The sequence below is a fragment of the Pogoniulus pusillus genome, chromosome 33, assembly GCF_015220805.1.
Source record: "Pogoniulus pusillus isolate bPogPus1 chromosome 33, bPogPus1.pri, whole genome shotgun sequence".
NCBI lineage: Eukaryota > Metazoa > Chordata > Aves > Piciformes > Lybiidae > Pogoniulus > Pogoniulus pusillus.
This window is the reverse complement of record NC_087296.1, coordinates 13,859,705-13,999,229: the sequence shown is the minus strand read 5'-3', so window position 1 is coordinate 13,999,229 and position 139,525 is coordinate 13,859,705. Positions and strand designations below refer to the sequence as shown.

Sequence of the window (139,525 nt, the reverse complement as noted above, 5' to 3'; positions counted from 1 at the left end):
TTCTGTTTAGGGGTCCACCAGAGCTGCTGCTGTTGCTGATATGAAGTGCTTCCCTGTGAAACTTCCTTTCAGAACTTTTGTGTCCCTTTTAGAGCTTCCCACAGGGAACTATCCTAATTCCTGAGTCCAGTTAGGTGTCCTTGTCTCTAGTCTTCAGGGGGCTTGGTACCCATGTGGCCACCTCTGATGGGCAAGGGGTGGACACCTCTAGCAGGTTGAGGAAGGATCTCCTCACCCTCTACGCTGCCCTAATTAGACCATATCTGGAATACTGTCACCAGTTCTGGGCTCCCCAGTTTAAGAGAGAGAGAAATAATGGAGAGAGTTCAATGGAGGCTTTGAGGATGCTGAAGGGCCTGGCACATCTGTCTGATGAGGAGAGGCTGAGAGCCCTGGGGCTGGGTAGCCTGAGAAGAGTAGGCTGAGAGGGGATCTGATCAATGATTAGGAAAAGCTGGGGGGTGGGGGGCAGGAGGATGGAACCAGGCTCTCTTCAGTTCCACCTCAACATGTGGAAAATTTTCTTTGCTGTGAGGGTGCTGCAGGCCTGAAGCAGGCTGCCCAGAGAGTCTCCTTCTGTGGAAAGCTTCAAAACCTACCTGGATGTGTTCTGTCTGCCCTGCCCTGGGTGATCCTGCTCCGGCACAGGGGTTGGACTGGATGATCTTTGGAGGTCCCTTCCAACCCCTACCATTCTGTGGTTGGAAGGGACCTCCACAAGCCTGGTGGTTGTGCTGAGTGCTGCAGGTGAGGTCATACAGCACAGGTTGTTTTACTGCTCCTTGTGCTCTGGCACTAGCTTAGAAATGGCCTGCATGGGACCAGTGCTTCGATTCCTCCCAGGCCTCCTGCCCCCTCAAAGCCAAAGGTGTGCTTGGACAGAATGTGGTTGCATTTGTTAGAGAGTGAAACAATGAACACAGTGGGGCCACAGACCTGAAGTGATGTTGATGTCTTCTGAAGGGTTTCAGTCCATTTTCTTTTAGGAGTTTGAAGTATCTTTAACACAAGATTGAAGAGAAAAGAAGAAGAAGAACCAAGTTGAGTGCAGCTGCTCTCTGTTGCTGCTTCTGCCTTTGGGCAGGAATGTAGCAGAGGATGCCAGGCTGGGAAGGACTTGCTGGCTCAGTGGGTGCTACCTTGCCCCTTGTAGAGCAGCTCCCTTGTAGGAGCCAGCAACCCAGGTGGTTTTGAACTAAAAGAGGAGAGGTTTGGACTGGACATAAGGAGGAAAATCTTTACAATAAGGGTGGTGAAACAGTGTCCCAGGTTGTGCAGAGAGGTGCTAGATGCTGGAAACATTCCAGGTCAGGTTGGACAGGGCCCTGAGCAACCTGCTGTAGTTGGAGATGCCCCTGCTGACTGCAGGGGGCCTGGACAAGTTGACCTTCGAGGTCCCTTCCAACCCAAATCATTCTGTGATTCTGTGAACAACTCTTAGCCACTGTGTGTCCTATGGGAAGAATCATAGAAGCTCCACAGAATTGTTTTGGTTGGAAAATACCATGGAGTTCAATCCTTATTTAACTCTGCCAAGGCTGCTGCTAACCCATGGCCCTCAGCACCACAGCTCTGCCTCCTGGGAACACCTCCGGGGATGGAGATTCAACCACCCCCCTGGGCAGCCTGTGCCAGGCTTTGAGAACCCTTTCAGGGAAGAAGTTTCTTCTGCTCTCCAACCTAACCCTCCCCTGGCACATTCTCAGGTCATTTGCTGGTCATCCTGTCACTTGTTACTAGAAGACATTGCCCTACACCTCAGTGCAGCCTCCCCTCAGGGAGCTGCAGAGAGCAATGAGCTCTGCCCTCAGCCTCCTCCACACTAAACCCCCCCAGCTCCCTCAGCTGCTCCTCTCCAGCCCTGTTCTCCAGACCCTTCCCCAGCTTTGTTGCCCTTGTCTGGACCTGCTCCAGCATCTCAATGTCCTTCTGGGAGTGAGTGGCCCAAAACCAAACTCAGGACTGAAGATGTGGCCTCACTGGGGCCACTTCCCTGCTCCTGCTGGCCACAGTAATGCCGATCCAGGCCAGGATGCTGTTGACCTTGGCCACCTGAAGGGAGGCTGTAGCCAGGTGGGGTTGGGCTCTGCTCCCAGGCAGCCAGCAACAGAAGAAGGGGACACAGTCTCAAGCTGTGCCAGGGCAGGTTCAGGCTGGATGTTAGGAGGAAGTTGTTGTCAGAGAGAGTGATTGGCATTGGAATGGGCTGCCCAGGGAGGTGGTGGAGTGGCCGTGGATGGAGGTGTTGAAGCCAAGCCTGGATGGGGCACTTAGTGCCATGGTCTGGTTGGTTGGACCAGGGCTGGGTGCTAGGTTGGGCTGGCTGAGCTTGGAGCTCTCTTCCAACCTGGTTGGTTCTATGATTCAGAGTGGGACATTGAGCTGCTTGAGAGAGTCCAGTGCAGAGCCACAAGAATGAAAAGGTGACACTCAGGCATCGTAAGGATATAGAACTTCCATACCTCAGTAACATCTCTGTAACAGTTTAATTTGGACATAGATTGGCCAAGGATTATAATCACAAATGGTATTCAGAGTCTAAGAGGGACAGGGATCTGCTGGAGAGAGTCCGGCGGAGAGCTACGAGGATGATGAGGGGCCTGGAGCACTGCCTGGTGAGACCTGGGGCTGCTTAGTCTGGAGAAGAGAAGACTGAGAGGGGATTGAATCAATGTTTATAAACATCTGAGGGCTGGGGGTCAGGAGGGGGGGACAGCAATGGATGGAAGCTGCAGCACAGGAGGTTCCAGCTCAACACAAGGGGAACTTCTTGTCTGGAAGGGTCCCAGAGCCCTGGCACAGGCTGCCCAGAGAGGTTGTGGAGTCTCCTGGTCTGGAGCCTTTCCAGGCCTGTCTGGATGTGTTCCTGTGTGCCCTGAGCTGGATTGTGTGGCCCTGCTCTGGCAGGGGGGTTGGACTCAATGATCATCTTGGGTCCCTTCCTACCCCTAATATCCTGTGAGCCTGTGAACATCATAGAATCCTAGAATGGCTTGAGCAGGAAGGGACCTTAAAGGCCATCCAGCTCCAGCCCCCCTGCCATGGGCAGGGACACCTCCCATCGGCACAGGTTGCTCAAGGCTTCATCCAGCCTAGTCTTAAACACTTCAGGGATGAAACATCCACTACTTCCTTGGGCAACCTGTGCCAGTGTCTCACCACTGTCGTAGTAAAGGACTTCTTCCTAATGTCCAGTCTAAGTCTACCCTGCTTCTGTTTCACACTGCTGCCTCTTGTCCTGTCACCACAAGTCCTTGTCAGAAGTCCCTCCCTAGCTCTCCTGTAGCCCCTTTAGGTACCAGAAGGTTGTGCTAAGGTCACTCTGGAGCCTTTTCTTCTTCAGTCTGAGCTCCAACTCTCAGCCTGTCCCCATGGGGGAGGTTCTCTAACCCTCTGATCGCAGGATCACAGGAGTTTGGAAGGGACCCAAAGAGCTCATCCAGTCCAACCCCCTGCCGGAGCAGGACCACACAATCCAGCTCAGGGCACAGAGGAACACATCCAGACAGGCCTGGAAAGGCTCCAGAGAAGGAGATCTGATCATCTTGGTGGCCTCCTGTGGAGCATGTGCTCCTTCTTTGCAGTGCCTAGAAGGCCAGGCTGCTCCTAAATAAGGCTTCTAGAGCAAAGGCCTGCAGCTGCAGGAGTGCATTTGATGTCCCCTTTGTCTTGGGGCTGGTGGCTCAGTGTGCAGTGTGAGTGCTGCCGTGTGGCGCAGGGGTAGCAGGAGCCAGCATCCTCTATTGCTTCTGATTGCTGGGAATGAGAAATGATCAGTCTAAAGACAAACTAGTGGGCATTCTGTTGCTCCTCACCAACCCTCTCCTCTGGCAGAGAAGGCATCTGTCAGAGGCTCTCACTCAGACAAGGTCCGTGAGCCATATGCAGCACTGACAGTGCACCAGCAGAGAGACAGCAGGTCGTGGGTGCTCCCACCTGGAGGTGGTCAAGGCCAGGCTGGGTGGGACACCATGGGAGGTGTCCCTGCCCATGGCAGGGGGCTGGAACTGGATGACCTTTTAAGGGACATTCCAACCCAAACCATTCTGTAATTCCTCCATTCTGTGACTAAACTCAGTCACCACAGAGGTGATCTCTGGGACCTTTGCTGCTGTGGGATGCCTGCAGGAAGGGTGGATGTGAGAGGAGAACTCATCTCCCATGCATTTTTCCTGCAGGCAGTTTTCATTCACAGAATCACTGAATTCAGTGGGAGCTCCAGAGATCATCAACTCCAACTCCCTGCCAAGGCAGCATCACCCAGAGTAGTCCACACAGGAATGCATGCAGGCAGGGTGTGAAAGTCTCCAGAGAAGGAGACTTCACAACCTCTCTGGGCAGCCTGCTCCAGGGTTCTGTCACCCTCACACCAAAGAAGTTTCTCCCCATGTTGAGCTGAAACCTTCTCTGATCCAGTTTGTATCCATTCTCCTTGGCTTATTGCTGCTGACTAAAGAGCTTGGCCCCAGCCACTTGACCCCCACCCCTCAGATATTGCTAGATATTGCTCAGATCTCCTCTCAGCCTTCTCTTCTCCAGCCTAACCAGCCCCAGGGCTCTCAGCCTCTCTCCATAGGGTTGATGCTCAAGTCCCCAGATCACCCTGGTGGCTCTCTGCTGGCCTCTCTCCAGCAGGTCCCTGTCTCTCCTGAACTGGGGAGCCCAACACTGGACACAGCATTGCAGCTGTGGTGTCAGCAGAGCAGAGTAGAGAGGGAGAAGAACCTCCCTAGCCCTGCTGGCCACACTTTGCCATTGGCCCTCGTGGCCACAGGGGCACATTGCTGGCCCATGCAGAACTTGCTGCCTACCAGGACATTTAAAGTCAGTTAAATGGATTTTGGTCCTGCCTGCTCTTCACAGCAGGCAGCCACACGGTCTTGTATCTGGTGGCCAGCACTAGCAACAGATTAATAACTTAGATTAATCTGGCTCTTAGGAGTGTAAATGCAACATGGGCATAATGAGACAAAAGATTCTGTAGCCAGATAAAAGTACCTGTGCTCTGCCAACTTGCTGGTTTCTAATTACCTGTATGAGATAGGATGGTTTATTTCTCCAGTAATCTTTAAAGACTGCCATCTGCCTCTGTGCAGCCTTAAGAAGGAAACTTAATTTGGCTGCAGACCTGCTGTGGATGGTTAATTCAGTTAAGGGATCAATTTCTAATAACATTTAAGGATTGGGCTGTGTGATAAATCCTTTGAACTGCCTGCAGCAACCAATCTGCCCTTAGCTCTTGTTCCCCACAGTGGCACTCGGTGCTGAGCGATGTACTCAGTGTGGTCAATCAACACTGAGAGAGACAACCCAAGGAGCTGGAAAATTGCTGCTATCAGAGCAGCAGCAGCAAAGTCACAATACAGATGATGATAATAATAATAAAAACCTGCAACAGGTTGCCTGGGGAGGTTGTAGATGTCTCTCCCTAAAGGTGTTCAAGGCCTTGAGCAACCTGGGCTGGTGGGAGGTGTCTCTGCCCATGGCAGCTCTTGGAACTGGATGATCTCTGTGGTCCCTGTGTCACGGGGGGGTACTCTGCTGCTGACACCGATTGTGGCGCAGGGGAGAAATTAATTGGTGTGAGAGAATGTTCTATAAAGTAGATATTTATTAACTTCAATATTCTGCACTCTCGACACCCCCAGCCACTGAATTTAATACTAAAAGGATCTACATGGTCATGAAGACGTTCTAGGATTAATGTCCAACCATAACTTATTCATAAGTAGCAAACAGTTCAAACTGTAAACAGAGAGAGGAGTTTCCCTGCAGCTTAATGCCGCTTGGGGTCAGCATGCTGCTTGCCCAGCAGGTGGGCTGAAAGCTTTCTGCTCTATGGCAGGAGGCTATAGAAATTACAGAGGCATTAAGGCATTCACTTACAACTCTTATTAATTATCAGTCACCTTCTGGGGCTATGTCACCACGTATTACCAGTGTCCAAGCTTCAGGGGAGTCTTTGTCTGTGGACTTTGAGGCTGGAGTCCTCCCAGCTTAAGGGGAAAGGGGAATCCTCCTGGCTCCAGGGGAATGGGGAATCCTCCTGGCTTCAGGGGAAAGGAGAATCTCTGACCTTATTCTCCTGGCGAAGGATGCAGTCTCTGCCCTTGTCTCCTGGCTTCTCCTGGACTCTCTGTCCAGGGGTTCTTGGCAGGGCCTCAGGTGCAGAAGGAGTATGATGCCGTGCAGGCTGATAGCGTGCAGACAAGTGGAGTCTGCTCCTGGTAACTCAGTGGCAGTGGCACCTACCAGGCAGTGCTAAGGCAGCAGGCATGCAATAGGGTGCACAGCTGCATGGGAGCCTGAGCTCCACATATATACAGACAGGCTTAAGTGAGCTCTGCAAGTGAGCACGCAGGCAGGCAATGCAGGGGAGCAAGCACGTTGTTTACCTGTGTACCCCTATTTATTGACTGTGGGCTGAGATTAATGGCCCTTTGGCCACTAGAATGACCAATCAGGTGGGCAGGCAGCCAAACATACCATAATAGGCAAAAGCCACAGGCCTGGACCTTCCAAATATGGTAAACACACGGGCCTTACACTAGGCAGACACCAGCTGGGCGTGTGGGGGCTTACACAACCACCTTACACAAGCAGGGGCCCTGGGCAGGCCAGACTCCATGGCACCAGGTCTGTTGTCCCACTTTGTGCTCGTTATGTGTTTACCTCTGGTTATGGGCAGAAAAACATGTCCAGGCAGGGCAAGGCATAAATAAGCCTATTTTCAGGCCTACAGGCCCTCCACAACACCCTTCCTACCCAAACCATTCTGTGATTCCATGAGTCTGTAGTGCAGAGACATCACTTGCATGTTTCAGGCTTTGCATCAGCTGGATGCACCTGCTAGAGGAGACATTAGCTCAGCCCTGACACTGCCAGCTGCAGCAGCTAAGATTGCTGCAGCAAGTCAGGGCTTTGGGCTAGTGTCAGAGGTTAGCTACATTAGGCACTTGTGATGAAAGATGATGAAAGAAAAGCCTCTCTTAATGCTTCTGCTTTAGGATTAAGGTGACTTGGATGCTGTAATCCATCCTGTTCAACAGCTGGCATCATGCTGCCATTTGACAACAGCTGGTTCCTCCTTCATCCCACGGAAACCCATTGTGGTGGATTGTTGTGAGCACCATCACAGCTGCTGCAAGTCATGTTCTAGCAACCATGCATCTGCAGCAGTGATCCCCTCTGGCATGTACATAGGCATGGAATCCTAGAGTGGGTTGGATTGGGAGTCCAAGACCATTCAGTTCCAACAGCTGCCATGGGCAGGGACACCTCCCACCAGCACAGCTTGCTCAAGGCCTCATCCAGCCTGGCCTCAAACACCTCCAAGCACAGGTATCCACAGCCTCCCTAGGCAACCTGTGCCAGTGTCTCACCACCCTCACCAAAAAGAATTTCTTCCTCATCTCCACTCTCACTCTCCCCTCTCCCAGCTCACAGCCATTGTCCCTCATCCTGGCACTCCCAGCCCTTGTCAAAAGCCCTCCCCCAGCTCTCCTGGAGCTCCTTCAGGTACTGGAAGGTTGCTCTAAGGTGTCTTTGGAGCTTTCTGTTCTCCAGGCTGAACATCCCCAACTCTCTCAGCCTGTCCCCCATAGGGAGGTTCTCCAGCCCTCTGAGCATCTTTATGGCCTCCTCTGGACCCTCTCCAGCAGCTCCAGGTCCTTCTTTCTTGGTCTGGGGGCCCCAGCATTGGAGGCAGTGCTGCAGGTGAGGTCTGAGCAGAGCAGAGGGGCAGAATCCCCTCCCTGTGCTGCTGCTCTCCCTGCTCAGGCTGCAGCCAGCACACAGCTGGCTCTGGGCTGCCAGTGCCCAGTGGTGGTTCATCAGCTGGCAGCCCTGCCTCTCTCCAGCCTGTGTGTCAGGGTTATTGTGTGTTTAAAATGTTTTAGCTACAGGGGTCAGAACTGAGGAATGGCTTCACTTCTGCAAAGCAGGAGCAAGCAGGCAGGATCCAGGGCTGGGACTGAGTTCCTGAGAGTCACATGTAAGGAAGAATCTCTTCACAGTGAAGGTGATGAAATATTGGAACAGGTTGCCCAGAGATGTGGTTGAGGCCCCATATCTGGAGACATTCAAGATGAGACTTGATGTAGCCCTGGGCAGCCTGCTGTAGTCGGAGGTGTCCCTGCTGCCTGCAGGGGGGTTGCATAAGATGATCCAATGCAACCTATGACTGTTATTTGTGACCACAGCACATCAAGAGTGCTGCAGGTTTCCTTCAGTGCTGGTGCCTGTAAATCTGGCCAGAAAATTGTATCTGCAGGAAGTTCAAGAAATGAAATGCTGAAGTCCACAGGATCTGGCACTTTTCAAAGAAGGTGTTTTGAAAAACAGTGCAATGGAGGCCCTGGCACAGCCTGCCCTGGGAGGTGTCTGCATCCCCATCCCTGCAGGTCCTTCAGTGAGGCAGAGACGTGGTGCTGAGGAGCATGGTTTAGAACCAGGCATGGCAGAGTTAGGGAATGGTTGGAGTTTGTCCAGAAAAGGGCAACAAAGCTGGCGAAGGATCTGGAGAAAAGGTCTGGTGAGGAGCAGCTGAGGGAGCTGGGGGTGTTCAGTGGAGAAGAGGAGGCTGAGGAGAGACCTCATTGCTCTCTACAGCTCCCTGGAAGGAGGCTGCGGTGAGGTGAGGGTTGGGCTCTGCTCCTTGCTGTCAGGTGATAGAACCAGAGGAAATGGCCTGTCTTTGTGCTGGGGGTTAGCTTGGATATCAGAAGAAACTTCTTCCCTGAAAGGGTTCTGAAACATGCAGTCACTGTCCCTGGAGGTGTTCAAAACAAGCCTGGCTGGGGCATTTAGTGCTGTGGATTGTTTAGCCTGGAGAAGAGGAGGCTCAGGGCAGACCTTATTGCTGTCTACAACTACCTGAGGGGAGGTTGTGGCCAGGAGGAGGTTGCTCTCTTCTCTCAGGTGGCCAGCACCAGAACAAGAGGACACAGCCTCAGGCTGTGCCAGGGGAGATTTAGGCTGGAGGTGAGGAGAAAGTTCTTCCCTGAGAGAGTCATTGGACACTGGAATGGGCTGCCCGGGGAGGTGGTGGAGTCGCCGTCCCTGGGGCTGTTCAAGGCAGGACTGGACGTGGCACTTGGTGCCATGGTCTGGCCTTGAGCTCTGTGGTAAAGGGTTGGACTTGATGATCTGTGAGGTCTCTTCCAACCCTGATGATACTGGGATACTGTGAAGTTTCTCCTTGGGAAAAAAACTCGGGAGAGTTAAGAGCTGAGTTGTCTTTGATTCTCTCAAGAGCTTGCTGACCACTCTGCTCCCCAGGACTGCTTTCCTGTTTAGAAGCAACAGTTTGAAACTAGAGCAGAAGAGGTTTAGATTGGATATTAGGAAGAAGTTATTCACAATGGAGCTGGTGAGACACTGGAAGAGATTGTTGTGGATGCCTCATCCCTGGAAGTGTTTAAGACCAGGCTGGATGAGACTTTGAGCAACCTGGTCTGGTGGAAGGTGTCCCTGCCCATGACAGTGGGGTTGGAACAAAATGATCTTTGAGGTCACTTCCAACCCAAACCATTCTATGGTATCTGTGTCACTTTATCCCTGTTAAACAATGCACCACAAGCAGGTGAACCTCATGATGCCCTGGGCAGGAATATGCTGTGTCTTTTGGTACCTTTCAGTGTGGTTGGACACATGGTGAATAATCCTCAGAAGCCCTGTTGTATGGGCAGGGAAAGGGTAGCAAGGATTGATGCAAGGGCATGGGCAAGCTCACATTGCAGCCAACCATGGATAAACTACCCCTACAGAAACTGGTGCACCTCTGGGTGACATTCAGCAGCTGTCTGATCATCAGCAAAAACATAAAGCAGAGGAGATGAGAACCTCAACCCCCTCACTCTATGCTGTGCTTTATGCAGGCTCAGCAGATGGACTGTGATGGGCCAGCTCTGAACTCTCCAGGGGGTGCACGCAGGACAGATCAAACCAGACAAAGCAGCAGAAGCTCAGGTGGTGCTTAGCTTTTGTATGGATGGTCTGAAACCCAGCGCCGGCAGCTGCTGCTCCACCTTTTGCAGTCACCACATTCAGAATTACCAAAGCAGCCAGCAGAGTGCACCAGACACATTTTAGAGCCACCTGCAAGGGAAGAGAATGAAATGTCCTTCCTTTTTCTTCTTTCTGCTCTCAGAAACATATTGTCTGTTGAATTATGCTTGAGGAGGGCAGTGGGAGAGAAGGTGAAAGCTTTCAGAGAGCTGGGAGGGTGTTGGTTCTCTTACCCGTGCCCATGTCCTCCTGGTTGCCTCTGTGGCAGTTGTGCACTTGCTTGCTAAATTCTCTCACCTGCTGAGATGTTGGATTGGTTTTTTCACATTAAAAAAGTCCTATGGAAACTCGATCCCAGGATACACTCCAGCTTGCAGGATCAGGCCATACACAACATTCCCAAGTGCTGGCTAGCAAACATGCTGCTGACTTCCTCCACCCAGGTCTGCTTCCCATGTACATGTGTATGACCAGAGTCATAGAAGGCACTGGGTTGGAAGGGACCCTCAAAGGTCATCTTGTCCATCCCCCCCTGCAGTCAGCAGGGACATGCCTAACTACATCAGGCTGCTCAGGGTCCCATCAAGTTTGATCTTGAAAGTCTCCAGAGATGAGACCCCAACCAAGGCTCTTCTCACTTGCTCCCTGTGATAGGACAAGGAGCAATGGATGTAAGTTGCAGCACAGAAGGTTCCAGCTCAACACAAGGGGGAACTTCTTTAATGCTCCCCAGAGAGTTTGTGGAGTCTCCTTCTGTGGAGCCTTTCCAGGCCTGTCTGGATGTGTTCCTGTGTGACCCGAGCTAGATTGTGTGGTCCTGCTCTGGCATCAGGGTTGGACTTAATGAGCTCTTTGGGTCCCTTCCAACCCCTGACATCTGTGATCCTGTGATCTCTGGGCAACCTGTTCCAGTATTTTGCCACCCTCATGGTGCAGAACTTTCTCCTGATGTCCAACTTAATTCTGCCCTGCTCCAGTTCCAAACCATTGCCCTTTCTTGTGGGTTCTCTTCAAATACTGAAATGCTGCTCTAGATTTTCCCTGGAACTGTCTCTTCTCCAGGCTGAGCAGCCCCAACTCTCCTGCTGTCCCCAGAGGAGAGGTTCTCCAGCCCTCTGATCATCTCTGTGGCCTTCTTTGGACCCTCTCCATCAGGTCCATGTCATTCCTGTGCTGAGGACTCCAGAGCTGGACTGAGTACTTCAGGTGAGTCTCACCTCTCTCAAGGTGAGTTCACCCTCACCTCTGACACTCAGGGCCATGCAGGTTGATCTGAAACACCTCCACCCACCAGTACTGCACAGTGCAGGGCCCTGCCTGCTCCACACTGCCTGTGCCATACAGAGCACGTTGGAACCGAACTTTGTGTCTTTGTGTTTTGAAGGGCAACATAAAAACATTAAAGGTGGATCTCATCTGGCAGATGTGGACATCTTCATGTGACCCACTCGTGGTCAGCCTTTCTAGTCAGTGGAAATAAATTAACAGTTGTTGAGTGTGGCTCTTCCCTGCCCTAAAGTGGAAGGCTAATGCAGGGCAGAGCTCTTCACCCTCTGCTTCGGTGGAGTGCAAAATCACTTGGATGGGTGGGAGATAGAACTGAGTAACAGGAGTCAGACCCTGGCCATGTAACTTGTGATGTTCTTCTTCATACTCCTCCTCACAACAGCTGCAGAACTCTACTGCTGTATGTGGGTCCTTACGTGGTGGGATGCAGCAGTTCATGAATCACAGAATCATGGGATCTGGAATCATTTAGGTTGGAAAAGACTTTCAAGGTCATCCAGTCCAACCATTAACCTTGCTCTGCCAAGTCCATCACTGAGTCATATCCCCCACATCTACGTGGGTTTTAAACACCCCCAGGGATGATGACCCAAACACCTTGAGGCTTGAGGTGAGGAGAAAGTTCTTCACTGAGAGTGATTTGCTACTGGAATGGGCTGCCCAGGGAGGTGGTGGAGTCGCCGTCCCTGGGGCTGTTCAAGGCAAGATTGGATATGGCACTTGGTGCCATGGTCTAGCCTTGAGAATTGTGGTAAAGGGTTGGACTTGGTGATCTGTGAGGTCTTTTCCAACCTTGTTGATACTGTGATACTGTGATACCTCCCTGGGCAGCCTGTTCCAGTGCCTGACGACCCCTTTGGTGAAAGAAGGTTTCCTAAAGTCCAGGCTAAATGTCCCCTGGTGCAGCTTGAGGCCATTTCCTCTTGTTCTATCATCTGAGACTAGGGAGAAGAGACCAACCTCACCTCACTGCAGCCTCCTTTTTGGGGGCTGGGGTTGTGGAGAACAATGAGACCTCCTCTCAGCCTCCTCTTCTCTTGATCACCCCTGGTCCCTCAGCTGCTCCTCACCATTCCTGCTCTCCAGACCTTTCACCAGTTTCATTGCCCTTCTCTGGACATATTCTAGCACCTCAATGTCCTTACAGTGAGGAGCCCAAAACTGAATGCAGGGTTGAGGTGTGGCCTCACCAGTGCCCATTACAGGGCCACAATCACATCCCTACTCCAGTGTAGGTGATCCAGGCCAGGATGCTGGTGACCTTCTTGGCCAACTGGGCACACCCTGGCTCATCATCAGCTCCCTGTCACCCAGCACCCTCAGGTCTTTCTCTAGTGGGCAGTTTCCAGACACTCTGCCTCAATCCTGGAGTGTTCATGGGGCTGTTGTGACCCAAGTGTATCCTCTGATCCTGTGATCCTGCAAAGTGCAGGACTGGGCACCTGGCCCTGTTGAAGTTGGTTTAGGCAGCAGAACGCTGATGAGAGCATAGCCAGGTTACAGCAGTAACACAGCTGTGGAGTTGGCTCCACTGCAACTGAGGAGCAGTTCCAGCAAAAACCTGCACTGCTGTGATGCAGTGTAAGAGGACAGAGTTTGATCCCATCAAGGTGTCACACACAGCAAAGGGAAAAGTGTGCCTAGGCTTAAGCCCTTAAATCCTCTTCCATGTTTGAAATGGGTCTTATTAAAGGCAGATTTAAGAAGGAAATAACTGTCTCTGCTTACTTTATCAGCATTTAAATCCCTGCTCTCATTTCTTAATTGAATTTACATCTTTCTAGCTCCTTTTTTCACCCTCCTTGTGACACACTTTCAGAAGCCTGCTTGCTCTCCAGGGACTGACACAAACTCACTCTGGGTTTTGCCATTCTTGATCCACCCCCTCCCTGGGAACAAGGTAGCTTCTTCCCCTTCTCCATGCACAGTAAATGTCCCTGGTAACCACACTGGGTACACCTTGCCTCTGCTTTCTTCTTTTCCAGCAGCAGGGTAGCATGCAATGTTATGCCTTGATTGCAGTGCACCAGAGAAAAAGGAGTTCAGTTTTTTGTTCTCATAGAACCTGTTGTATATTTAGTCTGGGCAAAGGACTTTCTCAGAATCATGCTGTTGGGGGCTGGAAGGGACCTCTGGAGATCATGGAGTCCAACCTCCCTGCCAGAGCAGGGTCACCCAGGGCAGGACACACAGGTATGCATCCAGGTGGGTCTTGAAAGTCTCCAGGAGACTCCACAACCTCTCTGGCAGCCTGCTCCAGGCCTCCAGCACCCTCACACTGACAAAGTTTCCCCTCTTGTTCCCCTGGCACCTCCTCTGCTCCAGCTTGCCCCCAGTGCCCCTTGCGCTGCCCTTGGCCACCACTGGGCAGAGCCTGGCTGCATCCTCCTGACACTGCCCTGCACATCTTTAGCACTGCACTGAGGGCAGCCCTCAGGCTGCTCTGCTGCCAGCTGCCAGCCCCAGCTCCCTCAGCCTGGCCTCACAGGAGAGCTTCCCCTGCCTGCAGCAGCCTGGGGGCTCTGTGCTAGACTCTTCCATAACCGGACATAATATTCCAGCTGTGGCCTCACCAGGACAGAGCAGAGGGGCAGGAGAACATCTCTCAACCTACTCACCACTCCCCTTCTAACTCACCTCAGGATGCCCTTAGCCTGCTTGGCCACCAGGGCACTTGCTGCCTCATGGCCATCCTCTCACTCACCAGCACTGCCAAGTCCTCTTCCCCAGAGCTGCTCTCTACGAGCCCAGTGCCCAAGCTGCGCTGGTCCATGGGCTTGTTCCTTCCCAGATGCAGGACTCTACACTTGTTGGATTTCATTAAATTTCTCTCTGCTCAGCTCTCCATCCTGGCCAGGCCTGGCTGAATGGCAGCACAGCCTGAGGGCTGTCAGCCACTCCTCCCACTTTGGTGTCATCAGCAAACCTGCTGACATGGATATATTGAACCAACCCCTTTGCAGAAGACTCATGAAGCACAGAATGCTGTGAATGGTTTTACTCTGTTGGTTTTTAGCTGTTCTTTAAAGCAGTTTCATAACAAAGTGGAGCATTTAGTGTGCAGTGAGTTAGGTTAAGCCATGGAAATGGCCAGGACCTAAGGCCCCAGGATTTCCATGCTTAGGTTGCTTTAGTTTAAAGGCATAAAAGCTGGGTCCTTTAGAAAGTGTGGTTGTGCAGGCTGCACTGGTTTTTGTGTTAGTCCTGTGAGCATTCAAAGAGGCAGCTACAGGCACCAGCAGACCTGCCACGCTGGGAGGCTGTTAGCTCAGCTCAGGCTGCTGTGCCTCTGAAGTGAGCAGTGACACCAGAGGAGGCTCCTTGCTCTGCTGGAGGCTCCTTGCTCTGTTTATTTGGGCAGTTCTTGCCTTTTGGACACAGGCGGAGGGGAGACCTCCCTGAAAGGTTGCAGTGAGGTAGGGGTTGGGCTCTTCTCCCTAGTCTCAGGTGATAGAAGGAGAGGAAATGGTCTGAAATTGTGCCAGGGGAGGGTTAGGTTGGAGATGAGGAAAAATGTCTTTGTTGCAAGAGTGGTCAGGGATTGGCACAGGCTGCCCAGGGAGGTGCTGGAGTCCCCATCCCTGGAGGGGTTCAAGAAATGCATGGCCATGGCACTGTGGGACATGGTTTAGTGGCCATGGTGGGGTTGGGTTAAAGGTTGGACTGGATGATCTTGGAGGCCTTATTCAACCCCCCAAAAAAGCCTCAATACTTTATAAAGAGAATTAGAAAGGAGTGGATAATACAGACAGACAGGAATGCAGGAGGGGGATAAAGTGATGTTCTTGAAGCACTGGACTGGATGGTCTTAGAGGGCTTTTCCAACTGAAACAAGGCTGTGAATCCATGCCAGGCTGCTGTGATCCTGTCATCCTGTTAAGGCATGTGCCACATACCCAAGTAAGAGGTAGATGCCCATCCCAGGAAACATTCCAGGTCAGGTTGCATAGGACTCTGAGCAACCTGACCTAGTTGTAGATGTCACTGGTAGCTGTAGGGTGGTTGGACTAGATGAGCTTGAAAGGTCCATTTCCACCCAAAGCAGTGCATGGTTTTAAGAGGCAGGCTTTACAAAACCCCACCCCAACCCTCCATTCTTTGTATGGACTTAACTGAGGCAGTATTTGACCTTCAGTAGTGCAAGAAGTTCCAGAGAGATGTTGAAAAGTGCCCAGAGAAGGGCAGCAAGGCTGGTGAAAGGCCTGGAACACAAACTCTGTGAGCAGATACTGAGGGAGCTGGGGGTGTGCAGCCTGCAGAAGAGGAGGCTCAGGGCAGAGCTCATTGCTGTCTGCAGCTGCCTGCAGGGAGGCTGTAGCCAGGTGGGGTTGGGCTCTGCTGCCAGGCAGCCAGGGACAGAACAAGGGGGCAGAGGCTCAAGCTGTGCCAGGGCAGGTTCAGGCTGGATGTTAGGAGGAAGCTGTTGTCAGAGAGAGTGATTGGCATTGGAATGGGCTGCCCAGGGAGGTGGTGGAGTGGCCGTGGCTGGAGGTGTTGAAGCCAAGCCTGGCTGGGGCACTCAGTGCCATGGTCTGGTTGGTTGGCCAGGGCTGGGTGCTAGGTTGGGCTGGCTGAGCTTGGAGCTCTCTTCCCACCTGGCTGAATCTTTGATTCTATGATTCTAAGAAGTGCCCAGGGCTGTAAAGCTTGGCCCACTGAACACCTGCCAAGTTTTCCTGTGCTTGTAGCACTGGGGCTCTTCTCAAAACTTCAAGGTGACATTGCCCTTTCCAAAGAAACGAGGCATGTCCTGTTTGGCACCCTGCTGAAGGCCACCCCTGTGAAAGGAAACCTCCTGGCTGAAGCTATCAGCTTAAGTCAATGACAAAATTCAGCCACCTGTGGCTATCAGCTGTGATCTCTGCAAAGTCCACAGCTGCAAGCATCAAAGACTCTGAAGGACAAACTGATTTTGCTCGGACACCAGGGGAAGTTCTTCCTGTTTGCTTCTCTGCTGGGATCGACTTCTCAGCGAACATTGGGGGGGAGGTTTCTGTGCTTGGCAGCTGTGTGCTGGAGAGCAGCTGTGCAGAGCACCTGGTTGATCCCTGACCACATGCAGCTGTCCTGTTTAGCTGTACCAGGGGTTTAAATAAGTCAGAGGCACTTCAGGGTTCAGATAAGTGAAGGGAACTTTGGGAAGAAGTTCTTTGCAGTGAGGGTGGTGAGAGACTGGCACAGGTTGCCCAGGGAGGTTGTGGAGCACAGAAGCACCCAATGGGATCTTCGATCCCATTGGGTGCTTCTGTGCTCCACAACCTCCCTGGAGGTGCTGAGGACCAGGTTGGATGAGACCTTGAGTGACCTGTTCTAGTGGGAGCTGTCTCTGGCTATGGCAAGGGGGTTGGAACTGGCTGAGCTTTGAGGTCCCTTCCAACCTAACCCATTCCATGATTCTATGAAATCACAGTATCACAGTGTCACAGTATCACAGTGTCACAGTATCACCAAGGTTGGAAGAGATCTCACAGATCATCAAGTCCAACCCTTTAGCACAGAGCTCAAGGCCAGACCATGGCACCAAGTGCCACGTCCAGTCCTGCCTTGAACAGCTCCAGGGACGGCGACTCCACCACCTCCCCGGGCAGCCCATTCCAGTGTCCAATGACTCTCTCAGGGAAGAACTTTCTCCTCACCTCCAGCCTAAATCTCCCCTGGCACAGCCTGAGGCTGTGTCCTCTTGTTCTGGTGCTGGCCACCTGAGAGAAGAGAGCAACCTCCTCCTGGCCACAACCTCCCCTCAGGTAGCTGCAGACAGCAATAAGGTCTCCCCTGAGCCTCCTCTTCTCCAGGCTAACCAATCCCAGCTCCCTCAGCCTCTCCTCGTAGGGCTGTGCTCAAGGCCTCTCCCCAGCCTCGTTGCCCTTCTCTGGACACGCTCAAGCATCTCAATGTCCCTCCTAAACTGGGGGGCCCAGAACTGAACACAGCACTCAAGGTGTGGTCTAACCAGTGCAGAGTAAATCATCCAGCCTGACCCTTCTCCAGCTCTGCCCAGGGCTGGTGCTAAGCGATGTCCCTCAGCATCACAGCCCTGCCCCTTTGAAACACCCCCAGGTGTGGAGATTCAACCCCCTCCTTGGGAAGCCTATGCCAGGGTTTGAGAACCCTTTCAGGGATGGGGTTATAGTTGCAGTGAATGAAAAAAAGGTTTGAGTGTTGTGGTGCACATCCTGCTGACTTAACTAACCTCTCCTGAGAGTTTGTCTGGGGCACAGCAGAGGCTTCTCTGCTGAAAAGGGCACTGCAAGGCTGCCCTGCCCTGCTCTGCAGCCGGCTGGCAGAGCCTTAGAGCTAATGGCGGCAGCAGCTCTGACACCTTGTGCCCTTGCCTGCTGCCGTCTCCTGCTCTTTACAGCCAGAGCTTGGCGCTGGAAGTAAAAACAAGCGTTTGTTTTGTACGTGAAAAGTTAACCCAGGCACAGGACAACCTTGCGATCCCACGAACAGGGCAAGGTACAAGGCAGGCGCCGGGCACATTCCATGCCGCGCTGGTCAGGCTGGTGTGGCAGCAGCAGCACCTGCAGCTCCGGCTGGCACTGCAGCAGCTCCGCTTCAGTGCACTCCTTCGTGCAGCACCTCACCCCGCGCTGCGGCCTGGCCGAGGCAGGGCTGCTCTGCGGAGCGCCGCAGCGGCCGAGCCCCCCCGCAGCCGCCGCGCCGCAGCCCGCCCGGGGGACGCCGCTCGCTCGCTGGGGCCGCCGCCCGCTGTGGCCGCCGCCGCCGGCTCCCGCCGCCGCAGCCGCGAGTGCCCGAGGCGGGAGCAGAGGCACGGCCCCGGCGGGCCTCAGGAAGCGCTGCCGTCACCCGGCCCTGCCCCGCTGTGCCGCCGCTGGGAGGCTGGGCTGGGCTGGGCAGGGCCGCGCCGGGCCGGGCCGCCCCGCTCCGCTTCAGCACGGCCAGGAGGGATGCGGCGGCGCACGCCATGAACTGGCGATCCGGTTCCCGCGGCGTGGTCCTCACCGCCTACCACCCCAGCGGCGACGGCGGCGACGGCCTCGGCCCCGGACGGTGAGTCGGGGGCAAGAAGAGGCCGGGCCGGTGGGGGCGGCGGGCACTGCCCGGCTTGGCCGGGCTCGGCGCGGCAGGTGCGGCCGCGGAGCCGCGGAGCCGTGGAGCCGTGGAGCCGTGGAGCCGTGGAGCCGTGGAGCCGGGGCTGTGCCGCCGAGGAGGGGAGCGGAGCTGGCTCCCGGGGAAGCTGTTGCACGGGCAGAGGGAGTTTGTGGGGCGCCAGGGCGCGGTGCGGTTTTCCCTTCGCTGCTCTGTGGTCCGCATCCTCTCAGACGAGCTGTCCTGTGTGGTTTTCTCCCTCTTCCCCCGGTGCAAATCCCAGGCGCTTGCCTGGCTGCCGAGGGGCGAGCGGCAGTCGCCGGCTGCCGTCAGGTGTTTGTAGCCGGGAGCAGCCCCGCGGCCGCCCGGGCGCGGTGTGGAGCGAATCCGGAGCCCGGTGCTCGGTGCGGGGCTGGGCTTGGCGCCGGCAGGGTCTGCAGGCTGCGGGGTCGGCAGCTGCCTGGCGGCTCCGGCGGGAGCTGGACCGACCCCAGAGGCCTCCGGTGAGGCGGTCTGTGGGCTGCGTAGATTGGGCCCCTCGCTGCAAGGACATTGAGCTGCTGGACTGTGCCCAGGGAAGGGCAGCAAAGCTGGGGAAGGGTCTGGGGAACAGGGCTGGGGAGGAGCAGCTGAGGGAGCTGGGGGGGTTCAGTGCCCTCTGCCAGCGCCCTGAGACTCGGAGGCTGGAGAGAGGTGGGGATTGGCCTCTTCTCCCTAGTATTGGGTGGTAGGACAAGAGGAAATTGCCTCAGGTTTCACCAGGGGAAGTTTAGGTTGGAGATGAGGAAAAATGTCTTTGCTGCGAGAGTGGTCAGGGAGTGGCACAGGCTGCCAGGGAGGTGGTGGAGTTCCCGTCCCTGGAGGTGTCCAAGAAACCCATGGCCATGGCACTTGGGGCCATGGTTTAGTGGCTGTGGTGGGGTTGGGTTGATGGCTGGACTGGATGATCTTAGAGGCTCTAAGGTTCTATGTTTTTCATATCACCTCTGCCTTTTACTGCTTTGTACTTTGCTTTTCTTACTGTTTTACTGAGATGAACAGAGGAAAGGTGCAGGCAGTGATGAGATAAACTTTGTAGAGCGTTTGTGATTTCCCTTAAAAGATGGACAAAGCAGCCCACTGCCACCAAGGCTGTGCAGCTCTCAGCACCTCTCAGCAGGTTTCCTTAAGCTCAAGTGAAGCCTTCTGTGTTCCAGCTTGTACCTGTTGCCCCTTCCCCTGGTCCTATCATCGGGTGCCGCTGGGGACAGCCTGGCCTCATCCTTATGACCTTCATCCATTAGATACCGATCAGCATTGGCAAGAATCCCTCTCAATGTTCACTGCTGCCTTTTCCATAGCCCTGACCGGAGAGGCTGCAGTGTGGAGAGAAGAGTTTTCGCTTTATGGCCCATTCAGTCTCCTCTTTTCCTTGCTGAAACTGTTAACAAATGTCCCATTGATACAAAAGGGGCTTGGATGAATGCTGAGGAGCTGCAGCCTGCTGCCACCGAGGGGGTATTGAACCGGGCAGGCTTGTTGCCATGCGCCCGCAGGACGCGTGTGCCCCATCAAATTGATCAGGGTCTGACTAGCAGAAGATAAAAGGAGGCACCTTGAGGGACAGATAACTGGCACACCGGGAGCCCGAGACAAAGGCAGGAGCTGACCTCAGATACAGCCTTCTTGTGCTTGAGCCATGGAGCCATGCCTCTCTGTTGAGGTAGTTCTGTCTCCCGCAGTAACGTTGCTGATCATCCTGGCTTAGAAGTCTTAATGCACCTTAGCTGCATGTGTAAGAGGCCTGCAGATCGAGCTGGTTGCTACTGAATGCAAAACAAGGGCGTTTTGGGCAGGAGATCACAAAATCCACCACCTTCTCTGTTGTTGTTTGTGCTGTTTTGTCCTCTGGTACCTCTCCTCAGACTTTGCCTGTGGAGGGCTCTAGGTGAACACCTCTCTCCCTGCTCCCGGGATGCCTTCTGAATACGGATCTGTGTATCCGTGGACTGCTGAGGTCAGTTCTCCCTTTCACTGCGGGGTTGTCTGGATACACGGCTCTGAGATGCAGTTGCTCCTACCCCCAGCAGGCCCCCGGATGCATGAGCAGAGTCCCGGGGGCCCCTTGTGTGCTAGGAGAGTGTCTCCCGTGCCAAAGCCATGCTGTTAGGAGCAGTGATCTCATCAGCTACCTACTCCTCTGCAGCTGTGTCCCAGCTGAACTTGAGACATTGCCATGTCAGTAATGGTGATCCTCCACAGGCTGTGCTGATGGGGGGTGAAAGGAGTGCAAGGGGGAAGGAATGTGAAAACCAGTCTCCTTTCCTTAATTATAGCATGTCCTTGTGGACCTTAAAGCTGCACACAACAGGAGGCTCCCCAGGGTGAGTTGGCCTCAGTTCCACCCCAGCAGTGCTGCTGCTTTCCAGGCCGTGCACATTTGCTGTTTAGCTCATTGAATCAAGATCCTAAAGGACACTTCTCTGCCATTCTGCTGTGCCACTCTGACTCTCGACCTCAGTTCTGTCTCTCCTGTCTTCATTAATCAGGCTCTGGTGGACAACAGGATTGCCATGAGCCAGTAATTGCCTTTGTGGCCAAGAAGGTCAATGGCATCCTGGGATGCATCAGTAAGAGTGTGGCCAGTTGGTTGAGGGAGGTTCTCCTGACTCTCTACTCTGCCCTGGTGAGGCCACATCTAGAATATTGTGTCCAGTTCTGGGCTTCCCAGTTCAAGAAGGCCAGAGGATTGCTGGAGAGGGCACAGCAAAGGGCTGCAGAGATGCTGAGGGGACTGGAACATCTCTCTTGTGGGGAAAGACTGAGAAACTTGAGACTTTTTAGTCTGGAAAAGAGCAGACTGAGGAGAGGGTCTCATTATTGCTGATCAATACTTAAAGGATGAGTGTCAAGAGGATGGGGCCAGGCTCTTTTTCAGTGGTGCCCAGTGACAGGACAAGGAGTAAGTAGCATAAACAAACATAATAAGCTCCATCTAAAAATGAGGAGGAACTTCTGTAAGGGTGGAGTACTGGAGCAGGCTGTCCAGACAGGTGGTGGTGTCTCCATCTCTGGAGACATTCCAAACCCTCCTGGACATGTTTGTGTGTGACCTTCTCTAGGTGAACTTGCCTTGGCAAGGGGGTTGGACTGCATGATCTCCAGAGATGCCTTCCAGCCCCTGCCATTCTGTGACTGTGATCCCAGCTCCATGGCTGTGATTGATCTGCTTCCCTCCTCCTCTGAGTCCTCAGTGTATTCCCACTTCTGAAGTGGGAGAGGTTGGCAATATTCTTTTGGTGGGGGAAGTGAGGGGAAGGAATGAGCTACTGTTTGGTCTTTTGAAATGCAAACAAACAACTTAGCTGAAGCACTGTAATGTTCCTGTGGGATTGTTTTTTTCTTGTCCATTTTTCTAACTACTTCCCTCCTTCATCATCATTCCCGAGATGGTAATAACAGAGCAAAGAGCCAAACTGTGTAGTGCTGAAATACCTCCTGGAGATGCACTCATGCATTATGCTCTGCACAGTGTGTAATGTACTTCTGCCTTCCAGATTCTGTCCATTATTACTGGTTTGAAGTTAGAATTTCTTTTGCCTTTTTGAAAATACCACAGTAAGAACAGCCTTCAGTGTCTAGGGTAGCATCTCTCTGCCAGCTTCAAAACTCTCAGTTTTGCCAAGGATCAAAATAGTGGAAAGCCAGCCCAGTACAGTGCCATCTGTAAGCAAACAGCCCTTTTGGAAAGCTTATCCTGGGCTACATCTAAAGCTGTGTGAGCAGAAGGTCAAGAGAGAGGATTCTGCCCCTCTGCTCTCCTCTGCTGAGATCCCAGCTGCAGCACTGCCCCCAGCACAAGAAGAACCTGGAACTTTTGGAGAGGAGGCCACAAAGATAATCAGAGGGCTGGAGAACCTCTGCTATAGAAACAGAGCATATGAGAGAGCTGTGGCTGTTCAGGCTGGAGAAGAGAAGGCTCCAGGGAGACCTTAGAGCAGACTTCCAGTACCTGAAAGGGTTACAGGTGAGCTGGAGAGGGAATTTTTGCAAGGGCCTGTAGTGATAGAATGAGGGACAATAGCTTTGAGCTAGAAGAGGGGAGATTGAGAATGATTACTAGGAAGAAATCCTTCACAGTGAGGGTGCTGAGACACTGGCACAGGTTGCCCAAGGAGGTTGTGGATATCTCCTACCCACAGGTGTTCAAGGTTGGGTTGGATGAGCAACCTGTGCTGGTGGGAGGTGCCCCTGCCCATGGCAAGGGGGTTTGAACTGGAAGATCTTTGAGGTCCCTTCCAGCCCAACCCATTCTGCAATTCTGTAACCTGTGCTGAGTTGTTTTTTTCACAGGCAGTGAAATGAGTGCACATCAGAGCTGGCTGTGAAGGGTTGGGGCAGCAGGGCACAGCTGCATCCTGGAAGAAGCAGTGTGCTGGCTCTGCTCCAAGCAAAGTGGCATCCTAGGAAAGGACCAGACTTCTAACCAGTGGATTGTTTACACAAATCTTGCTTCCTAGGGCTGCAGAACGTGACTGATGTTGAGCTGCTTTCCTCTTCCTCTTGGTTTGCTTTTCTGTTTCCCCTTAGAGGCATGGCGAGGCTGTGACGTTTCCTTTAGGAGAGGCTTCCCTTACCTTTGGTTCAGTAGGCAAAATCTGGAACCACTGTGATTCCCTCCAAGTCTGACAGTTCAGGAATGTTGCCTTGGCAGTGGTGATGCAGGGAAGAGCCTCAGAGCTGTCATCTCTGCCACAGGGAAGTTTAGTTTACGTTTTGTGTTAAAGCAGTGGTTAAAGGAACAGCTCCTTACAGTGCAGCTATTGATTGTGGGGGACTTCTGTGCTATACCTCAAGTGTTTATCCAAGCACTTCCTTAGAGGAATCCCAAAGGCAGCTAACCCAGCATCAAACTCAAGTGAATTAGCTCTGCTACTTTCAATCTGCAGTGTTTCAGCTTTTTCACCTCCCAGTTTTAATCCATCAGTGCTTTAGTGGCTGCCTTGCTGTTGGCATTTTGGTGTCATCTCCTTTGCTGTATGCCATGCACAAGCTTTCATGGAGTAATAGAATGCTTCAGGCTGTAAAGGACCTTCAAGACTAACCAGTTCCAACCCCCTGCCATGGGCAGGGACACTTCCCACCATTCCAGGTTGCTCAAGGCCTCATCCTACCTGGTGTGAACACCTCCAGGGAGGAGACATCCACAACCTCCCTGGGCAACCTGTTCCAGTGCCTCACCACCCTCACTGTGAAGAATTTCATCCTAATCTCCAGTCTCAATCTTCCCTCTTCCAGCTCAAAGCCATTAATCCTCATCCTATCATCACAGGCCCTTGTCAGAATTCCCTCTCCAGCTCTCCTGTAGCCCCTTCAGGTACCGAAAGGTCACTTTTCAGTGATGTCTTCTTGGTTTTCACATGTAACTATTTGTCGTTCCATGAACTGTGGAAACTAAGAATGGATCAGATAGGTTGCAGTCCCAGACTGCTTTCAGTGACTGCTTGTGGACACATCACACTCATCCATGTGAAACCCAAACCCTTAAGCATAGAATTCCAGTGCCCTTGAGGTTTCTTGCTGGGGAATTTCACCCCATCTGCTGTGGCAGAAAGGATGGCAGGGCCTGAGGCTTGTTTACAATCAAATGTAGGCAATTCAGGTATTGGTCAGCTCCTCGTGGCAGTGTGGCCTTACCCTCAGGTAGTCATAGAACCATAGAATCACAGAACTCTTGAAGTTGGAAGAGCTCTTTGAGATCAAGTCCAGCCACTCCCCGAGAGCTCACAGCCCCACCACTGCTGCTAGCCACTGCCACTCAGCACCACATCCCTGCAGCTTTGGAACCCCTCCAGGGATTGGAACTCCAGCAGCTCCCTGGGCAGCCTATGCCAGTGTCTGACAACTCTTGCTGGGAAGAAGTTTTTCCTCACAAAATGCCACTCAGAGTCCTCCAGGGATGATAACCTCACCTGGTTCTCAAGTGCTGGAGCAGGCTGCCCAGGGAGGTGCTTGAATCCTCATCTCTGGAGGTGTTTCAGAGAGGCAGAGATGTGGTGCTGGGACACGTGGGTTAGCCTCAGCTTTGCTAGAGGATGGTTGGACTTGATTGCAGAGGGCTTTTCCAACCCCAGAGGGGTCAGGTTGTGCATGTGCTTACAGATACAATGTGTGTGTGGATAGAATCTGTAGGAAATAGTTTACAGATGTGGTTATAGTCCAAGCTTGGAGCATCCAGTGGCTGAGGAATAGGATACAGCAAACCCACAAGTGGCTGCATGCAAAATACCTCTGTGTGTTGTGCTTGTGGGGCAGTTTGGGGTCACTTTTGGGTCCAAGCCAATCACTTGTGGGTCCCAGTGCTTGAGGCAAAGAAGCTTTTGCCACTGAGCATTTTTGGGAGCCTCAAGTGCAAACCAAGGACTGGTTAAATGGTTATAAAAGTGGTGGTCACTGGAGGCTGGTTTTGTTTTTTTCTTCCTACCTTGGTGCTGTTCTGTGCTGTTCTGTGCTGTTCTGTGCTATCTGCTGTGCTGTAGAAGGTTATGGTGTTGAGTCACAGCCTCCTTGTGCTTGCTCCCAGTGAGTCACTCTGCTTGCTCACCAGCAGCCAGCCCGTGCTCTGGGGCTGACACTTCATATGCACCTCTCTGACTTCCACCAGAAGAGCAGTTTGAGTTTTGAAGCTTTGCAAGCTGGTGCCTCTTTGACATCATACACTGCTGCCTCTTCAGATTGCTGATGACTTGTTAAGCAGGGCTCCAGTTCATAGAGGCTTGACACCCTAGGTTGAGTTTGCCGTAGAGCAGTGCCCTTTTTTGTGGGTTGCTGTGCAAGTCTGCATTGACCCAAGTGCTTATGTTAATATGCCTTTGTAAATATGGGCTCTAGTAACTTAGTGGGAGCACCTGTGTTCACTGTGGAGCTGTTCACTTGGGCCTCAACAGCCTCAAGCAACGCTACAGGCTTGGGGCAGTGTGGCTGGAGAGCTGCCTGGCAGAAAGGGAACTGGGGGTTGTAATAGACAGGAGCTGAATAGGAGCCAGCAGTGTGCCCAGGCAGCCAAGAAGGCCAAAGGCATCCTGACTGGGCTTAAAAATGTTGTGTCCAGCAGGAGCAGAATTGTCCCCTTGGACTTGGCTCTGGTGAGGCCACAGCTCAATGCTGTGTTCTGTTTTGGGCACCACAAGAGAGATGTGGAGATGTTGGAGCAGGTCCAGAGGAGAGCAAGGAAGCTGGAGGAGAGCCTAGAGAATAAATCTTATGAGGAGTGACTAAGGGAGCTGGGGATGGTTAGTGTGAGGAAGAGGAGGCTGAGGGCAGAGCTCATTGCTGTCTGCCTGAAGGAACATTGTGGAGTGGCTTCTGCTGGGCTCTTCTCACAGGTAACTGCAGACAGAACAAGGGGGAATGGCCTCAAGCTGAGGCTGGGGAGGTTTAGATTGGACATTAGGAGAAAGTTTTTAATGGAGAGAGTGGTCAGGGACTGGAATGAGCTGCCCAGGGAGGTGCTGGAGTCACCCAGCCTGGCTGTGTTTCAGGGTGGTTTGGATGTGGTTCTTGGGCTATGGTTTGAGGTGAGTCTTGTAGAGCAGAGTTCTAGATTGGGCTTGGTGCTGCTGAGGGGCTGTGCCAGCCTGCATGTGGCTGTCATTCTGAGATGGTGACAGGTGAGGGGCATGCAGCTGTTGGTGCTTTCTGCAGGCAGCTGTGATCTGATGCAGTCATTGTTTGATCTCCCTGGGAAAGAAACCAGATGATAGATGACCTTTGAGCATGGGAAAACGACAAAGGCTGCTGCTGTAATTCCCCACGATGGCTGATTTTTTTCCCAGTGCTGACCACATTACAGATCACACAAACAAGAGAGGTTTATTCTTTCCTTAACCACAACAATTTGCCTCATTCTTTGTTCAAACATTTGCTCAGTTTAGTCTGAAGACTCAGTAGTTTGCATCTGAAGCCAAGAAGAAACCTGGCAGTAAGCATGAGGTGCTACCTTTTTTCAAGGGCATCTCCATTCTCTCAGAGAGAAAAGCTCTTGTTCCTTTACCTCTCTTTTCCCACCAGTGACTCACTCTTGGAACTGAAACCCAGTGAAATCCAGTATGCAGGACTCCAACACTGGGAGACACCTGGCTGGGGTTGGTGGAGCCTTCTGCAGTTTCATGCACAGTCTGCCTAGCACAGCACAGCTTTTGTCACAGCATTTCTTGTTCTTAACCCTTCTGACCTCTGTTTTGTGGTGCAGGTATGGATGGCTCAGTACAGGACATGTTGGTTCACCTCTGCAAAGCAAGATCTCTCACTCTCTGGATGAGTTCACCAAGTCATAGCAGTCAGAGAATCACAGAATGGTTTGGGCTAGAAGGGACCTTAAAGCTCATCCAGTGCCACCCCCCTGCCATGGGCAGGGACACCTCCCACCAACATAGCTTGCTCAAGGTCTCATCCAGCCTGGCCTTGAACGACTCTAGGCAGGAGGCATCCACAACCTCCCTGGGCAACCTGTGCCAGTGTCTCCCCACCCTCACTGTCAAGAATTCTCTTCCTAATCTCCAGTTTCAATCTCCTCTCTTCCAGCTCAAAGCCATTGCCCCTTCTCCTGTCACTCCAAGCCCTTGGCCCTTCCTCTCCTCCAAGCTTGAAGCTCTGCATGAGCACAATCTTTCTCTAAAGTGCATGAGAAAAACCTTTCCTGCCTTGGATTTGCCTGCTGCTTTGAACAGCATTTGTTGCCTAATGCCTGCCAGTATCTTCAGGCAGAGCTGCCAGGCAGCAATGCATTAATTGCCTTCTGTAGACCTACTTTTGTGTCTTGTGCAGCTCCTGCATGTGTTAATGCACAGCATACTGCAGACCTTTCATCTCTTGCTTTGTGGCTGCTGTATTGGTGTGGGTAATGATCTATCAGCAGCAAGATCTAGTAGCCCAGCATTTCCTGCTTCCTTCAGTCCAGATCCCTGCTTCCTGGGGTTCCTCCTTCCCCCAGTTTGCTCGTTTGAGTTTGCCTTGCTCCTGCCTTTGGGTCTTGCTGTATCTTTCTGATCGATTGCAAAGCCCCAGCAGTGCCTATTACCTCTTGTCAAGCTGCTGCTTAGTTTTATCTTGGTAGGTGGAGCAGATAATTCTTTTGGTTTCTTTAGTCTGAAAATCCTTTTTGTGACCCTTCAGAGTTTATAGCATCTTTTTTTACACTCACCCTGCTGCTTTGCTTCTCCTTCAGCCCCAGCCTGAATTATGAAGAGTGCTTAAGGGTCAGTCTCAGGAGTGCCACCCACACAGGTAGAATCACTTCCTTGCTGCTTCCTTCCCTCCATCCAGGGAGGGACAAGGGCTTGTAGTGCTAGGATGAGGGGCAATGGCTTTGGGCTGGAAAGGGGGAGACTGAGAGTGGAGATTAGGAAGAGATTCTTTAGGGTGGGGAGACACTGGCACAGGTTGCCTGTGGAGGTTGTGGATGCCCTCTGTCTGGAGGTGTTCAAGGCCAGGTTGGGCAATCTGAGCTAGTGGGAGGTGTCCCTGACCATGGCATGGGGATGACACTGAATGATCTTTAAGGTCTCTTCCAATCCAAACCACTCTGAATGTACAGATTGTCACCTCAGGCTACTGTCCATGCTGCAGTTGAGCCTTCTTGCTTTTCTCAGGGTCCTGATGGAGCTCACTGGGAGTTGCCTGTCCCTTCTGAGCCCTGGATCTGCTTGAGCTCTTCTTTTGCAGTGCAGTTTTCATTCCACAGACACAGGCAGTGCTGCTTAGAGTGAGACAGCCATTTAACATCTGTCATGATGATTAAACAACATTGGTTCAGCAAGGCCAGTTCATTGGGTGACCTAGATTATTCCTCATGGTGGCTGGAGCTTTGATTGAATGTCTTTCAGAATCAGTGCAGCCTGCTTGGTCCTGCTCTGGGTCAGGCGCTTCAGCAGATAGAAAAAGGGAATAACTGTGCTGATTGAGTGGAGACAGATAGCAGGAAAGAGGAAAATTAGAGCCCTCTGCACGTAGGCTGTCAGGGTTTAATTTGAATGGCCCAGAGAGTGAATTCCAGTGCTTGTCTGGGTGTAAGGAATGTGAAGCATAAAGCCCCTTTGAACATTTTAATTATGGGCTTCCCCCTTTTCCTATGAGTGTGTACAAATCTAGATGATTCCATGGGAATACAGTGGCTCGATGGGTGTGCTGGTGTGAGTGTGGAGACTTCATGCAGAACTGGAATGGAGCTGAAATTATGCCAGGGAAGGATTAGCTTGGAGATTAGGGAACATTTCTTTGCTCTAAGAGTGGTCAGGGCTTGGCAGAGGCTGCCCAGGGAGGTGGTGGAGTCCTCATCCCTGGAGGTGTTCAAGAAATGCATGGTCATGGCACTGCAGGACATGGTTTAGTGACCATGGTGGGGCTGGGTTAAAGGTTGGACTGGATGATCTCACAGAATGTCAGGGGCTGGAAGGAACCTCCAGAGCTCATCCAGTCCAAGCCCTGCCAGAGCAGCAGCACCCAGGGCAGATCACACAGCAACACATCCAGGTAAGTTTTGAATATCTCCAGAGAGGGAGACTCCACAGCCCCCCTGGGCAGCCTGTGCCAGGGCTCTCAGAGGGCTTTGCCAGCCCAAACCATTCTGTGACAATTCTGATGAGTAAAGTGCAGAGAAGCAGAGTAAGTCTGGGCTCAGTGTTCCCTCGGTGTGGTGCCAGCTGAGTATTTTCACAGCATCACACAGAATGGTTGGGCTTGGAAAGGATCTCTGCAGATCATTCAGTCCCAACCCCCTGCCAGAGCAGGACCACCTAAAGCAGGTCACACAGGAACATGTCTGGGTGAGCCTTGAAAGCCTCCAGAGTGAAGTTGTAGCCAGGTGGGGTGGTCTCTGCTCCCAGGCACCCAGGGACAGAACAAGAGGGCACAGCCTCAAGCAGTGCCAGGGCAGGTTCAGGCTGGATGTTAGGAAGAAGTTCTTCACAGCAAGAGAGATTGGCATTGGAATGGGCTGCCCAGGGAGGTGGTGGAGTCCCCATCCCTGAGGGTGTTTAAGAGGAGGCTGCACGAGGCACTTAGTGCCAGGGTTTAGTAATGAGAAGGGTTAGGTGCTAGGGTGGACTGGATGATCTCAGAGGCCTTTTCCAGCCTGGTTAGTGCTGTGGCTCTCTGTGATTCTGTGAGAGTTTCCCTAAGGTCTTTTTCTTCGTAGAGCAGAACTGTTGAAGCTGTTTTCCAGTAGGACCTTTGGCATTCTCAGTCTGCTGCTGCTGGCACTGGGCTCCAAAGTGCTGTAATCTGCTGCTTTGCCACTCTTGTGCTCATTTCGTAACCGTTACTATGGGGCTGGAGCTGGAAGGGTTTAAAAGGCTGCTCCTGGGTGTTGAGGTGACATTTGCAGTGCCAGCACTCGGCTCCACCGTCAGTGCTTTTTGACTGCACTCACTGAGTGTGCAGCTTCTTTTTTCTGTGAATCAGAGTCCTGTGGCTGAACAGGGGCAGAGGCACAGAGAAGTTCCTGCTGTGAGTGATGCTGTTAGTGAGTCCTCTGGAAATCTGCTTGGCCAGGGGAAGCAAAATTCCCCCCTTGCATGTTTGAGTCCCTCCATTGTGCCAGTGGGCTGTTTTGTGAGGCCTTTTGTTTTGAGATGGTTTTGCAATGAACCTGCTTTTGCCTCAGATTCTTGATCCCAAAATAATCATCTTCTGGTAGGGGGTTTAAATTTTAGTAGCCAAATAAGCAGGGGTTAAAAAATAGGGTTTGGGTTTTTCAGTATTTGGCTGTGTGAAAAAACAACCAAACAAAAGGATTTGATTTATTTAATGATTGTCATCTCCTGAGATACATTTCTGGTGGTACCCCAAGCAACAGACAGAATGTCCTTCTACCTAGAGGTGTTCAGGGCCAGGTTGGACAAGGCCTTGAGCATCCTGGTCTAGTGGAATGTGTCGTTACCCATGGCAGGGGGGTTGGAGCTGGATGATCTTTAATGTCCCTTCCAACCTAAACCATTCTGTGATTCTAAAATTCTAAAATTGGTGCCAAAGTGCCCAGCAGCCAGCACTGGTCACGGCAGCCCAGAGCCAGCTGTGTGCTGGCTGCAGCCAGAGCAGGGAGAGCAGCAGCACAGGGAGGGGATTCTGCCCCTCTGAGACCTTTCCTGCAGCACTGCCTCCACTGCTGGTGCCTCCAGCATAAGAAGGGCCTGGAGCTGCTGGAAAGGGTCCAGAGGAGGCCATCTAAGTTCTGGAGAACCTCCCCTGTGGGGGCAGGCTGGGAGAGTTGGGACTGTTCAGCATGGAGAAGAGAAGGCTCCAGGGAGACCTTAGAGCAGCCTTCCAGTACCTGAAGGGGCTCCAGGAGAGCTGGGGAGGGACTCTGGACAAGGGCTGGGAGTGCCAGGATGAGAGGCAGTGGTTTGAAACTAGAGCAGGGTAGATTTGTGTTGGATGTTAGGGAAAAGTTCTTGCTGTAGGGGTGGTGAGATACTGCACCTGGCTGCCTGCAGAAGTTTTGGATGCCTCATCCCTGGAGTGATTCAAGGCCAGGCTGGATGAGGCCTTGAGCAACTTGGGCTAGTGGAGGGTGTCCCTGCCCATGGCAGGGGGTTGGAGCTGGATGGTCCTGAAGGTGCCTTCCATCCCAACCCATCCACTGTTCAGTGGCTCAGCCACATGCATGTCCTCCGCCTGCAAAGGGCAGGCTGTGATGTGGAAAGCTCCAAGGACTCCAGGTGTGTAATGCTGCACTGGGAAGAGCTGCACTCCTCTTCTGGAGTGGAAGCTGCCTTCCCCTCCTCTGCCTCCTCCAAAGAAACCAAAGCCCCACTTGGATTCCTGCGTGCTGTAAGGAGCCAAATTAACCTGCAGCTTCTCCTTGGGGTTGGCTATCAGTGGGTAAGTTCTGGAGTGCTTGCTGGTTCGTGCCTCGTCCTAATACACACCTTCCTGTGCTCTGGACTTTGCTCCAGAGGGAGCTGCTCTGGTTTGCAAGTGCCCAGGGAAGGACATCCCAGGAGTGAGAAGTATCATGAGAGTGAGGTAGAGATTCCTGTAGGAAATAGCAAATTAGGAACCTCCATTTTCATAGTGTTCCTGGTTTCTGTTTGGACAGTAAAAGAGATGAGGCCATCAGATGTGTCAGGCATTGTAGAAGCTCAAGTCACTGAATCATGGAACTGTTTGGTTGGAAACGACCTTCTAGGTCACTGAGTCCACCAGTCTGAGACCACCATGGCCACTAAACCATGTCCCACAGTGCCACAGCCACGTTTCTTGAGCACCTCTGGGAGCCACCATCTCCACCCCCTCCCTAGGCAGCCTGTTCCAATGCCTGACCACTCTTCAGCTCACCGCAGGGGGTTTGGAACTAGATTATCTTTAAGGTCCCTTCCAGCCCAAACCATTCTATGATTCTGTGCTATGCACTAAGGGAAATGTCCAGGCACTTCTCCACTGACCCACGTTCTGCTTGGCTTCTCCTTTCAGAGAATCACAGAATCATTTGGGTTAGAAAAGCTCTTTAAGATCACCAAGTCCAATCATTCTCTAGCTCTTCCAAGGCTGCTGCTAAACCATGTGTCCTGGCACCACCTCTCTGCCTCCTTGAAGCACCTCCAGGGATGGGGGTGCATGTTTACCCCGTGGTACTTGTTCTTTGAGGTGAAAGGTAGGAAAAAAAGGCTGATATTTGTAGTGCATGCAAGAGCAAACTAAACCCTGGTTTCTTTTTTTCTCCTGGTAAGTAGAAGCAGCTCTTGAAAGTTTATGAGCTTCATGCTGTGAAAGTTGGTGTTTGGCAGTTTGTGTTTCAAATCAGAAAGCAGCTAATGAAGATGTATGGCATGATAATCTGTGTGGTGTGGCACAGTGGTTTGGTTTTGGGGCCTTGCCTGTGCTTTTGAAGTGATTGTTAAAAGAAGTTTAATCATCCTGTCACAGGGAGTGCAAAGGGAACATTCACTCACAGCTTTGCTCTCCCTGCCCACTGGCTGCAGTGTTTGCTACTGCTCTCACCTCGGGACAGGTGTTAGACTCTCCTCAGAAGTTTCATGTGCAGGCTGTGCAAGCATTTCATCTTCGGAGAATGGATTAGGCACAGATTCAGGCTTTGCTGCAGGTGCTGAGGGACGTGCAGGCAGTTGGCAGGAGGGAGGTGGCAGGCAGCAGTTAGGTGAGGTGTGGGCCAGCACCTCTCCTTGGGGCCATGCCGCAGGGCACAGGGCTGGGTGGAGCAGGAGTCGCAGCTACACAGGTTGCATCGGGTTGGAAAGGACCCTCAGAGGTTGTCTTGCCCAACCTTTCTGCAGTCAGCAGGGACACCTCCAACTGCAGCAGGCTGCCCAGAGCCACACTGAGTCTCACCCTGACCGTCTCCAGGGATAAGGCCTGGGCAACCTATTCCAGAATTTCCCCACCCTCACCAACCTGATCTCCTTTTATGATCAGGTTCCTGCCTGGTGAATGTGTGGCAGGCTGTGGATGTAGTCTACTTGGACTTCAGCAAAGCCTTTGACACTGTCTGCCACAAGAAGCTCCTAGCCAAGCTGGCAGCTCATGGTTTGGACAGATTCACTCTGTGCTGGATCAAGAACTGGCTGGATGGCAGAGCCCAGAGTGTGGTGGTGAATGGTGCCACATCCAGTTGGCAGCTGGCACTGGTGGTGTTCCCCAAGGATCAGTGCTGGGCCCAATCCTGTTCAATATCTTTATTGATGATCTGGACGAGGGCATTGAGTCCAGCATCAGTAAGTTTGCAGATGACACCAAGCTAGGAGCAGATGTTGATCTGTTGGAAGGTAGGAGAGCCCTGCAGAGGGACCTGGCCAGGCTGGCTGGGTGGGCAGAGGCCAATGGGATGAGATTGAACAAGGCCAAGTGCAGGGTTCTGCACTTCGGCCACAATAACCCCAAGCAGCACTACAAGCTGGGGACAGAGTGGCTGGAGAGCAGCCAGGAGGAAAGGGACCTGGGGGTACTGATAGATAGTAAGCTGAAGAGGAGGCAGCAGTGTGCCCAGGTGGCCAAGAGAGCCAATGGCATCCTGGCCTGCATCAGGAACAGTGTGGCCAGCAGGACAAGGGAGGTTATTCTGCCCCTGTACTCAGCACTGCTCAGGCCACACCTTGAGTGCTGTGTCCAGTTCTGGGCCCCTCAATTCAAGAGAGATGTTGAGATGCTGGAACATGTCCAGAGAAGGGCAACAAAGCTGGTGAGGGGCCTGGAGCACAAATCCTATGAGGGGAGGTTGAGGGAGCTGGGCCTGTTTAGCCTGGAGAAGAGGAGGCTCAGAGGTGATCTTATTACTGTCTACAACTACCTGAAGGGGCATTGCAGCCAGGTGGGGGGTGGCCTCTTCTGCCAGGCAACCAGCAATAGAACAAGGGGACACAGTCTCAAGTTGTGCCAGGGCAGGTTCAGGCTGGATGTTAGGAAGAAGTTCTTCCCAGAGAGAGTGATTGGCATTGGAATGGGCTGCCCAGGGAGGTGGTGGAGGCACCGTCCCTGGGGGTGTTCAAGAAAAGACTGGCTGAGGCACTTAGTGCCATGGTCTGGTTGATTGGATAGGGCTGGGTGCTAGGTTGGACTGGATGATCTTGGAGGTCTCTTCCAACCTGGTTGATTCTATGATTCTATGATTCTATGTGCAGAACTTCCTCCTGCTGTCCAACCGTAACCTCCCCTGCTCCAGTTTCAAACCATTGCTCTTCATCCTGTCACTCTAAGCCCTCCTAAACAATTGTCCCCCAGCCTTCCTGTGAGTCCCCTTCAGATCTTGGCATGCAGCTCTGAGGTCTCCCCAGAGCCACACTGGGGCTGGCCACACTATTGCTGGTCCAGGCCAGGATGCTGGTGGTCTTCTCAGCCACCCGAGCACACTCTTTTGTGCTTACTCTGTTGTGTTTTAGGTGCACTCCCCATCTGTAACTGAAAGCCATGTTTATGGCAGTCCCCTCTTCACACCATTACTGAATGATTTTCTGTCTGATTCCAAGAAGCTTTGCTCACTTACCTGTAGCTGAAGTTACAGGAAGGGTTTTCTGCAGGCTGCTGAGATTTCTCTGAGTGAAAATAGTACTGTGAAATCAGATGGGTTTGAGCTGTTGAGGGAAACATGCACTGGAAGCAAAAGATCCTTCTGCAAGTAGCTTCCAGTAACCAAGAAGGGAACCACAGTGGTTTGAAGCTGAGATTTGTGTTGTTAGCTCTGCTCTTTGGCTCTGCAGTGTGTTTTGAGCTAGTCAGAGATGAGCCTCTGTCCCATTCCAAGCTTCTGCTGTCACGAGAAGCCACTGCTAGTACTCTAAACAAGGAAGGGACTTACAGTGGCTCCCAAAGGGTTAGGTCATCTTCCAGATCAAGAGCAGGATGTTCATTTATTGCTGTGTGAGCTGCCTTGTGGCTGGCCTCTTTAGCTGTGAAGGTGCAGAGGATGTTTCCCAGCCCTTCATTCTGATCCAGAGAGCTCAGTGGTTTTTGTCCTTCAGGGTGGGTCTGTCAAACAGGAGCTTAGCAGTTCTTCCTTGGGAAGTTCACCTTCTCTTCAGAGGTCTTCAGTCTTCATGAGTCCATGTGCCAGCCATCCAGCCTGCTTCCAGCTGTTTCCATCTGACTGCTCTGGGAGAGTGCTCTTGCAGTGAGGGCTCATGGCACAGTCAGCTGGGCCAGCCTGCTGAAGGGAGAAGAGAAGGCTCCAGGGAGACCTATACTGGCCTTCCAGTACCTGAAGAGGACCTACAGGAAAGTTGGAGAGGCTTTTGGTAAGGGTTTATGGTGACAGGATGAGAGCTGGAAGAGGAGAGACTGAGACTAGAGGTTAGGAAGAAGTTCTTAGCGGTGAGAGTGGCGAGACACTGGCACAGGTTGCCCAGGGAGGTTGTAGATGTCCCCTGCCTGGAGGTGTTCAAGGCCAGGCTAGATGAGCAAGCTGTGCTGGTGGAAGGTGTCCCTGCCCATGGTAGGAGGTTGGAGCTGGCTGATTGTGAAGGTCCCTTCTCACCCAACCCATTCTAAGATTCTTTGGTTCCTAAGGAGGACACCTGTGACCCTTCCAGCCAGCAGAGAGGATTGCACCAATGGGAATTGGTGCAGATCTCCTGTGGCACAGGTTTTGCTTTACTGGCCCTGCTCTGGTTGTCACCAGCCTGCTGCCACTGGGCAAGTGGCATGTGCCTGCTGCCTGAGTGAGCTCTGTCACACTGAGCATATTGTTAAGGGGATATGAGGAGACCTCATCAAGGGCAACTAAGGTGAAGGATCTTAAGAACAGGTCTGCTTTGCGATGGCTGAGTCAACTGGGGTTAGTTAGTGTGGAGAAGAGGAGGCTGAGGGGAGACCTCATTGCTCTCTACAGCTCCCTGAGAGGAGGCTGCAGTGAGGTGGGGGTTGGGCTCTCCTCAGAAGTCCCAGCTGACAGGACAAGGAGCAGTGGCATCAAGTTGCACCAGGGCAGGCTTAGGTTAAACAGGAAAACCTTCTGTACCAAAAGGGTTTGCAAAGACTGGAGCAGGCTGCCCAGGGAAGTGGTTGAGTCCCCATCCCTGGGTGTATTTGAAAGCCATCCAGATGTGGTGCTCAAGGCTGTGGTGCAGTAGTGGCCCTGGCAGAGTTAGATAATGGTTGGATTTGATGATTTTAAAAGTCTTTTCCAACCTAAATGATTCTGTGCTCTGGGCAAGATTCCTTGCATGTTCCTTCTGCTAGGTGCACCGAGGTCTGCTTGCCCTTGTCTTTGTGCCCTGATAGCTTGGAAGAGGGGCAGGGTGGTTGGTGTGTGTAGCTGGGGCAGGGTGGTGCTGAGATAACTGATGGCCAGGGGTGACTACATTCTGATTCCCCTAAAGAGTGCCTAAAGGTGTTCAACATCCTCCTGTGGCCCTCTAGGGCTGACTGGCATTAAGGAAGAGCCCTTTGTAGAGTTCTGGCAATCTCAGTCTTCTGCTGTGTCAGGAGGAAGGAGCAAATACAACCCAAAGCTGTGGCACTGGGGCTGGTTTGTGGGAAGTGGCTCAGCTGCTCCCAGGGTGTTAGTGGTATTTTGGATGCCTGCTGGTGACCTCCAGCAGAAGCAAGCCTGGCTGTTGGCTAGAGGCATGGTGCTGAGATGGTGCTGGTGCCCTTCCTGTGGATGTAGTCCCATTGCTATTTCTGAACAGAGTTACTTTCTGCTGTGCCTGTGCTGGGTGGTGATTTGCATTGGCCTGGTGGCCTCAGTGGCTCTAATTATTCATAGTCATAGAATAGCTTGAGTTGGAAGGGACCTTAAAGATCATCCAGTTCCAACCCCCCTGCCACAGGTAGGGACACATTCCACTAGCCCAGGTTGCTCAAGGCCTCATCCAACCTGGCCTTGAACACCTCCAGGGGGGGAATTCTATATGGTGCTTGGGATACCACCAAAAATGTATCTCAGAAAGTGATGGCTAAAATCATAGTTGTAGGGTTGTGAAGATCACAGTGTCCTCCTTAGGAGTCAAAACGATCATGGACAAACACAGAATCCTAGAATGGGATGGGTTGGAAGGCACCTTCAAGATCACCCAGTTCCAAAACCCCTGCCACAGGTAGGGACACCTCCCACTAGCCCAAGTTGCTCAAGGCCTCATCCAGCCTGGTGTTAAACACCTCCAGGGATGAGGTGTACAGCCCTCTGACAGTCCTGGCAGCTGGAGTGTGCCCATGTTTTCTCCTGGCAAACAGGGGTGCCCTTTGCTTGCCCCTGCACAGCCCTGGGGCAGTGACAGGCTGGCTGCCTTCCGCCCTGTGCCCCGAAAGGCTCTGCTGGTGAGGATGGGATGCCCAAGGTCTGCCACCTGGCTGTTTTGGGGTATGGAGTAAGGCTGCTCTGAGAAGGGTGCTCAGAAGGGTGGTGCCTGACTCTTGCAAGTTACTATAAAGGATGGGGTGGCCTCGAAGTGTTGTTCTTGGGGGCATCACCCTGGGACATTCCCAGGCTGCCGCAATGTGGAGCCTGGGAGCCAAAGGGCATTGTTGGAGCATTCCTGTGGTGGAAGCTGCTTCAGTCCATGACCTCTTTTAGAACAGTAACATTAATACTTGTAACAGAGAATATTTACTCTGAGGTGTACAGCTGATTTACTTCCAAATGAGGTGCCATGAAACAAGGACAAAGGGGAAATGTGGGCAGTTGCCTGGCAGGCATCAAGAAAATGGCCCTGAAGTCCTCCCTGCACCTTCCTGCCGTCAGGGATCTGAGCAGCTCTCTGAGCACACCCTGCAGGGTGGCAGAGGCTGCAAACCAGACACTGTGCCTTTGCTTTTAGAGGTTTGTCTGTCTCTGAGAGGCTGCTTCCCATCTTTGTGTGCAGGTGTGTTGGACCTTTTCTGTTACAGAGCTCCTCCCTCCCCTGCCATGCTCTGTTGGCTTATGCTGTAGGTTTCCTCCCCTTTTTGATGCTGAACAAGTGTCTGTCTCCATTTCTGTGTCACTGTCATAACTTGTCTGCTCTCTGCAAAGGGAAGGCTTTGTCCAGCAGCCTTATTTTGTCCTCTGAGATGCAGCTGCCTACTCACACAATCAAATATTTCTTGTACCCAGAGAAGCTTTCATGGTTAGCAGAGTGCAATTTCAGTGCAGCAAACACTACAAAAGCATCGACTTCAATGCTTCTGGTAGGAAGGGACTCAGCCTGTCTGAGCAGGTTTGTCACTTAGCTCAGGCCTTGGAGATGCTCAGTCCCTTCCTTGTCTCCCCAGCACTGTTGGCATGGGCTGGCTCCATCATTTTTAGGATGTGTTAGGGGGTGCTTCAGAGCTGGAAAGCCAGCAAGGTCCTGCCTGCAGTGGTGAGGTGACACAAGGGCTGAGGGTGGGACACGGTGGTCAGGCAGTGCAGCCTGGGAGCTGAGAGTGAAGGACTTGTGGTGCACAGCTTCTGCTCTGGTCTGCCTTTTCCTTGTGTGCATCCAGGTCAGCCCTGTTCAGGCTGTCTTCCCTTTTCCCTCCTCTCTGCCCTAGCCTGCAGCCTTAGGTCACTGTTGTGATGTTTTGAAACTAACCACAGAATCACAGAATGGTTTAGGTTGGAAGGGACCTCAAAGACCATCCAGTTCCAACCCCCCTGCCATGGGCAGGAGCACCTGGTTGCAAACACTTTCTTCCTCATGTGGTGCCTGAGCTGAGCCCAGATGGTCCATCCCTTGCAGTGTCCTTGAGGCCTCCTGCTTTTCTGAGTGCTTCTTAAGAAGCTTCTGAGAAGCATCCAGAGGTGCAGGAGGCCTCAAAGGACAGTGGTTGCTTCTTAAAGCATCCTCTCTGGCATTTTGCCTCTGAACTGAGAAGGCTCCACAACCTCTCTGGGCAGCCAGGGCTCTGGAGCCTCACAGTCGAGAAGTTCTTCCCCATGCTGAGGTGGAACCTCCTGTGCTGCAGTTTCCATCCATTGCCTCTTGTTCAGGGCACAAGTGAGCAGAGGCTGTCCCTGTCCCTTCCTTCCTGCACCCCAGCCCTCAGCTAGTGACAGACATTGCTCAGATCCCCTCTCAGCCTTCTCCCCTGCAGACTAAGCAGCCCCTGGGCTCAGCCTCTCCTCAGCAGGCAGTGCTGCAGTCCCTTCACGCTGGGCATCCCATGCTTGTATTTTGCTTACCAGCTGCAGTGATGATGATGTGAAGAGCAGTAACTGTCACTGCATAGTCCCAGACCCACTCTTCCTCAAGCAGGGCAAAGAGCAGCCCACAGATGGAGAAGGTTATTTCCAAGGATATCACAAGAGCTGCAAATGGAAACAGGAGGTTTACCCCAGAGGTCAGTTTTGAAAGGCCTTTTCCCACCTTCACAAGGGTGGCAGCAGCAAGTTGAGATGTTCTGTGTGCCCACAGACCTCCCCCAGCTGCTGCTGTGCTTTACTGCTCTGTGTCTTTGTGCTGGGTGGTGAGACAGAAAGGTGCAGCTGGCAGCCTGCCTGCTGCCTTTGGCACACAAACAGCCTGCTTCCATCCAGCTCTGGGAGATAAAAAAATCATCCCTTCAGCATCCTTGTAGCCCTCCCTTGGACTCTTTCCAGAAGATCCCTGTCCCTCTTGAACTGGGGAGCCCAGACCTGGATGCAGTATTCCAGGTGGGGTTTCACCAGGGCAGAGCAAAGGGGGAGGAGAACCTCTGTCCAGCTGTTGGATGTTTAGATTGGATGTTAGGAACCAGCTCTGCACTATGAGGGTGCTGGAACACTGCAACAGATTGTCCAGGGAGGTGTTTGAGGCCCCATGCCTGGAAATACTCAAGGTGAGGCTCAACAAGGCTCTGAGCAACCTGATCTAGTGGTTGCTGACTAGATGAGCTTTGCAGTTGTCTTCCAATCCAAACCATTCTGTGATCCTATGATAAAAGGTTCCTTAGCATGGTGAGAGCTGAAGCTTTTTGAGAGCCAGTTGCTTTTGGAGGCACACAGGAGACTCCAGTACCGTTTCATGGCTGCAAGTTTACATTATTGGATGGTGCAGGTGTTTGCCAGGAGAGTTTAGATCAGGCTTTGTTGCCAGGCTTTTTTTTTTTCCACTGTGAAAAGGGAACTAAATAATTCAAATCTTTCCTCCCTGAGGCTGTCTGTGATGGCATTACAAATACTGTATCGGTTTCACTTCTTGCTGCCTTCTCTGGGCTGTTCCTGGAGCCTCAAGTGATCTCTTGATTCTCTTCTTTGGGAGATGAGTTGCAGTGGCTCTCTTTGAGGATTGCACACAAAGTGTACTTCAAACACATGGTGGAATGTTTCTGCAGTGAGCAGCATGAGAGCTGTTCCTGAGCAGATACTTTGCATGCGTTGTTGTAACTGATAGGGATGGCAGAGAATGAAAAGGCTCAAAGCTGCAGAGGGAAACGTTTGTGAATCCAGGTGGTACAGAAGGCATTTGGAGGGAGTGGAGGAAGCCTTGAGCAGCAGTATGCCAGGTGGGCTCTCACCAGGGCAGAGCAGAGCTGGAGGACAACCTTCCTCCATCTGCTGGATGTGAGGAAGAAGTTCTGCACCATAAGGGTGCTGGAACACTGGCACAGGTTGCCCAGGGAGGCTGCAGATGCCTCTGCCTGGAGGTGTTCAAGGCCAGGCTGGATGAGGCCTTAAGCAACCTGAGCTAGTGGGAGGTGTCCCTGCCCGTGCCAGCAGGGTTGGAACTGGGTGATCTTGGTGGTCCCTTCCAACTTAAGTCATTTTTGGGCACTTCATTATAAGAGAGATGTGGAGGTGCTGGAGTGAGTGCAGAAGAGGCAGTGAAGCTGGGGAAGGGCCTGGAGAGTAAATCTGATGAAAAGCAACTGAAGGAGCTGGGGCTGCTTAGTTTGAAACAGAGCAGGCTGAGGACAGACCTCGTTGCTGCCTACAGCTACCTGAAAGGAGGCTGTGGAAAGGCTGCTGCTGGGCTCTGCTCACAGGTCATTAGTGATAGAACAAGAGGGAATGGCCTCAGGCTGCCACTGGGCAGGTTTAGGAATTGGACATTAGGAAACATTTTTCCCAGCAGGAGTGGTCAGGCACTGGAATGAGCTGCCCAGGGAGGTGGTGGAGTCACCAACCCTGGAGATATGTAACGGTGGTTTGGATGTGGTGCTTGGGGATGTGGTTTTGGGTCCCTTGTAGAGAGGGGACTTGGTGATCCTGAGGGACTTTTCCAAACACAGTGTGTCTGTGGTTCTGTTCTGTGGATCTGTGGAATCACAGAGCCCAATTGGCCACGAGTTGGAGCCAGACCTGTGGCAAAGGAGACTGACCTACAGCCACTCTTTTCCTTACTTTCCCAGCTGGGCACACCACACTGGCTTTTAAAGCTCTATTTTTAACCCAGTTAGGGTTGTGTGTAAGGGAAATCTGCTGGGTGACTCTTGATTTTGGACACCCCTCCTCTCTCCTTTTAGGAGGAAGTTCTTCACAGAGAGAGTGATTTCCCATTGGAATGGGCTGCCCAGGGAGGTGATGGAGGCACCATCCCTGGAGGTCTTCAAGAAAAGCCTGGATGAGGCACTTAGTGCCATGGTCTGGTTGACTGGATAGGGCTGGGGGATAGGTTGGACTGAATGATCTTGGAGATCTCTTCCAACCTGCTTGATCCTATGATTCTATGACACTGTTTGCAGAATCACAGACTGATAGGGGTTGGAAGTGACCTCCTTAGATCATAGAATCCAATCCTCCTGCCCAAGGCAGGATCGCTAAAGCAGGTCACACAGGAACATGTCCAGGCAGGTTTGGAATGTCTCCAGAGTTGAAGACTTCACCACTTCTCTGGGCAACAGTTCCTGTGCTCCATCACCCTCAAATTAAAGCAGTCCCTCCTCATGTTAAGATGGAACTTCTGATGTTCCAGTTTGTGCCAGTTACCCCTTGCACCACTGAAAAATAACTGGTTGCATCCTCCTGACACCCATCCTTTAACTGTTGATCACCATTGATGAGATGCCCTCAGTCTGCTCTTCTCCAGACTAAGCAGCCCCAGTTCTGTCAGCCTTTGCTCAAAGACAGGTGTTCCTGCCCCCTCAGCATCTTCCTTCTTGCAGCATTTCCAGAAGCCTGCATATGCAGGGCACTCAGCTTCCCTCCTTCCCTTGTTTTCCTTTCTGGTCAATTTTGCCTTTGTCTGCTTTTGACCCAGAAACTTCTCTGTATGGGTAAAAAACAGGAATATGTTGGTAGAGCCTTTGGGAGTCTTCATTGGAGTGGTACAAAAACTGAAAAGGTGAGGATGGCAGGACCTGGGACAGCATTGCCTACTTCATTTTTTCAGTGCAGAGTGAAAACCAAAGCTGATTTCTTCTTCTACTGCTTCTTAGTTTTGCTAATAGTGATGATGTTTTGCGAGTCTGACAGTGATGGATGTTCAGTTGAAAGGCTCTGGCTCTGTGGGACACAGTTCTCACTAAAGGAATGAAGCAGGGCAGAGGCCAATGGCATGAGATTGAACAAGGCCAAGTGCAAGGTTCTGCACTTGGACTACAACAACCCCAAGAAGCACTGCAGGCTGGGGCCAGAGTGGCTGAGAGCAGCCAGGCAGAGAGGGAGCTGGGGGTGCTGGGAGAGAGGAGCTGCAGGTGAGGCAGCAGTGCCCAGGTGGGCAGCAGAGCCAATGGCATCCTGGGCTGGCTGAGGAGCAGTGTGGGCAGCAGGACAAGGGAGGTTGTTGTGCCCCTGTGCTCAGCACTACGCAGGACACACCTTGAGTGCTTGTGACGGTTTGGGTTCCTTGCCCGCCCCCCCCCCCCCCCCCCCCCCCCCCTTTGGAAATCACCCAGACTAGACTCAGCCAGCTCTGGAAGTTTGAATGAAGCTTACATCTACAGCTCAGCTCAATATACAAGCAGACAGTTACAGCATATACAGTTACAGACAGAAACGGACAAGGTGAAAGGTAATGTAGAGACACAGCAGCCCTCCCAGAAACCTGAGTGCCCAGGAGGGGCTCCCAACCACCCTTCCACCTTCTCCCACCCCTCTCAACCTTACCCCAGTCCCAAGGGAGAATGCAGGTTCAGCCAGGGGGTTAGGAAGCAAAGTGGATTAGTCAGAGAGATGGCAGAGGGGCTAAAGAGAAGTGCAGCTCAGGCAGTGCCTCAAGAAGAAGTGTGACTCCCTTATCTATGTTTGGATTCTTGTTCTTATACATCTCAGCAAGCCTGTGAGTGAAGTAGATATCACCCTTGTTTGTCTTTCACAGCCTGTAATCTAATCCTTCTCACCAAAACATTCTAGCTGGCTTCAAACTAGCACAGTGCTGTGTCCAGAGAGATATTCCAGAGAGATGTTGAGGTGCTGGAAGGTGTCCAGAGCAGGGCAGCAAGGCTGGAGAGGGGCCTGGAGCACAGCCCTGTGAGGAGAGGCTGAGGGAGCTGGGGGTGTGCAGCCTGCAGCAGAGGAGGCTCAGGGCAGAGCTCATTGCTGTCTGCAGCTGCCTGCAGGGAGGCTGTAGCCAGCTGGGGTTGGGCTCTGCTGCCAGGCAAGCAGCAACAGAACAGGGGGGGACAGCCTCAAGCTGTGGCAGGGCAGGTTCAGGCTGGATGTTAGGAGGAAGTTGTCAGAGAGAGTGATTGGCATTGGAATGGGCTGCCCAGGGAGGTGGTGGATGCCCCTTCCTGGGGGTGTTCAAGGCCAGATTGGATGTGGCCTTGAGCAGCCTGTCCCTGCTGTCCCTGCTTTGGAGGCCCCTTCCAACCCAAACCATTCTCTGATCTGTACCATCATTTTAGGCAGGGTGTGTATGTACATTAGTTCACCATAATTCATCTGATCATAAGGAGAGGTCTAAATGGCTCTGTAGGAACATGAGGCCCTAGTGAAGGAAATGGCATGAAATATTTTAATCTTCTTAGAGGTGCTGCATATAGCTCAGGCAGATTAAGTTTTGGCATCGTGTCTGGAATCTCCTCGTTTGCGGTGCAGTGCATTAGTCAGTGCAGTCTGTGTCCTAGAATGGTTTAGGTTGGAAGGGACCTCAAAACTCAGCCAGTTCCAGCCCCCTGACATAGGCAGGGACACCTCCCACTAGAACAGGTCACTCAAAGCCTCATATGACCTGGCTTTGAACATCTCCAGGGAGGTGGTGGAGCACAGAAGCACCCAGTGTGATCTTCGATCACACTGGGTGCTTCTGTGCTCCTCCACCTCCCTGGGCAACCTGTGCCAGTGTCTCACCACCCTCACTTCAAACAACTTCCTCCTTGCATCCACTTTCAATCTCCCCTCTGCCACTTCAAACCCATTCCTTCTTCTCCTGGCATTCCCAGACCTTGTCAATAGTCCCTCCCCAGCCCTCCTGCAGCCCCCTGCAGATCCTGCAAGGCCACTCCAAGCTCTCCTGGAAGCCTTCTCCTCTCCAAGCTGCAAAGCCCCAGCTCGCTCAGCCTGTCCTCACAGCAGAGCTGCTGCAGCCCTCTGAGCATCTTGGTGGCCTCCTCTGCACTGGCTCCAACACTTCCATATCCTGCTTGTGCTGGGGGCTCCAGAACTGCACCCAGGACTGCAGGTGGGGTGTGAGGAGAGCAGAGCCAAGGGGCAGAATCCCCTCCCTTGCCCTGTGCCCACACTGCTCTTGCTGCAGCCCAGCACAGGGTTGTGTCTGGGCTGCACTCACACTTCCAGCTCACTATCATTACCATGATTTCTTTCCTGTTTTCTTCAGTGGCAGTCTGGGGTTGGGAAAAGAGGAAGTCATCTCTGGGGTAAAGAAATCTGACATCAATAATGATGAGGATATGGCTGGAGGCAGGACAGTGACAGAGAATGGCTTAGGTTGGAAGGGCCCTTAGAGATCATCTGCTCCAACCTCCCTGCCCTAACGTTGGGCTGCTCTGCATTTATTGTTAATGGAAGGCTTTAAAATGCTACTTTGTGGTTTTTTTTTTTTCTGGGGGTTGGTTTTGGTTTTTTCTCTTTCTGTTAATCTCCAGAGCAGTTTTGAGCAGGTTATTACCAGCAGCTGATGGTATTACAAAAATGAAATCCTAGGAGACCTGATTCTCTTTGCTCAGCCTTTTTCATGCTCGTTTAGCAAGTGAGTGCTGGCTCATACCCTCTCTGCACTCACTTTGTGCTCTGTCCTTGGAAAGAGAACAGAGCTTTGCCCCAGTTCCTGCTTCTCTGGCTTTTCTTTGGAGCTTAAGGAGGATTTGGGCAGGTTTGATGGCAGTTGACATTCAGAATGTCCCTTAAGGTCACACAGCAGCCAGAAGAAAAGTCTTGTAGGGAGAGGAGTGTGGTCAGGTCCCCAGAGTACTGGACATGATGTTGGTTCATTTACTGAGGGTGTTCATTGGTACAGGGGTGGGGAGACACTGGCACAGGTTGCCCAGGGAGGTTGTGGAGCACAGAAGCACCCAATGTGATCTTTGATCACTTTCTGTGCTTCTGTGCTCCACAACCTCCCTGGAGGTGTTGAGGACCAGGCTGGATGAGACCTCAAGCGACCTGTTCTAGTGGGAGGTGTCCCTGCCCATGGCAGGGGGTTGGAACTGGCTGAGCTTTGAGGTCCCTTCCAATCTAAACCATTCTGTGAGTCTATGAAAAGACTGAGTTGCAGAAGAGTTTGCAGACAGTCATGGAGGGAGGGGAGGGGAGGGGGAGAGGAGAGGAGGAGGAGGAAAGGAGGAGGAGAGGAGAGGAGAGGAGAGGAGAGGAGAGGAGAGGAGGAGGAGAGGAGAGGAGAGGAGAGGAGAGGAGAGGAGAGGAGAGGAGAGGAGAGGAGAGGAGAGGAGAGGAGAGGAGAGGAGAGGAGAGGAGAGGAGAGAGGAGAGGAGAGGAGAGGAGAGGAGAGGAGAGGAGAGGAGAGGAGAGGAGAGGAGAGGAGAGGAGAGGAGAGGAGAGGAGAGGAGAGGAGAGGAGAGGAGAGGGAGTGGAGGAGGAGGAGAGGAGAGGGAGAGGGAGAGGAGAAGGGAGGAGAGGAGTAGGAGAGGAGAGACTGCAGTTGTTGCAACGTACGACAAGATCTAGGAGCTGGGATGAAAAGCAGAAGTCCAAGCCCAGCCTAAGGTTTATCCAATACCCTCTGAAAGTTATGAAGCACTTTAAAAGGAGTGAGAAATATTTTTGGTGGTGTTCTGGACACTACATTGTCTGTAATTAAGCTCAGGGAGGATGGGTTTAGACTAGATCTTAAGAAGAAGTTCTTCAGTGGGAGGGTGGTGAGGCACTGAGACAAGTTGCCCAGGAAGGCTGTGGATGTCCCCTCCCTGGAGGTGTTCAAAGCCAGGCTGGATGAGATGAGGCCTTGAGAGATCAAATGCATTTGAGAGGTGTCCCTGCCCATCACAGGGGGGCTGGTGTAGATGACCTCTGAGGTCTCTGCCAACCCAAGCCATTCTGTGCGTGCATGGTTAGGATACCTTCTGGTAGACACTGTGCCACCAGGAAGCCCTGGCACTCATTTCCCCTTGCAGTGAGAACACTGAAGCCAGGCAGCTGCTGCAGCCGTTAGACTGGAGCTTGCTTGGCTGTGTGAGCTAAGAGCTCTTTGCACCTTGTGCTGCTGCTGGGCTCCTTGAAAGCAGGGGAGGCACCGGGGGAGCCTTGGGCTTAGGAGCTCTACTTATTCCCGCACTGCTCTTGCGCAGCCTTCGGGATGGAAAGCAGGAGAGGAGGCTGCATTGTTTCCCTGTCCCTGTCTGGTTAGTTGTTTGGATTTGAAGGGCTTTGGGAAGTCCTGTGTTTGTGTTTCAGAACACAGCACCTTAGGGATGGGAGTGCTCAGGGAGTCCTTTTCAAACTGAGCCACAGTGCCCGAAGGCATCCTTCGGCTCTTTAAATCCGGTTGGCTTTTGTACAGACTTCAGTTGCTGCTTAACTTTGTGCCTCCCCTGTCACCAGGTTACTTCTGCTTTGAGGGTGCCACTGCACTTCAGTCACAGCAGCAGAGCTTCCTTCCACCTGCCTTGCAGCTCACTGTGGCTCAGCTCAGAATTGTTAATGCCCAGAAGGTCACTGGTGGAAGAACACAAAGGGCAACCAAGCTGGGGAAGGGTCTGGAGAACAGGGCTGGGGAGCAGCATCTGAGGGAGCTGAGGGTGTGCAGTGTGGAGCAGAAGAGGCTGAGGGCAGAGCTCGTTGCCCTCTACAGGTCCCTGAGAGGAGGCTGCAGTGGGCTTTGCTCTCTGGTATCAGTTGATAGGATGAGAAGCAATGACCTGAAATTATGCCAAGGGAGGGTGAGGTTGGACGTTATGAAGTTGTCAAGTGCTCAGTGAGCTAACCCAAATCTGGTGTCTCTCCTTGTAACTATCACCAGTGGTGCTCAGTACAGGATTTAATGGCTTCCCCATGGTCACTCTGGAGTGCTGCTGCTTATATCTGTGGTGTTTCTAGTAAATAAATGTGCCTCTGGAGGGGTGGGACAAGAGGATTAGCTCTGGAAAGAGACTTGCAGTAATTAGGTTGAGGAGTAAGTTCTGTGCCTGGGGGCTCAGTTCTGTGCTGAGATAAATAGGCAACACTCATCAGCTGCAAAGGGCAGGCCTCTGAGTAACAGAGGTCAGAACTGTGTCATTTGGAAATGGGAGTGTTGCACTGTTCCCTGGAAAGCTAATGGGAGAGTAAACTGTTTACTAGTGATTGGAAACAGGTATTAATAAGATCTGAAGAGAGTTTGAGGATGTGTTAGTGAAGACCTTAATGGAAATGCAAGTGTTCTGGGGGCTGGAGAGAAAGCTGAGCATGTAACAGTCTGAAATGCTGCAGGGGTAATGCTTGGACATGACTTTATGTGGCTGTGGTGGTTAGCAGGAGCTGTCCTCTATGGGGAAAGGCTGGGAGAGTTGGGGCTGTTCAGCCTGGAGAAGAGAAGGCTGCAGGGAGTCCTCAGAGCAGCCTTCCATTACCTGAAGGGGCTCCAGGAGAGCTGGGAAGGGACTTTTGACAAGGGCTGGGAGTGCCAGGATGAGGGACAGTGGCTTTGAGCTAGGAGAGGGGAGAGTGAAAGTGCAGATAAGCAAGAAACTTTGGAGTGAGGGTGGTGAGATGCTGGCACAGGTTGCCCAGGGAGGTCTTGTAATGCCAGGATGAGGAGGAATGGGTTTGAAGTGGCAGTGGGGAGATTGAAAGTGGATGTTAAGAAGAAGTTGTTTGCATTGAGGATGGTGAGACACTGGCACAGATTGGGGGTGGTGAGACACTGGCCCAGGTTGAGGGTGGTGAGACACTGGCCCAGATTGCCCAGGGAGGTGGTGGAGCACAGAAGCACCCAATGTGATCAAAGATCACATTGGGTGCTTCTGTGTTCCACCACCTCCCTGGAGATATTCAAAGCTAGGTTAGATGAGGCCTTGAGCAACCTGTGCTGGTGGAGCATTGGAAGTGGATGACCTTTGAGGTCCCTTCCAACCTGATCCCTTCTGTGATTCTATGAATCCATGGAAAGTTCAGGCTGTGCTGCAGGAGTGACCTATTTTCTGCCAGCCCAGTAACAGCTTTCCTTGTAATGAACTAAATGACCTCTGCTTGTTCCCTGCTGGTAGCTGCTCTGCAAAGCTGCTCACGTGGGGCTGTGAAATGCTGTTTAAAGAAGGTTGCTTTGGTGGTTGTGTTGTGGTTTGGGTTTTTTTATTGATGGGTCTGTGGAATTACTTGGTTTTTAAATACTTCTCTCTCTTCCAGATTAATTTTGCCTGTAATGTTTTACAGACCTGCCAGCAGGTCTGCAGGTGTGATCCTCCACTGCTACCCAGCACTGGGGAGGTCACACCTGGAATATTTGGTGTAGTTTTGGGCCCCTCTGTGATGCTTTGGGTGCTGTCTGACCCCCCACACTTAGGAAATCACCCAGACCAGGCTCAGCAGCTCTGGAAATGGAATGCAGCTTTATAGTGACAGCTCAGCACAGTGCACAAGCAGATAGTGACAATAGATACAGTCAGATACAGGAATAGACAAGGTGAAAGGTAATGCAGAGACACAGCAGCCCTCCCAGAAACCTGAGTGCCCAGGAGGGGCTCCCAACCACCCTTCCACCTTCTCCCACCCCTCTCTACCTTACCCCAGGCATTGCCTTGTGCCTAAGGAAGATTGGAGGGTTGGCCAGAGGGGTTAGGAAGCAGGTGGATTAATCAGAGAGATGGCAGGTTAGGTGAGAGGGAGAAATGCAGTCCACAAAGCTCAGAGAGTGTCTGCATTATCTATATTTACATTCTTGTTCTTACACATCTCAGCAAGCCTATGAGTGCAGCAGCCATCACTACTGTTTCCTTCTCACAGCCTGTAATCTAGTTCTTCTCACCAAAGCATTCCAGCTGGCTTCAAACTAGCACACCTTCTCTCCAAGAAGGGCATTGAGGTGCTGGAGTAGGTCCAGAGAAAAGCAACTAAGCTGGTGAAGGGTCTGGAGAACAGGGCTGGGGAGGAGCAGCTGAGGGAGCTGGGGGGGGTTAGTCTTCAGAGGAAGAAGCTGAGGGGAGGCCTCATTGCTCTCTACAGCTCCCTGAAGGAGGCTGCAGTGAGGTTGGGATTGGTCTCTCCTCACACTCAGCAAGTGTCAGGGCAAGAAGAAACAACCTCAAGTTGTTCCAGGCGAGGTTCAGGTTGGGTATCAGGAACAGTTTCTTCCCAGCAAGGGTTCTCAGGCACTGGCACAGGCTGCCCAGGGAGCTGCTGGAGTCCCCATCCCTGGAGGGGTTTCAGAGCTGCATGGATGTGCTGAGGGAGGTGGTTGAGTGGCAGTGGTTAGCAGCAGTGGTGGAGCTGTGAGCTCTGTGCAGGGTTGGACTTGAAGATCTCAAAGGTCTCTCTCAATCAGAACAGTTCTGTTGTTATAAGGTTCTGTTATCACCAGGATTGGTTGATTTCCCTTCTCTCTGTTTTGGTGTTGTGCTCTGCTGTTGGCTTTAGCTGGTGCCACCTGGGTGGTTTGACTGTGTGGTATGCAGCCCCAGCCACGCCAGGACTCCCTGATGGTGGCTGGTCAGGCAGAGCAAGCCTGCGCCTGGGGACCGGAGCAGCCTCTGGCAGTCTCTGGGAGTGGTTTTAATGCACAGCAAATGCTCACAGCACCCTGCAAACGGCCTGGAGTGCTCTGTGCTGACACCAGCTGCACCTGCCAGGATGACAGAAAGGGAAGGGTTGGAAAGGACCTCTGAAGATCATCCAACACCAGTGCTGGAGCAGGATCCCCCAGAGGAAATCTCACAGGAACATGTCCACAGAGGCCTGGAATGCCCCCAGAGAAGGGGACTTGACAGCCTCTCTGGGCAGCTTGCTCCAGAGCTCTGCCACCCACAAGGGGAAGAAGTTTTTCCTGTGTTGAGCTTTGTGTCCACTGCTCCTTGTCCTGTCAGTGCACACCACTGAGAGCAGTCTGGCTCCATCCTGGCACTCACCCTTTAGACTTGAGCCATGCAGATGCCTTTAGCTTCAGCCTAGTTTTCATCAACATTGAGAGGATCCTCCCTCAGTCTCCTCTCCTCCAGGCTGAACAGCCCCAAGATGAAGATGCTGAGAGGGCTGCAGCAGCTCTGCTCTGAGCACAGGCTGAGAGAGTTGGGGCTGTGCAGCCTGGAGAAGAGAAGGCTTGGAGGAGAGCTTGGAGTGGCCTTGCAGGATCTGCAGGGGGCTGCAGGAGGGCTGGGGAGGGACTATTGGCAAGGTCTGGGAATGGCAGGAGGAGGAGGAATGGGTTTGAAGTGGCAGAGGGGAGATCGAAATTGGATGTGAGAAAGAAGCTGTTTGCAGTGAGGCTGGTGAGAGACTGGCACAGGTTGAGGGTGATGATTCACTGGCACAGGTTGCCCAGGGAGGTGGTGGAGCACAGAAGCACCCAATGTGATCAAAGATCACATTGGGTGCTTCTGTGCTCCACCACCTCCCTGGAGGTGTTGAGGACCAGGCTGGATGAGTCCTTGAGTGACCTGTTCTAGTAGGAGATGTCCCTGCCTGTGTTGTGGGGTGGGGGTTGGAACTGGATGATCTTTGGGATCCCTTCCAACCTAACCCATTCTGTGGTTCTCTGAGCCAAGGCTCACTCTGGGGAAGGCACCAAGCTGCCTTTTTTGGAGGGTGAGGAGGAGCAGCACCCTGAAGCGTGGCACAGAGCCCCCCAGCCTGCTGCAGCGTGTCCCACCTCAGCCTGCCAGAAGCCCCCACAGGGCAGGCTTTTGGCACACTCAGTCTGTAAGGTGTCTTCTGTGCTGTGGTAGTTAAATTTCAGCCCAGGTGGGTCGGGGAGAGCAGATTGTTCCAAAGGTGAAAGGCCACCAGAGAGCTGCTGAGCAGCTGTGCAGGTTAAAGCAAGGCTTGATAAGGTGAAAACTGCTCTTGCTCAGCCTGCAGGCCCTCTGCAGGGGCTGCTTGAGATGGGCCCAGGCTGCCCTGAGCACCTTCAGCTGCAGGAGAAGCAAAGCCTGGGCAGGGGCTGCGAAGCCCAACTGGCTTGGGCCATGTTCGGCAGCTGCGTGGGCTGCTGGAGGTGGTTCTGGTGCAGCTGCGGGAAGGGCTTCTGCAGTGGTTAGCCCTGGAGCCACAAGCAGCACAGCTCACACACAGGACACAGCTTCCAGAGGCCTAACACCTGGGGTGGCTACATGCAGAAAATGTACCTATTGGGTGCAGAAGCACAGAATCCTTTTGGTTGGAAAAGCTCTCAGAGATCATGCGGTCCCAGCTCAGCACCACCATGGCCGCTAAACCATGTCCTAAAGTGCCATGGCCACAGGTTTCTTGAACACTTCCAGGGATGGGGACTCCAGCACCTCCCTGGGCAGCCTGTGCCAGTCCCTGACCACTCTTGCAGCAAAGACATTTTTCTTCCTCTCCGACCTAACCCTCCCCTGGTACAATTTCAGGCCATTTCTTCTCCTCCTGTCACCTGATACTGGGGAGAAGATCCCAACCCCCACCTCACTGCAGCCTCCTTTGAGGGAGTTGTAGAGAGCAATGAGGTCACCCCTCAGCCTCCTCTTCCCTCCTTCCACCTCTGGCAAGGTGTAGAATTGCTGCTGACGCAGAAGCTAAGTACTCCTTTTTATCTGCTTCCCCCCCTGTCCTGCAGTGAGGGCAGGTTAAGAGGTGGTGTTGGGGTGCATGGTGATCACTTATTAACCTGCACCTGGAGCAGAGAGGCAGGAGGGCTGGGAACTCCCATTCCCTCCATAGGGCTCTTTACCTTTAAAGGCAAAGTCCACCCGGTTGGTATTTCTTATCAGAGAGTCAAGCACATATGGTGTGAAAGGATTTGGGAGCTGGCCACACGCGGGGCTTATCTGCAGAGAGCAAGGTATGGCTCTGGTGGCCTGGGGGCAGCCAGCAAGACTCGCTGGGCACAGGGGAAGTGAAAGGACCAAGACCTTTTGTCCTCCCTCTGGATAACCCTGCGGAGTCAGCCAGCCGGGCAGGTGGGGCTGGATTCGCTGCGCAGAGGCTTATCAGGCGTTGGCACAGGCTGCCCCGGGCAGTGCTGGAGGTGTTCTGCCAGCGTGAAGCTGTGCTTGGAGTCCTGGGTTAGCGCTGGTCCTGCAGTGCTGGGGGGGAGGGACTGGGTGGGCTCGGGGGGGCTCCAGCTGGCTGTTGTCTGTGATTCGGTGCTCGCCTTGTCATAAGTCCACAGTGCTTGCTCTCTGCTATGCCTTTCTCTCAGATTAAGTGATAAGGAGGAGAGATTTAGGCTGGGGGTTAGAAGAAATTCTTTGGAGTGAGGGTGATGAGACACTGGCACAGGTTCCCCAGGGAGGCTGTGGATGCCCCTGCCGGGGGTGTTGAAGAGGTGTGCAGCTGTGGGTGAGACACTGGCACAGGTGTCCCAGGAGGCTGTGGGATGCCCCTGGCCCGGGGTGTTGAAGGCGAGGGTTGGGCGTCAGGTGTCGTGAGACACTGGGTCACGATGGTCACCCAGGGAGGCTGTGGATAGCCGCCTGCCCGGGGTTGTTGAAGAGGTGTGCCAGGTGTGGGGTTGAGACAGCTGGCACAGGAGGTCACCCAGGGAGGCTGTGGATGCCCCTGCCCGGGGTGTTGAAGAGGTGTGCAGGTTGGGTGAGACACTGGCACAGGTTACCCAGGGAGGCTGTGGATGCCCCTGCCCGGGGTGTTGAAGAGGTGTGCAGGTGTGGGTGAGACACTGGTACAGGTCACCCAGGGAGGCTGTGGATGCCCCTGCCCGGGGTGTTGAAGAGGTGTGCAGGTGTGGGTGAGACACTGGCACAGGTCACCCAGGGAGGCTGTGGATGCCCCTGCCCGGGGTGTTGAAGAGGTGTGCAGCTGTGGCGCTCTGGGATGTGCTCCAGTGGCCATGGTGTTCTTGGGGTGATAGTTGGATCCAACCACCTTGGAGAGCTTTTCCAACCAAAAGGATTCTGTGCTTCTGCACCCAATAAATAGGTTTCCTGCGTGTAGCCACCCCAGGTGTTAGGCCTCTGGAAGCTGTGTCCTGTGTGTGAGCTGTGCTGCTTGTGGCTCCAGGGCTAACCACTGCAGAAGCCCTTCCCGCAGCTGCACCAGAACCACCTCCAGCAGCCCACGCAGCTGCCGAACATGGCCCAAGCCAGTTGGGCCTCACTGATGTCGTTAGAACCTTTGCACTTTTTCAGAGGAGTTCTCCCCTGGGGCAGGGCTGGGTTTTTGTTTTTGCTAATGGCTTCCTGAGGTCGAAATGAGACTTAGAGGCTTCAGCTTGTTGGTTTCTTTTCTCTAGCCCCGGCTGTATTTCAGAGGACTTCTGAGAGCCTTAGCAATGTGCTCTTGGCAGGGTGAATGAAATGCTACAACATCCAACTACAAAAGCAGTAAGCTTCGAGTCAAAGAGAAGGCAGGACAGAAGCAGCTATGGCCTTTGTTAAACATTTGGACTCACCCCTGTGGTTCACAAGCTCAGTGATCCTGCTTTGTCCCTGTAATTAAGGTCATAGCTACCAGACCAAACAGTAATTAGAAATAAAAGAACAGCAAAGGAAAAAAAGTAAGAATAGTGCCAAGCTCTGTGAGTTCAGTCTGGTGGAAAGGCACTCTGGAAGAACTCTTTATGAGTGGTGATGCTAGGAAGAGATGTAAGGTGAAGTTTGTGGAATTGACATGGGGGTGCTGGTGGGGGAGAAGCTGCCCAGGAGCCAGCAGTGGGCACTGGCAGCACAGAAGGTCAAGGGCAGCCTGGGCTGCATCCAAAGCAGCTTGGGTAGAGATGGAGAGAGGGGATCCTGCCCCTCTGCTCTGGGGATACCTCACCTGCAGGGCTGGAGCCAGCACAAGGAGGCCAAGGACCTGATGGAGGGGGTCCAGAGAAAGCCATGAGGGTGAACAGAGGGGTTGGAGCACCTCTGCTCTGAGGACAGGCTTAGGGAGCTGGAGTTGTTCAGCCTGGAGAGGACAGGGGCTCTGGGGAGACCTTAGAGCTGCGTTACAGTATCTGAAGGGAAGCTACAGGCAGACTGGGGAGGGCCTGTGGGGATAGGATGAGGGCAATGGTTTGGAACTGGAGCAGGGCAGATTCAGGTTGGACATCAGGAGGAAGTTCTGCACAATGAGGGTGGGGGAATACTTTAACAGGCTGCGCAGGGTGGGGGCCCCATCCCTGAAGTCACTCAAGGTGAGACTCAGTGTGGCCCTGAGCAGCCAGCTGTAGTTGGAGGTGTACCTGCTGCATGCAGGGGGTTGGTCAAGAAGACCTTTGAGGGTCCCCTCCAACCTTGTGTGATCTGTGTATCTGTGGCAGGTTGAATTAGAGGTTCAATGTAACTCAGGTTACTAGAACTTGGATTCATGATTTCCTCTTCACTGCAGGCTCCTGTGCCAAGCCAGGCTGGGAGATATGTATAGCAGAAATGTTAAATTTCAGTAGATTCCAGAGATGTTGAGGTGCTGAAGGTGTCCAGAGAAGGGCAGCAAGGCTGGGGAGGGGCCTGGAGCAGCAGCCCTGTGAGGAGAGGCTGAGGGAGCTGGGGGTGTGCAGCCTGCAGCAGAGGAGGCTCAGGGCAGAGCTCATTGCTGTCTGCAGCTGCCTGCAGGGAGGCTGTAGCCAGGTGAGGTTGGGCTCTGCTGCCAGGCAGCCAGGGACAGAAGAAGGGGACACAGCCTCAAGCTGTGGCAGGGCAGGTTCATAGAATCGACCAATTTGGAAGAGAGCTCCAAGCTCATCCAGCCCAACCTAGCACCCAGCCCGTGTCCAGTCAGCCAGGCCATGGCACACAGTGCCCCAGCCAGGCTTGGCTTCAGCACTTTCAGACTGGATGTTAGGAAGAAGTTCTTCACAGCAAGAGAGACTGGCATTGGAATGGGCTGTTCAGAGAGGTGGTGGAGTTCACTGTCCCTGGAGGTGTTTAAGAGCAGGCTGCATGAGGCCATGGTTAAGTTAATGAGAAGGGTTAGCTGCTAGGTTGGACTGGATGATTGTGGAGGTCTTTTCCAACCTGGTTAATTCTGTGGTTCTGTGTTTAAATACCCTGCTTGACTTGGGGGCAGTCATTTCCTCTGGTACTTTGGCAGGTTCCATCACTAACTGCCTTCACAGGCACTGAACTGTCCTGTACTGACCAAGAGCTGCTCTTTGTTCTCTGCCTGCAGCCGTCGCTCTGGCCAGTATACAATGAACCATGACCACTGCAGGAGGAGCCCTGATGGAGCATCCTTTGACCGCTCAGGATCCCAGGACTCCTTGGATGAGCTCTCTATGGATGACTACTGGAAAGAACTTGAAAACATCCATGAAACCAGAGGGAACAATCATGAGGAACGAGTAGTAGTGAAAGAGCCAGATGGTAAGGAGTGCACTCCTGGGAGTGCAGCCAGCAGGCATCCGGGGACAGGTGGCTGTGCAGGTGTTACAGCAAGCAGAAAGGTTTCCAATACATGGAGTCCAAGGGAGGGCTGGAGCAGCCCATCTGTGGGGCACAGGCTGGGAGGGTTGGAATTGTTCAGCCTGGAGAAGAGAAGGCTCCAGGGAGAACTTTCAGGACCTGAAGGGGCTGCAGTAGAGCTGGGGAGGGACTTCTGACAAGGACTAGGAGTGCCAGGACAAGGGATAATGGCTTTGAGCTGGGAGAGGGGAGAGTGACAGGGGAGATGAGGAAGAGATGGTTGAGACTGAGGGTGGTGAGACACTGGCACAGGCTGCCCAGGGGGGCTGTGGATGCCTCTGCCTGGAGGTGGTCAGGGCCAGCTTGGATGAGGCCTTTAACAACCTGTGCTGGTGGGAGATGTCCCTGCAGTGATTGGAACAGGATGATCTTTAAGGTTCCATCTCCCACCAGCCCAGGTTGCCCTATGGCAGGGAGTTGGAACTAGAAGATGTTTAAGGTCCCCTCCAAGCCAACCCATTCCATGAATCAATGACCCACACTTAAATCCCAGAGGGCACTGGTGAACATCTGCTTTGCTTGCCTCTGATGGCACCACCAGAAACAGGCAGTGCCCTGGAAGACTTGGTTAAAAAGCAGCACTAAGGTGACTCCTGCAGCCTGGTTTGTCCTTCATCATGTGGAGCTGGAGCATTAGTGTATCGAGAAAAGTGGGGCAGAGGCATGTAAGGTGAGGGAGCTGCAAAGACTGAGAATTGAAAATCAATGAAGCAGCAATGATCAGAGGCTTTCAGACCTCACCAGGCACGTTTCTATCTAGGTACATGTCTAAACCAGCTGCTGAGTTCATAGCAGTGCTGTAGGTTCATTGTAAAGCTTACTCCATAGCTTCTCTACTGAGTTAACTGCTTTAAAAGCTTTGGTATCAAGAAGCCTTTGGAAGCTCTGTAGAAGCAAGAGGTTTGTCTGAGACATGGTGGTCAAAGTCATTGCTCTTGTTCAGCTTGGGAGCTGAAGCTGTTGGAGAGCAGCTCTGGGGAAAAGGTCCTGGCAGTGCTGAGTGGGCAGCAGGGTGGCCACGAGCCAGCAATGTTCCCTGGTGGCCAAGAAGGCCAATGTGTATCGATGAAAGTGTGGCCAACAGATTGAGGGAGGTTCTCCTGACCTTCTACTCTGCCCTAGTGAGGCCACATTTGGAGTATCATGTCCAGTTCTGGGCTCCCCAGTTCAAGAGAGACCCAGGACCTGCTGGAGAGAGTCCAGCAGAGAGCCACTCAGACAGCAGCTAGCCTCAAGCAGCAAGGTTGCCCCTCCAAGGGTTAGTACTTCAGGAAGCACAGGGAATACTCCTGCCCTTGTGTGAAAATTACACATGGCAGTGTTTGAAAGCCATGGCAGTCTTCAGTAGGCCTGTCCAGTCCTGGGCTCCCCAGTACAAGGAGGGCAGGAGATTGTTGGAGAGGTTGCAGCAAAGGGCTACAAAGACGCTGAGGGGACTGAAACATCTCTCTGGTCAGGAGAGACTGAGAGAATTTGGGCTGTTTAGTCTGGAAAAGAGAGCAGTGAGGAAGGATCTCATCATGCAGATCAATACTTAAAGGGTGAGTGTCAGGAGGATGGCCCCAGGCTTTGCTCAGTGGTGCCCAGTGACAGGACAAGGAGGAACAGGCATGAACTGGAACATGGGAAGCTCCATCTAAACATAAGGAGGAATTTGTTTCAATTAAAGGTGGCAGAGCACTGGAACAGGCTGCCCAGAGAGGCTGGGGAGTCTTCATCTCTGGAGATACTCCAGACCTGCCTGGGTGTGTTTCTGTGTGACCTGCCCTAGGTGATCCAGTGGTGAGACACTGGCACAGTTGTCCAGGAAGGTGTGGAGCACAGAAGCACAGAATGGAGTCTTTGATCAAAGATCCCATTCTGTGCTTCTGTGCTCCACAACCTCCCTGGAGGTGTGGAGGGACCAGGTTGGATGAGGCCTTCAGTGACCTGTTCTAGTGGAGGTGTCCCTGTCTATGGCAGGGGGTTGGAACTGGCTGAGCTTTGAGGTCCCTTCCAACCCAGGCCATTCTATGGTCCTGCTCTGACAGGGAGATTGGACTCAATGATCTCCAGAGGTCACTTCCAACCCTAACTCTCTGTGTAATTGTGGATCCTCTGTGCTTGCCCTGTGAGCTGCCCATTCGGGAGCATCCAGGGTGATCAGCAGTACCCAAAGGCCAACAGTTATGCTTTTTTTTTCCTCTCCTCTTCGCTCTGCTCAGAGGGAGAACTGGAAGAAGAGTGGCTGAAGGAGGCAGGTCTGTCAAACCTGTTTGCTGAGGGCTCTGGTGACTCCCTGGAAAGCGTGGTGTTCCTGTCCACCCTGACCCGCACCCAGCGGGCGGCGGTGGAGAAACGCGTGGAGACTGTCACCCCAGACCATGAGGAAGAAGAACAAGCAGCACCACATTCCTGATGTCAGAGATATCTTCAGGCTACAAAATGACTCAAAGGGAAAAGTAAGTCCTCATCCATCATGTCTTCACCATGGGGCACTGGGAGGTGGTGGAGTCACTGTCCCTGCAGGGCTTTCAGAGATGAGGAGCCTGGGGACATGGTCTGAGAGGTGTTAGGTTATGGCTGGACTTGATGGTTCATCACAGAATGGCTCTGGTGGGAAGGGACCCCAGAAATCATCTACTCCAACCTCCCTGCTGTGGACATGGATAGCCTCTTGACTAGACTTGGATGCTCAAGGCCTCATCCAGCCTGGCCTTGAACACCCCTAGGGAGAAGGCATATTAACCCCTCCCAGGCAGCCAGGGTCCCACCACATTTCTTCCTAAGATCCAGTCTAGCCTTACTCTCCTCACTTCTGTGATGGTTTGGGGGTTACCCCGCCCCCCCACACTTTGTATTTGCCCCAGCTAACTCAGACGGACCCTGGGAATATAGATGAAGCAATTTATTTACAGCTAGCAGAATTTACAAGCAGCTATTTACAATATATACAGTTATATACAATTATATACAGAAATATACAAAGGATAAACAATACAAAAGCACAACTCCCTCCCAGAAACCTGAGTCCCCAGGAGGGGTTCTCAAACCACCCCAACACCTCCCCCTGCCCTCTCAACCTTACCCCAGTTCTCAGGAAGAAAAGAGGTGCAGCCAAGAGGTTAGGGAGCAAGGTTAGCAGGAGCCAGGGTTACTGAGATGTGACCAGGTCTAAGGCAAAAGCAAGAGTGAGAGACAAAATGGAGAAAGTTTACTTCTTCTTCCCAGAGCTCTCAGCGAGACTGTGAGAGAAGTTGACATCAATTGTTTTCATTTCACTGCCTGTTATCTAGTTCTTTTACCAAACATTCCAGCTTGCTTCTAACTAGCACAACTTCAAACCATTCCCCCTTGTCCTGTCTCTAGACACCCTCATGACAAGTCCCTCTGCAGCCTTCCTGTAGGATGCCTTCAGGTACTGGAAGGCTGCTTTGGAGTCTTCTCCAGGTTGAACACACCCAGCTTCCTCAGCCTATCCTCACAGCAGAGGTGCCTCAGCCCTTGGATCATCTTTGGTCCTCATCTGGACCCTCTCCAACAGCTCTGTGTCTTTCTTATGAGCTGAAGACCTTTCCCAATCAGATGATTCTGTGATTTCATTTGCTTCTGGTGGGGTGAAGAGAGGGACACACAGGGCTTGGGGTAGACAGGGGGACACAGGCACGAAGGGAATATCCCAGATTTGTGTCCAACTTTTCCTGATTTCTAAGGGAGTTTTCAGCTGAGTTTCTGGGAACAGTGCTGGTCTAGGCTGGACATTGCATGAAGCAGTTTTAGTAGGTAGACAGGAGCATGTGTGCTGGCCTCAGGTTACTTAAAGGTGATCAATTGGCCACTCTGTGGCCAAGATACTAATCTGAATTAATTTTCACCCTGCCAGCAATCACCCAAAGAGCTACCAAAAGCCCACTTTTATCTTTGGCTGGTAGTGCCCTGCACCATCCTGAGGGCTCTGCCAGATAGGGTCAGTACCTCTGACTTACTGCAGCTCAGAGGGACATCAGCCCAACCTCCTTTATCCTGGCTGGGTCCCCATGCTGCCTCCCAGGGTCTCTGTGTCATTAAACTGTGCCTGAGAAGTTGCTTTGGGTGTCATGGAGTGTTGAACAGGATGCTTCCTCCTTCTGTGCTGGAAAGAGGAAGGAGGGAGATGGAGACTGAGTAGAGTTTCTCTTCAGCAGAGAAGTTTGAGTCCTGTCTACTCCTGCAAAAGCCAGAAGCTCTTCAGCACTAAGAAGACTGAGCTGGTGGAGCTGCACAGCCTGCATAGCTGACCTCAGCCCCCATCCCTCCTCACCACAAGTGCAGTGGTAATGGTGGTGGAAAGCACAGCAGACTTGCAGGGGCTTTAACTTCCTCCTTTTCCCCATCAGCTTCCTCTCCTGCAGCAACTCCTTTCCAATTCAGTGAAGAGGAAGCATGGGGGGTGGAATTTGTGAGCTCAGATGTCTGTTGTGGAGGCACAGCTTCCCTTTCACCCTTCTGCTTTGCATGTGGGTGCACAAGTGCTTAACTCCATAAAAGCTAACAGCACAAGATCTGACTGCACTCAAGAGAGGTCAGGTCAGACAGCAGCTAGCCTCAAGCAGCTGGATTGCCCCTTCAAGGGTTAGTACTTCAGGAAGCACAGGGAATACTCCTGCCCTTGTGTGAAAATTACACATGGCAGTGTGTGAAAGCCTGCCCAGTTCTGGGCTCCCCAGTACAAGGAGGACAGGAGATTGCTGGAGAGGTTGCAGCAAAGGGCTACAAAGATGCTGAGGGGACTGGAACACCTCTCTTGTGAGCAAGGCCGAGAGAATTGGGGCTGTTTCGTCTGGACAAGAGCAGACTGAGGGGGAGCTCTTCAGTGCTGATCAGTGCATAAAGAGTGGGTGTCAGGAGGATGGCCCCAGGCTTTACTCAGTGGTGCCCAGTGACAGGACAAGGAGTAGCTGGCACAAACTTGAAGATAAGAAGTTCCATCTAAACACAAAGAGGAACTTCTTTAATATAAGGGTGATGGTGCATGGAAACAGGTTACCCAGAGAAGTGGTGGAGTCTTCATCTCTGGAGACATTCCAGACCCACCTGGGTGTGTTCCTGTGTGACCTGCCACAAGGGGGTTGGACTTGGTGATCTTCAACCCCAGCATCCTGTGATTCAGTGTCTCTTAAACTGCATGTGTTGATAGTGATGACATCAGTGAGAAGTAATGCAAGCAGACTGTAGGCATTCAGGATTTACAAGGCAGGAGGTTGCAATATTTATTATATACAGAAATAACTTGAAAGAAGAAGAATCCTTCTAAGCCTGTCTTCAGGGCTGAAATAAAATAACAGAGGTGTAGGCCCTCAGATCTATCCTGCATTCCTTCTTGCAGAGCAACATCATGGAAGGGTAGGGGTTGGAAGGGACCTGCAGAGATCATCCAGTCCAAGCCCCCTGCCAGAACAGGGGCACCCAGGGCAGGGCACACAGCAACACCTCCAGATGAGACTTGAAGGTCTCTAGAGCAGGAGACTCCACAGCCCTCTCTGGGCAGCCTGCTCCAGACCTCCAGCACCCTCACACCAAACAAGTTTCTCCTCATCTTGAGGTGCAACTTCTGGGCTCCAGTTTGTGTCCATTGCTCCTTGTCCTACCCCAGGACAGCACTGCACAGAGCCTGGCCCCTGCTTCTTGCCCCCAGCCCTCAGCTGTTTGTAACCATTGCTCAGATCCCCTCTCAGCCTTCTCCTCTCCAGGCTACCCAGCCCCAGGGCTCTCAGCCTCTCCTCCTCACACAGCTGTGCCAGGCCCGCAGTTATCCTCATAGCCTCCATGAGACTGTCTCTAGCATTCAGAACACGGTGGTTGTTCACCTCACCTGCCACAGAGAGGCTGTGATGAAGGAGCTTCTGCAGCTTCTCTGTGTGACTGGGTTCACTGCTTTGTTACTCTCCCATCATTAGACAGCTTACTGTGTAACAAAGGAGGACTGAAGCCATCTGCAGCTCTATTGAAGTCCTTCCAGGTTAATTATAGCCTCCAAAATCCTGTAAGCTCTGTTCACCTGCAGGAAAGCAGGGGGAAGGGTTAAACAATGGTGTCAACACAAGTTTCCTGCTGCATTCCCAGAGAGGAGCTAGACTTGACAGCTTCCCACTCTGCTTCTGCTGCTCTGTGCACTGGTAATCATTTTCTGGGCAGTTGTGTTGTCCTTTTCCACCTCTCTCAGTCCCTGCTTTATAAAAGTAAATACACAGATTTGCCAGTTCATGGAATGGGAGAGCTCTGGAGACTGGGCAGGAGGAAGAGAATGGTTCCAGTACTTCCCTGCTTGGTTGCCTCTTTGAGATGTCTGAGTTTTGCTGGTGGGAGCCCAAGGTGTGAGCACAGATGCTGATGTCAGGCCACCCTGCAGAGAGGATGGGATTGCTCTTTGGGGGTGGCAACCTCATCACATTTGGCAGGAAGAAGGAGTCTGGGCTGAGTCAGTCAGAATGCCTTCTGCAGATCCACCTTCCATATTCTTCCTAGGGCAAACTTACAAGGAGAGCCTCAGAAGCTGGGGCTCTTTAGCTTGGAGAAGAGGAGCCTGAGGGCTGCCCTCAGTCATGTTGATAAAGATGTGCAGGGTAGTGCCAGAGGCTGGAGCCAGCTCTGCTGGGTGATGCCAGGGACAGGCAAGGGGCAGTGGTGGAAGCTGAGGCAGAGGAAGTTCCATGGAAACAGGAGGAGGAATTTTGTCCCTGTGAGGGTGGCCAGAGCCTGGCACAGGCTGCCAGGGGGGCTGTGGAGTCTCCCTCTCTGGAGACATTGCCAGAGCTGCCTGGATGTGTTCTGTGTGACCTGCTCTGGGTGCTGCTGCTGTGGCAGGGGCTTGGCCTGGCTGAGCTCTGGAGGTCCCTTCCAGCCCCTGACACTCTGTGACTCTCTGAAGCTGTGTTTAGGTCACAGACTGCATTTTCTTACTCTTCACAGCTCGGGCAGGTGAAGTCTGCTACCCAGCAGGCTGATGAGGAGCAGGGGGAATGGATGTAATTATTGCTGGTTTAATTACCTACATTTCAGATCCCCTTAGACTGTGGTGTAGGTTTACTGCTGAGACACAGAGCTCTGCTTTGCACGGCCCTGACTTGCAGCAGGATGTGTTTTGAGTCCTGCAGAGCCACAGGGGTTTCCACAAGCAGCATTTGGGTTTTACAAGCAATGCTTCTCTGTTGTTCCTTTCTCAGGTCTGTGATGGAAGTGAACCCTCGGCTGGGACGAGTGAAAACAGAAGTGCAGTGCAGGGTGGAGGCAGAAGGTAAAGCCAAGCAGCTGCCTGCTTTGCTTTCCTTTTTCTTCTCTTTCTTAGTTTGCAGGCTTCCAACTCCACAGGCTCTGCATAACCCATACCTTGAGGTGGGCCAGCCAGCTCAGCTCTGCTGCTGCCTGGAAAAGCTTGGACCAGATGATCCTTGGGGTCTCTTGCAAGCTGGCACTCTGTGATTCTGTGAAGTAACTTCTGATCAAAACAAAAGGAAAATCCTGGGAGAAGCCTCCTCTGGCCTGTGTTGGTGCAGTATGAGGTTTTTGAGTGTGACTGTGACTTCAGCCCTCTGGCAAAAGCTTGTTTACCACCAGTGAGCCCCTTACAATCAAGTGAGCTGGGAGAAATCTCCCCTTGATAACTTCTGCTTACATCTCTCTGATCTTAATTTAGCTCATCTGGTTTGGCACCTCAAAGCTTGTGTCCAGTTTTGGGTCTCTCACTACAGGAAGGACACTGAGGTGCTGGAGAGTATCCAGAGAAAGGCAGCCAAGCTGGGGAAGGGTCTGGAGAACAGGGCTGTGCAGGACCAGCCTAGGCAGCTAGGGGTGTGCAGTGTGGAGAAGAGGAGGCTGAGGGCAGAGCTCATGGTCTCTGCAGCTCCCTGAGAGGAGGTTGCAATTGAGGTGGGGGTTGGGCTCTGCTCCCTATTCTCAGGTGATAGAAGCAGAAGATGTGGCCTGGAATGGTGCCAGGGGAAGCTTAGGTTGATGAGGAACAATTTATTTGCTGCAAGAGTGGTCAGGGATTGGCACAGGCTGCCCAGGGAGATGATGGAGCAAGACCTCAGCCAGAGCACTGTATCCAGTTCTGGTGCTACCAGCACAAGAAGGACATGGAACTGGTGGGAGGCCATGCAGATGATCAGAGGGCTGGAGAACCTCTGCTGAGGAGACAGGCTGAGGGAGTTGGGGTTGTTCAGCCTGGAGAAGAGAAGGCTTCAGGGAGACCTTAGAGCAGCCTTGCTGTACCTGGACAGAGCTACAGGAGAAGTGGAGAGAGCTTTTGACAGGGTCTTGTAGTGCCAGGATGAGGGACAATGGCTTTGAGCTGGGAGAGGGGAGAGAGAGAGGAAGAAGTTCTGGAGAGTGATGGTAGTGAGACATTGGCACAGGCTCCCTGGGGAGGTCATGGATGCCTACTCCCTCGAGGTGTTCGAGAGCAGGTTGGCCATGGCCTTGAGCTAGTTGGAGTAGTGAGGGGGTGGCCCAGTCCATGGCAGGTTGGACCTAGGCCCCTTCTAAGCCAAAGCATTCTCTGATTCTGCTTGCATTTCAGATGCTGTAGTAGCAGGGTGCTCTCTGCAGCCTTTAGGTGTGTCTGAAACAGGCTGCCCCATGGCTCTGGCACCACCACACCTAGCACTGCTCAGGACCAGGATGGGGTCTGGCCACCAGCTAAGATGTAAGGTTGTCCACTGCTGCCCTGCATTGTTTGGCTGTTGGGGTTTTGTCCTTCATCCAGGGGACTGCATAGCACAGAGGTGTTAACACTGAGCCCTGTAGCCACTTTGTACAGTCAAGCAGGCAGATCAAGTTCCCTGCTTCAAGCAACTCTTCTGTAATTAAGGCAGCACTGAAGTTCTGCTCCAGCTCCATACTCAGCAGCAGTCTTCTGCAAAAATTGATACTTCAGGATTAGAGGTAGGAAACAGCACAGACAACCCAGGATGTGGATGGAAGCTGAAATGGGAGAGAGGAATACAGAGCAGCCCTGAGGAGCACCCAACCTGTGTGTTTGCAGAGGAGCTGTTAATCTTCCCCTCCCTCTTCTGCAAACCTCACCTCAGTAAGAGCAGTACAAAAACTGGGAGGGCTGCCAGACTGCTGGTTCAGCACAAGGGAAGGAAGAGATGCCTGCTGCTTCTATCAGCTAACTGCACTGCAGGACCCAGAGCTGGAAAATCCCCAACACTTATGTCAGTTTTTGTCACAGCTGCTCCTCTCTTTTTTCCCCATTGGCCCTGATGAGCCCTTCAGCAACGGGGAGCTCTGAAAGGCAAATCCCAGATGCTAGCTCTCCACAGCACAGCCTGTTTACATCCTGCTCCACTTCTGCTCTTGTCAGCATGCTCCAGTGGGCTCTGCTCCCAGCATTGGTGCAGGAAGAGCAAAAGCAGCTCAATTTGCAGTCAAAGCATGTGGGCTGGGTGATGTTAAAGCACCACACCTGTTTGGGTGCTGTGATCTTTCCTCCAGAATGATGTGCAGATCAGTGTTACACAAACAGTGAGGGCAGAAAGAGGTAAACAGTGCCTGATGGAATCAGACAACTGTTTGGATTGGACAAGCCCTCTAAGATCATCCAGTCCAACCCTTCAACCCAGCACCACCATGGCCACTGAACCACATCTCCAGGTGCCATGGCCACAGGTTTCTTGAGCACCTCCAGGGGTGGGGACTCCACCACCTTCCTGGGCAGCCTGTGCCAAGCCCTGACCACTCCTGCAGCAAAGACATTTTCCCTCATCTTCAAGCTGAACCTCCCTGGAACCATTTCGGGTCACTTCCTCTCCTATCACCTGAGACTAAGAAGAAGAGCCCAGCCCCCACTTCACTGCAGCCTCCTCTCAGGGAGCTGTAGGGAGCAATGAGCTCTGCCCTCAGCCTCCTCCAGACTGCACACCCACTGCTCCCTGAGCTGCTCCTCTCCAGCCCTGTTCTCCAGACCCTTCCCCAGCTTTGTTGCACAGTAGTTCAGGCCATACTAAAACTTCATGAAATCCAAGTCCAGAGCCATTATTTTACAGTGGAACCCCCCTGGGACAGAGAAGTTGTGTCACTTTAAAAAACATGAGTCACGTTTCAGGCATTAGGGCAAAGTAATCCAAAGCTTAAACTGAGTCGCTGGGGCAGGAGGGATTTGAGATGAGGAAAAAATGATTTGGTGCAGGAGTGGTCAGGGATTGGCACAGGCTGCCCAGGGAAGTGGTGGAGTCCCCATCCCTGGAGGTGATCCAGAAAGGTGTGGCCATGGCCGGCTCGGGATGTGGTTTAGTGGTTTGGGAGTTGCTGGGTAGAAGGTTGGACTGGATGAGCTTAGAGATCTTCTCCAGCCTTAATGATTTGACGTTCTGTGTCTTTTCTGCCCGTTAGCAGGAATGCCTCTGCTTGGCTGCTCTCCAAAGGTGACAATGGCTCTGTTGCTCATTTGTTGTTTGCATGCTGCATTCCGAAGTGCTTCTGGCAGAGTGGAGGTGCCTCTGGTTTGCCCTTAAAGCACCGATGGGGCTGTGTCAGCCTCTGCTCACTCCTTTTGTGCAGTCCAACACACCTTGTTGCTTGCCTAAACAATGTCAGCAGCTCAGGTGAAGCCGTGATGTTTTCCTTGTGTTCTGCCTCATCCTGCTCAGACAGAGCCAGTTCAGCAGTTGCCAAGGTTTTGTGTGGTTGGTTTGGTTATTTTTTGCTGGAGGATTTTTGGTCTTGTTTTGTTTTCACAGAATCAGAGAATGCAGCAGGTTGGAAGTGACTCTCAAAGGTCATCGTGTCCAATCCCCCTGCAGTCAGCAGGGACAGCTCCAACTAGAGCAGGCTGCCCAGAACCACATCCAAGTTTGACCTTGAATGTCTGCAGGGAGGGAGCCTCCAGCACATCCCTGGGCAACCTGTTCAAGTATTTCACCACCCTCATGGTGCAGAACTTCCTCCTGATATCCAACCTCAATCTCCTCTGATCTAGTTTCAAACCACTGTCTCTAGTCCTATCCCCACAGGCCCTTCTGAACAGTCCCTCCTCAGCCTTCCTGTAGATCCCTTTCAGATTCTGAAATGTAGCTCTACAGTCTCCCCAGAGTCTTCTTTTCTCCAGGCTGAACAGCCTCAACTCTCCCAGCCTGTCTTTTCAGGAGGTATACTCTTAGATTCTCCAGCAGGAGTAAGAAACAGCAAGCTTGACACTTGCAATATTTCCATGTCCAAAACATGTCTCCCCCTGCACTCCTGAAGAGCTCCCACCACTGTGACCCAAGGACCAGGGACAAGACTGCTGCCAGAGTTGGTTTCCTCATCCTTCTAGGCAGGATTTACATTTTGCTGCTTTGCACTCGTATTTCACTCGTGAGACTTTGCATGGAGGTGGCAGATTGGCAGAACACCAAAGCTGCTTCCTCTTACAGCTGCTTCCTAGTTCCTGAATGCACAAGAATAGCAGCAGGGCTTCACCACTGAGCAGAAGCTCCCCCAGCAGCGGCGTTTCCAGCCCTCTCAGATGTGCACAGCATTGCCTAGACACCTGCTTTGCACAGCACCTTGCTATGGCCAGAGGAGTGAAACAGGAGCCGCTCTTTATTGTCTGTTAACACCAGATCCCCGCAGGCTGGTAGGAAGTATGTAGGTCAGGTATAGGTCAGGTATAGGCTACATTAGCATGACAAAAGTCTTGGGGGGCCCTGGAGCTGCCTTCCTCCAGTTCAGGCGCATTAAATAGTTGACACGATCCATACAGATAAACACAGGAGGAGGCCGAAGCTGGAAGCCAAGGCTGAGTTTAACCTTGCCTATGTTTGGTTGCTGAGGTCTCATGTATCTCTGTACCCAAAGGAGAAGCTCTGGTTTCAGGATCAGCTTAACCTTTAGTGTCTGCCCCAGGCATCTTTCAGGGTCATGGAAAGTGAGCAGAAGCCACTCTGGAAGGAGCAAGTGGTGAGTAACCTGCACAACGTTTTGGAAGTGTTTAATTCTACTTCGTAGAACATTCCTATGAGGACAGGCTGAAAGAGTTGGGGCTGTTCAGCCTGGAGAAGAGAAGGCTCTGGGGAGACCTTAGAGCTGCATTTCAATACCTGAAGGGCACCTGCAGGAAGGCTGGGGAGAAACTGTTCCAAGGGGCCTGTGGTGACAGGATGAGGGCAATGGTTTGAAACTGGAGCAGGGAGATTTAGGCTGGACACCAGGAAAAACTTCTGCACCATGAGAGTGGTGAAATACTGGAACAGGCTTCCTAGAGACGTTCAAGGTGAGGCTTGGATGTGTCCCTGGACAGCCTGCTCTAGTTGGAGATGTCCCTGCTGACTGCAGAGGTATTGGACAAGATGACCTTCGAGGCTCCCTCCCACCCTGATGCAGTCTGTGAAGGTGGGAATTGCTTGGTTCTAAGCAGAGCCAAGGTGTTACTCAATCCACCTTCTCTACTTGGAATTCCAAGCTCAGATCCATGACACAGCCCTGAGAGCCCTTGTGTAAAGCACTGTGCCCCCCAGCCTCATCCCACTCATAGCATCCTGGAGTGGCTTCGGTTGGAAAGAGGCCTCACAGCTCATCCATGGGCAGGGACACCTCCCACTAGCCCAGGTTGCTCAAGGCCACATCCAGCCTGCTGCTAAACACTTGCAGATACTGCATGCCACTTCTATGGCTCTTGTGGTGCATTAGCTTCCAACAGGCTGCAGTCCCTGTGAACAGGATCCAGTGGCAGAGTCATGGCCCCATTGCTTTGTTTAGATTTGCCCTGGTGTTAAGAAGGTCTGAATTTCAGCACAAGTATTGCAAAGCTTTGGTAATGTCTTCTACAGGCAACCTGGGCCTGGATGGATCCTTTAACAAGCACCACATCACAGAATAGTTTGGGCTGGAAGGGACCTTCAAAGATCCAACCCTTTCTGCACTCAGCAGGGGCATTAACTGTATCAGGTTGGCCAGAGGCCTGTTTAGCCTTACCTTGAGCATCTCCATGGATGAGGCCTCAATCATCTCCTTGGGCAACCTGTGCCAGTGTCTCCCCACCTTCACTGCAAAGAATTTCTTCCTCATCTCCAGTCTCAGTCTCCTCTCCTCATGGAAACAAGGCCAAACTGTTGTGAGGCATGTGGACTCTTCATGAGAGGAGGACAGGAGTGCTGGGACAAAGATGTGATCAATGCCAGTTGTTCCCAGCTGTGAAAGCTCTGGATCACAGAGGAGACATTCCCTATTGCTTTGGAAACTTAAGGGGTTGCTGGTTTGGTTGCAGGATGTGACAGTCTTCGAGGCTGGAAGGTATTTGATGGCAAGAAACTGAAGCTGTTTGGCTCTTGAAGGTTCTGGGAGTCCACTGGGGTTGGAGATGGGTTGTGCTTTATCTCTTCATAATAGAGGAATAGGAGAAAGCCTCCTGAACAGTCCTCACTGTAATACAGGCTGGGAGGTGAGGTCATAGAAAGCAGTCCTGTAGAAAAGGATTTGAGGGAGAAGCTGCACAGCAGCCAGCAGTGGGCACTGGCAGCACAGAAGGCCAAGGGCAGCCTGGGCTGCATCCAAAGCAGCTTGGGTAGGGATGGAGAGAGGGGATCCTGCCTCTCTGCTCTGCTCTGGGGAGACCTCACCTGCAGGCCTGGGGCCAGCTGTGGGCCCTCAATACAGAAAGGACATGGACCTGATGGAACAGGTCCAGAGTAGGGCCAAGAAAATGATCAGGAGATTGGAGCACCTCTGCCTTGAGGACAGGCTGAGGGAGCTGGGGGTGTTCAGAAGGTAAACCTCTGGAGAAACCTTAGAGCAGCCTGCAAATACCCGAAGGAGGCTGCAAGAAGGCTGCAGAGGGACTGTTTGCAAAGGCCTGCAGGGACAGGACAAAGGCAATGGCTTTACACTACAGCAGAGCAGATTTAGATTGGATGTTAGGAACAAGTTCTGCCCCATGAGGGTGGTGGAACACTGCAACAGGTTGCCCAGGGAGGTAGTTGAACATCCCTGAAGATATTCAAGATGAGGCTAGACAGGGCTCTGAGCAACCTGATCTAGTTGAGAATGTCCCTGCTGAGTGTTGGGGGTTGGACTGGATGATCTTGGAGGTCCCTTCCAACCCAGCTCATTTTGTGCTTCTGTGACTTGGCAGAATTATGCCAGGAAAGCCACAAAAAACAAACCCTTGTAAGAGGCTGAATTTGCTGCATTAAAATTCAGAAGTGCAGCAGTCAGTGAATTTGCAACCAAAGAGTCCATCCCTGGCTCAGCAGTAACTAATACAGGCTGGGGCCAGAGTGGCTGAGAGCAGCCAGGCAGAGAGGGACCTGGGGGTGCTGGGAGAGAGGAGCTGCAGCTGAGGCAGCAGTGCCCAGGTGGGCAGCAGAGCCAATGGCATCCTGGGCTGGCTCAGGAGCAGTGTGGGCAGCAGGACCAGGGAGGTTCTTGTGCCCCTGTGCTCAGCACTGCTCAGGCCACACCTTGAGTGCTGTGTCCAGTTCTGGGCTCCTCCATTGCAGAGAGATGCTGAGGTGCTGGAAGGTGTCCAGAGCAGGGCAGCAAGGCTGGGGAGGGGCCTGGAGCAGAGCCCTGTGAGGAGAGGCTGAGGGAGCTGGGGGTGTGCAGCCTGCAGCAGAGGAGGCTCAGGGCAGAGCTCATTGCTGTCTGCAGCTGCCTGCAGGGAGGCTGTAGCCAGGTGGGGTTGGGCTCTGCTGCCAGGCAAGCAGCAACAGAAGAAGGTGACACAGCCTCAAGCTGTGCCAGGGCAGGTTGAGGCTGGATGTTAGGAGGAAGTTGTTGGCAGAGAGAGTGATTGGCATTGGAATTGGCTGCCCAGGGAGGTGGTGGAGTGGCTGTGGCTGGAGGTGTTGCAGCCAAGCCTGGCTGGGGCACTTAGTGCCATGGTCTGGTTGGTTGGGCAGGGCTGGGTGCTAGGTTGGGCTGGCTGAGCTTGGAGCTCTCTTCCAGCCTGGCTGATTCTGTGACTGTGATTCTGTGATCTAGTGTGAGGTGTCCCTGCCTGTGCTGGTTTGAGGCTTACAGGATTATTTTCATGAGAGAAATCGGATGCTAGGCTGTGAAAAGGAAGCAAAGGTGATGTCTGCTGCACTCATAGGCTCTTCCACCCTGCTTGATTCTGTGATTCTGCTTGGCCTTCAGGTTGCTCTCATTCATTGAGTGGTGCTTAATTGTGCTGCTGGATAAAAAAAAACGATGGTGTCTTTAACTCTGTTTTCAGGTCCAAAGTTCAGTGTGGGAGCAGGTGAACAGAAGAGCCCACTGGAAGATGTGCCATCTTCAGACACTGACATCAACTTGGAGATCTCCTTTGCAGAACAGGCAGCTAACCTCAAAGACCTCTCAGGAGGCAAAATCTGCAGGGGTGGAGCAGGGGACACTCTGCTCCCGGTAGGTGTTTCCTCTTTCTGGCTCTTGGCTGGGGCTGGTGGATGAACTTTACCTGACAGGGGGGGAATTAGATTGAGAAGAACATTGTCAGATGCAGCAATGTGAAGATAAACCTTCTTGAGATAGCTCATTTTGGGGAGACCAACAAGGCCAAGTGTAGAATCTTGCATTTAGGAAAGAGCAACTCCATGGACCAGCATAGGATGGGGACTGAGCTGCTGGAGAGCAGCTGTGAGGGAAAGGACCTGGCAGTGCTGGTGGACGAGAGGATGGCCATGAGGCAGCAGTGTGCCCTGGTGGCCAAGGAGGCCAAGGGCATCCTGAGGTGGATTAGAAGGGCAGTGGTGAGTTGGCCAAGAGAGGTTCTCCTGCCCCTCTACTCTGCTCTAGTGAGGCCACATCTGGAATACTGTGTCCAGTTCTGGGCCCCTCAGGTCAAGAAGGACCTCAGGGAACTGCTTGGAAGAGTCCAGCACAGAGCCCCCAAGCTGCTGCAGGTAGTGGAAGCTCTCCTGTGAGGCCAGGCTGAGGGAGCTGGGGCTGGGAGCTGGCAGCAAAGCAGCCTGAGGGCTGCCCTCAGTGCTGTGCTAAGGCTGTGCAGGGCAGTGCTGGGAGGACAGAGCCAGGCTGCTGTCAGAGATGGTTTCCACATCCTTATAGACAGGATTTCCAGTGTTCTGCATTGCACTTGCATTTCTCTGATGAAATTTTGCATGTAGGTGACAGGTTGACCTTGAATGTCTCCAGAGATGGGGTCTACACCACCTCTCTGGGCAGCCTATTCCAGTATTTCACCACCTTACTGTGAAGAAATTGCTCCTGTCCAACTTAAATCTACCCTGATTACTCCAAATCAATACACAAGAAGACCCTCTGAGGCATTTTATTGTTTGTCCTCAGGATCTCTCTCTAGCAGTTCCTGAACATGCAGCAGCTTTGCTGGTGTGAAAAGCAGCTGTTCTTTTTCTCTGGCAGCATATGCAGAGCTGTCTGAGCAAGCACAGCCTGAAGCCACCATGTGTCCCAGGTCTGCAGGCTCCTCTGTAGTAGTGTAGCTCTTCAGACAGGGCCTGCCTCATGCCTCCTGGTTGAAGCATCACTCATGGAGATTGAGAAATGGATTCCAGAGTGTTTGGGTGATGTTTCTTTAGCACAGCCTGTACCAAGGAGGTGCTGGCTGTGCTCTAGCTTCCCTCTGGACACAAGCATTGTGCATACAGTAGCTGGAGTGGTGGCTGGGCTGCTCTTCTCCAGACTGAGAGGCCCCAATTCTCAGTCTTTGCTCAGGTGAGAGGTGTTCCCTAGTGCAGTGGCCCTGCACTGGACCCTCTGTAGCTCTTGAGCTGGGGCACCCAGAACTGGACACATCTCTCCAGCAGCACAAGTCCCCTTCCTGGCTCTCTGTGATGGTTTGGGTGTTCCCCACCCCCCCACACTTAGGAAATCACCCAGACTAGACTCAGCAGCTCTGGAAATGGAATGCAGCTTTATAGTGACAGCTCAGCACAAGGCACAAGCAGATAGTGACAATGCCTACACCTGTAGACAGGAATATGCAGGTTAAAAGGTAATGCAGACACAGCAGCCCTCCCAGAAACCTGAGTCCCCAGGAGGGGCTCCCAACCACCCTTCCACCTTCTCCCACCCCTCTACCTTACCCAGGACCTTGCCTTATATTCAAGGTAAGTTTGGGGGGTGGGCCAGGGGCGTTAGGAAGCAGATGGGTTAGTCACACAGACAGCAGGTTAGGGTAGAGAGAGAGAGAAGTTCAGCCCAAAGCCCAGACAGAGAGCAGCTCTGTTATCTGTGTTTGTGTTCTTGTTCTTACACACCTCAGCAAGCCTATGAGTGAATTAGACCTCACCTTTGTTTTCTTCTCACAGCCTGTAATCGAGTTCTCCTCACCAAAACGTTCTAGCTGGGCTCAAACTAGCACACTCTCAGCTCAGTTGTTGGCATTGCTGTCTGACTGCAGCTGAGCTGTAGTGCAGTAGCAGTGAACCATAATTGAGGATCGTCCCTCTCTAAGAAGAGAGCTCCTTTGTTGTTACCTCTGTGGCAGCCAAGCTGCTGTGTTCTGTGCCTTGTGCAGAGTGCAGCTGTGCATGCTTAGGGCTGTCCAGCAACAGCCATTCCTACCACTGCTGATTGCAGAAGGATGTAGAGGGGGTAAGGGCTGTGGTGGGAGGTGGTTACAGGCAGGACAAAGCCAGTCTGCTTGGAGGTGCACAGCAGAAGAGGATGAGGGTTAGTGGCTTCAAACTGGAAGAAGGTGGATTTAGATTAGACATTAGGAGGAGATGGTGGTGAGACACTGGAAGAGGTTGCTTGGAGAAGTTGAGGAGGCTCCAAGCCTGGAAGTGTTGAAAGCCAGGTTGGATGGGATCTTAAAGCAAGCTGGTGTAGTGAGAGGTGTCCCTGCCCATGGCAGAGGGTTGGAACTGGAAGATCCTGAAGGTCCCTTCCAAACCAAACCAGTTTGTGATTGTGTGACACAAGTGACCACAGAGGAAATTCTGTTATGCAAAGTAGAGGAAGTCCCCATGAGACCATTAAGCACTGGAACAGGAACCCACAGAGCTTACTGGGATGGACAACCCAGGAAGCAACCTGCTCAGGCTTTGAATTTAGCCTCGTTTTGCAGAGCCAGTTGAATTAGATGACCTCCAGGATTGAGCAGGAACCTAAATCCTCCTGTGATTCCAGGCTCATCTGCCTTTCAGCCTGTCTGGGGCATTCTCTGGGGCTGCAGTCAGCACCAGCAGGCTTTGTGGTGAAAGGCTGTGCCCTGAAGGAGGCTGAGGCATTTGTGAGGAGATGGATTCCTGACTCTGCTGCAACCTCTGCTTTCAGAATTACAGGGTGCCGAAGGACAAAACAGGTACCACAAGGATTGGTGACCTGGCCCCTCAGGACATGAAGAAAGTCTACTCCTTAGCACTGATTGAATTAACTGCCCTCTATGACATACTTGGGACAGAATTCAAGCAGCAGAAAGCTGCCAAAATCAAAACCAAAGGTGAGTTGTGTCTCGTGGGGACTGCTTTCACCCCAGCAAGCAAAGGCATCTGCTCCTGTGGGATTCCCCAGCAGAACGTTTGTGCTAATGAATGAACAGTGACTGGAGCTGAGCAGCACTTAGCTCTCTGCAGTGGTGAATGAGAGTGGTCAGGCATTGGAACAGGCTGCCCTGACATCTTCAAGACATGTGTGAATGTAGCACTTGGGGATGTGGTTTAATGCCCATGGTGGAATCCTTGGAAGTGTTTAAGACGAGGGCTTTGAACAACTTGGTCTAGTCCTTGTCTGTGGCAGGGGGGTTGGACCTGAATGATCTTTAATGTCCCTTCCAGCTCCAGCCACTCTGTGTCTCTCTGACGTGGATGTGTGTTGTGTGTTGGATCACAGAATCAGTCAGGGTTGGAAGGGACCACAAGGATCAGCCACTTCCAACCCCCCTGCCATGGGCAGGGACACCTCACACTAGATCAGGCTGCCCAGAGCCTCATCCAGCCTGGCCTTAAACACCACCAGGGATGAAGTTTCCACCACCTCCCTGGGCAACCCTTTCCAGGCTCTCACCACCCTCCTGCTGAATAATTTCTTCCTAACCTCCAGTCTGAATCTCCCCATTTCCAGCTTTGCTCCATTCCCCCAGTCCTGTCACTCCCTGACAGCCTAAAAAGTCCCTCCCCAGCTTTCTCCTAGCTCCCTTCAGATACTGCAAGGCCACAAGAAGGTCACCTGGGAGCCTTCTCCTCTCCAGACTGCACAGCCCCAACTGCCTCAGTCTCTCCTCACAGCAGAGCAGCTCCAGCCCTCTGCTCATCCTCATGGCCCTTCTCTGGACACCTCTCAGCACATCCACAGCCCTCTTGTCCCAGGGGCTCCAGAGCTGGATGCAGTACTCCAGGTGGGGTGTCAGCAGAGTGGAGCAGAGCTGAGGAGAGCCATGAGCAGTGCCCATGCTTTGGTGTGAGAATACTGTGTTACATCATAGAGTCAGCCCTAGGTGCCACCGTGGGAAAGCTGTGTGTGGCCTGCAGTGACTGTGCTCATAGCTCCTGCTCCTGGGGAGCTGGCACAGGGGCAGCAACGTTTGGCTTTGCAGCAGGGCGAAGGCTGCAGATGGCTGGTGAGGAGGGAGAAGGTGCCAGGGAGCTGCTGCTCCACACTGATAATTTGAGTGGTCTGCACAGGAGCTGAGCTGCAGGCACCCAGCACAGACAGTTATGCACAAGGAAAAAATTGCAGCAGCTCCAGTTTTTGTTATGAGTAAACATCTGGAGGTGGCACCTGGGGACATGGTTTAATGGCCATGGTGGTGCTGGGTGGGTGGTTGGACTGGATGATCTTTCCAGCCAAATCAAAGCTCTGATTCTGTGATCTGTTGGCTGTTCCCCTTTGTGCTTGAGTGTGTAAAGACAATGGAAAGAGAATTCTTCTGGGGGCTGCTGTGCTGTGCCCAGCCCTGCCTTTCTGTTGGCCTCCTACAGCCTGTTTCTGCCACTTCCTCTCGGTAGAAACTGTTGTGATTGACAAGATATAAATATGGATGTCAAGAGGGAGGGGACAGCCTCTGCTCACCTGTGCCCTGGGGTAGGACAAGGGCAGTGGATGGAAACTGCAGCACAGCAAGTTGCACCTCAACATGAGAAAGAGCTCCTTGACTGTAAGGGTCCAGAGCCCTGGCACAGGCTGCCCAGAGAGGCTGTGGAGTCTCCTTCTCTGGAGCCTTTCCAGCTCGCTCTGGATGTGTTCCTGTGTGCCCTGCACTGGATTCTGTGGTCCTGCTCTGGCAGGGGGTCAGACTCGATGATCTGTGGAGGTCCCTTCCAGCCCCTGACATCCTGTGAGCCTGGGAAGATTGAGAGTGAAGCTGTGTGTGTGGGCACTGACTGCTCGTGTGACTCCCCTCCTGCTGTATGGGCAGACTCCTGCTAGCAGTGATGCAAGAGCTCCCTGCTTTGGCACTGGAACTGCTGTTTCTTTGGCAAATACCAGAGTCCCTCAAGGGCTGACAGCTTTTTAGTAATTACAGCTGTTGAGTCTTGGCACAGCATCACAGCAAGAGCAGTGTTTAGCTCCGGGCAGTGCTGTTTGAGGAGAATTGCACAGACAGCAATTAGCAGCTGCTGAGAGCAGCTCTGTGTCAGCAGGCTCTGGGACAGTCCTTACCGGTGTAGCTCTCTTTCAGGGCTCATTCACTTAGAATTACAGAATGTCAGGGGCTGGAAGGGACCTCCGAAGCTCAGCCAGGCCAACCCCTGCCAGAGCAGATCACACAGGAACACATCCAGGCAGCTCTTGAATATCCCCAGGAGACTCCACAGCCTCCCTGGGCAGCCTGTGCCAGGCTCTGTCACCCTCACAAGGTAAAAATTCCTCCTCATGTTTAAATGAAACCTCCTGTGCCTCAGCTTCCTCCATTGCCTCTTTTCCTGTCGCTGGCATCACCCAGCAGAGCCTGGCCCCAGCCTCTGGCACTCACCTTTGCATCGTTATAAACATCGATGAGGTCACCTCTCAGTCTCTTCCTCTGCCAGCAGCACAGCCCCAGCTCCCTCAGGCTCTCCTTGTAAGAGATGTTCCATTCCCTTCAGCATCTTTGTGACTCTGTGCTGGGCTCTCTTGTGTTTGACTTGGCCATAAACACATCAAGTTCCACCTCCTTGAAGTCCAAAGACAGTTTTCCACCAAGGTCAGGTTCCCTCAGCTTGCCTTCCATTTCTCAGTGCTTGCCCTGCCTTAGCACTCTTGCAGAGGCTGTTTCCTAACTGTGGCTTTTGCTTTTGTTTCGATAAAACAGCAGGCACAGCAGGGCACCTGTGCCCTGGGACAGCACCAGGGACAGTGGAAGGAAACTGCAGCACAGGAAGTTCCACTTCAACATGAGAAAGAACTTCTTTACTCTAAGGGTCCAGAGCCCTGGCACAGGCTGCCCAGAGAGGCTGTGGAGTCTCCTCTGGAGCCTTTCCAGCCCTGTCTGGATGTGTTCCTGCGTGACCTGTGCTAGGTTCTATGGCTCTGCTCTGGCTGGGGGGGAGGGGAGTTGGACTTGAGAGTCTCCAGAGGTCCCTTCCAAGCAGTGCTGTCCTGTGGAAACCCCTTCAGCAAGATGGTGAGCTTGCTGTGCTGCTGCTGGTGGCTCATGCAGAAGCACCAGTGTGGGAAAGCTGCTTTCAAACCCACAGTGAGAGAAGTGCTCAGGGTAGCTGCTGGGTGGGAAAGCACCAGTGTGGGAAAGCTGCTGGTACTGAGAGAATGGTTGGGGATGGAAGGGACCTTAAAGCTGATCCAGTTCCAACTCCCTGCCATGGGCAGGGACACCTTCCACTAGCTCAGATTGCTCAAGGCTTCATCCAGCCTGGCCTGGAACACTTCTAGGGAGGGAGCAACCACAACCTCCCTGGGCAACCCATGCCAGTGTCTCACCACCCTCACGGGGAAGAATCTCTTCCTCATCTCCAGTCTCACTCTCTTCTCTCCCAGCTCACAGCCATTGTCCCTCATCCTGGCACTCCCAGCCCTTGTCAGAAGTCCCTCCCTAGCTCCCTTCAGGTACTGGAAGGCTGCTCTGAGGTCTCCCTGGAGCCTTCTCCAGGCTGAAATCCCCAGCTCTCCCAGCCTGTCCACACAGGGGACGTTCTCCAGCCCTCTCATCATCTTCGTGGCCTCCCCTGGACTCACTCCAGCCTTGCATCTGTTTCATTCCAGTAGCCAAATGTCTAGATCATTTCCTCATGCCATTTGCATGTTAATTACAGTAGTTTGCAGTGAGTGATCTCAGCAGGGTGATCAGCATCACCCCCACGCTGCACACTGGGAGCATGCAGATGGCTCACTTTGCCTCACTCTGCCCCAGGATATGTTGCTGGCAATTCGAAGTCAAACCAGAAGACTCCTGGTCTATGGCTGCAGGCAGAGGTGAACGAATCCTCGTGGCCAGAATGCTTTGAGCAGTAACTTGATTGCCAAAGGCATTCCAGCACTTTGATCAGCAGCTCTGGGTGTACAGGATGGGCTCAGCACTGCAGGACTGTGGGGCTATGGCATCATCACAGGCATCACAAGGGGTGGGGATAATGTCTCTGTGTCCTTTGCTTTGTTCTTCAGACTCTGGCTTGTTTGGTGTCCCACTGTCAGTTTTACTGGAGCAGGACCAGAAGAAGGTGCCAGGAACCAGGATTCCACTGATTTTCCAAAAGGTAAATTGGCACAAACGAGTCAGCTCCTTCCAAGTGTGGTGGTTTGGGTGTTCCCTGCCTCCTCCCACTTTGGAAATCACCCAGACTAGACTCAGAGGCTCTGGAAATTGAATGAAGCTTATTATTTCCAGCTCAGCTCAATAGAGAAGCAGATAGTTACAGCATATACAGTTACAGACAGAAATGGACAAGGTGAAAGGCAATGCAGAGACATAGCAGCCCTCCCAGAAACCTGAGTGCCCAGGAGGGGCTCCCAACCACCCTTCCACCTTCTCCCACCCCTCTCTACCTCACCCCAGTCCCAAGGGAGAATGCAGGTTCAGCCAGGGGGTTAGGAAGCAAAGTGGATTAGTCAGAGAGATGGCAGAGAGGCTGGAGAGAAAGAAATGCAGCTCAGAGCTCCACAGCAGAAGTGCCTTATCTATGTTTGGATTCTTGTTCTTATACATCTCAGCAAGCCTGTGAGTGAAGTAGACATCACCATTGTTTCTCTTTCACAGCCTGTGATCTGGTTCTTCTCACCAAATCTAGCTAGCTAGCTTCAAACTAGCACAGCAAGTGACAAACAAATAGAACAAATAGCAGCTGCTCCTGGATGTGTTTGCTCCCTGGTGCACGGTTTGCAGTTTGTCCAGAGAAGGGCAGCAAGGCTGGGGAGGGGCCTGGAGCACAGCCCTCTGAGGAGAGGCTGAGGGAGCTGGGGGTGTGCAGCCTGCAGCAGAGGAGGCTCAGGGCAGAGCTCATTGCTGCCTGCAGCTGCCTGCAGGGAGGCTGTAGCCAGGTGGGGTTGGACACTGCTGCCAGCCAAGCAACAACAGAAGAAGGGGACACAGCCTCAAGCTGTGCCAGGGCAGGTCTAGGCTGGATGTGAGGAGGAAGTTGTTGTCAGAGAGAGTGATTGGCATTGGAATGGGCTGCCCAGGGAGGTGGTGGAGTGGCTGTGCCTGGAGGTGTTTGAGAGGAGGCTGCATGAGGCACCTAGTGCCAGGGGTTAGTTAATTGGAAGGAGTTAGGTGCTAGGCTGGACTGGATGATCTCAGAGGTCTTTTCCAGCCTGGTTAATGCTGTGGCCCTGTGGCTCTCTGTATTACTCTGACCAATCAACCTTGCTCTAACTTCTACTTCCACCTTCATTTGCACACTCAGTAAATGTGCTGCTTTGCTTTGTGTCAGATGTTTGGTGAGTTCATAGCTTTGTAGACTCATGGAATGGTTTGGGTTAGAAGGCACCTTCAAGATCATCCAGTTCCAACCCCCTGCCATGGGCAGGGACACCTCCCACCAGCCCAGGTTGCCGAAGGCCTTGGCCAACCTGGTCCTGAACACCTGCAGGGAAGTTGCAGTTGCCCAAACCCAACCCAGGTGCAGGACCTTGCATTTTGTATTGGCCTTGTGAGGTTCTCCTCAGTCCCTCTCTCCTGCCTGTCCTGGTCCCTCTGGCTCCATCTCATCCTTCAGACTTACCAGCTGCACCACTCAGCTTGGTGCCACCTGCACACTTGCTGAGGGTGCCTTGGCCTTGCTCTGCTGCCAGTACAACCCAAAAATTAACTCTGTCCCATTTCTTCTGCTTGTTCTCTCCAGCACAAACTTTCCAAGAGACGTTCTAGAAGTTCAAAAATTAACTTCTCTGTGCCTTGCTCATCACTGAAGTGGCACAGATGAAGCCAAGTGTAAGGCTGCTTAATTAAACCAGAACATAATAGATACCCTTAATCCACAGCACCTTTGTGTGCAGCAGGTGAGGGTGGCAGGCAGTGCTCTGATCTCAGCTGGCTGCAGCCAGTGACCAGCTTTGTATTAGGTTTTGTTTTCTTTTAACCAAGGGAAATACACCAGAGGAGCTCCTTTAGTGCTGCTTTTTAACCCTGTGGCTTTCTCTGTGTGCTGTTCTTGATGGCATTTATCAGTTACATAACCCCAGTGGTAGGTAAACACTCTGCAGTCTCTGCAACTGGAGAAAACACAACTGAGTTGCCTCATTTTTCTTTCTGGAGAGCTGGGCCAGGAAGGTATTTAACCAAGGCACTGCCCTAGTTAAACAGTGAGAACAATTGGTGCTGAGATGATGTCAGCAGCTTTTGGCATTTACAGATTTGGTTTGGATAAGTGCTCTTAGATCCATCCTTCATATCTGTCAGAGGAACAAGACTTAGGATTCCCAAGTATTCTAAGCAGTTTTACATCATTTCTACTAACTAAGCCATCTGCAGACTGCTGAGGTTGGTTGGGGACTGTCAGTAGTTGCTGCCCTGGGGCTTCTTTAAAGCCTGAAATTGGAATGGTAGAATCACAGAATGGCTCAGGTTGGGAGAGACCTCAGAGATCACAGTATCACAGTACCACAGTATCATCAGGGTTGGAAGAGACCTCCCAGATCATCAAGTCCAACCCTTTAGCACAGAGCTCAAGGCCAGACCATGGCACCAAGTGCCACGTCCAACCTTGCCTTGAAGTGCCCCAGGGAGGGCGACTCCACCACCTTCCCAGGCAGCCCATTCCAGTGTCCAATGACTCTCTCAGGGAAGAACTTTCTCCTCACCTCCAGCCTAAATCTCCCCTGGCACAGCCTGAGGCTGTGTCCTCTTGTTCTGGTGCTGGCCACCTGAGAGAAGAGAGCAACCTCCTCCTGGCCACAACCTCCCCTCAGGTAGTTGCAGACAGCAATAAGGTCTCCCCTGAGCCTCCTCTTCTCCAGGCTAACCAATCCCAGCTCCCTCAGCCTCTCCTCGTAGGGCTGTGCTCAAGGCCTCTCCCCAGCCTCGTTGCCCTTCTCTGGACACACTACACAAGCATCTCAATGTCCTTCCTAAACTGGGGGGCCCAGAACTGAACACAGCACTCAAGATGTGGTCTAAGCAGTGCAGAGTACAGGGGCAGAATGACCTCCCTGCTCCTGCTGGCCACACCATTCCTGATGCATCCAGTTCAGAGGCAGGGACACCTCTCAACTAGACTTGGCTGCTCAAGGCCTCATCCAAACTGGCCTTGAACACCTCTAGGCAGGAGGCAGCCACCACCTCCCTGGGCAACCTGTTTCAGTATCTCACCACACTCATAGTGAAGAACTTCTTTGTAATATCCTGTCTAACCTCAGTCTAACCTCTCTCAGCTTCCAACCGTCACCCCTTGGCCTGTCTCTAGACACCCTCGGGAAAAGTCCCTCTGCAGCCTTCCTGCAGGATCCCCTCTGGTGTTGGAAGGTCACTGTTAGGTCCCCCCTAGAGTCTTCTCTTCCGCAGGCTTTGCACCCCCAGCTCCCTCAGCCTGTCCTCGCAGCAGAGCTGCTCCAACCCTTGCATCACCTTTGTGGCCTCCTCTGGCCTCACTCCAGCAGCTCTGTGTCCTTCTTGTGCTGGGGTCAGCAGAACTGGAGGCAGGACTGGAGGTGAGCAGAGCGAAGGGGCAGAGTCCCTCTCTTGCCCTGCTGGGCTGCCTGAGGGCACTGCTGGCTCCTGGGGAGCTGCTCAGCACCCAACACTCCCAGAGCTTTTCCTTAGTTCTCTAGTAAAGTCCTGAAGAAGAGTCTTTGTGAGAAGGTTACTGCTGCTCCTCTGGTGTTACTGCAGCTGCTTTGGTTCAGAGGCACTTTAACAAGGGTAGTAACTGGGATTTATTTTTGAAGCCAGAAAATCTGCTTCTGCCTGTGGAGGAGACTTGAGGGAGCTTTAACAATGCAGCTTTCTTTTGTAATAAAGTAGACAAGCTCTTCTTTAACCATGTCCACAAACCAGGCAAGAGCCATGGCAAAGGTTTTGTTCTGCACCTACAGCTGCAATCCATTTGTAAAGTGTGTGTGTGTCTGTCTGCTTGTCAGAGATGTGCAGGCACAGATCTGTCTGCTTGTCAGAGATGTGCAGGCACAGATGCACACACACAATCACAGCATCAACCAGGTTGGAAAAGGCCTTGGAGATCATTGAGTATCTAACACCTAATTAACAAACCCCTGGCACCAAGTGCCTCATGCAGCCTTCTTTTAAACACCTCCAGGGATGGGCACTCCACCACCTCCCCGCGCAGCCCATTCCAATGCCAATCTCTCTTGCTGTGAAGAACTTCTTCCTAACACGCAGCCCGCACCCGTCCTGGCAGAGCCTGAGGCTGTGCCTCCTGTTCTGTCCCTGGGTGCCTGGGACCAGAGACCAACCCCACCTGGCCACAACCCCCCCAGATACAAAGGAAGGCTCCAATAATCAGAACGATCTACTAATGGTTTTCAAGTGACACCTTCAGTGATGCAGTGTGGTTTGTGTTTGACAGCTGATCGCCCAGATAGAGGAAGCAACTCTGGAAACAGAAGGACTTCTCAGAATACCAGGAGCTGCAACAAGGATAAAGGTAAACCGTTGCACAGTTTCTCCGCACCCCCCAGGGCGTCTCTGTGCTTGCTGATTTCACATTGCCATGCATTTCACACTGCCGTGCATTTCACACCAGGCTGCTACAGAACTCCTCACAAACGGAGGGCAAAAGCTCTTCACAAAGGAATCTGAGTTGTATTAGCTACAAAGCTGATGGTTTCTCTCTGGAGTTCTGGGGAGAAGATTGGAGTTCAAGTCTGCAGGAGAGTCAAGGCTGTGTTTGAAATTGAGTTTGGCTGAAATCTCTTTTAATTCTTGCCAGGAGCTTGCCAGCCTTTTGCTTTTCCCGTGGACCAGATTGATCAGCCAGGTCATGCAACACTTCAGCCACAGCCTTCCTCCTCCCTTCCTCCCCGGCGTGTGAGCCTGTTTTGACAGCCAGCTTTACCTGTGTTTAGGGCAAGGCAGCAGCTGCACTGCAGCACCTCTCACACTGATGTTTCTGAGCAGCAGTATATCTCAGCTCCCTGTCCCTCACTGGCACCTCCCTGCGCACCAGCACTTTGCAGAGCAAGTGCCAGCCACAAGCAGGCTCTGCCCTGGCATTTGCCTGAATGCAGGAAGCTAACTGGAGGGTATGAGTCATGCCACGTGTTAAAAAGATGATCTGAGCTGGCCTTAAATTCAGAACAGAAAGGACTGTTTAAGTGGATTCAGCTGTCTGAAGACATCTGCCAGTGTCTGCCCTGGGTCCAGCAGCTGCTCCTTCAGAAACAACTGAAAGAAGGGAAAATTGTGGCCCTTGGGTTTGTGCAGCTGCCACTGGCTCCTGTGTTCTTGCAGATCTCATAGGTTCACAGAATCATATCATGGTTTGGGATGGAAGGCACCTCAAAGATCTTCCAATCCCAGCCCCCTGCCATGAGCAAGGACACCTCCCAGCAGCCCAGGGTGCTCCAGGGCTCATCCAACCTGGCCTTGACTGCCTCTAGGAAGAGGTATCCACAGCCTCCCTGGGCAGCCTGTGCCAGTGTCTCACCACCCTCACTCTCAACAATCTCTTCCTCATCTCCACTCTCACTCTTCCCTCTCCCAGCTCAAAGCCATTGTCCCTTGTCCTGTCACTCCCAGCCCTTGTCAGAAGTCCCTTCCCAGCTCTCCTGGAGCCACTTCAGGTACTGGAAGGCTGCTCTGAGCTCTCCCTGGAGCCTTCTCTTCTCCAGGCTGAACAGCCCCAGCTCTCCCAGATTGACTCCACTGGGGAAGTTCTCCAGCCCTCTGATCATCTTCATGGCCTCCTCTGGACCCTCTCCATCAGGGCCATATCCTCCTTGTGTTGAGGGCCCCAGCCCAGGACACTGTGCTCCAGAGGAGGTCTCAGCATAGCAGAGGAGCAGAATCCCCTTTCTCAGCAGCACCTGCAGTTAGTGATACATCAGCTGTCCCTTTCCCCCCCCTCCTTTCAAAGCCTGGGTAGTACCTGCTGTGTATCTGATGCATGGCTTCCAGCAGCCAGGTGCTATTGGTGCTCTCTCTGCTGCCTTTCAGAGCCTTTGCCAAGAACTGGAAGCAAAATTTTATGATGGGACCTTCAACTGGGAAAACGTCAAGCAGCACGATGCAGCAAGCCTGCTGAAGCTCTTCATCCGGGAGCTGCCTCAGCCACTCCTCACTGTGGAGTACCTCAAAGCTTTCCAGGATGTACAGAGTGAGTAGAATCCTTTGCCTCAGCTGGCAGCGCAGAGAGGGGCCTCTGCCAGAGCAACAGTTTCACTCATCATGTCAGACCTGGATATGCATTGAAGACCAATCTGGCTCCTAAAGACCAGGAGTGTTTTGGTGCTCTGCAAAGAGCTTTTGTCACCTGTTTTGGTAGAATCATAGAATGGGTTAGGTTGGAGGAGACCTCAAAGAGCATCCAGTTCCAACCCCCTGCCATGGGCAGGGACACCTCCCACAAGAACAGGCCTCTCAAGGCCTCATCCAACCTGGGCCTGAGCACCTCCAGGGAGGTTGTGGAGCACAGAAGCGCAGAATGTGATCTTTGATCACATTGGGTGCTTCTGTGCTCCACAACCTCCCTGGGCAACCTGTGCTAGTCTCTCACCACCCTCAACCTGTGCCAGTGTCTCACCACCCTCACTGCAAACAACTTCTTCCTAACATCCACTTTCAATCTCCCCTCTGCCACTTCAAACCCATTCCTCCTCCTCCTGGCATCACAAGACCTTGTCAATAGTCCCTCCGCAGCTCTCCTGTAGCCCCTTTCAGATCCTGCAAGGCCACTCCAAGCTCTCCTGGAAACCTTCTCTTCTCCAGGCTGCAGAGCCCAAACTCTCTCAGCCTGTCCTCAGAGCAGAGCTGCTGCAGCCCTCTCAGCATCTTGGTGGCCTCCTCTGGACTGGCTCCAACACTTCCATGTCCTGCTTGTGTTGGAGGCTCCAGAACTGCACCCAGGACTGCAGGTAGGGTCTCAGGAGTGCAGTTTACACATGAAAAGAAAGCTCACTGCCTCTCTGTGCTGGGATGTTCCTGATGGTCCTTAGGGGGTGTAGATGGGTCATAAAGAAACTCTGATGGTATCAGTTCATAACCTGTGCTTGCCTCAAAAGAACACAAGAGCAGAGATCTATCAGTGCTGCAGAAAATCTAACACATGTTCATTTGTGCTGTTTAACTTTCCCTGGTGTACATGGATGCAGTGCCCTCAACAGAGAGTCATGGCCTGGGCCAGAAGGGACCTTCAAGGTCATCCAATTCCAACCCCCCAGCCATGGGCAGGGACTCCTCCCACCAGCCCAGCTTGCTCAAGGTGTCGTCCAACCTGGCCTTGAGCATCTCCAGGGAGGGGACATCCACAGCCTCCCTGGGCAACCTGTGCCAGTGTCTCACCACCCTCACTCTAAAGCATTTCTTCCTCATCTCCACTCTAGGTCTCCCCTTCTCAAGCTTAAATCCATTTCCCCTCATCCTGTCAAAGCAGAACAGTCAGAGCTGCTGATCATCCCTGCTCCCTTGGGATCAAATCCCTGTGAAAATGTTCTCCTTGCCAACTGCTCACCCAAACAGCAAACACAGCAGCTGCAACTGGGAGAGAGCAGTTGGTGATGATGAGTCAGGAGTGAGAACACCCCCACAGGAACTCCCCAGCCAGCATAAGAGCTTCAAAACATCCACTGCCCTGGTTTGCAGGCAAGGAGACTGCTCATTTCTAAGGGCACTTCCAGGGAGTTCCCAGGGACAGACTGTTCTCTAATCCTGAGGCCTGTGGCAGCCTCCAGGCTAGGAGCTGCCTTTCAGTGCCATTCAGTTGGTTCCATTCAGGCTGGTGCTGGAGGCTGCTGCAGGGGAGCGTTGATTGTGCAGTACTGAGCAGCAGGCTGACCAGAAGACTCCAATAGTGCTGGCAGCAAACTGCTCCTCAGCATTGTTCCACTTATCAGATGCCAGTTGGAGTCAGGAGGGTTTCTGCTTGCCACTCCTGAGCTTTCTGTGCCATTCTGAAGGCTTCTGTGGGTTTACCTACACAGCAAATCACAGAATGCCAGGTTGGAAGGGACCCCAAGCATCACCTTTAAATGCTGAGAGGCCAGGATCCAGTGATGCAGAACAGACAGAGCACCTCATAGTCTCCCTTTAAGCTGCCTGCCAGCCTGGGTGGTTGTATGTGTTGAGGTCAGGTGGCAGAGAAGGGACAGGTTGGTGGCAGTTACCACTGTGTCTAAGCAGTGTTAGAACAACTGACCTCAAACAATTGAATGTCTTCATTGCAGCCTTTCACAAGGCCAGAATTCCATCACTGTTCAGGTGAGGAGGCAGAACTCCCTAAGTAAAGAATGGTCATTGTTTTGCAGTTGTAATTTTGCTTCCTTTCCCAGGAAGGAAGTTGGTTCTTGTTGCTTCTTGAGTGCTCTGATGGAGTGGCCTGGAGCTGAATCTAAGCCTCACTTCCAAAGTCTGTCTTTCCAGAGCAGGCAGATACACTGCTCCCAGGGCTTGCCAGTTTGAAGTGGCTGTGTAATATCTCACTCATTTTCCCAGAGCCTTCATTTTTATTGTTGTGGAATCACTAAGGTTGGAAAAGACCTCCAGGATCATCAGCCCAGCACCGCCGTGAGGAATAAACCATGGCCCACGGTGCCAGGGCCACACCTTCCCTGAACGCCTCCAGGCATGGGGACTCCACCACCTCCCTGGGCAGCCTCTGCCAATCCATGACCACTCTTTCCAGAAAGAAACTGTCCCTCATGCCCACCCTAAACCTCCCCTGGTGCAACTTGAGGCCGTTTCCTCCTGTCCTGTCGTAAGTTACAGGGGAGAAAGAAGTGGTGGAAAGTAGTCTGTGAGGGCTTTGGATGCTTTTTATCAGTGAACTTTTGTTCAGGATCTCCCAAGTGGATTTGGATTCCCCATCCCTGGAGGGGCTTCAAAGCCATGGGGATGTGGTGGTAAGGGACCTGGTTTAGGGGTGACCTGACAGTGCTGGGTTGGACTTGATAATCTGAAAGGTCCCCTCCAACCAAATCAGTTCTAGGGTGAAATGTATTTGGAGTAGCTGAGTGGGAGTCCCAGCTGAAGAACAGCCCTGGTGCATTTGAAAGGCAGTGCTAAAGCTCTGCTGAGGGCAGTTCCCTCCTTCTCTTGTGCTGGGAGCCTTGGCAAGAGCAGACTCATCAGAGCCCTAGAGCATGACAGGAGGAACTTCAGTGCAGGGCTTGAACTTGCTGCTACTCCACGCAGCCAGAATAGGAGGTGCCAGAACTCCTGCTGCACACTGCCAGAACTCTCCTAGGAGCTGGAGGATCGTGGGGATGCACTCACCCTGCACACAGCACTGAGCACTGGGCAGAAGGCAGAGCTGATGTCTCCTCTCTTTACAGCTTTGCCACGTTCCATGTGGCACTCACTGCTCAGAGTGTGTCAGGCTGCCCTGCTCCTGCCTTTGTCCCTCTGCAGCTGCCACGGGGACCTGCCTGTCTCAGCAACACGTGGACTTCACTCATCCTGCACGGGTGACCTGGGAGGCCACACAAGTGCTGAGGCAGTCAGAGAAGCTGCGAGAGCAGCTTCAGATGTCCTCTTTCCCTGTCGGGGCAGAGGGAGGGACCAATGGTTGTCTGCAAACCACAGAATCACAAGGCAGCTAGAAAGAGTGCCAGGACACTGCTCAGTCATCCAGCAACCCCAGCCCCAAGAGAAGAGCTGGGAATGAGTGTGAGAACCCAGGCAGCTGCCAGCCCTTTGGCATCCTGTGGCAGTTCTCTGCCTGCTCCTATTCAGCATTCCGTGAGCGGTTTGCACTTGGGTGCTGGAACATGTCCAGAGCAGGGCAGCAAGGCTGGGGAGGGGCCTGGAACACAAACCCTATGAGGAGAGGCTGAGGGAGCTGGGGGTGTGCAGCCTGCAGCAGAGGAGGCTCAGGGCAGAGCTCATTGCTGTCTGCAGCTGCCTGCAGGGAGGCTGTAGCCAGGTGGGGTTGGGCTCTTCTGCCAGGCAGCCAGCAACAGAAGAAGGGGACACAATCTCAAGCTGTGCCAGGGGAGGTTGAGGGTGGATGTTAGGAGGAAGCTGTTGTCAGAGAGAGTGATTGGCATTGGAATGGGCTGCCCAGGGAGGTGGTGGAGTTGCTGTCCCTGGAGGTGTTCAAGTAAAGCCTGGATGAGGCACTTAGTGCCATGGTCTGGTTGCTTGGCCAGGGCTGGGTGCTAGGTTGGGCTGGCTGAGCTTGGAGCTCTCTTCCAACCTGCTTGAGCCTGTGATTGGGGATGTTGCTTTGGGGAGGATAAAAGACAACTTCAGACACTGAGGTTTGTGTGCTTCACTTGGCAGATCTTCCAACAAGGAAACAGCAACTGCAAGCTTTGAATCTTTTGGTTCTCCTTCTACCTGAAGCCAACAGAGACACTCTGAAGGTTAGAGCTGCTGACACTTTCCCCCTGCACAAATATTTTGTCTGTGTTTAACAATAATTGCTTTTCAGCTCCTGGTTAATGCTGAGCTTGGTGATTCTTCCTCTTTTCATATTTCACAGAGCATCACTGAAAAAAAAAAGCCCTTTGGACCCTAATTCCTTCCAAATGCCTTTCCCAGAATGTGACTTGAGATTTTTCCAGGAGATTGCAATAATGAGCTCCCAGTGAGCAACCTTTTCTCTTACAACTTTTGTTCCCTTTTTGGTTTTGGGTTGGTTTTGTTTTTTTTTTTTCCTCAGCTGTCATTATTTTCAGTGCAGTTTCAGAGTTTGCTTTTTTGAAATGGCCTTAGCTCTTCATTTTGATTCTCCTCTTTTTCTCTCTGCTGTTTGTTTCTGCTCTCATTAAATGAGAAAATTGGCACTGCCTGCTGGTGTTTGGAGCACATCAGATGGAGTGTTCCAGTGTGGGCCTGGCCTTTTGTAGCAAAGCTGTGCAGCTTTTTCAGAGTAGCTCTAACTCTTAGGGTTTCTACAACCAAAAATGAACTGTCAGGATTTGAAGAAGGATTCACAGGTTCACAGAATGGTTTGGGTTGGAAGAGACCTTCAAGATCATCCAGTTCCAGCTCCCTTGCCATGGGCAGGGACACCTCCCACTGGTCTTGAACACCTTCAGGGAGGTTGTGGAGCACAGAAGCACCCAATGTGATCTTTGATCACATTGGGTGCTTCTGTGCTCCACAACCTCCCTGGGAAACCTGTGCCAGTGTCTCACCACCCTCAACCTGTACCAGTGTCTCACCACCCTCACTCTCAGTTTCTTCCTCCTCTTCAGTCTCAGTCTCCCCTCTCCCAGCTCAAAGCCATTGTCCCTTGTCCTAGCCCTTGGAATAAGTCATAGAATCTCAAAAATGTCAGGGCCAAAAGGGACCTCTAGGATCAATCATTTCAGTTCCAACCCCTCCACCATGGGCAGGGACACCTCACACTAGAGCAGGTTGCTCAGAGACACATCCAGCCTGGCCTTAAACACCTCCAGGGATGAGGCTTCCACCATCTTCCTGGGCAACCCCTTTCAGGCTCTCAGCACCCTCATGCTGAAGAACTTCCTCCTAACATCCAGTCTGACTCTCCCCATTTCCAGCTTTGTTCCATTCCCCCCAGTCCTGTCACTGCCTGACAGCCTAAAAAGTCCCTCCCCAGCTTTCTTGCAGCCCCCTCTCAGGATGCAGAACATCTATTTCAGGCAGAAATAGAATACCAGGTTGGAGGGAACCTCAGGGCTCATCTAGTCCAACCTTTGCTGGGAAAAGCAGAGTCTGGATGAGGTGGCCCAGCACTCTGCCCAGTTGAATTGTGTAAGTGTCCAGTGCTGGGCCCTCCCCTGCTTCCTTGGGCAGATGAGTCCAGAGGCTACTTGTCTGCATTCTGAAGGAAAACGTTCCTCTTAAGGTCCTATTAGGTTTTGTTGTTTAAAAATCACTTTCTCTTTGAGTCTGTTTATGGTGTGGGGTGAGTCAGGAGAGCTCCTGAGCTGAGTTACAAGTACCTGGAAGGGAATGAATTGCAGATTCCCAGTTTCTAAGTGGCTGCCTGTCATTGCCACTGCAGTGCTGTGCTCACCAGTTGCTTACCTCACACAACCAGGCACTCCATGTGTCTGTAACCATGACAGCTGGCACTGCAGCCTTTGCTTTCAGTGTGAGAGGAGCCAACAGGAGTGTTTGCACATCTGTGGGATGCTGCTTCTGCACTGACATAATGGGGAAAACCTTCCTGGGCAGAGATTCGAAGAAGCTTGAATGGTTTGGGGAATATTATCCACAAAAATCATCATGGACTGGTTTGGGTTGAAAGGACCTTAAGTGTCATCCAGTTCCAACTCTCCTACCACGGGAAGGGGCACTTCCTACTAGCCCAGGTTGCTCAAGGCCTCATCTGACCTGGCCTTGACCACCTAATGATTTACTCATTACTTAAAGGAAATGTAACCTGCACTGCAGTCCTGTGAACAGTTCACCTTTCCCAGAGTCACAGAATGGGAGGGACCTCTGGAAATCATCCAGTCCAACCCCCTGCCAGAGCAGCATCCCCCAGGGCAGGGCACACAGCAACACATCCAGGTAGGTCTGGAAAGTCTCCACAGAAGGAGACTCCACAGCCTCTCTGGGCAGCCTGCTCCAGGCTCCAGCACCCTCACACCAAACAAGTTTCTCCTCATCTTGAGGTGCAACTTCCTGGGTCCCAGTTTGTGTCCATTGCTGCTTGTCCCATCCCAGGACAGCACTGCACAGAGCCTGGCCCCTGCTTCTTGTCCCCCAGCCCTCAGCTCTTTGTAACCATTGCTCAGATCCCCTCTCAGCCTTCTCCTCTCCAGGCTACCCAGCCCCAGGGCTCTCAGGCTGTCTCTTACTGGTTGCCTCCAGTGGGCTTTTGTTAGGACTGAAAAGCTTTTCCCAGAGGCCTGTGGTGTTGTGTTTCCCTGGGAGCTGTAAGCTCTGCTGTTGTTTCAGGTCCTGCTTGAGTTCCTCCAGAGGGTCATTGATCATCGAGACAAGAACAAAATGACGCTGAAGAACGTCGCCATGGTGATGGCCCCAAACCTCTTCACCTTCCATGCCTTTCCCTCCAAGACCATTGAGCAAAGAGAGTTTGTTATGGCAGCTGGGACAGCCACTGTCATGCGCTTCATGATCCAGTACCAAAGCCTGCTCTGGACAGTGAGTATCTTGGGGAGGGCAGGGGAGGGGCATGAATTCCTTCATACAATCAGCCAGGTTGGAAGAGACCTCCAAGCTCTGCCAGTCCAACCTAGCACCCAGCCCTGGCCAAGCAACCAGACCATGGCACTAAGTACTCAGCTCACACCCTGGGTGCTGTGTCCAGTTCTGGGCTCCTCCATTCAAGACAGATGTTGAGGTGCTGGAAGGTGTCCAGAGAAGGGCAGCAAGGCTGGGGAGGGGCCTGGAGCACAGCCCTGTGAGGAGAGGCTGAGGGAGCTGGGGGTGTGCAGCCTGCAGCAGAGGAGGCTCAGGGCAGAGCTCATTGCTGCCTGCAGCTGCCTGCAGGGAGGCTGTAGCCAGGTAGGGTTGGGCTCTGCTGCCAGGCACAGAGGGACAGAAGAAGGGGACACAGCCTCAAGCTGTGCCAGGGCAGGTCTAGGCTGGAAGTGAGGAGGAAGTTGTTGTCAGAGAGAGTGATTTGCATTGGAATGGGCTGCCCAGGGAGGTGGTGGAGTGGCTGTGGCTGGAGGTGTTGAAGCCAAGCCTGGCTGGGGCACTTAGTGCAGTGGTCTGGTTGACTGGCCAGGGCTGGGTGCTAGGCTGGGCTGGCTGAGCTTGGAGCTCTCTTCCAACCTGGCTGATTCTATGCTATGCACACCTGTTCATAGAATCTCCCTTTAAACTTCCAGTCAGCCTCCAGTGTCTTCGTTCTTACTCTTCACAAGGAGTAAGAATCACTTCTGTCATCCACTCCTGGGTTGCTCTTGGCCCCAAACTACAACACCAAGCTAAGTAGCTGTGGCCAGAGACAGCAGGCAGGAGGGAGAGGAGAGTGAGTTGGGCTTGCTGCCAGCTCATAAAAAGCCAGCAGAGTTATAGGATGGAATAACAGTTTTACACTTACCTCTGTCCACTCTCTGGACTCCTCCAGTCCCTAGAGAATTTTTAACTCCATGGTTCCCAACCTATGACCACTGTGGATTGCCAGCCTGCAGGGAAAGGTCAGCCCCACCTGGCTGGGCTCTGTCTCCCAGTGACTCTCAGGGGAGGGAGCAGAATCACTGCACCTCGTGGTAGAGTTCAGCTCTGCTGGCCACGGTTTTAATATTGGCTGTACCATGTGTGAGCTCAAAAAGAACTCCTTGGAGCATCTTTGTGTTTGGCCTCACAGTGTGCATTGTTCTGAGGAATGCAGTCCAGAAAGCTTAGAGCTCCTGGCAGCAAGCACAGGCTTGGAGTCCATTTGTCTTTGGGGAAATCAGGAAGTTGTGTCCTGGCCTCAAGCAAAGCTCTTAGACTGGAGAAGTTTGGTCCATCAGCACCTTTAAACGTTTTGCTTTGCTGGATGTGAGGAAGAGTTATAACCACTGCACAACTCTACCTCTCTTGGCCTGAGAGCTTGCTGAGTGGGTCACAGCATCCCAAATGCAGTGGGTTTGAATGGTTGCACAGCTTTGCATTATTTCAGTCTTTAATTGTTGCTGGAAGTAAATACCTTTTCTTTCAACTTGTACCTTGTAATGTGTCTGTTTAGAGAGCTTTGTCAGGTTCCTTCCTTAAGGAAATGATGCAGCTGTTCATATTTGCTGCCTGTATCCATCTAGATTCCTAAGTTTATCGTTAACCAAGTGAGGAAACAAAACACTGAGAGCCAGAAGAAGGAGAAAAAGGACAAAGCTATGAAGAAACTTCTGAAGAAGATGGCTTACGACCGGGAGAAGCACGAGAAACAGGAGAAGGCCCCCAGTGATGTAAGGACCCAGGCGTCTGAGGGGCTCGGTGCTAAGAAAGGCTCTCGTGTGCAGTGCCAAAGAGGCTACGGCAGGGGGAGAGCTGCTGCTGCTGCTTACCCTGAGCGTGCCGCTGGCGACCGACTCACCGTGGGGGTCGTGGGGGTTACAGGCATGACACGTTTAGGGACTTGGGCTGGCTGTGTGCCTGGCTGGCTGTTTGTCTGCTTGTCCGTCTGCTTCTCTGTGTGTCTCTGTGTGTCTCTGAGTCCATCTGTCTGCTTGTCTCTGCTCCTCTGCCTGTGTCTGTCTATCTGCTTCTCTGTTTGTCTGTCTGTCTGGTTGTTTTCTTCCCCCCGATTGTTTCAGGGTGTTTTTGCTCTGAACAGTGAGCTCCCCAGCTTGGCTCCACCGAGGCAGCAGAAACCAAAGTGCATCAGGTCTGCCTCTGCAGAGGGGACAGGTGCCATGAGAGCACACAGTCTGTGTGGGAGTCACAGCAGTCTGCTCAACTGCATATTTCACTGTAGTGAACACAGTGCTTGGGAACAGACCTGAACAGAAGATGTTTCATCTAAACATGAGGAGGAACTTCCTTAGTTGAAGGGGGACACAGCACTGAGCAGGCTGCCCAGAGAGGCGATGGAGTCTGCAGCTCTGGAGACATTCAAAACCTGCCTGGATGCACCTGTGTGTGACCTGCCCTGGGTGATCCTGCCTTGGCAGGGGCTTGGATAGGATGATCTTTAGAGGTCCCTTCCAACCCCTGCCACTCTGTGATTCTGTTAAACACAGCTAGGATTTAGTCTTTTCCCCTATTCGACAGGGGTTCCTACACCACTGAGTTCTTTGCCTCAATGAGGCTTTAACTGCTCCCTTCAAAGGAACAGTTTGGGGTAGAGTGGCTAGAAAGTTGCCTGACAAAAAAGAACCTGGGGGCTGACAGCAGCAGCAGATGAGCCAGCACGCGCCTAGGTGGACAAGAAGGCCACCAGCATCCTGGTGTGGCCAGCAGGACCAGGGCACTCACTGTGCTCCTGCACTGGGGCACACCTTCAGTCCTGAGTTCAGTTTTAGACCTCTCCAAGAAGGCTGTTGAGAGGTTGGAGTGTGCCTAGAGAAGGGCAAGCAAGCTGGTGAAGGGTATGGAGATGAGGGCTGGGGAGGAGCAGCTGAGGGAGCTGGGGGTGTGCAGTGTGGAGAAGAGGAGGCTGAAGGGAGACCTCACTGCTCTCTACAGCTCCCTGAAAGGGTGCAGCGAGGTGGGGGTTAGGCTCTTCTGCATAATCCCAGGTGATAGAAGCAGAGAACATAGCCTGAAATGGTGCCAGGGGAGGGTTGGGTTGGAGATGAGGAAAAATGTCTTTGCTGCAAGAGTCGTCAGGGCTTGGCACAGGCTGCCAGGGAGGTGGTAGAGTCCCCACCCCTGGAGGTGTGGCTGTGGCACTCTGGGACGTGGTTTAATGGCCATGGTGATGCTGGGCTGCTGGTTGGACTGGATGATCTCAGAGGCCTTTCCCAGCCCAAACAACTCCATGATTCTGTACAAGTGCAGTGTTTAGAGCATGCACAATCTGCCTGCCCAGGAGCCCCTAGAAGATGAAACGAGTGTAAAAGAAAAGTGAGAAGCTGCTTCTCAGCCAGCCACTGCCTGCTGCCAGTGCGCCCCCATGTGTGCCATCTGCACTTGGGCATCTCTGCCTTGGGTAGCTGGCTTCTGCAGGCCCATCCCTGATGCCCAGGCAGGTTTCAGTGTAACACTTGACACATATTTTAGTGGAAAGTAAGAAGCCTGTTGCGTTTTAGGAGTACTTTTTCCTGGCCTCTTAGCACTGACATCGAAACTTCTCCTAAGTGGACTTTGATATTCCCTCTTCCTTAGGATTTCAAGCAGCCACAGCCTCCCTGGGCAACCTGTTCCAGAGTCTCACCACTCTCATACTGAAGGCTTTGCCTCAGCTCCAGTCTAACCCTGCTCTCCCTCAGCTTCAAATCATTTCCCTTTGTCCTTTCTCTAGACGTCCTCATGGAAAGTGCCTCTGCAGCCTTCCTTCAGGTACAGGCAGCAGCTCTGTGGTTCCTGCCCTTGGGTCACCCTTGTGGCCCCCTGGACTCTCTCCAGCAGCTCTGTGTCCTTTCTATGCTGGCACAGCAGCACTGGCGGCAGGATTGGAGGTGAGGTCTCAGCAGGGCAGAATCCCCTCTCTTGCCCTGCTGCCCTCACTCCTCTGGCTGCAGGCAGGCACACAGCTGCCTGCGGGGCTGCCTGAGGGCACTGCTGGCTCAGCAAGCAGCAGTCTTGAATCTCTCCCTTCAGAGCTGCTTTCGACCCCCTCTGCACCCAGCCTGCATTTGTGCCTGGCGTTGGCCTGACCCAGCTCAGGACATTGCACTTGGACGTTTTGAGCCTCACGCAGCTGGCAGTGGCCACTTCTCAAGCCTGTCAAGCTCCTTCTGGGTGCCTTGGCTGCCCGGGAGCGAGTGCCCCGCAGCACGCAGCTCGGTGCCAGCGAGTGCCCCGCAGCACGCAGCTCGGTGCCAGCGAGTGCCCTGCAGCACAGAGCTCGGTGCCAGCGAGTGCCCCCCAGCACAGAGCTCGGTGCCAGCGAGTGCCCCCCAGCACGCAGCTCGGTGCCAGCGAGTGCCCCACAGGACGCAGCTCGGTGCCATCGAGTGCCCCGCAGCACAGAGCTCGGTGCCAGCGAGTGCCCCCCAGCACAGAGCTTGGTGCCAGCGAGTGCCCCCCAGTACGCAGCTCGGTGCCAGCGAGTGCCCTGCAGCACAGAGCTCGGTGCCAGCCAGTGAGTGCCCCCCAGCACAGAGCTCGGTGCCAGCGAGTGCCCCCCAGCACAGAGCTCGGTGCCAGCGAGTGCCCCGCAGCACGCAGCTCGGTGCCAGCGAGTGCCCCCCAGCACAGAGCTCGGTGCCAGCGAGTGCCCCGCAGCACGCAGCTCGGTGCCAGCGAGTGCCCCCCAGCACAGAGCTCGGTGCCAGCGAGTGCCCCGCAGCACGCAGCTCGGTGCCATCGAGTGCCCCGCAGCACAGAGCTCGGTGCCAGCGAGTGCCCCGCAGCACAGAGCTCGGTGCCAGCGAGTGCCCTGCAGCACAGAGCTCGGTGCCAGCGAGTGCCCCGCAGCACAGAGCTCGGTGCCAGCGGCAGCCTTGCCGCGGGGTCTCTGCCGTGGCCGTGGCGCTGCCCGCCCCGGAGCGCGGCTGCCGCTGTGGTGCGTTGGCGACACCTGGCGGTGGCTTCTGGAAGCGCTGCTCGGCGCCGCCTGCCGTTGCCTCCGCCGGAGTGCGTGTGGCGAACTGTTCGAAAGGGGAAAGCTTGGCAGGTGCTGATGTTCAGGCCGAGAGAGCTGGGGTTGTTCAGCGTGGAGAAGAGAAGGCTCCGAGGAGACCTCATTGTGGCCTTACAGTGTCTGAAAGGGGCTGCAAGAAGGCTGGGGAGGGACTTTTTTAGGGTGTCAGGTAGTGATGGGACTGGGGAGAATGGATCCAAGCTAGAGGAGGGGAGGTTGAGATTAGACATTAGGCAGAAGTTCTTCAGCATGAGGGTGGTGAGAGCCTGGAAAGGGCTGCCCAGGGAGGTAGTGGAAGCCACATCCCCAGATGTTTTTAAGGCCAGGCTGGATGTGGCTTTGAGCAACCTGATCTAGTGTGAGGTGTCCCTGCTCATGGCAGGGGAGGTTGGAACTGGCTGATCCTTGAGGTCCCTTCCAAGCCTGACAATTCTGTGTAATAAAAGCTCTTCTATTTTTTTTCTGGTTATTAAGCCAAAAAGTAGAGCATAGGCAATGAATATGCTGTAAGGTTCTCCAGATCTGCCCTCTTTATCTTGCAGTGCCTGTTTTAATTGTCCTTTTGTTTCCCAATTGCTGGATCCTTTGGATAGCTGCACCCAGTATCTGCTGGAGACTCCTGTTTCAGTCTGCCTCCCTCATTATTTTATACCCTGTCTGACACATCCCTTAATGTCCACAATGAATCCACCCCCCAGGCATCACTTTGCTTTCCTTTCTGCTTAGACAAAAGAATCTGTACACAGAAAGAGGACTCACATGCAAAGTAAAGCTGTTTAAATACTGACTTTTGTTCATGGAGTCATAGAATGGTTTGAGTTGGAAGGGACCTTAAAGGTCATAAGGATCAAACCTTCCTGCCTCAGGTAAGGACACCCCCCTCTCGGTCAGACTGTTCAAGATCCTGTCTAACCTGGCCTTGAACACTTCCAGGGTGTTGAAGATAGGCTGAGAGGGTTGAGGCTGTTCAACCTAGAAAAGACTCCAGGAAGACCTTAGAGCAGCATTTCATATCTGAAGGGGACTTACAGGAAGGCTGCAGAAGGGCTGCTTAGAAGGGCTTGGAGTAATAGGATGAGGGCAATGGTTTGAAACTGGAGCAGGGCAGGTCTAGGTGTGACATCAGGAGGCAGTTCTGCACAGTGAGGGTGGTTAGACACTGGAACAGGTTGCCCAGGAATCTGGTTGAAGCCCCATCCCTGGAGACATTCAACATCAGGTTCATCTAGCTGGAGGTGTCCCTGCTGAGTACAGGGGGGTTGGACAAGAAGACCTTTGAGGGTCCCTTCCAACTCGATGCAATCCATGAATCCACAGTCTCTTTGGGCCACCTGTTCCAGCCTCTCACCAGCCTCACTGTGTCACAGCAGCTAAGAGCATCCTTTGAAGACAGCTCAGCTAGGTTGAGGTGGTGCTGCTGCTGCCATGCCCTGCTCAGCACAGACATCACAGCAAACAAGCAGGCACATGTCAGGAGGCTTCAGACACTGGGTTGGTTTGTGATCAGCACTCTTGCTCTATGCCTTGCTAATCCACAGGAGAGCCAGAGCTGCAGGCTGCTGCCCTGCATTCTTCCTCAGATAGGATCACAGAGCTGCTGCTCAGTAATTCTTTTCAAGGCAAAGGATACTGGGGAGGGTCTCCAAAATGCAGCTGCAGTGTTCCCACCAATCCTTTGTGCTGCTTTGGAGCCCTCAGGAATCTGGGAGTCTGAGAGCATCTTACTCTTGCAATCATGTTACAAGTTGAGAAGGCTTCCTTGTGAGTGGCAATTTTAGACACTTTGCCAGAGTGAAAAAATGGCCTCATTCTTTAAGGGAAATTTGGTTTGCCTTTCCCCCAACCCCAGTTTTCAACTTGTACTGCACTAAATTGAAGTGGAGGGGATTGTCCTCTGCACTTCCTGAGCTGCATTTCACTCTAGGGTGACCAGTGAGGCAACCAGACTGTGAAGCCCAACTCCAGTGGCAGCTTCTGAGGGCTGATTGTGTGCAGCTGCATAAAAGTCACAGCTTGACTCAACTCAGTACCTGAAAAGGGCCTGCAAGGAAGCTGGGGAGGGACTTCTGGCAGGAACCAGGTGAAGGGGCAGTGGCTTTGAATCTGGAAGAGGGAAGACTGAGACTGGAGATGAGAAGGAAATTCTCTACAGTGAGGATGGTGAGACACTGGCACAGGTTGAGGGTGGTGAGACACTGGCACAGGTTGCCCAGGGAGGTTGTGGAGCACAGGAGCACAGAATGTGACCTTTCATCACATTCTGTGCTCCTGTGCTCCACAGCCTCCCTGGAGGAGTTCAAGGCCGCGTTGGATGAGCCCTTGAGCAACCTGTGCTGGTGGGAGGTGTCCCTGCCCATGGCAGGGAGTTGGAACTGGCTGATCTTTCAAGTCCCTTCCAGCTCAACCCATTCAATGATCCTATACTCTCCAGAAGTCCCTCACTGTCTGCATTCTTAATGGCAGTTGGCCTGTTTGGCTCCAGTTTTATCTTAGCTCTGATGAGGTCCCTCTGGCAGTCACATTTGCCCCTTTAGGACAAGAGGTTAAGGAGAATTTACAGCAAACCTTGGCCAGGGTCTCTGTGCAGTGCTGAGAGTGGTTAATATCAGAGGGTTTCTGGGAGTTAAGTGCTTTTCAGGTTGCCTCTGCATACCTATGGCCCCAGTCAGAGCTGGGGATGAAGCCTTTGTGTGGTGATTGGGATGCATATTGCTGTAGCCAGGCTAAGAAGCATGCCCTCAGGGCTGGCAGTGTAGCTGCCAGCCTTAGCCACAGGTACTCCATCTGCCGTTGTGCTTATCTGTGTGTTGCAGGTGCTCCAGCAGCAGCGTTAGCAGCAGGGCTGCTCTCGGGTTAGCAAACCCATCCCACAGCCCCTCTGCCTGCAGGGAGGTTGAGTTTTCCCAGCAGGACATCACTGACTCCTGCTGACCCTGCCACCCACTGCAGTGCCCTTGCCCCCTGCCAGATGATTGTGATTTGGTTGGCAGTGGCCTGTCCCAAGCTGGGTGTGACACTTGGCAGTTCGGTGAGCACAGCTGCACCACCTCACCTGCAGCCTTTTTGTCTCCCGTGTAGAAGGACCCTTTGGGACTTCAGTTTTGTCCTCCTGCTGCTTGCCCCCCCCCCGCTGCTCGCAGCCATTCTCACAGTTGGTGAGTGCATGCTGCAGTGCTTCACCTGAGTCCTTACTGAGCCCCAGGGTCTTGCAGAGGGTCCAGAGGAGGCCATGGAGGTGATCACAGCCATGGGCACCTCTCCTGTGAAGACAGGCTGGGAGAGTTGGGGCAGGTCAGCCTGGAGAAGAGAAGGCTCCAGGGATACCTTGGAGCAACCCGAAGGGGCTCCAGGAGAGCTGGGGAGGGACTTCTGACAAGGGCTGGGAGTGCCAGGACGAGGGGGAGTGGTTTGAAACTAGAGCAGGGCAGATTTGGGCTGGAGATTAGGAAGAAAGTCTTTGCTACGAGAGTGGTGAGATACTGAAACAGGTTGCCCAAAGAAGTTGTAGATGCCTCATCCCTAGAGGTGTTCAAGGGCTCGTTGGGTGAGGCCTTGGGCAACCTGTGCTGGTGGGAGGTGTCCCTGCCCATGGCAGGGGGCTGGGGTTCGATGATCTTATTCCCAGAGAATGTAGAGGAGCAACAAGAAAGGCCAAGGGCCTCTTGGAGCTGACTCTTGCCAGGGAGGTGACAGAAAACAAGAAAAGCTTTTTCAAGTACATCAATAACAAAAGGAAGATCAAGGAAAAGATGAGTCCACTGCTGACCAATGTGGGAGGTGTGGTAGTTGAAGGTGCAGAGGTGCTGACTGCCTTCTTTGCCTCAGTCTTTACTGCTAAGACCCCCCTCAGGAACCTCAGTCTCTGGGAGCGAGGCAGCAGAAGTGGAGAGGATACTCCACTGATCAGTCAGGAGTGGGTTAGAGATCTCCTGTGCCAGCTGAAGACACACAAATCATACAATGAGCCAGGCTGGAAGAGAGCTCCAAGCTCAGCCAGCCCAGCCTAGCACCCAGCCCTGCCCAACCAACCAGACCATGGCACTAAGTGCCCCAGCCAGGCTTGGCTTCAACACCTCCAGCCACAGCCACTCCACCACCTCCCTGGGCAGCCCATTCCAATGCCAATCACTCTCTCTGACAACAACTTCCTCCTAACATCCAGCCTCAACCTGCCCTGCCACAACTTGAGGCTGTGTCCCCTTCTTCTGTTGCTGGGTGCCTGGCAGCAGAGCCCAACCCCACCTGGCTACAGCCTCCCTGCAATCAGCTGCAGACAGCAATGAGCTCTGCCCTGAGCCTCCTCTTCTGCAGGCTGCACACCCCCAGCTCCCTCAGCCTCTCCTCACAGGGCTGTGCTCCAGGCCCCTCCCCAGCCTTGCTGCCCTGCTCCAAACACCTTCCAGCACCTCAACATCTCTTGAGTTGAGGAGCCCAGAACTGGACACAGCACTGCAGGGGTGGCCTGAGCAGTGCTGAGCACAGGGGCAGAAGCAGCTCCCTTGTCCTGCTGCCCACACTGCTCCTGAGCCAGCCCAGGATGCCATTGGCTCTGCTGCCCACCTGGGCACTGCTGCCTCCTCTGCAGCTCCTCTCTCCCAGCACCCCCAGCTCCCTCTCTGCCTGGCTGCTCTCAGCCACTCTGGCCCCAGCCTGTAGTGCTGCTTGGGGTTGTTGTGGTCAAAGTGCAGAACTCTGCACTTGGCCTTGTTCAGTCTCATCCCCTTGGCCTCTGCCCACCCATCCAGCCTGGCCAGGTCCCTCTGCAGGGCTCTCCTCCCCTCCAACATCTCCACAGCTGCTCCTAGCTTGGTGCCATCTGCAAACTCACTGCTGCTGGACTCAATCCCCTGCTCCAGATCATCCATAAAGATATTGAACAGGATTGTGCCCAGCACTGATCCCTGGGGCACAGCACCAGTGCCAGCTGCCAGCTGGATGCATTCCTGTGTGAACTACCCTGGGTGATGCTGCCCTGGCAGAGAGGTTGCAGTGGATGATCTCTGGGGGTCCCTTCCAACCTCTAAGGTTCTGTGATTCTGTGATCTTTAAGGTCCCTTCCAGCCCAAACCATTGTAGGATTCTGTGGCAGAACCACACAGTCACTTCCCTCTCTTCATCTGGCTTGATCAATGTTTAAGTCTGGGACAGGGGTGTCTGGAAGAGACTTGCCCCCACATACTGTAGCCAAGCAGCTTGCCTTCACTTGCAGTAGCTCTCCTGTCCATTAACGAGTGGCAGGGTGAGAGGAAATGGCCTGCAGGTTGCACCAGGGCAGGGTTAGGTTGAGCATTGGAAGGAACTGCTATAAGAGTTCTCAAAGCCTGGCACAGGCTGCCCAGGGAGCTGGGTGAGTACCCATCCCTGGAGATGTTCCCAGAGCTGTGGTGCTGAGGGACGTGGGGCAGCCCCAGCATTGGCAGAGGAAGAGAATGGTTGGACTGGGTGATCTGAAAGGATTTGCCAACCAAAGTGATTCTATGAGTGATCTTGATTGAAGTCCTCTGGAAAGGAAGGGTCTGGAAGCAGCTGAGTGCCTCACAGGTGCCTGCTGCAGGCTGAGTGTGCTAGGCCAGTGTGTTTCCATCAGCTAAGGAGGGATCTTCTCAGGGTTCTAAAGCCAGAGGGTCAGGCTTGTACACCTCATCCTGAGCGGGCCTGGCAGGCAGGAGAGTGGCCTGCCAAACTAAATGGTGTAGGTGGCTCACCCAGCAGTGTGTTGTCAGTCACCTTAAAGCTGCTTGCTTCGGTGTTGTGATGTGGGGCCCTGAGCTGCTGCTTCTGAGCTGTGCTGTGCAGAGAGCAGGCCCTGCTGAGTCTTTGCTCCCAGGGGCTTTATGGCCACGTTTTCTTCCCCACCAGCTTTTAGAGTGAGTGGGTGAGGGGATGCTCAGTGTCTGCTCTCTGTACCTGGGCACCATGTACACGTTGTGCAGCTGAGCATGAGTTCTCCTGTAAATGCAGGTGGTGAGAGAGGCAAAATGCATTCATTAGCTGGGCTAATAATGAGTTTGTCTGAACAAGCAGTGATTCTGTTTGACCTGGGACCATGTTGCTGCAGCTCTGTGGCCACCTCTTGGTTTTTCTCTCCTGTACTCAAACCAGGCAAGTTTTGTATTCATTTATGCACCATATGCATGCTGCTTAGCAAACCCCCACCTGTTACCCAGCTGAAGGTTGGAAAAGCTGAGCCAAAATGAGACAGAATTGCATATAAAACTGAAAACCAACTCAAGTTTGCCCTGCTGAGTTGGATGAGAGACTGTGCAGGGCATCTGTAAAGAACCATTTCATCCTTCAGAGTTTCCCCTCCTTTTGTCCAGATGGCAGCAGTTTGGAAGGAGAATCTCAGAATCACACAAGCTGCAGGTTGGCAAAAGCCCTCAGGATCACCAAGCCCAACCTCTAACCCTGCTCTGCAAGATTCACCTTGAGCCATATCCCCAAGCACCACATCCAAATCATCCTTAAACACATCCAGGGTGGGTGACTCCACCCAGTCAGAAGACTTTGAGGCAAAAGACTTTAAGCAGGAGTTAATTTGCTGGCAGATGGCTACAGCCACTGGGGCCAGGGCTGGAGACTTCTAAACAACAGCTTGTGGCTGCCCCCTCCCTGGAGGTGTTCAAGGGTAGGTGGAGTGAGGCCTTGAGCAACCTGGGCTGATGAGAGGTGCTGGCAGGGAGGGGTTAGACCTAGATGGTCACAGACTGACATATGTTAGAGGTTGGAAGGGACCCAAGGAGCTCACCGAGTCCAACCCCCCCTGCCAGAGCAGGATCATCCACTCTAGCACAGATCACACAGCAACACATCCAGACAGGCCTGGAAAGGCTCCACAGAAGGAGACTCCTCAGCCTCTCTGGGCAGCCTGTGCCAGGGCTCTGGGACCCTTCCAGCCGAGAAGTTCCCCTTGTGCTGAGCTGGAACCTCCTGTGCTGCAGCTTCCATCCATTGCTGCTTGTCCTGTCCCAGGGAGCAGTGAGCAGAGCCTGTCCCCCCACCCTGACCCCCAGCCCTCAGATAGTTATAGACATTTATTAAGTCCCCTCTCAGTCTTCTCCAGACTAAGCAGCCCCAGGACCCTCAGCCTCTCCTCAGCAGGCAGTGCTCCAGTGCCCTCATCATCCTCACAGCCCTCTGCTGGACTCTCTCCAGCAGATCCCTGTCCTTCTTCAACTGGGAAGCCCAAAACTGAAGGCAGTACTCAAGATGAGGTCTCAGCAGGGCAGAGCAGAGGGGCAGGAGAACCTCCCTTGATCTGCTGGACACACTCTGCTTAATGCCCCTCAGGATCCCATTGGCCTTCTTGGCCAGCAGGGCACATTGCTGTGCCATGGATGTTCTCCCCCAGCACCCCCAGGTCCCTCTCCTTGGGGCTGCTCTCCAGCAGTCACCTCCCAGCCTGGACTGCTGCAGTTTATTATCCCTGTCCAGGTGCAGGACTCTGCACTTGTCCTTGTTGAACCTCATCTGGCTCCTCTGTGCCCAGCTCTGTCTGCCCAGGGCTCTCTGGATGGCAGCACAGCCTGCAGCTGTCTCAGCCAAGCCTTCAGCTTGGTGTCAGCAGCAAACTTGCTGAGCAGACTCTGTCTGGCTGTGCCCTCACCAATGGCATTGATGAAGATGTTGAGCAGGACTGGTCCCAGCACTGATCCCTGGGGGACACCACTGGTCACAGCTCTCCAGTTGGACCTGGCACCATTGATCACCACCTTCTAAGCTCTGTCTTGTAACCAGTTCCTAACTCACCTTACTGCCTGCTCTTCCATCCCACACTGCCTCAGCTTGCTCACCAAGATGTCATGGCAGATGGTGTCAAAGGCCTTGCTAAGGGCAAGGCAGACTACAGCCACTGCTCTCCCTGCATCTACCCATTCAGTTATGGCATCACAGAATGCTCTCAGGTTAGTCAAGCAGGACTGCCCCTTGGTAAATCCATGCTGGCTACTCCTGATAACCTTCTGCTCTTCCAAGTGCCTTGAGATGCCCTCCAGCAGGAGCTGCTCCATCATTTTCCAGGTTCTCTGGAGCCTCTTCCTTGCCCTTTTGAAGCCTGCCATGAGTTGGCAGAGATGATGGAGCATGGCAAAGTGACAACCTCACCAGGGTCCTTAAGATCCCCTCCAACTCAAACTATTCTGCAAGGTCCTTTCCAGCCCTAACCATTCTGAGGATTCTGTGACAGGACAGATTGAAGGGTAAGTGCAGGGAGCTGCTCTCTGAGATCCATTGCAGTCCTCCAAGCCTTTGATTCCATGATTGCTGCCTAGCAGGAGTGCTGCCTTGCTGATGCTGTGGACACCATAGGTACTCTCAGTCAATAGGAAGGTTGGACAGAGAGGGAACCTTTGGAAAAGCTACTTAGCACATCCTGGCTTGTGTGCAGGGCAAGGGGAATGGCTTTGAGCTGGAAGAGGGCAGATGGAGGCTGGAGACAAGGAAGGAATTCTTGAGAGTGAGGGTGGGGAGACACTGGCACAGGTTGTGGATGCCCCCTCCTTGGGCAGAAGCAGAGAAGGAGCTGTCACCATCACTGCCGAGGCTCCTGCTTTTCTTTTCCTATCAAAATGGGCACATTTAGGTAATCTGAATAGAAAAATCACCTCCAGATTGCCAGGAGCAGCCATTAGGACCTTATTCAGCAATAAGTGATGCACTTTTGTGGCTTCAGATGTCAGGTGCTGCAAGCTGAACAGGGAGACTGTCCTTGGGAACCCCCCTGCTCTGTCACTGCCACGACTGGTAGTCATCATCCAGGAGCTTTGGCCTGAACTCAATCCAAACCTGGAGCCAGACCTGCAGGTTGACTTGCTGAATAGATCCTGGAAAATGAAAACCAGGGATAAAGAGCTGCAGCAGTGATTACCTGTTTGAAAAGGAAATGATGTTTGACTGACTTCAAGTGGAGTGAGCCACAAATGCTTTGTGATTTCCTCCTTTTGGGTTTTGGGTTGGGCTTTTTTTTTTTCCTTGGCATGGATTTCTGAAGTGGAACTGAAAGGTTTCTTCTGGAAGCTTGAACAGAGGGATGCTGCAGGGGCTTGGCTTCTTCCAGCTCCCTTCCACCCTGGTGAGCTGTGTCCAGCAGGGCTAGGGAGGTTCTTCTCTCCCTCTGCTCTGCTCTGGTGAGGCCACACCTGGAATACTGAGTCCAGTTTTGGGCTCCCCAGTTCAGAGAGACAGGGACCTGCTGGAGAGAGGCCAGCAGAGAGCCACCAGGGTGAGTGGGGGACTTGAGCATCTCCCCTGTGGAGAGAGCCTGAGAGCCCTGGGACTGGTTAGTCTGGAGAGGAGAAGGCTGAGAGGAGATCTGATCCATGTGTACAGATCTCTGAGGGGTGGGGGTCAGTGCCTGGGGCCAAGCTCTTTTGGGTGGTCTGCAGCAATGAACCAAGGAGCAATGGATGCAAACTGGAACAGAGAAGGATTCAGCTCAGCATGAGGAGAAACTTGTTTGGTGTGAGGGTGCTGGAGCCCTGGAGCAGGCTGCCCAGAGAGGCTGTGGAGTCTCCTTCTCTGGAGCCTTTCCAAACCCCCCCTGGATGCCTTCCTGTGTGAACTCCCCTGGGTGATGCTGCCTTGGCTGGAGGTTGGGCTGGATGGTCTCTGGGGGTCCCTTCCAGCCTCTGAGGTGCTGTGATTCTGTGATGTGCTCTTGGCACGGCAGAGAGCTCTGCTAAATGCTCACCATCTCTGAAAAAGAGTTAGCCACTGCTGTGCCTTTGTTCCAGAGCCCTCCCCGGGAAGCTCTGCTGTCACTGCTGAGGCTCTGCAGCGCTGGGCAGCAGGGAGCAGTTCAGTCCAGAGCACTGTACAGAGCTCCTTGCTGCATTTTGAGAAGCTCCTCAAAGGCAGCTGCTGGCAGCTCTGTTCCAACCCTATTGTTGCTTTGCAGGCTGATGTTCCTCAGGGAGTGATACGGGTGCAGGCTCCTCACCTTTCCAAAGTTTCCATGGCGATCCAGCTGACAGAAGATCTGAAAGCAGGTGATGTGGTAGCCAGGTTCCTCAGCCAGAAAAGGTACTGACACAGTTCTGATGGGCTGGCACCTGGGGGAGGTGCCCCTGCAGACCTTACAGCAAGCAGAAAGCTTTCAGAGACTTGAAGTCCAAGTGAGGGCTGGAACACCTTCCCTGTGGGGGCAGCTGGGGCTGTTCAGCCTGGAGAAGAGAAGGCTTCAGGGAGATCTTAGGGCAGCTTCCCAGTTCCTGAAGGGGCTGCAGGAGTGCTGGGGAGGGACTTTCAACAAGGGCTGGGACTGACAGGATGAGTGACAATGGCTGTGAACTGGGAGAGGGGAGAGTGAGAGTGGAGAGGAGGAAGAAACTGTTGAGAGTGAGGGTGGTGAGACACTGGCACAGGTTGCCCAGGGAGGCTGTGGATGCCCCTGGCTGGAGGTGTTCAAGGCCAGGTTGGATGAGGCCTTGAGCAGCTGTGCTGGTGGGAGATGTCCCTGCAGGGATTGGAGCTGGATGATCTTTAAGGTTCCTTCCAACTCAAACCATTTTATGGTGCTATGAATCTGTGATTATTACAAAGTTCTCTGGTTACACATCTACCCCCCCAGAGTGTGTCCAGTTCTGGGCCTCACAGTTTAAGTATGGTGAGGTGCTGGAAGGTGTCCAGAGCAGGGCAGCAAGGCTGAGGAGGGGCCTGGAGCACAGCCCTGTGAGGAGAGGCTGAGGGAGCTGGGGGGGTGCAGCCTGCAGAAGAGGAGGCTCAGGGCAGAGCTCATTGCTGCCTGCAGCTGCCTGCATGGAGGCTGTAGCCAGGTGGGGTTGGGCTCTGCTGCCAGGCAGCCAGGGACAGAAGAAGGGGACACAGCCTCAAGCTGTGCCAGGGCAGGTTCAGGCTGGATGTTGTTAGGAAGTTGTTGTCAGAGAGAGTGATTGGCATTGGAATGGGCTGCCCAGGGAGGTGGTGGAGTGGCCGTGGCTGGAGGTGTTTAAGGGGAGGCTGCATGAGGCACTTAGTGCCAGGGTTTAGTTAATTGGAAGGTGTTAGGTGCTAGGTTGGGCTGGATGATCTCAGAGATCTTTTCCAACCTGGTTAATTCTGTGATTCTGTGACTTGGTGGTCTTTAAAGTCCCTTCTAGCTCAAACCATTCTGTGATTCCACGACTTCTGGAAACAAGACTGAAGGGAACTCCAAGCACATAAGCCTAGGAACCCCAGGAAGGAGACAAAGTGGAATCAAATAGTTTATGAAGCAATGCACTTGTCTATAGCAGGAGTGCAGGAGCTCAGCTTTAACGCTGTGGAATGCCCTGCCTGTGCAGGGGAAGGCTGCCCTGGAGCCATCCCTCTGCATTTCCAAAGGGAGAAGTTTTCATCGAGCTTGTACCTCTGGTTTTGATGTGCTTGGGCAAAACAAGAAATCAGAATGGGCTGAGCAGAGAAGTTAAAGTAGGCTTTTGACCCCTGTGCATCAGACAGAACTGAAGCATGCCAAAGCAGTGCAGTGCCACACCAGCTGGGGCTGAGAAGCTGCTTTTGCCTCAATGCTGGCTTTAGAGGATTACACTTCTGACAGAGAGCTGTTTTCTGTCTGTGCCTTAGCATACATTAGAGCAGTTACACAGGGAGGAGAAGAGAATCCTTTTGTAAGGCAGGGACTTTATCCCTCCACTGCCTGTTTTGCTCTTTTAGCTGCAGCAGAATTAAAAGCAGCCAGGATGTGGTCTCTGCCTCCCAACCCTAAGGCTGGTGCTCAGAAACAGATGTCTGAAGGGAGCACTTAGCAGGGAAGGAGAGCTGGGGGTGGAAATGTCAGGCTGCTTGCTCACTGGAATTCTTTTCTATCCCCCCCAGTTCCTTCAGGTCTGTCTTATTTTACTGCTTCTAGAGGGTAGGGTCAGGGCTGTGGCACCTGGGTCAGGACAAATCCCATTATCAATCCAGAGTGAGGGATGATGAGATGAAAGCAGCCCTGCAGCAAAGGGCTTGGGGGTGCTGGTGGGGGAGAAGCTGGGCAGGAGCCAGCGCTGGGCACTGGCAGCACAGAAGGCCAAGGGCAGCCTGGGCTGCATCCAAAGCAACGTGGGCAGGGATGGAGAGAGAGGATCCTGCCCCTCTGCTCTGCTCTGGGGAGCCCTCACCTGCAGGGCTGGAGCCAGCTCTGGAAACCCAAACACCTGCTGGAGCAGGTTGAGAGAAGAGCCTCAAAGATGATCAGAAGGATGGAGCATCTCTCCCATGAGTGCAGGCTGAGAGGGTTGGGACTGTGCAGCCTGGAGAAGAGAAGGCTTCAGGGAGACCTTAGAGCAGCATTTCCATATCTGCAGGGGACCTACAGAAAGGCTAAGGAGGGGCTGGGGAGAAGGGCCTGTGGGGATAGGACAAGGGACAATGGTTTGAAACTGGAGCAGGGCAGATTTGGGTTGGACATCAGGAGGAAGTTGTGTGCAGTGGGGGTGGTGAAATCGTGGAACAGGTTGCCCAGGGGTGTGCTTGAGGCCTCCTTCTTGGAGACATTCAGGGTCAAACCTGATGTGGCCCTGAGCAGCCTGCTCTAGTTGGAGATGTCCCTGCTGAGGGCAGGGGGTTGGACAAGATGACCTTTGAGGGTCCTTTCCAAGCCAGTGCAGTCTGTGGTTCTGCTCCCCTGCAGGACTGTTCATCTGCACTGGTGTGCAGGGGAGGTGGTGCACCAGGGATGCTCAAACCCTGAGGCTTCAGGACAGGTGCCCTGCTGAGCTTCACTAGCATGGTTCACCCTGGACACAGGCTGCAGAAGCTCTTCCAATACAGTTACTCATTGTTTTTGTTCCTGACAGTGGGAATGTCCAAACACTCAAGAAAGAAGAGGTCTTTCTCTATGAAATAGGAGGAAATATTGGTAAGCATTGGCTGCTGAACATCCCTTGGGCTTCACTGGGCTGCATTTTCACTGCTCTCCCTGGCACTAAGGCCATTAGCCTTGGGCAGAAGGAAGCAAAGGTGTGATCATATTAGCAGTGTCTTGCTGCCTGTCCCAGGGGAAGGCAGCAGCTGCCACAGATGTTCCTGATCTCTTCGAGCAGTGAAGCACCACAGAGAGGTTGGGCAGGAAGCTGCCTGAAGTTCTTTTTTCACCTCTTGGCAGCGTGGCACAGAGCCTGAGGTCACAGCCCTCCCTGTCTGCACTGCAGTCTCACTTGCAGGTTCCTCTTCGGGGGGAGGGGAAGCTCAACCAGAACAATGACTTAGTGACAAAGCTTTTCAACCTTAGTCTTCCACCCTCTGTCCCAGCCCCTTGGATTGTAGCTCAGTGCAGAGCAGCAGAGTTAGCCCCAGGCGGTGATTCTGAGCAGTTCTGGGAGTCGCTCTGGTGGCTGCAGAAGGGTTTTTGCTGTGGGAATCAGCTCCTGACCACACTGGTTCTCATCTGCTCAGAAGAAAACCCAACCCTAGCTAGCTACCAGCATCGGCTTAGACTGGCATTGACTCCTTTCTCATTCCTTCTGACGGGAGGCTGTAGGACTCCATGAACACTCAGTGCTGTGTGCTCTGCAGGTTCAAAATCCCCAAGGAAATTGCCACTCCTGGCACTGCTTTCAATCATTTCTGTTTGCTTGGTGTGCCTGAGCCAAAAATCTTACAGTAAGTGAAAACCAGCACTTTCCAGTGTTGCCTACACCAGACCTGTTCAGTGCTCTGACTCAGTCTGATGGCCAAAAGGAGTCCCTGAGCTACCTGCCTGCCAGGTTGATGGATTTCCTGGTCTCTTGCATATCCAGCAGGTCCAAACACCTGCAGCAGGCTCTGATCCTAGATGCAAGGCTTTTTTGGAAGGAGAGAGGGGTAATGGATGTCACAGCTGTGCCTCTGGGAGAGCAGAGCAGGCTATGGCTAGGTGCAGGTCTGAAATAGGAGAGGCAGCTGAAACATTACTCCCAGACAATTTCAGCTCTACTCATCCCTTACAGATAATGTTCTCAGATGAGGTAAGAGAACATCCCAAGCTTTAACCTGCTGTACAGGCCGAAGCAATCCAAGTTGTCCTCATCCTTGCCACTTCTCTTTCTCTTCTCTGTGGCTGTAGAGGGAGCCCAGAAGTGAGAGGACTCAACAGGCTCATGATGCTCTTAGGTGTTCGTAACTGTACCAAGTGCACTGCTGCCATCCTGTGCCCTGGCAGATGGAGCTGCTGAGGGCTCCAGGCAGTTTTTGAGTACTGAGGACACCACAGAGCTTCAGGGAACTGAGTAGGACTTCTGCCACTGCTTTGTGACCAGGACTGGCAGGGACCTGGCAGACCATGGCCCCTGTGCTCTCACTGCCTGAACACTGCAGTGTGTGGGGGAGAGGACCTGGTTCAGCTTCATGGGCAGTGCACAGCTTGTGGGCTGGGATGCAAATCCAGGAAGTGGCAAGGAGAGCAGGTGGAGAGGGGACAGCTGGAAATGGCCTGGTTGAGCAGGAAGCCTTCTTGCCTGCTCTGTACAGGGAGTCCAAGGAGCTGGCAGACAAACCCAGCTGCAGCATCGCTCCTCTGCTTGCTTCCAGCTCCAGGAGCAGTGAGCTGCAGACCAGCAGGCAGCCACTCCAGCAGCTTGTGCAGTGGAGCAGGGAGTAGGAGAGGGCTGTGATGTGGTCTGTGCATGCAGGAGGTGATGCTTGGCCTGCAGGGGAGCGGGAAGAGCACACAGCTCTTGGTGGGTCACTGTGTGCTGTTTTCATCACAGCTACCAGGCAGACACTAACTGCTTGTAGTGCACCAAGGGCATTGTACTGCTGCTCCCTCTTGGCACCAGTAACAGTCAGAAGTGCTGACCAAGTGGAGCACCTGACTGGCATGGACAAACCTTGCTCAAACTTCCCATTTAAGAGGGGGCAATAACTGGCAATGTTAGTGGGCTTCTGTGCCAGTGGATTTAGTCACCAGGGGCCCAGGGCTGTGCTGCTGTCTTCCTAAACCTGCAGTGCATGGCCTGTGTGAAGGAGCTGAGCTAGAACATGCCACACAGGTGGCACAGTCCCTTCTCTGCTTCCTTCTCCCTCTGTCCCCCTGCCTCCCCAAGACATGTGGGAAGGGTAAGAGCACTTCTAGGCTTTAGGTGCTCCTTTGATACCAAGAGAAGGCTTGAAAGGATGAGAGGGCCTTGGAAAGCTGTTTCCTTCCTGTTTTGGCAGTGCTGTAACCACCTCTCTCTCTTCTGCCTCTAGGAGAGCGCTGCCTTGATGATGATACCTACATGAAGGACCTCTACCAGCTCAACCCAAATGCTGAGTGGGTTATAAAATCCAAGCAGAGCTAAGATCACAACTAATGGCACAAGAAGAACCTGTGGACTGCTTTGTAAGGGGTAGTGTGTCCTTGCAACACCCAGCAGTAGAACCTTGCCCAGTTGCTGAAGCAGAAGCGCTGGAAGCCCAGCAGTGAGCCATAGTATCTCCTGACTTTGACTTGCAGCAAAACCAAACTGCAGCTAGCAGTTTCCCCACTCCTGTTTGTACTAAGTACCTTGAAATATTGGAATGGCACTGAGCTACCTCCCACCTGGTAGGTCTTGTTCCACAAGAATTTCTCTTGCAAACAGGTGTTGAACCTCTTCCTGTTAGAGATCTCCAACCTGTTTGCCTAGGGCTCGTGTAGGTCTTTGCAGTGCTAGGACACAGGGGAGGCAAATCCTGATCAGCACTTCTCAGTGGCACAGTATTAAAACCACCTAAACCCACTCCCAGGAAATTCCCAGCTGCATCTGGAAGTCACAGGAAGGAAAAGAAAAGCCAAAGAAGCAGTGCAGTAGCTTTTGTCTTTGAAGGGCCTCCTCCTGGTCGCTGTCTAGGTAAGGTTGGATGAAAACTACTTAACCACAACTGTGAACATGCTTTCTATGCAGCTTTGTTTTTCCAGGCTCTTTGAAATGCTTTTTTTTAGTTCTTAGTTCAGTTGATTTTATTCTTGAGATTATTTAAAGGAAAACAAAACAAAACCAAACCCCAAACCAAACAAAAACAAGGAAAAGAGAGAAGGGAAAAAAAAAAGGACTGTGTGACAAGGTGAGGCATTGGTGAGGCTCCCACTCGTGGCAGTGTCCTGTCTGGGATGTTGTGAGGCATTGGTGAGGCTCCCACTCCTGGCAGTGTCCTGTCTGGGATGTTGTGAGGCATTGGTGAGGCTCCCACTCCTGGCAGTGTCCTGTCTGGGATGTAGTGAGGCATTGGTGAGGCTCCCACTCGTGGCAGTGTCCTGTCTGGGATGTTGTGAGGCATTGGTGAGGCTCCCACTCGTGGCAGTGTCCTGTCTGGGATGTTGTGAGGCATTGGTGAGGCTCCCACTCCTGGCAGTGTCCTGTCTGGGATGTTGTGAGGCATTGGTGAGGCTCCCACTCCTGGCAGTGTCCTGTCTGGGATGATGTGAGGCGTTGATGAGGCTCCCACTCGTGGCAGTGTCCTGTCTGGGATGATGTGAGGCGTTGGTGAGGCTCCCACTCGTGGCAGTGTCCTGTCTGGGATGATGTGAGGTGTTGGTGAGTCTCCCACTCGTGGCAGTGTCCTGCCTGGGCTGTTGTGAGGCACTAGAAGGACCTCCTGGTGCCCCAGCAGTGGTCTGCAGCCACGCTTCTTATGCTGGGCTCTGTGTGTGTGGCATTTGGTGAGCTGCCAAAGCCTGCCAGTGGCCAGCAGAGGAAAAGCTTTCAGGAGGAGTACAGTAGCCATGGAGGGGAACTGCAGCCTCATATGTGACAGGTAGCAAACCACCAAACCTTTCATCCCAAAGCAGTACCAGAGTGTGCTGGGGGAGGGTCACACAGGCTTTGTGCATGGTGTCTGCCATCAGCTCTATGTCTGCTGTGTCCTGGACCAGGCTGGGAGGCAGGTTCTGGTGTCCTTATGCTGATAGATGCTGCCTAAACCACTGCAGAAAGAAGTCAGCTGGGGAAGGCTTGCTTCTCTTGGCAGGGAAGGGCTGAAAGCTCCCTGTGGAATTCACTGCTAGACTAAGGTGGCTTCCTGTGACCCAAAGAGCTGTGGGCTGGGGCTCCAAAGCCTCAGCCCCCCAGCAAGCTTTGGGCTCACTGACTGCTCTGTGAGCTAGCTCAGCACTGCTGAAGTGCTCCCACCTCTGTGTGACTGCCTGGAGGAGCCACTGTGAAGCTCTCCCCTTGGCATGCACACACACGATTGCAGTGACCTCACAGCTCATCTCCTCCATGCAATCAAGGGCTCAATTACCTCCCTTTTGACTTGATCAAAGCTGATTAAAGGAGTAAAGGGCTTTGGATGCAGATCCTCACTGTGGTGTCCCCAAAGTAACCACTGGAACTCTCCTCTTTGTATATACACAGAACTCTGAAAGGTCACAACACTTAGACAGCTCCTGGTGAGTTGTCCACAGCACACCAACAGCTCTGGGGCTCTGAGTACTTACTGGCTTTGTCAGGGCAAAGGCTCTCTTTGGAAAGCAGGATGAATGAGCCAGGAAATCATTTCAAGTGACTGTCCTGCCCTCCACACTGCTCCTGGCTGGGCCCCCTCTGCCTGGTGCTGCTGTGGAGAGCCCTGGGAGGCATCACCTTGGGCAGCAGAACAAACCCCACTCCCTGTTCTTCCCCTGCTAGGAGTAGAGTGAAAACCACTGCAGTGCTTGGGTAGTATTTATGCATCTGGTGTAGTGAAGACAAGGCTCCTCTGGCCGTGTGAGACAACCATGCTGTGTGTTTCCATAGCTGCCTCCAAGGTTCCTCCTTCCTGGAGCTCTGGGAGCAGCGTGCAGGTGATGGGAACAGCTGCAGCCTTGCAGCGTGGAGTCAGCAGGCCCCGAGGCTGCCATCCCTGCAGTGACTTTGTGTCTGCTGTAGTGCCATTGCCTTTTTTAATTTAAAAAGCTCTTTTGTAATTAAATGTTGGTTTTTTTCTGACTCCTCCTCTCATTTGGACTCTTCTGTTTGTGTGTAGAAGCTGCACCGTTTGTTACCCAACGCACACAGAGCTCTGCTTAGCTTTCAGTTTTGCTCTTTACTGCTTTGCAAGTTGGTTCTGGTCTGCTGTAAGAGAAGAGTCTCTTCTCTTGAGTGTCAGGGGATGGAAGGAGAGGAAGTCACAGAATCACAGAACCAGCCCCGTTGGAGGAGAGCTCCAAGCTCAGCCAGCCCAACCTAGCACCCATCCCTGGCCAACCAACCAGACCATGGCACTAAGTGCCCCAGCCAGGCTTGGCTTCAACACCTCCAGCCACAGCCACTCCACCACCTCCCTGGGCAGCCCATTCCAGTGCCAATCACTCTCTCTGACAACAACTTCCTCCTCACATCCAGCCTAGTCCTGCCCTGGCACAGCTTGAGGCTGTGTCCCCTTCTTCTGTTGCTGGCTGCCTGGCAGCAGAGCCCAACCCCACCTGGCTACAGCCTCCCTGCAGGCAGCTGCAGGCAGCAATGAGCTCTGCCCTGAGCCTCCTCTGCTGCAGGCTGCACACCCCCAGCTCCCTCAGCCTCTCCTCACAGGGCTGTGCTCCAGGCCCCTCCCCAGCCTTGCTGCCCTGCTCCAAACACCTTCCAGCACCTCAACATCTCTCTGGAATTGAGGAGCCCAGAACTGGACACAGCACTCCAGGGGTGGCCTGAGCAGTGCTGAGCACAGGGGCAGAAGAACCTCCCTTGTCCTGCTGCCCACACTGCTCCTGAGCCAGCCCAGGATGCCATTGGCTCTGCTGCCCACCTGGGCACTGCTGGCTCAGCTTCAGGTCCTCTCTGCCAGCACCCCCAGGTCCCTCTCTGCCTGCTGCTCTCAGCCACTCTGGCCCCAGCCTATGGTGACAGGGGAGGGTTAAGTTGGGGATTAGGAAACATTTATTTGCTGCAGGAGTGGTCAGGGCTTGGCACAGGCTGCCCAGGGAGTTGGTGGAGTCCCCATCCCTGGAGGTGTTCAGGAAGCCTGTGGCCATGGCACTTGGAGCATGGTTTAGTGGCCATGGGTTGGTGGCTGGACTGGGTGATCTCAGAGGGCTTTTCCAACCCAAGCAAGTCTGTGATTGGTGAATTGGAGCCTCGGAACACAAATGCCTGCTGGAAAAGTAAACAGTGGCTACAAGTTTGATACTCCTCTGCCATCGCAGTGCACGTTGGTCAAATCCATACCATAATACTTCCCTGGGTATATGCAGTGGATCAGCAGCCCACTCAGCACTTAGTGGAAATGCTGCCTCTGAACTCCTCATAATTAAAGAACTGAATTAGGGCACTCACCAAATGCATTGAGAGCTTTAAGCAGCCTGCTCTAGTGGAAGCTGTCCCCTGCCCATGGCAGCTGCTCACTGTGGGCCTGGAAGCATCCACAGGGATTCTGTTTCAGCCAGCCCAGAGCTGATCTAACACTTGAGGGCTAAACCTGACGTGGACAGAGCAGGAGGCCTGTGTCAGGTGCAGCCAAAATGCAGCCCACGCTGCAGGATGGGGAGCAAGGGAAGAACAGGGCAGCAGACTGCTTGCAGGGAGGTGTGGAGTGTGTAAGGAAGGGATTCTGCTCCAGAATCACCTCCCACTCTGTGTCTGTGGGGAGGGGACAGCGTCTGCTGTGCTTGCTTGCATCGGCTGCCCTCTGCAGCTAGCAGGGAGCCTGCACTGCTGCTCCACAGCCTCCTGTGCCTCACTGCCACACAGTGGCTGGAGAAGACCTTGAGGTGGCTGAGTGCAGCCATGACCTACACCTCCTGTGCACAGCTCTTGGGTGATGTTCCCGAGCTCCTCGTCCAGAAGTCTTTTAGACACCTCCAGGGATGGGGACTCCACCACCTGCCTGGGCAGCCTGTTCTAATTCCTGACCGCTCTTGCAGAAAGAATTCTTCCTCCAAGCTGAACTTCCCTGGCACAGTTTCAGGCCAGCTCTCCTGTAGCCCCTTCAGGTACTGGAAGGTTGCTCTAAGGGCTCCCTGGAGCCTTCTCTTCTGAACAGCTCCAGCTCTCAGCCTGGCCCCAGAGGAGAGGTCCTCCAGCCTTGTAATACTCTTTGTGGCCTCTGAATTGCCTGAACTTTGCTGCTTGTTGCTCAGTGGCAGAGCCCAGGCAGGCAGCTCTGTTCTCTCAGGTCATGATGGATCAGACTCAGCAGCTGGACTGTGGGGCAGGAGCAGCCAGAAGAACTCGAGGAGAGGGATTTGCAGGGCTGGTGAGGATGCTCCCCCTGAGCATTGGAGGTAGCTGCTGCAGTGTGGTCATGTATCACTTGCAGAGTTACAACAGAGCCTTTGCTTCCAGCAGCAATATTTCCTTCAGCTGAAGATCTCTTTCTCTCCAATTGCAGGACAGAGTTGTCCACAAGGCAGAGAGAGGAGAAGCCAAGAAAAGAAGAAAAGCAGCAGTGACTTTCCCTCATGCAAATGTGACATCAAAATGGCATTGCTGAGAGAGGGAGGCAGCAGAGGTCTTGCTTGGCTGGGTGCTGAGTAGGAAATCCTGGAGGGCTGGCAAGGCTTGCATCTCTCCTGGGGCTTCAGGAGGGTCTGTAGCAGGAGTCAGGCGTTCAGGAGCAAACTGTTGGAAGCTGCAGAGCTGTTACTGTGCTCCCCCAGGGCTGCCCACACCTCCAGGCACCTCGGTGCTTGAGAAGTCTCTAACCTCAAGTCGATGAAAGCAGTGGAGGAAAGGGCTCTGATTTATTCTGCCTCTCCCTGTGGCCCTGGGGGAGGCTGTGTGCTGCATTCCCTCGGTGCCCACACACATGGGCAGCTTTCCTCTGCCAGGGCACCAAGCTGCAGACACAGAACCCAGAGCAAGAGTGAGGCCTTTGGCTGCTGGAGTCAGATTCCTGCCCTGCTGCAGCACAGCACTGTAAGGAAGGAACCCAGAGAAGTGTAGCTGCTCGAGGGCCTCAGCTGCCACTCAGCCCTGCTCCTGCCAGCTGCAACTACCAAAGATGTCAAAGGAAATTGTGATTAAGAGGGAAGATGTCACAGCAAATTATTCAGCTCTGCAGATTGCCTGATGCCAAGCATCACAGAAGGCCTCCTTTGACACTCCAGACAGCTGCTTTCACTGTGCTGCTGCTTCAGAGTGGCAGGTGAAGAGGAGGCAAACAGAAAGCATCAGCTGGAGTTTGTACTCAAACATCCCTTTGGGGGGGGGTGATAAGGAGGGGACTCCAGAATCAGGGAGGTTTTGTGCAGTTCACAGGCTCACAGGAGGTCAGGGGCTGGAAAAGGACCTCTGAGATCTTCGAGTTCAACCCCCCCCTGCCGGAGCAGGAGCAGAGAATCCAGCACAGCTCACACAGGAACACATCCAGGCAGGGCTGGAAGGTTCCAGAGAAGGAAACTCCACAACCTCTCTGGGCAGCCTGTGCCAGGGCTCTGGGACCCTTCCAGTCAAGAAGTTCTTCCTCATGTTGAGGTGGAACCTCCTGTGCTGCAGTTTCCATCCATTGCTCCTTGTGCTGTCCCAGGGCACAGGTGAGCAGAGGCTCTCCCTGTCCCTTCCTGCACCCCAGCCCTCAGCTAGTGACAGACATTGCTCAGATCCCCTCTCAGCCTTCTCCCCTGCAGACTAAGCAGCCCCAGGGCTCAGCCTCTCCTCAGCAGGCAGTGCTGCAGTCCCTGCAGCATCCTTGCAGCCCTCCCTTGGACTCTCTACAATAGCTCCCTGTCCCAGGAAGGCATCTACCAGGTCTCTGCATCAGCTTTTGGGCCTGCAGAGTGGTTATAACTCTGCAGGACCTGTGTGCTGTGGGCAACCAGGACTCAGCTCTTCCTGCTTGCAAAGTGAAACATGCAACAAGAGTTGCATTGCTGTTTGTCGAGCAGCTCACATCAGCTTCTGGTCAGCTCTGGGAGATGGCAGCCCTGCAGGGCTGTTAGAGCAGAACAGCTCCCAGCTTCATGGGCAAAAGCAAAGCTCATTTTTCAGTTGGGGTTTTCTGGTTTCTCTCTAATTCTGTTTATTTTGTCATCCTCAATACTTTGTCTTTCTATAAATTCTTTGAAATAGCACTCACTGGAGAGTCACCTTGAGTGCTGTGCCCAGTTCTGGGCTCCTCCATTGCAGAGAGATGTGGAGGTGCTGGAAGGTGTTGAGAGAAGGGCAGCAAGGCTGGGGAGGGGCCTGGAGCACAGCCCTGTGAGGAGAGGCTGAGGGAGCTGGGGGTGTGCAGCCTGCAGCAGAGGAGGCTCAGGGCAGACCTCATTGCTGCCTGCAGCTGCCTGCAGGGAGGCTGTAGCCAGGTGGGGTTGGGCTCTGCTGCCAAGCAAGCAGGGGACAGAAGAAGGGGACACAGCCTCAAGCTGTGCCAGGGCAGGTCTAGGCTGGATGTTAGGAGGAAGTTGTTGTCAGAGAGAGTGATTGGCATTGGAATGGGCTGCCCAGGGAGGTGGTGGAGTCACCGTGCCTGGAGGTGTTTAAAAGCAGGCTGGATGAGGCACTTAGTGCCAGGGTTTAGTTAATAGGAAGGTGTTAGGTGCTAGGTTGGACTGGATGATCTCAGAGGTCTTTTCCAACCTGGTAGATTCTGTGATTCTGTGAAAGCCAAAGCACAGCTCCCCCATGGGGACAGGCTGAGAGAGTTGGAGCTATTCAGAAGAGAAGGCTCCAGGGAGCCCTCAGAGCAGCCTGCCAGTACCTGAGGGGGCTACAGGAGAGTGGGGGAGGGACTTTTGGCAAGGGCTGGGAATGACAGACTGAGGGACAGTGGCTGTGAGCTGGGAGAGGGGAGAGTGAGAGTGGAGAGGAGGAAGAAATTCTTGAGTGAGGGTAGTGAGACACTGGCACAGGCTGCCCAGGGAGGCTGTGGATGCCCCTGCCTGGAGGTGTTCAGGGCCAGGCTGGATGAAGCCCTGAGCAGGCTGTGCTGGGGGGGAGCTGTCATCCATCCTGGCCCATAGATGTGTTTCTGTAACTGTTCAAACTGCAAGACCTTCTTTAAGGGTTCGGAAGTTGCTGTGTATGGTGGGGGGTGGGAGGGGGTGGTTAGGGCTCTTCTGTGGGTCCTTTAGTAGATGCATCCCTATGGAGGACAGGGCAAACACTTCTCTTGCTGGCCAGGAACAGGAAAAATGCTGCTTGCACTCACTGAGAAGCCCTTCCTTAGGCAGCTGAGAGCTCCCAGAAGCACCCCCAGAGCTGAACAAGGCAAGTGTGGAGCTGCTGCTGCTGCTGGTTCTGTGTTAAAAGAAAGAGGCAGGAAAATTGGGTTGGACTTTAAAGCACTTTAAGTGTTTCTTGTGCACTCTAAGGGAAAATACTGAGGCAGCAAAATGCTTCCCCTTTGTAAGCTCCCATAAAGCATGAATTGCTAACAGGAGTACAAAGAGCCTGAGCTGAAAAGTGGTTGTGTTTCACATCTCAACCACGACTTCTTTTTGGCCTGAAGCTAGAGCTGAAGAGGGATTTGTCTTGCTCAGGGTGAATGTTTGCCATAACTCTCCCAAAAATTGACCTCAGTCAACAGTGTTCACCTTGAACACAAATTTAACCCCCTCTGGATGTGATGTTTTTGCTTTTGCAGTGTAGCAGCAAAGAGTATTTACTGTGCAGCAACCCCCCCCCAGAATTCCACTGCAGCCAGGATCTGAACAGTCCTGGGCTGTAGGTCTGCACTGGTTGGCAGCCTTGAACTTGGAGGAGCTGACATCACTCCTGGCACAGCCACCAGTGACATCACTTCGAGCAGTTTGCTTGTGGCCCCGAGGGGCCAGGCAGCGTTAGTCCCTAGCTGCTGTCAGCAGTCTGTGGCCCTGTTGTGTGGCAGAAGGCAGCTGGCATCACTCAGAGCAGCTCGGCTGACTCCTCAAAGGCAAAAGGCTTCACTGATGCTTCTTGGTGCACCACTCCCTGATCTCCCAGAACAGACAAAGGGCTTTGTCTTTGCTTTTAGCTTGGCTGCTTCAGCCCTCCAGAGATCATCCAGTCCAACCCCCCCTGCCAGAGCAGCATCCCCCAGGGCAGGGCACACAGGGACACATCCAGGTGGGTCTGGAAAGTCTCCACAGAAGGAGACTGCACAGCCTCTGGGCAGCCTGCTCCAGGCTCCAGCACCCTCACACCAAGGAATTTTCTTCTCATCTTCAGGTGCAACTCCCTGGGTCCCAGTTTGTGTCCACTGCTCCTTGTCCTACCCCAGGACAGCACTGCACAGAGCCTGGCCCCTGCTTCTTGCCCCCCAGCCCTCAGCTATTTGTAACCATTGCTCAGATCCCCTCTCAGCTTTGTCCTCTCCAGCCCCAGGGCTCTCAGCCTCTCCTCCACACACAGCTGTGCCAGGCCCTGCAGCAGCCTTAAAGCCTCCCTTGGGCTTTTTCAGGTTTATCTCTCTCTGGGGAGCCCAGAACTGAGCACTCCAGAACACAGCACTCCAGATGAGGCCTTACTAGAGCAGAGTTGAGGGGGAGGAGACCCTCCCCTGAAGCTGAGCCAGCTGCTGCTTCAGCCTACTGAATGTATTTCCCTTAGCACAGGGCAGCAGTCAGCTGATTGCTCCCCCCAAAAAAAATCTCCATCCAGCAGCAATGTGCAGTGTGGCATTGCTGTGGCTCTGCCCCACGCATGCCTGCAAGGCCAGGAAGCCACCCAGCAGAGCAAAGAACATAAAGGCCTCTCTGTTTCCTTCCCGTTTCTTTAATGCACAGCCCTCAGCATTTGTCTCCAGTGCAAAGCCATCGTTACGTGAAGGGGCAGTGCTGAGCAGGGCAGTGCTGAGCAGTGCTGAGCGGGGCAGTGCTGAGTGGAGCAGTGCTGAGTGGAGCAGTGCTGAGCAGGGCAGCGCTGCATGGAGCAGTGCTGAGCAGGGCAGCGCGGAGCAGGGCAGTGCTGAGCAGAGCAGTGCTGAGCAGGGCAGTGCTGAGTGGAGCAGTGCTGAGTGGAGCAGTGCTGAGCAGGGCGGCACTGCATGGAGCAGTGCTGAGTGGAGCAGTGCTGAGCAGGGCAGCGCTGCATGGAGCAGTGCTGAGTGGAGCAGTGCTGAGCAGGGCAGCGTGGAGCAGGGCAGTGCTGCGTGGAGCAGTGCTGAGTGTAGCAGTGCTGAGCAGGGCAGTGCTGCATGGAGCAGTGCAGGGCAGTGCTGAGTGGAGCAGTGCTGAGCAGGGCAGTGCTGAGCAGGGCAGTACTGAGCAGGGCAGTACTGGGCAGGGCAGTACTGAGCAGAGCAGTGCTGAGCAGGGCAGTGCCGAGCAGGGCAGTGCCGAGCAGGGCAGTGCTGAGCAGGGCAGTGCAGAGTAGGGCTGAGCAGGGCAGTGCTGAGCAGGGCAGTGCTGAGCAGGGCAGTGCAGAGTAGGGCTGAGCAGGGCAGTGCTAAGCAGGGCAGCGCCGAGCAGGGCAGGGCAGTGCCGAGCAGGGCAGTGCCGAGCAGGGCAGCACTGAACCCTCCAAGGGCATCCAGTCTCACCATCAGCCCACCACCACCATGGCCACTAAGCATGTCCCAGAGTGTCACTGCCTCCCGGGATGGTGACCTGGGCAGTGAGTTTAAAGGGAGCTGTGTCTTTAAGGCGAAGCAGGAACCCAGCCCTAGCTGGTGAGCAGATGTTACACCAGGTGTAGCTGCTCTGTTTCACTGTACAGGTGCAGCAGTGTCTGCCTTGGCTGCCAGGAGTTACCCTCTGGCACCTCCCTGTGCACAGCTGGCATGAAACAAACCTGACAGCACAAGGGCCATGGTGGAAGCTGAGGCAGAGGAAGTTCCATGGAAACAGGAGGAGGATTTTTCCCCTGTGAGGGTGCCAGAGCCTGGCACAGGCTGCCCAGCGGGGCTGTGGAGTCTCCCTCTCTGGAGACATTCCAGAGCTGCCTGGATGTGTTCTGTGTGATCTGCTCTGGGTGCTGCTGCTCTGGCAGGGCTTGGCCTGGCTGAGCTCTGGAGGTCCCTCCCAGCCCCTGACACTCTCTGCCTCTGTCAAATCCCTCAGTGGCCTTTGCACGTGGGGTAAAGGCCCCAGAGTTGGGCCAGAGGGGAGCTGCCTGGCTGGGACACACCACAGACACCCCGGTGCATGAAGACACTTTATTATGGGTGCAAGGCATAGGTAGGGGCATTGCTTTGTCTGCCCTAGCCCCAGGCGCTAGGAGAGGAGCCCCGGGGCCGCTGGGCCACCCTCATTGCGCAGGGCACGACAGCGGCTGCACACCCTTCAGCTCCACAGCTCTGCTGAAGTTCACCTCCTGAGGCTTGGCAGTTCCCTTGGTGAGCCTCAGGGATCGAATGCAGCCTTTGAAACGGATGTTAGTGGTCAGCCCAAACTGGGTCACACCATCTAAAGAGAGGAAGAAGGAGGCAGAAGCGATCGGTTAGTTGGAGCTGATCCTTGTTAGCTCTTCCAGAGCCCTGCAGGGGGAGAGATGTCCCCAGCAGAGCATCAGTGGACTGTTTGCTCCTCACTAAAGAGATGGCAAACACGAGGAGGGAATGAGCCAAATGGCTGTCAGGGCTAACAGTGGAGGCTTCCTCCCCTCGTCTGCCCCAGGGTGGCCCTGGCAGAGCCTGACCACCTCCGAGCTGCTGCTGTAAGCCACGCGCCCAGAGATGGGACGCGGAGGAGGCGCCGAAGGATGCGCACACGGATCCGTGGAACGGTGTGGGCTGGAAGGCACCTTCAGCATCAGCCAGTTCCAACCCCCTGCCATGGGCAGGGACACCCCCAGGTCTCATTCAACCTGGCCTTGAACACCTCCAGGGAGGGGACATCCACAACCTCCCTGGGCAGCCTGTTCCACTCACCCACAGCTCCCAACCTCACCACTGCTGCTCAGCTACTGCCACTCAACCACCTCCCTCAGCACCACACTCAAGCATCTTGTAAACCCCTCCAGGAATGGTGACTCCAGCACCTCCCTGGGCACCCAGTGCCTGAGAACCCTTGCTGGGAAGAAACTGTTCCTAATAACCAGCCTGAACCTCTCTTGGCACAACTTGAGGCCATTTCCTCATGTCTGTCACTTGTTGCATGTGGTAAGAGACCAACCCCCACTAAGAGAAGTCCCTTGGTGCTGCAGAACCTGTTGTGAAATGGAGCAGGCTGCAGACACAAGCCCCCACATGAGCTGGCACACACCTGGGCAGTCCCATTCATCCATCACCTTCAGCACACCAATCTTAGGGGCATTGAAAACAGCCCCGAGGCAGTGCTGCTGGAGCAGAAGAGAAGCATCACTCGTGTGGGCAGTGCTCACCAGGATATCCTCCAACAAAGACAGGGTCGTTGGTGTCTGCTGAGGTGGAGGCCCTGTTGGGGCTGCTCCCATCCACCTGTCTGCCATCCACAGTCAGCTCCAAACGGTGCTTGCTCTTCTTTGCCACCACCGTGTGCCACTGCCCATCACACAGGCTGCCTGGGGCCTCGGGCTCGTAGGCAGCAGAGAACCTGCCTGCACCGTTGTCAACGTGGAACAGCACCTGGGGAGAGTGGCATGGAGGTGAGCTGGGCCCCAGAGCAGCTCCACAGAGTCACAGAAGCAGATTTAGCAAGGCTGGAGAAGACCTTTGAGATCATCGAGTCCAACCTATCACCTGACACCTTCTCATTCACTAAACCCTGGCACTAATGCCTCCTGCAGCCTCCCCTTCAACACCTCCAGCCACAGCCACTCCACCACCTCCCTGGGCAGCCCATTCCAACGCCAATCACTCTCTCTGCCAACAACTTCCTCCAGCCTAGACCTGCCCTGGCACAGCTTGAGGCTGTGTCCCCTTGTTCTGTTGCTGGCTGCCTGGCAGCAGAGCCCAACCCCACCTGGCTACAGCCTCCCTGCAGGCAGCTGCAGACAGCAATGAGCTCTGCCCTGAGCCTCCTCTGCTGCAGGCTGCACCCCCCCAGCTCCCTCAGCCTCTCCTCACAGGGCTGTGCTCCAGGCCCCTCCCCAGCCTTGCTGCCCTTCTCTGGACACCTTCCAGCACCTCAGCATCTCTCTTGAACTGAGGAGCCCAGAACTGGACACAGGACTCCAGGGGTGGCCTGAGCAGTGCTGAGCACAGGGGCACAAGAACCTCCCTTGTCCTGCTGCCCACACTGCTCCTGAGCCAGCCCAGGATGCCATTGGCTCTGCTGCCCACCTGGGCACTGCTGCCTCCTCTGCAGCTCCTCTCTCCCAGCACCCCCAGCTCCCTCTCTGCCTGGCTGCTCTCAGCCACTCTGGCCCCAGCCTGTAGTGCTGCCTGGGGTTGTCGTGGCCAAAGTGCAGAACCCTGCCCTTGGACTCGTTAAAACTCCTGGCACTGGCCTGTGCCCATCTGTGCAGCCTGCCCAGCTCCCTCTGCAGAGCCCTCCTGCCCTCTAACAGATCGGCACTTGGTGTCCTCTGCAGACTCACTGGTGGAGGACTCAATCTCCTCCTCCAGATCATCAGTGAAGGAACAGGACTGTGCCCAGCACTGATCCCTGGGGCACACCACTGGTGACAGCTGCCAACTGGATGTGGCACCATTCACCACCACTCTCTGGGCCCTGCCATCCAGCCAGTTTTTAACCCAGTACCAAGTGCCCTGTGCCAGCCACAGGCTGCCAGCTGTGCCAGGAGTTTGCTGTGGCAGACAGTGTCAAAAACCTTGCTGGAGGCTTGGTTTGGGTTTTAATTGCCAGTCCAGACACTCTGCCTGCATGATCTAAAGCTCTCCTTCAACAGCAGGCTCTAGGGACTGCTGCCCCCCTGCGTTATGCAAGGCAGATAAACACCAATGGGAAGCACTCAGAACTCTGGTAGAGGTTTCCATTTCTCCAGTGTTTTGTCTTGGTTTTGGGATCAGCAGCCCAGCCCCAGCTCATCAGAGTGATAGGTCATAGAACCATGGAATTGGTTTGGTTGGAAAAGACCTCTGGAATCATCCACTCAACTGCTGTCCAGATTCCTGAGTGCATTTCCAGGCTGTGCAGTACAAGAGCCTAGCAAAGCACAGCCAAAGCCTGGCCCCAGAGCTTGCCCTGCTGTTGCAGTTGTAGGGCATTTGGTTACTGGAGCTTTCCACGCAGCTCTCTAAATGGATGAGAGTCTCCTGCTGCAAGGGAAAGGGAATAAACTGCTGGCTGAGGGGAATATCTTCCCAGTAAGGGTGGTGAGACACTGCCAACTGTGGCTGCCCCCTCCCCAGAGGTGCTCAAGGTGAGGCCTTGACCAGCCTGGGCTGGTGGGAGGTGTCCCTGCCCATGGCAGGGGGTTGGAGCTGGATGATCTTGAAGGCCCTTCCAAGCCAAACCATTTACGGTTCCATGATTCTATGATAAGGCCCAAGACAGGTCGGGGTAGGAAGCCTGCATTCAACCCAAAGCCAGCCCCAGGCAGGGCCAAAGAAGCTTTGCTACTCACTTTTCCATCCACCAGCTCGAGGCCAAGCCCATCCATCTGCTGGCTGCTGACTCCCAGCAGAACCCCGTTCACGCGGCTGGTGCGGAACTCCAGCTCCACCAGCAGGTCTGTGCCCACTCTGTAGGCACCAACTTGGAGTGCACAGGGGAGGGGTGAGACATGAAGAAAGCCATTTAATACCTCATTCCTTAAAAGCAGCCAGAGTGGGCTGCCAGCAGGGCCAGGGAACTAACTCAGCTGATCAGCACAGTCTGCTTCATCTGAATCATAGAATCATAGAATCAGCCAGGTTGGAAGAGAGCTCCAAGCTCAGCCAGTCCAACCTAGCACCCAGCCCTATCCAGTCAACCAGACCATGGCACTAAGTGCCTCATCCAGGCTTTTCTTGAAGACCCCCAGGCACGGTGCCTCCACCACCTCCCTGGGCAGCCCATTCCAATGCCAATCACTCTCTCTGTGAAGAACTTCTTCCTAACATCCAGCCTCAACCTACCCTGGCACAACTTGAGACTGTGTCCCCTTGTTCTATTGCTGGTTGCCTGGGAGAAGAGGCCAACCCCCACCTGGCTACAGCCTCCCTTCAGGTAGTTGTAGACAGTAATAAGATCACCCCTGAGACTCGTCTTCTCCAGGCTAAACAGGCCCAGCTCCCTCAGCCTCTCCTCATAGGATTTGTGCTCCAGGCCCCTCACCAGCTTCGTTGCCCTTCTCTGGACACCTTCCAGCACCTCAACATCTCTCTTGAATTGAGGGGCCCAGAACTGGACACAGCACTCAAGGTGTGGCCTGACCAGTGCTGAGCACAGGGGCAGAATAACCTCCCTTGTCCTACTGGCCACACTGCTCCTGATGCAGCCCAGGATGCCATTGGCTCTCTTGGCCACCTGGGCACACTGCTGGCTCATCTTCAGCTTACTATCAGTACCCGCAGGTCCCTTTCCTCCTGGCTGCTCTCAGCCACTCAGTCCCCAGCCTGTAGTGCTGCTTGGGGTTGTTGTGGCCAAAGTGCAGAACCCTGCACTTGGCCTTGTTAAATCTCATCCCATTGGCCTCTGCCCACCCATCCAGCCTGGCCAGGTCCCTCTGCAGGGCTCTCCACATCTCTGGACAACCTGTTCCAGTATTTCACCACCCTCACTGTGCTGAACTTCCTCCTGATGTCCAACCTAAATCTGCCCTGCCCCAGTTTCAAACCACTGCCATTTGTGCAGTCACTACAAGCCCTTCTGAACAGTCCCTCCCCAGCCTTTCTGTAGGTCCTTTTCAGATAGAGAAATGCTGCTCCTAGGTCTCCCCAGAGCCTTCTCCAGGCCTCCAGCCAACAGGAGTTAAGCAGCACTGGAAGTTTTTGGGAGCTGCATCTTCTCTCCTTCTGTTCTTTGCCTACCAGCAGCATCCCCATCCCTTACCTGCTTTGGCAAAGCCTGTTCCATCAAAGTATGTTCCTTGCTGCTCAGTGACAAAGCACTTCCCAACCCTGAAGCTGGAGGTTGGGCTCTCCAGGTCAACAGGTGATTCTGTCATGTGAAAGCCTCTGATGCAGCCGTCGATGCTGTAGGTGACCTGCAGGCGACATTCCAAACACAAGGTGAGCCTGTGCCAAGGCAGCTGGCATGCTCAGGAGAAAGGCCCAGGCTGTGCCTGGCCCCTGCTGCTCTGCTGGGCTTAGGGAGCTGAATACAACCTGAGCTGGACATGGCTGACCCTTGCTGGGATCTCAGCTCAGCCTAACCAAGGATGAAAGGCATTGCTTGAGAGGGCTGTGATCTGGGTCACATCCATCTGCCTTAATGGAGGGGACATCAAATACTGCACTGCATAATGGCACACAGCAAATGGCATCAGCAGAGCAGAGATTTAATGGCCTCTGCCTTCTTAATGGACTGTGCCCTGGGCCTTGGGAGGGGATGAAGGCAGAGCTCTCTGGGCTGCTGGTAGTTTCACCAGGGCTCCCCCCCCTTTCCTTCAATCACTTTACAATGGAGCTAATGTTGCATGGTAAGACAGAGCTAAGGCAGCTCCTCAAATGAGCAAAGCTGCCACACAAAGGCTGTTGCCTCTACATAGCACAGCCACACACAGGGCTGGTGACCACAGTGACAAGAGCCATGTGTTGGCCTGAGAGGCAGGAGATGTGCTGAGGAGAATGGAGGCTCTCCTGCAGGGTGGCAGGCTGCTACCCTGGTTTGACCTCTGCATTGCTGGGACTGAGGCTGGTCTGGGCACAGGTCAGCTGGTGGGGGAAGTAAGGGAGATATGGCCTGGGGCAGGGGTGAGGAGCTGCCCAGGCTACACCCTGGGCCTGATCAGTGCATCCCAGAGGGACCTCTGAATGTCACTCAGGGGGCTCTCCCTTTTCTCTCTGAGGTGTGCAGAAGCTGCTTTCTGACTCCTGACTTCAGACCAAGGCTTTGATCTTTGTCTTAGAGTCAGGAAAATGCACCCCTGAGATCAGTGGGAGAGAGGAAAGTGACAGCCAAGTGCTTTGAGGAAGAAAAGGAAGCCACAGTGATAAGCAGTGCCATGGAGGGAGGACAATAAACCTCAGCACACAAAATACAGCTGTACAAGCAGAGAAAGCAGAGGTCTGAGCTCTGCCTCCTCCCCCACTATCCTGACTGGTCGTTTGGAAGAGCTTCCAAAGGATTTCTTCCCTTGTAAACCAAATCTGAACGGAGTCACAGAGCTCACTACTGCCAAAGCACTGCTCAACATTGCCCTGAGAACTTGAGCAGTAGCAGAGAACCAGCTCAGTGCTGAGCACTGCTCAGTCTTCAGGAAGAGAGTTCCTTTTTCCTTCTTCTTTTTCCCTTGTTATTAGGAAAGAAAAGTGCCACAAAAGAGAACAGAGCTTGCCTCAGTGGCAGGCCAAAGCACTGAAACTCAGGACTGGCAAACCACTTGGTAGCCTTTCCCTGTGGCCAAGCAAACACCACAGGCTGGGAGAGTTGGGGCTGTGCAGGCTGGAGAGGAGAAGGCTTCCAGGAGAGCTTGGAGTGGCCTTGCAGGATCTGAAAGGGGCTGCAGGAGAGCTGGGGAGGGACTATTGACAAGGTCTGGGAACGGCAGGAGGAGGAGGAATGGGTTTGAAGTGGCAGAGGGGAGATTGAAAGTGGATGTGAGGAAGAAGTGGTTTGCAGTGAGGGTGGTGAGAGACTGGCACAGGTTGAGGGTGGTGAGAGACTGGCACAGGTTGAGGGTGGTGAGACACTGGCATAGGTTGAGGGTGGTGAGACACTGGCACAGGTTGAGGGTGGTGAGACACTGGCATAGGTTGCCCAGGGAGGTGGTGGAGCACAGAAGCACCCAACGTGATCAAAGATCACGTTGGGTGCTTCTGTGCTCCACCACCTCCCTGGAGGTGTTGAGGACCAGCTTGGATGAGACCTGTTCTAGCAGGAGGTGTCCCTGTCCCTGGCAGGGGTCTGGAACTGGCTGATCCTTGATGTCCCTTCCCTCCCACCCCATTCTATGCTTCCATAAACCACCCTGCAGTAGTTTAACAGAGCTGAAGCAAACTTCTTACCGGCCCAATCCTTCTGGTGGTGTAGTTCATGGGCAAGCCCCCGACGTAGAGCATGCCCACAACATCCAGGATGTCAGCCTTGCGGGGGCTGACGGTGCTGTTGGACACATCATCCACCGTGAGCTGCCCCTCTTGCTTGCTTCGGCTGACTCTCACCTGCAGAGGCACACACAGACCGCACTGACACACAGCTTGCTGCAGCGAAGCGTCCCCAGCCCGGCGGGGGCAGGCAGGAGGCGGCGGCAGCTGCGCTGCGCTGCGCTGTGCTGCTGCGAAGCTGATGGAGCACTGTAAGGAGAGAACTCAGCTGGCAGCAGTGGGGAGGGCTGCGGCACTCAGGTGTGCCGAGACGTAGCAAACCAGGACACAAATGCTAAGCTGTCAGCCCGCGGCTTGGATGGCAACACTCTGTGCTGGGTTAGGAACTGGCTGGAGGGCTGGACCCAGAGAGTGGTGGTGAATGGTGCCACATCCAGCTGGCAGCTGTCACTAGTGGTGTCCCTCAGGGATCAGTGCTGGGCCCCATCCTCTTTAACATCTTCATAGATGATCTGGATGAGGGCATGGAGTCAGTCATCAGCAAGTGTGCAGATGACACTAAGCTGGGGGCAGATGTGGCTGGGTTGGAGGGCAGAAGGGCTCTGCAGCAGGACCTTGACCGCCTGCACAGATGGGCAGAGGCCAATGGGATGGCTTCAATAGCTCCAAGTGCAGGGTGCTGCACTTTGGCCACAGCAACCCCATGCAGAGATACAGGCTAGGGTCAGAGTGGCTGGAGAGCAGCCAGACAGAGAGGCATCTGGGGGTGCTGATTGATACCCACCTGAACATGAGCCAGCAGTGTGCCCAGGTGGCCAAGAGAGCCAGTGGCATCCTGGCCTGCATCAGCAATGGTGTGGCCAGCAGGAGCAGGGAGGTCATTCTGCCCCTGTACTCTGCACTGCTCAGACCACACCTTGAGTGCTGTGTTCAGTTCTGGGCCCCCCAGTTTAGGAGGGACATTGAGATGCTTGAGCGTGTCCAGAGAAGGGCAACGAGGCTGGGGAGAGGCCTTGAGCACAGCCCTACGAGGAGAGGCTGAGGGAGCTGGGATTGGTTAGCCTGGAGAAGAGGAGGCTCAGGGCAGACCTCATTGCTGTCTGCAACTACCTGAGGGGAGGTTGTGGCCAGGGGGAGGTTGCTCTCTTCTCTCAGGTGGCCAGCACCAGAACAAGAGGACACAGCCTCAGGCTGTGCCAGGGGAGATTTAGGCTGGAGGTGAGGAGAAAGTTCTTCCCTGAGAGAGTCATTGGACACTGGAATGGGCTGCCCGGGGAGGTGGTGGAGTCGTCATCCCTGGGGCAGTTCAAGGCAAGGTTGGATGTGGCACTTGGTGCCATGGTCTGGCCTTGGGCACTGTGGTAAAGGGTTGGACTTGATGATCTGTGAGGTCTCTTCCAACCTTGGTGATACTGGGATACTGTGATACTGTAACAGCTCCAAGCTTTCAGGTTTCCAAGTTTTGAAGAGCTCAAATTTTTTACAAGCTTCGATTTTTTTTTAGGCATTCAACTTTTAATGTTTCCATTATTTTTGTTTTAAGAGCTCAACATTTTAAGGTTTATTTTTTTAAGAGCTCAACATTTTAAGGTTTAATTTTTTAAGAGGTCAAATTTTTAAGGTTGATTTTTTTTAGAGCTCAAATTTTTAAGGTTGAATTTTTTTTAAGAGCTCAAAATTTAAAGGTTGAATTTTTTTAGAACTCAAATTTTTAAGGTTGAATTTTTTTAAGAGCTCAAAATGTAAAGGTTTTTTTCTTTAAAGAACTCAAAATTTAAAGGTTGAATTTTTAAGAGCTCAAATTTTAAGGTTGATTTTTTTTAAGAGCTCAAAATTTTAAGGTCGAATTTTTTAAGAGCTCAAAATTTTAAGGTTTAGTTTTTTAAGAGGTCAAATTTTTAAGGTTGATTTTTTTTAGAGCTCAAAATTTTAAGGTTGAATTTTTTTAGAGCTCAAAATTTTAAGGTTGAATTATTTTAAGAGCTCAAATTTTTAAGGTTGAATTTTTTTAGAGCTCAAAATTTTAAGGTCAATTTTTTTAGAGCTCAAAATTTTAAGGTTGAATTTTTTAAGAGCTCAAATTTTTAAGGTTGAATTTTTTTAGAGCTCAAATTTTTAAGGTTGAATTTTTTTAAGAGCTCAAAATTTAAAGTTTTTTTTAAAAGAACTCAAAATTTAAAGGTTGATTTTTTAAGAGCTCAAATTTTAAGGCTGAATTTTTTTAGAGCTCAAATTTTTAAGGTTGAATTCTTTTAGTGCTCAAAATTTTAAGGTCAAAATTTTTAGAGCTGAAATTTTTAGTTTTTTTTTTTAAGAGCTCAAAATTTTAAAGTTGAATTTTTTAAGAGATGAAATTTTTAAGGTTGAATTTTTTTAGAGCTCAAATTTTTAAGGTCGAATTTTTTTAGAGCTCAAAATTTTAAGGTTGAATTTTTTAAGAACTCAAAATTTAAAGGTTGAATTTTTAAGAGCTCAAATTTTAAGGTTGATTTTTTTTTAAGAGCTCAAATTTTTAAGGTTGAATTTTTTTAGAGCTCAAAATTTTAAGGTCCAATGTTTTAGAGCTGAAAATTTTAAGGTTGAATTTTTTAAGAGCTTAAATTTTTAAGGTTGAATTTTTTTAAGAGCTCAAATTTTTAAGGTTGAATTTTTTTTAAGAGCTCAAATTTTTAAGGTTGAATTTTTTTATAGCTTAAAATTTTAAGGTTTTTTTTTTTAAGAGCTCAAAATTTTTAAGGTTGAATTTTTTTAGAGCTCAAATTTTTAAGGTTTATTTTTTTAAGAGCACAGTTTCTTAAGGCTCAATTTTCTTTAAGAGCTCAAATTTTTAAGGTTTAATTTTTTTAGAGCTCAGATTTTTAAGGTTTATTTTTTTAAGAGCTCTAAATTTTAAGGTTGAATTTTTTAAGAGCTCAAATTTTGAATTTTTTTTAAGAGCTCAAAATTTTAATTTTTTTTTTTAGGGCTCAAATTTTTAAGGTTCAATTTTCTTTAAGAGCTCAAATTTTTAAGGTTGATTTTTTTTAAGAGATCAAAATTTTAAGGTTCATTTTTTTTTAAGAGCTCAACATTTTAAGGTTTATTTTTTTAAGAGCTCAAAATTTTAAAGTTTAATTTTTTAAGAGCTCAAATTATTAAGGTTGAATTTTTAAGAGCTCAAATTTTAAGGTTGAATTTTTTTAAGAGCTCAACATTTTAAGGTTTATTTTTTTAAGAGCTCAAAATTTTAAGGTTGATTTTTTTAAGACCTCAAATTTTTAAGGTTTATTTTTTAAGAGCTCAAAATTTTTAAGGTTGAATGTTTTTGGAGGTCAATTTTTTAAGGTTTTTTTTTAAGAGTTCAAAATTTTAAGGTTGAATTTTTTTAGAGCTCAAATTATTAAGGTTGAATTTTTTTAGAGCTCAAATTTTTAAGGCTCAGTTTTCTTTAAGAGCTCAAATTTTTAAGGTTTAATTTTTTTAGAGCTCAAAATTTTAAGGTTTACTTTTTTAAGAGCTCAAAATTTTAAGGCTGAATTTTTTAAGAGCTCAAATTTTTAGTTTTTTAAAAGAGCTCAAAATTTTAAGGTTTTTTTTTTAGGGCTCAAATTTTCAAGGTTTTCTTTCTAGAGCTCAAATTTTTAAGGTTCAATTTTCTTTAAGAGTTCAAATTTTTAAGGTTGATTTTTTTTAAGAGATCAATATTTTAAGGTTCAATTTTTTTTTAAGAGCTCAACATTTTAAGGTTTATTTTTTTAGAGCTCAAAATTTTAAGGTTGGATTTTTTTAAGAGCTCAAAATTTTAAAGTTTAATTTTTTAAGAGCTCAATTTTTTAAGGTTCATTTTTAAGAGCTCAAAAATTTAAAGTTTAGTTTTTTAAGAGTGCATGGTCCCTGGCAGCACTGGTGGCAAATGGTGCTAGCAGCACAGGTTTGCAGGCTGCACTGAGTGCATGGTCCCTGGCAGCACTGGTTGCAAATGTTGCTAGCAGCACAGGTTTGCAGGCAGCACTGAGTGCATGGCCCCTGGCAGCACTGGTTGCAAATGTTGCTAGCAGCACAGGTTTGCAGGCAGCACTGAGTGCATGGTCCCTGGCAGCACTGGTTGCAAATGGTGCTAGCAGCACGGGTTTGCAGGCAGCACTGAGTGCATGGTCCCTGGCAGCACTGGTTGCAAATGGTGCTAGCAGCACAGGTTTGCAGGCAGCACTGAGTGCATGGCCCCTGGCAGCACTGAGTGCAAATGGTGCTAGCAGCACAGGTTTGCAGGCAGCACTGAGTGCATGGCCCCTGGCAGCACTGGTTGCAAATGGTGCTAGCAGCACAGGTTTGCAGGCAGCACTGAGTGCATGGTCCCTGGCAGCACTGAGTGCAAATGGTGCTAGCAGCACAGGTTTGCAGGCAGCACTGAGTGCATGGTCCCTGGCAGCACTGGTTGCAAATGGTGCTAGCAGCACAGGTTTGCAGGCAGCACTGAGTGCATGGCCCCTGGCAGCACTGGTTGCAAATGGTGCTAGCAGCACAGGTTTGCAGGCAGCACTGAGTGCATGGCCCCTGGCAGCACTGGTTGCAAATGTTGCTAGCAGCACAGGTTTGCAGGCAGCACTGAGTGCATGGTCCCTGGCAGCACTGGTTGCAAATGGTGCTAGCAGCACGGGTTTGCAGGCAGCACTGAGTGCATGGTCCCTGGCAGCACTGGTTGCAAATGGTGCTAGCAGCACAGGTTTGCAGGCAGCACTGAGTGCATGGCCCCTGGCAGCACTGAGTGCAAATGGTGCTAGCAGCACAGGTTTGCAGGCAGCACTGAGTGCATGGCCCCTGGCAGCACTGGTTGCAAATGGTGCTAGCAGCACAGGTTTGCAGGCAGCACTGAGTGCATGGTCCCTGGCAGCACTGAGTGCAAATGGTGCTAGCAGCACAGGTTTGCAGGCAGCACTGAGTGCATGGTCCCTGGCAGCACTGGTTGCAAATGGTGCTAGCAGCACAGGTTTGCAGGCAGCACTGAGTGCATGGCCCCTGGCAGCACTGAGTGCAAATGGTGCTAGCAGCACAGGTTTGCAGGCAGCACTGAGTGCATGGTCCCTGGCAGCACTGGTTGCAAATGGTGCTAGCAGCACAGGTTTGCAGGCAGCACTGAGTGCATGGCCCCTGGCAGCACTGGTTGCAAATGGTGCTAGCAGCACAGGTTTGCAGGCAGCACTGAGTGCATGGTTCCACTGCTGTGCATGTGCCTGAGATCCCAGTGCATGCTGGAGGAAACAGGCTCTGCTGGCCTGCTGGTACCCTGGCTTCTGTTCAGACAACTGAATGCCATCTGATCAGCCCAGGTGAGACCACATCTGGAGTGCTGTTCTGGGCTCCCCAGTTCTAGAGGGACAGGGAACTATTGGTGGGTATCCAACACAGGCTATGAGGCTGCTGAAGGGCCTGGCACAGCTGTGTGAGGAGGAGAGGCTGAGAGCCCTGGGGCTGGGTAGCCTGGAGAGGAGAAGGCTGAGAGGGGATCTGAGCAATGGTTACAAATAGCTGAGGGCTGGGGGGCAAGAAGCAGGGGCCAGGCTCTGTGCAGTGCTGTCCTGGGGTAGGACAAGGAGCAATGGACACAAACTGGGACCCAGGAAGTTGCACCTGAAGATGAGGAGAAACTTGTTTGGTGTGAGGGTGCTGGAGCCTGGAGCAGGCTGCCCAGAGAGGCTGTGGAGTCTCCTGTGGAGACTTTCCAGACCCATGTGGATGTGTTGCTGTGTGCCCTGCCCTGGGGGATGCTGCTCTGGCAGGGGGCTTGGACTGGATGATCTCTGGAGGTCCTTTCCAGCCCCTACCATTCTATCTGGGAAGAAGCCTTGCTCCTAGCAGCACAAGGACTGGAGCAGCAGCGAGCACTGTACCTTGTGCCAGTGGCCATCATTGACTCTGGTGGCAACCAGGGTGCTGGTGTTGCCACTGCCCAGGTCATAGCTGAAGTAGGCCAGGCCATCCTTGATCTGCACCGTGGCAAAGTCAGCATGGTTGATGCGGGCCATGTAGAACAGCAAGCCAGAGGCAGCTCTGGTTCGCACTTCAAACTCGATCGTCAGCCTGCAAAGCAAACAGCAAGCAAGAGGCAGGCATTCAGAGCCAGGGTTGGGTTGGAAGGGACCATCAAGATCAGCCAGCCATGGGCAGGGACACTTCCCACCAGCACAGGTTGCTAAAGGCTTTGTCCAACCTGGCCTTGAACACCTCCAGGGAGGTTGTGGAGCACAGAAGCACCCAACGTGATCAAAGATCACGTTGGGTGCTTCTGTGCTCCACAACCTCCCTGGGCAACCTGTGCCAGTGTCTCACCACCTTCAACCTGTGCCAGTGTCTCACCACCTTCAACCTGTGCCAGTGTCTCACCACCCTCAACCTGTGCCAGTGTCTCACCACCTTCAACCTGTGCCAGTGTCTCACCACCTTCACTCTAAAGAGTTTCTTCCTCATCTCCAGTCTCGCTCTCCCCTCTCCCAGCTTAGCACACATCTGCTCCCTGGCAGTTGAGCAGTGTCCTTTAGTCCCTGTGCTGTGGGAATCCCAAAAAGTGCCACCTTGGCAGAGAAAGTCAAGACCTAACTCTCAGCTGCAGCTGCACACAAATCTTTACCAACAGAGAGTTTGTTGGGAGGGGTTTTGGGAGCGCTGCCTAGGTGGGTGTGGGCACCTCATTGCCTGCAGGTGATGCTTTGATGCTTTCAGTGTTCCCTTGCTGAACTCAATTGGCTTTGGGATGTGATCCATGAGATCCTTTCCAGGCTGGGCCCAGGAATTCAGGAGTTTCTGAGAATATTAGGCATGGCATTTCTTCTTGCTATGAGACAGCTGGTTATTAGAATAGATCTATTAGAGCCAATGGCATCCTGGGCTGGCTCAGGAGCAGTGTGGGCAGCAGGACAGGGCAGTCCTTCTGCCCCTGTGCTCAGCACTGCTCAGCCCACACCTTGAGTGCTGTTTCCAGCTCTGGGCTCCTCAACTCCAGAGAGATGTTGAGGTGCTGGAAGGTGTCCAGAGAAGGGCAGCAAGGCTGGGGAGGGGCCTGGAGCAGAGCCCTGTGAGGAGAAGCTGAGGGAGCTGGGGGTGTGCAGCCTGCAGCAGAGGAGGCTCAGGGCAGAGCTCATTGCTGCCTGCAGCTGCCTGCAGGGAGGCTGTAGCCAGGTGGGGTTGGGCTCTGCTGCCAGGCAGCCAGGAACAGAAGAAGGGGGGACAGTCTCAAGCTGTGCCAGGGCAGGTCTAGGCTGGATGTTAGGAGGAAGTTGTTGTCAGAGAGAGTGATTGGCATTGGAATGGGCTGCCCACGGAGGTGGTGGAGTGGCTGTGGCTGGAGGTGTTGCAGCCAAGCCTGGCTGGGGCACTTAGTGCCATGGTCTGGTTGACTGGCCAGGGCTGGGTGATAGATTTGACTGAATGACCTTGGAGGTCCCTTCCAGCATGGTTGATTTTATGGTTTATTTTGACAGCTGGGAGAGTTGGGGTTGCTCAGCCTGGAGGATGCTCCAGGGAGATCTTAGTGCAGCCTTTCAATACCTGAAGGGAGGCACAAGAGAGCTGGGGAGGACTTGGAGTGACAGGATGAAGGGCAATGGCTTTGAGCTGGGAGAGAGGAGATTGAGACTTGAGATGGGGAAGAAATTCTTGAGAGTGAGGGTGGTGAAACACTGCCACAGGTTGCCCAGGGAAGCTGTGGATGCCCCTTCCCTGGAGGTGTTCCAGAGCAGGTTGAATGAGGCTTTGAGCAGTCTGGGCTGGTGAGAGGTGTCCCTGCCCATGACAAGGGAGGCTGGGACTGGATGATCTTTAAGATCCCTTCCACCTCCAAGTAGTCAGTGATTTCTCCTTCAAACCCCTTTGCTGAAAGAAACAATTACCTGTTTTTCACTTTGGTGTCATCAAAGGCCACTGCAATGTGGCTGTTCCTTGAAAGGCCAAACTGTTTGCCACCTTCCAGGATGTCTGGTTCAGTGTCAGCAGCACAGGAATCCTGCAGAACAGACACAGCAATCACACAGCCCTCACTTTGAGCAGCTGCCTCAGCTGGGCACATGCTGGAGCTCTGAGAATGTCCCACTTAGGCTAGACACTGGCCCTGCGATTTTCCAGTCTCCTGGTGTCTCATCACACCAGCTGAAGTGATAAACCAGGCCGACAGGAACGTGGGGTGAGAGCAGAGCTCCCTAAGCTGCCGTGAAAGCAAATACAGTAACAGATGAGCAGTGCTGCTTTCCTGCCACCAGCGGACCTTGGCAGCAGCCTTAAGTGACTCGCTGGCGGCTCAGCGTCCCAGTAACTCACACAGCAGGATGCCCTCTCACGGAGCTGGCCACGGCTTCAGTCTAAAAAGCAGGCTTTGCTGAGCACTGCAGATCCAGCCACCTTCAAAGAGCCAGGTGGAAGCAGCTGCAGATGCTGCACCTGTCGAGCCCTAACTGCTACCCCCGGCTGCCACTCCGCGATCGCATCCTTTGTCTCCAGCGCTGTCGTTTCCCCTGCTGCTGCTGCAAGGAAGCCAAAGCACCGATGGAAGAACTCTTGAACCCCCCTCAGCTGCCTAATGCAGACACATTAGCCAGGGAGTAAAGAAAGAAACCCCTCCCTGTCTGTTCTGCCTCTGTTCCTCCTGCAGTGGTGCACAGTGGCAGGGGAAACCTCTTCTGCCCAGCATCACTTCCTCGCGTTAATTGCACCAGGCTCTTTAATCTCTGGCGCTGGTAGAGGGGTGCCAGGGGCAGTGTCAGACCAGGGTAACCACCAGCTCCTGCTCCTGGCTAGCCTCAGCCTCCCGCAGAGGAGCCTGCTCAAAGGGTCTCACACAACACAACCCCAGGACAACACTGCTGGGAAGGAAGCGAACTCTGCTGGCTGCCAGCTCTGTCAGGAGCACTGTGGCTGAGGGCACTGCAGCCTGGCAACAGCCTCCTGCTAGAGCCCTGACTCGGCAGGGACTGCAAGGCACAGGGTGCCATGCCTGCCTGACAGAGAGCTCCTTGCTCTGAAGCACTGGGGAAGTGTCACCAGGGACGCAGCAGGCACTGAGGGCTCAGCCATGAAGAGGAGGTTTTGTTCCCCTCTCACTCAGTCTGCATGGGTGTGACAGAGAGAGCAGCATGGATGGGTGTGACAGAGCAGAGCACCATGGATGGGTGTGACAGAGAGAACAGCATGGATGGGTGTGACAGAGAGAGCACCATGGATGGGTGTGACAGAGCAGGACACCATGGATGGGTGTGACAGAGAGAACACCATGGATGGGTGTGACAGAGAGAGCACCATGGATGGGTGTGACAGAGCAGGACACCATGGATGGGTGTGACAGAGAGAACACCATGGATGGGTGTGACAGAGCAGAGCACCATGGATGGGTGTGACAGAGAGAGCAGCATGGATGGGTGTGACAGAGAGAACACCATGGATGGGTGTGACAGAGAGAACAACATGGATGGGTGTGACAGAGCAGAGCACCATGGATGGGTGTGACAGAGAGAACAACATGGATGGGTGTGACAGAGCAGAGCACCATGGATGGGTGTGACAGAGCAGAACAGCATGGATGGATGTGACAGAGCAGAGCACCATGGATGGGTGTGACAGAGCAGAGCACCATGGATGGGTGTGACAGAGAGAACAACATGGATGGGTGTGACAGAGCAGAGCACCATGGATGGGTGTGACAGAGAGAACACCATGGATGGGTGTGACAGAGCAGGACACCATGGATGGGTGTGACAGAGCAGAGCACCATGGATGGGTGTGACAGAGCAGAACACCATGGATGGGTGTGACAGAGCAGAGCACCATGGATGGGTGTGACAGAGCAGAACACCATGGATGGGTGTGACAGAGCAGAGCACCATGGATGGGTGTGACAGAGAGAACAGCATGGATGGGTGTGACAGAGCAGAGCACCATGGATGGGTGTGACAGAGCAGAGCACCATGGATGGGTGTGACAGAGAGAACACCATGGATGGGTGTGACAGAGAGAACACCATGGATGGATGTGACAGAGCAGAACACCATGGATGGGTGTGACAGAGCAGAACACCATGGATGGGTGTGACAGAGCAAAGCACCATGGATGGGTGTGACAGAGAGAGCAGCATGGATGGGTGTGACAGAGCAGAGCAGCATGGATGGATGTGACAGAGAGAACACCATGGATGGGTGTGACAGAGCAGAGCAGCATGGATGGGTGTGACAGAGAGAACACCATGGATGGGTGTGACAGAGAGAACACCATGGATGGGTGTGACAGAGAGAGCAGCATGGATGGGTGTGACAGAGCAGAGCAGAATGGATGGGTGTGACAGAGAGAACACCATGGATGGGTGTGACAGAGAGAGCAGCATGGATGGGTGTGACAGAGAGAACACCATGGATGGGTGTGACAGAGAGAACAGCATGGATGGGTGTGACAGAGCAGAGCAGAATGGATGGGTGTGACAGAGCAGAGCAGCATGGATGGGTGTGACAGAGCAGAGCAGCATGGATGGGTGTGACAGAGCAGAACACCATGGATGGGTGTGACAGAGCAGAGCACCATGGATGGGTGTGACAGAGCAGAACAGCATGGATGGGTGTGACAGAGCAGAAGAGCATGGATGGGTGTGACAGAGCAGAGCACCATGGATGGGTGTGACAGAGCAGAGCACCATGGATGGGTGTGACAGAGAGAACACCATGGATGGATGTGACAGAGCA

At 53.0% G+C, this 139,525-nt stretch overlaps 2 protein-coding genes across 2 annotated transcripts in view; one reads left to right on the top strand and one right to left on the bottom strand.

Annotated features, from left to right (window-relative positions):
• The first annotated feature begins 18,108 nt into the window (after positions 1-18,108).
• On the top strand, positions 18,109-111,377 carry ARHGAP18 (Rho GTPase activating protein 18). Its single transcript, XM_064170125.1, is given in 17 exon segments — positions 18,109-18,306; positions 55,271-55,464; positions 57,768-57,919; positions 57,921-58,004; positions 62,745-62,815; positions 67,128-67,141; positions 70,721-70,890; positions 73,744-73,909; positions 78,007-78,098; positions 82,362-82,439; positions 83,951-84,110; positions 88,232-88,314; positions 90,830-91,036; positions 92,644-92,790; positions 105,967-106,091; positions 108,848-108,909; positions 111,219-111,377. Coding segments are annotated over 17 exon segments (1,983 nt in total). The 5' UTR covers positions 18,109-18,220; the 3' UTR covers positions 111,311-111,377.
• A 10,585-nt stretch (positions 111,378-121,962) lies between these two features.
• Positions 121,963-139,525, bottom strand: part of LAMA2 (laminin subunit alpha 2) — a 554,587-nt gene continuing 537,024 nt past the window's right edge. Inside the window, exons 57-63 of the mRNA XM_064170111.1 lie at positions 136,697-136,809; positions 134,702-134,891; positions 128,796-128,951; positions 126,679-126,832; positions 125,270-125,400; positions 123,143-123,365; positions 121,963-122,226 (exon numbers count right to left, since the gene is read on the bottom strand). Coding sequence (XP_064026181.1) covers positions 122,069-122,226; positions 123,143-123,365; positions 125,270-125,400; positions 126,679-126,832; positions 128,796-128,951; positions 134,702-134,891; positions 136,697-136,809 — 1,125 coding nt within the window. The 3' untranslated portion in view covers positions 121,963-122,068. The remainder of the gene's footprint in view (positions 122,227-123,142; positions 123,366-125,269; positions 125,401-126,678; positions 126,833-128,795; positions 128,952-134,701; positions 134,892-136,696; positions 136,810-139,525) is intronic.